Here is a 142,389-nt window from a genome sequence, read left to right as displayed (position 1 = left end):
GCTGGGGGATTCCAGACAAATCACTGATCCTCTCTGAGCCTCAGCTTCCTCCTGGGTAAAATGGGTATCAGCCCCCAAGGCTGCCTTGTGCTGCAGGAGTGATACGGAGCTGATTTCCGTATCCTAGGAAAGAGCTTAATGCAAGGCCTGGCACATTCCAAGCGCTCTAATAAATGGGTGCTCCTGAGCTAGATAGTCTTCGGAAGTTGTTAGGTTAATTGGCTCTTCGTGTAACGTCATGTAAGCCCTCTAAGTGTTCTCATGACCTGGGCCCACCTCATCGCAGCTAAGGCTGAAAATGTGCTTTTCCTTTCCTTTTCTTTCAAGTTCCTTAACATGAAAGGCCTGTGTGAACTCCTTGACCTTTTCTAATGGGGAGACCCTCGAAATGTGGCATTTCCAGAAAACAACTCAAAGGAGCCCCAGATGGGTTTGGTAAATTACAACAGGGAGAGGTTCGGATAGGCATCTCTTCCTGCCCGCCAGCCCGCCTGGCATCCTGTCGGGACTTGCCGAGAACAGCCTGGAGGCCTGGCTGCCGGCTCTGGGCAGGAACACTTCCCGTGCGAGCCTTCTCTCTCGGGGCAGAGCCTGGTCACACGTCCTAGAGGCAGACTGTGGTTTGTTACTAGAAACACAGTTTGCTCTTTGGAAACTGTGTAGTTTCACTGTATGTTCATGTGTGTGTGTGTGTGTGTGTGCTTGCATGTAGGTGGCTGTGGCCTGCAGGATGGCAGACACACAATTGCTGTAATGTGACTGCCCTGGGTCAGATACCAGGCAGCTGCCTTCAAAATGAAGCAATGGACAAGGCACACCTTGCTGGCTCAGTCAGTAGAGCATACAAACTTTTGCTCTTGGGTTCCTGAGTTCAAGTCCCATATTGGGTGTAGAGATTACTTAAATAAATAGATATGTAAAAAAATAAAATGAGGCAAGAAGGATTTGGGGTCATGTCTTCCTTCTTTTTTTTTTCATGTCTTCTTTCTTTATAATTTTCTGTGGGTTCTCCTCCACCCCACTCTCCAGACTTTATGCGATAACTGAGAGTTGCTCTTAAAAGTAAAAATGTAACGAAAAAGATTAATGATAAAACTAGGTATTAGTTATTCCTGATGAAACCCCAAGGAAATTTGGCCAAATTGGTTTGTAGAGTGGTGGTGGTGAGGCTACAAAGAGCTGCCCCTCAACTTCAGAGGGCTTGCGATGACAGTTTCCCACAGGCTAATTTCCCACATCGTGCCAGCCACGGTCCCCAGGGAATAGAGCTGGGATTCGCTCACCAGGAAAAAGAAATCACCCAGGGTTTCCACAGGAAGGGGTCTGGACTCAGAGGCACCAATGTGTCAGCCCCAAAGGCAAGCCAGGAGGAGCTGCCAAACGCCACACACTGTGCTGTCAGAGTGCGTGGGTCTCCAAAGAGCTCGGTAGTGGGAGGTCTGTGTTCCGGTCCCTGCATGACTCCTTGACCTACTGGATGAACTCGGGTAAGTCCTCTGCCTTCTTTGGGCTCAGGGCCCCTTACCTAGTACCAGGGATATAGTGAGGAGCCCACAACCATGAGATCAGAGGTGAGGCAAGAATCATCACAAATGCAACAGGAAATGAGGGGGACAGACCCAGGGTCCACGTGGGAGTTGCCTGCAGCTTCACAAGGAATGTGCCCATACCCACTCATGTTTGGATTGTGGGAACAGCCGCAGACACATGGATGCAGGAATGTCTTACAAGAAAAGTACCACTGGATATTTAGTTTTGAGACAGGGTTGTAAGGGCTTTGCTGCCTGATACAGGGCTTGTTATAGGGCTGGCAAAGTGCAGTGTTCAGAAATTTTTGGCCTGAATGATTGGATGGGTGGATAGATAGATGGATGGATGGATGAATCGTTCATAGCACTGATCACTAAATCTGGGAAGGAAGTATTAGGTCTTGTACCTGCTTTCAAGGGACTCTTGTGGGACACATTAGGATAGAGAGAATTTCCAGGAACCAGGAGTTCAGAAACATGACTATTGTTATATGTCTTGGCACACAACGTGGCAGGCAAGGGGGGCTTCCTGGAGGAAGAATGTCAGCCTAGGAGGTAAGTAGGATTAAAGAGAACAGGGCTGGGGTGCCTACCTGGCTCAGTTAGTGGAGCATGTAACTCTTGATCTGGGGATTGTGAGTTCAAGCCCCATGTTGGGTGTAGAGCCTAAAAAAAAAGAGGACAGAGCTCTGATCAGGTGGGGTAGTAACCACATTCTAGATTATGGTTGACTTTAACCCCTAGCCAGGATCCTTGGGGAGTTTGGCCATCTGTTGAACATTGCCCAGAATGGTGCATCTTCATGTCCGAGGTCCTCTGATCTCCCTATCTCCACCACCTAGGACAGTTCCTCTCCTCCCCAGATCCTAGCTCTCCCTGATTGTCCTCTCTCCTAGGACAGACTCGTGGGTGCATGATCTACCATCTTCCATGTGGAGATTGTCCCCTTTTATTCCCAGTAGCTCATGTGTTGCAAGAAGGACCGACAGGGGGATGCTTGGGTGGTTCAGTGTTAAGGATCTGCCTTGGGTTCAGGGCATGATCTGGAGTCCCAGGATCGAGTCCCACATCGGACTCCCTGCATGGAGCCTGCTTCTCCCTCTGCCTTTGTCTCTGCCTCTCTTTGTGTGTATGTCTCATGAATAAATAAATAAAATCTTTAAAAAAAAATACCAACAGGACGTGCTGAGCATGGGGTACCTGAGGCTAGCCTGTGCCAGACCCTATAATCATGGCCAGTCCCAATGTGCACAGCCAGGAAAGACGCAAGAAGCCCTGTACCGGAGATGTCCTGTCTAGCCTTCTTCAGCCAAGTGTCTCCCAAACTTATTTGACCATAAAACTGTTTTTCGGGATCCCTGGGTGGCTCAGCAGTTTAGCGCCTGCCTTCAGCCCAGGGCATGATCCTGGAGACCTGGAATCGAGTCCCATATCAAGCTTCTTGCATGGAGCCTGCTTCTCCCTCTGCCTGTGTCTCTGCCTCTCTCTGTGTCTCTCATGAATAAATAAATAAAATCTTTAAAACAAACAAAAACCTGTTTTTCCATGTATGATTTTCCAAAGAACAGAATTCCTCTGGAAGTCTTTTGGAAAATGCTGGTATCCTTTTGGAAGGCAGGAAGGGGCACTCCTTATCCAAAACACATTCCCAATTCATGTCCCTGATCTGGAGGAAATGAGCAATAGCTGAACCCCAAACTGGTCATCACAACTCTAACCAGGCTTCACTCCTGCCCTACTGGCTCATCACCTTCTTGGCATCATGGACCTTTCATCATCCCACCTGCTCCTGACCACAAGGATCTCTCTCCCTTCCAGATTCCCATGGCCTTTAGGATTGGAGTCATTCAACTTCTCCTGAGCAGTTGGGTCTGTGTGCTTTGAGTGGGTCTCCCACGTCTCCACTGCTGTCTTTGTCACCCGGCAATCAGGAGCCGGGCTGGAAGCTCATAGCCTGTGTGTAAACTGGGGCTTCTCCACCTATTCATTGTGGGTGGGAGCTTGAGCCAGCCACCTCCCTCTGAGAGCCCTCATTTGCATACCCGTTCAGTGGGTGACAATAATAATATTTGTCTCAAATATTAGCTGGAAAGATGGGATAAGTTCTTGCCTGTAAAGTACTCAGCACAGTGTAGTCTAATGAAGAGCAGGGACTTGCTAAGTGGTGTCCAGTGCCACTAACTATTACTGCTCCCAGCCAGCAGTGCTGTGCTCAGGACCAGGCCTTTAGAGGAGCCTGTCCCTGTAACCCCACGGTCCTGCTAATCATGGGTGGAAAGCGCAGACCAAGGTAAGAAAGGCACTAGGAGCCCTGCCTTCTGAGGCCAGCCTGAGTGGAGGTTCCGCCTGCCAAAAGATGGCCATCTCCAGACGTCTACGGGCTGGAGGGAGCCGGCTGGCCTGTGGGCCCCGAGGGCAGAGACAGGACTAATGGGAGGAAATTACATGGAGAGATTTCATCTCAGCTTGAGGAAACACGTCTACCAGTCAGAGCTGGCCAACCATGGCCTGCCCAGGCTGCCAACAGAGGCAGTGAGCTCCCTGTCACCAGAGGTGTGCGAGCAGAGTTCCCTTCCTTCCCAAGGGAGGGAAGCTGTAGAGGAGGGTTTTTACCCATGAGGCCCCTTGGAGGCCGTGGGCAGTTCCTTCTGCTTCCATGCCGCTCTCCTCCCCACATGGCTTGGTGGAGTCCACTGCAGGCATGGGAGCTACGGCCGCCTCGGAGGTGAGTAAGAGCAAACCTTGCACATCTCCGGCTCCAAACAGGGGGTGGAGGCTGGAAGGGAGTGCTCCTATAGGAGGCCAATTTTAAGGGAGAGTAATGACAATATCACCTTTTGGGGAGGCGGCTTAACGCAGTGGCTGGCAGCCGCAGGAAGCCTGAGCCAAATCTGTGCCCAGGCACCACCCACCACCCCCTCAGGCCTGCTGGGGCTGGGGACATCAGACTAGGCGATGGGAGGGGGCTTGGTTGGTTTTTTTTTTAGATTTTTTAAAATTTGTTTATTCTTGAGAGAGAGAGAGAGAGGCACAGGCACAGGCAGAGGGAGAAGCAGGCTCCATGCAGGGAGCCTGATGTGGGACTCGATCCCGGGACTCCAGAATCACACCCTGGGCTGAAGGCAGCGTTAAACTGCTGAGCCACCTGGCCTGCCCGGGGGCTTGTTTTTATTTTTTTATTTTTTTATTTTATTTTATTTTTTGGGGGGGGGGCTTGTTTTTAAATCAGTTTCCCCTCACTTGCTTTTTTTTTTCTTTAAACATTTTTTTTTTATTTATGATAGTCATACAGAGAGAGAGAGAGAGGCAGAGACACAACAGGCAGAGGGAGAAGCAGGCTCCATGCACCAGGAGCCCGATGTGGGATTCGATCCCGGGTCTCCAGGATCGCGTCCTGGGCGAAAGGCAGGCGCCAAACCGCTGCGTCACCCAGGGATCCCTCCCCTCACTTGCTTTAACTTCTAAAACCACAGGCTGGAAGGAGAGGGGTGGGAAGAAGCAGAAGAGGAGAGAACCTGGGTTTCAATTCTGGCTCTGCCACTAGCTAGCTCTGTGACTTTGGGAAGTCACTTAGCCTCCCTGTGTTTCAGTCTTCTAATCTGTAAGATGGAATGATAATAATACCTATCTCGGGCAGCTGCCTTCGGCCCAGGGCCTGATCCTGGAAACATGGGATCGGGATCGAGTCCCGCTTTGGGCTCCCTGCATGGAGCCGGCTTCTCCCTCTGCCTGTGTCTCTGCCTCTCTCTCTCTCTCTGTGTGTGTGTGTGTCTCTCATGAATAAATAAATAAAATCTTTAAAAAAATACCCATCTAAGTTCTTATAAGAATTAAGTGAGTTGTTATTGGTAGAGTACTTGAAATAGTTTGGGGTCCATATTAAATATGATATAAATATTCGTTAAATAGATAAAAATTAATTGAGCAACTCATATAAGCCTAGCCTAGAAACATACAAGGGGCTTCACAGTGGTCATCTCATTTACTCTTTACCATACCCTAATGAAGTTGAAAATACTATTATTAGGGAAAGTGAACTTGAGAAGGTCAAGTTCCTTGCCCAAGGTCACACAACCGGTAAGAGGCAGAGCTAAGATTTAAAGTCAGGATCTTCTGTCTCCTGGACCTGGGCTAGCAACCACTCAGCTCTGTCGCCCCAGGAGTTTGCTGCCACTTTAAGGGAGGTCAAGTGCCCACAGGAGCAGGATAGCAGATCAGCAGGCAGGAAGGGGTCAGAGAAGTATCCCCCAAGCTGGAAATTCCCTTTCCTCACTGCTGCCTAGGGGAGATTTTTCCAACTAATTGGTGGCAACATTGCTGGGTGACTCCATTTACAAATTGCAGCCCTGCTTCCTCCAGCTGAGTAATCTCCATCATGGGGTCCCCAAAGCAGTCAGAGCTCCAGGCTGGTGGTGTTAGCTTTGGTGGTGACACTGCTGAGGCAGATGGACCACCTCCCACAGCCTCTAGGAACAGGGACAGGATCTGGGAGACCTGGGATTCCCTAGACAGCCTCCCTGGGTGTAGGCGAGGCTACGGGCAAGGGGTGTCCTGCTCACTCCCCTCCTCTCTGCTGTCTCAAAGACAGAGATTTTACTCAGGACTGTTGTCCTAGGCTATAGCAGGGCCTGGCAGAGAGCAGATGTCCAGTAAATATGTATTAGACTCAAGCATATCTCCAGACACCTGCACTGCACTTTACTGTTTACAAAACTCCTTCCTATCTGTTATCTCATCTGATCCTCCCAACAGCCCCAAGAGGTAGGTCTTTTAACCCCATTTTACGGATGAGGAAACTGTGGCTCCCAGAAAGGAAGTGACTCACCCAAGGTCACAGAACTCAAACCCTGATCTCTGTCTCCAGGCTCTAAATTCACTCTAGCTCTGTGCCCCATGGAGATGTCTTCCCTTTCTTTGTGTGAGGACTGTGAGGAACAGAAGGGACCCCTAGCTGGTGTTGGCTTCTTCAGAAGACTCCTCAGAAATGAGAGATGGGGTTATTGGCTCCCAGGGAATGGGCTCCAGGGCTTCTGATGGGGGAGGGGGTGCTCAGGCAGCCAAGGGTCATTTATTCATGTACCAAGTGCTTCCTCCGCCTCTCCTGGGCACCAGGACAGGCAAGTCCATGCTCTCAGGCTTTCTGGCAGGGAGGTAGGGCCAAGTCACCATCCAAAAGGGTAGCATCAGAGCTTTGCCTCATTGAGGGGGAGCAATGCTCTGTTTTCTGGAGACAGAGCCCCAGGAAACCTTTTGGGATCCCCCCTCACAGAGCTCTGCTAGGGCCTAGGGGTGGGAGGCCAGCTCTTTGGAGCCAGCCTCTTTTCTGTGAGGTGAAAGTGTATCTTTTCAGCTTTGGGTCACTGGTGGGCCCCTGCTGACTGCTGTGGTTTTCCTTGTCAGCTTTGCTGGTTTTACTTTTTGTTCAATGCTCTATTATTACTGACATCTTAAAGGGTTTCCCCTCTGGTCAAGCTTGGTCTTTGTTTTTATAATTTGAGAATTTCTCTTTTCTCCTTCTTTTCTTTCCCTTCTCAGCTCAGCTCATGGTTTTGAAAGCTGCTGAAGCAGGAGGTAGGTGGGGAACTGGTTTATTTATTTATTTATCTATTTAATTTATTTATTCATGAGAGACCCAGAGAGAGGTAGAGACACAGGCAGAAGGAGAAGCAGGCTCCCTGCAGGGAGCCCGATGTGGGACTTGATCCCAGGACTGAGCTGAAGGTAGATGCTCAACCGCTGAGCCACCCAGGAGACCTTGGGGGGTTGATTTAAAAGCCGCTTCCCTTGGGCAGCCCCGGTGGCCCAGTGGTTTAGTGCCGCCTTCAGCCCAGGGTGTGACCCTGGAGACCCTGGAGACCCTGGATCGAGTCCCACGATCTCTGCCTGTGTCTCTGCCTCTCTCTCTCTCTGTGCCTCTCATGAATAAATGAATAAATAAAATCTTTAAAAAATAAAAAAATAAAAGTGGCTTCCCCCTCTATCTGGCATCTCCCTGCTCCTGTCCTCAACAGGCCTAAAGTGCCCCCACCCCCACACACAACAGGTAGACCCTGCTCTTTGAAATGCGGATTCTTTTTCCTTTTCTGAGTGGAAACTTTCATGCCTGTAGCCCCCTTTTGGTCCTGACCCATCCATTCTCTTTCTCTTCAACTGTCACCCCTCTCAGGGCTGCCCTCCCTGCTTGGGGAAGTTTCTGACACATTTGAGCCCATTGACCATAATAAGCAAGTCACCTTGCTCCTTGGGGTCTATGGTGCCCTGAGAAAATAGGCACATGGCAGAAAATGGGCAGAAGACTTTCATGGGCCCCTTCTCACACTGATTCAGAGTAGGACTACGTCTGTGACCAAAAACTCCCCTTCTTGATTGGGTTTGAGTGGGGGTTGCTTCTGCAGCAACAGGTTGGACCACAACAACTGGCCTGATGCACTGGATTTCTGGCTATAGTCCAGGGGCTGGGACAGACTTTCCATCCTGACCAGAGGCAGGAGTGGAGGGGGCAGGGGGGGCAGGGGTTTGTGGGGTGGGGGGTGGGGGGAGTACTTGGCAACTGGTTTCTGAGAGCCCAGGACTACAGACCTGAGAACCACCTGTCTATGTCTGCCTTGGAGCCAGAGAAATGCTCCCTGTCTCCTGCTAAGCCCTGTATCTAGGGCCCCAAGCTGGGGAGGAACAGAAGTCCTAACGCTTTTTATTCTGGCTGGAACACAGTACTCTGGGTGCGACCTGACTGGTCCCTGAACGACTCCAGCTTGTAGGGCTGAACTCGAACATTTGTGTTCAAAGGTGAGATTCAGGTCTACAGGGGGAAAGCACTTAAAACCCATTTGGTTGCTGGGACTTCTACACGAGACAAACCCGCAGTGCACTTGCATCCCAGCATGGAAAATGCCGTCCTGGCCTTTCCTTTGCACCCACAGAAAGTCCCAGAGGTACCATGGGTTCCAGGTTGCAGTACAAGTCGGGGAGCTGCCCTCTAATGCCAGCCTAGATGAGGGTAGGCCTTTCTTATTCACTGTGGTTCCAAAGCTCCCAGAGGATGGGCAGGTGTCAGTGGGAGGTTAGAGTACACCCTGTGTACACAAGGGCGGGGTGTAATGAAGTGCCCCGGCTGGCAGAGGAGAGCAGTGCTGACCAGAGGGGTCAGGAGGGTCCCCCGAGGAGGGGCCAGTGCTGCGCAATGAAGAGCCAGTGAGATGGGAGGCAGGGAGTTGGGGGCCTTGTGGAGTAGGGTTGGGCGGTGAACCTCCCCTGTCCTACCTTCCTTGGACCAACCCGGAACACTGAGGAAAGCCAGGCTGTTAGACCTCAGAGAGATATAGCAGATTGCCAGTACCCCCAAACATGCACACAGGGGAAACTGAGGCCCAGAAGGGGCAGGGACCTGCCTGGGTCTCACAGGCCATTGGGAGGCCTCCCTCTACTACATAGCCCAAAAAGAGCCATCTGCCTTAAGTGCAAGAAATCTTGAAACACGCAGCAAAAACAAACAAAAACCCAAAGAAGCCATTTCATGTGTTGAGCATGAGTTGCTTTTGCGATAAAAAATAAACGATTTAATGTTATTTAAAAATGCCGGTGGACATGAGAACATTAGGGGTAGGGTGGGGACTTGGGACTTGCTCGCTGGAAGCTGCTCACTAGCTCAGGGTGACCAGGTGGCTCCTTCCACAGCCTCTGGGTCCCCGGGAGGCTGTGATTCCGCTGGAGAGCACCCCCTGGTGGCTGGCTCTGGAAGAGGCTGCGTCTGAACCGAAGGGATGGGAAGGGAAGTAAGGAGCGTGACATTTGGGCACGGAGCCCCTGCCTCCCCCGCAGCTGTCACCCCTGCATACCAGAGGCTGGCACTGCATTCATTGGTAGAATTCATCTTCCTCATGAAGGAGCCATGGCAGGGTTCTCACCTTGGCTCTGGAGTAGGCCTGATGGCCAGGTGTTCTGATTCAACTGAATCCCAGAGGGGGTCTTTTAGAAGAAAGTTGCTCACATGGGGCATAAAGGTCTGTGTGTGTGTGTGTGTGTGTGTGTGTGTGTGTGTGTGTGTGTGTCACTTCATGACTGAGCCCTGCCTTCACTGATGGTGACAGAGCTGTGACTCACAGCTGGTGAGGTCCCACAATGAGGGGCAGAGCAAGGTGTCACTGGGAGGGGATGGGATGGGGGGTGGTCAGGAGTGCTGGCACTTCCCTGGCTCACCTGCTCAGGCTGGCAGGATCATGACAAGGATAATGGCAGTGACAGCCTTCGCTCACGTTTACTAAGTGCTTCCTGTGGCCAGCACCACTGGGGAGGCCTCACAAGGGCTCTGTGAGACAGGTGGTCTTTTGTTGTCATTGTCTTAATGAAAAATCTCAAAGGTAGAGAGAATAGATCCACATACATCCCCTCATCCCAAATGCATGATTATCAAGATTTTGTCACACTTGTTTTTTTCTCGTTTTTTTCCTTCTGTCTCTTTTAAATCAAGTATGTTAAAGCAAATCGCAGACATCATGTCATTTCACCCTTGTGTGCTTTAGCATGTATTTCTCTTTTTTTTTTCAAATATTTTGTTTATTTATTCATAAAGACACAGCGAGAGAGAGGCAGAGATATGGGCAGAGGGAGAAGCAGGCTCCATGCCAGGAGCCCGATGTGGGACTCAATCCGGGGCTCCAGCATCATTCCCTGTGCTGAAGGCAGGCGCTCAACCGCTGAGCCACCCAGGTGTCCCTAGCATATATTTCTAAAAATAAGGACACATTCTTAGATAACCACAAAGCCATTATCACATCAAAAAAAAAAAAAAAGTGAATGACAATTCCTCAGTGCTATCTAATACTTGGCCCATGACATGGTTACTCTTCTTGCCTCTATTTTAGGGAGGAGGACACGGAGACTCTGAGGGGACAAAGAACTTGGTCCAAGGTCACACAGCTTCATAGTGATGGGGATGGGATTTGAACCCCGGGAGACGGATTTAGGAGCTTACTACTACCTCCCTCTCTCTGGGTCTTAGCTTCTCTCTCTGTAAAGTGGAGGATTCATGGGGATAATGCATGAGTGTACCACATTGTTCTTGCTTTGGACAATAACAATGAAAATGAAACAAAGCAATCGAAGTATCACTGGAATGTTGGCATAATTGTAAAGGAATATGACCATTAAAGTGGTGCTTGAATCCCCACTCATATGTCAGCTCTCCCTCATCTCATTTAATCTTTACCCCGATCCTGTTTCCTAATCACCAGCTTCTTTTACAGGCAGGCGAGGGAACCAGAGACTCAGAGGGAGAAAGTGCCTCCCCCAGGTCAGGTACTGGCAGCTGGCAGGAGCAGGATCCAGGGCCAGGCTGGTCTGTTGGGGGTGACAGAAAAGTCCAAGGTCTGTCAGGAGCTGAAAGTGGCCTTTGCTAAAGGCTTTGAAGCATCCTACCTTCATGAGGAATGTGCCCATTGAGATTACAGCTTGCAAGCCATAGAAGTCCCCTTTAGTGGTCCGAGGCAGAGCGGCAGTTTACTGCAAGGATATGGGGTGGCTCACAGAATGGAATGTAAGGAGGAAGCCAAGATGGGACAAAGATGACCATGGAGCAGCCCTGGGCTTGGAAGGCAAAACTGCTCAGAGGACCCATCTGGACTCCCCCCGCCCCAGGATGAATCCACTTCTGACTGTCTCTGCTTTCCAAGACCTAGAACCCTGAGACAGAACGTCGGGGTGCCTGGCAAGGTGCCCAGCATGGGTAGCCTGGCCCCTACCCACTATGGCTGGAGAGCATGGCATGGTCCTGGAGGGTCTGAGTGCAGGGCCATGCCTGGATTTTTAAAAGGAGTGAATTGGGGAGGGAGCTCAAGGGGATTCCCCAGAGAACACTCAGCCGGCTCTGGTTTTCACACGTAATTTTGCTTCTGATCCTGGGAGTGTGAGTCACATGTGAAAGTCTCTTGTTTTTCGAGGCCCATGTCTGTTGCTGTCACCACCTTCACAGCAGCTGCCACCTCAAGGCAGGAGGCCCAGGTAATGGGCAGGACTCCCTGTCTGCCACCAGTGCTGCAGCCATGGGAGCAAAGCATTAGGGACTGTAACTTTTGGGCCCAGTTGCCGAGGGGGATTTTCCATCCTATGCATTACATGAAAATAGAATGCAAATAATATGTAAATGAGCAAGTGCCCTAGAAGCTCTTCTGCTGGGTAAGATGTGAAGGGGATGGGGCTCTGGCTGGCCTCTGCCTTCCAGAAAATGCTCAATCCACTTACCCCCAGGGAGAGCCACAGCCTCCCGGCATATCCACTGCCACCTACTCTGCCTCCAAAGGGAAATCTTCCTAGCTATTGCAAAGATCTGTCCCCCTGGGCACTTAGTACTCCTCAGAGGCCTCAAATCCTTAGAAGTAGGTGGGGCATAACTAAATTAACAAATAAAAAGCATCCTGCTGCTTCTGTTTTCTCCACCTGTGGCACATGCACTGGCCCTGGGCACACAGGGCCTACTGGATTGACCCAGGGCCAGCCAAGGCCAGGCTGCACCAGCAAGGCATGAGAAATGTGGGACAGCCCTCTCCCCTTTCAGCCTCAACCCCTGGGTCTGGCCCACAGATTCTGGTGAGTTAAGGAAGGTGGTTAGAAAGGCTGACTCCAGGGCGGGGTATAGGGCTGTTTAATAGCTGGCCAGAGACCCAGCAGACTCCCCAGACATGATGTCTCGCTTCACCAAGACTGTGCCAGGCTGCTCAGATGGGAAGGTGAGCCACCGGGGGATGTGGAGAGGCATACAGTGAGAGGGACTTCATCCATGGGCCCCGGCCTCCTCACCATATATCTGAAGGCAGCCTTCAGGGCCCTGAGAATCGGGAGCATTTTAATTTTTGGTAAGTCAAAAGGCAGGTCCCATCGAAGGTTAATTCTGTGGCAACCAGAGGGCAGGCCGGAATAGTCCATCCCCCAAGCCCAGCCCAGCCATATACTGGCTTTTTCTAGTAGCCCAAATTCTAGTCCTTCAAAAGGCCCTTCTTCTCAGGGTCTGGGATGCTCAGCATGAAGCACCCCAGGCCCTGAGCTGCTAAGTTTCAATGAGTTCCGCCTTTCCTGCCTGTAGTTCTACTTCCCCTCCTCCTCTCTCTTCCCTCCCACCATCTTCTCTTCAAGAAGCTCTGTTCCTCCACTGTCTCTGGGTCTTCCCCCTCTGCGCCGCCCCACACAGTGCACCCCACCCAGTACCACCTGACCTCCTTGTTCATCAGGCTGCAGGATCTGAGCCTGGGATCCAGCCTGGCTCGCTCGCTGCTCTTGCATAGACTTAGGCACAAGCATCACAACTTTAAATCCAGGGCAACCTGGCTGCTGGGTCATTTTCCTGTCATGGACTAAACCTTGGCCCTTTTGGCCTTTGCTCCCTCCCAGTGCCTCCATCCCTCTATCTGAGCCTTGGGGGTGAGGGTAGACACTGGGCTGGCCCTGGTTACCATGACATTATCTGCAACTTGTGCAGGCTGCAGACAGCTCCAATGACACAATCAGGCCAAGCTCATGCAGAGAGCTTCAGGAGCCTGGAGCCAAGGATCTTCCTGTGACGAAGATAGGGCTAGTAGTCAGGGCCATGCAGGGTATCACCATCATGCAGAGGGCTGCAGGGTAAGGAGGGGCGTGCTGGCAGAGGTTGGTGGAGGATTGGCCTGAGAGAAAGAACTCCCGGTGTTGGCCAGACCTGTCCTGTTTGGGTCCCCATGGGAAAGCTCCCAGGAACCTGGGCCACAGTTGCAGGAAAAATGTGACAGTTGCCTCCTATGGCACACCACTGCTCCTGTGCTCCCCCCTTCCCAGTTTAGAGGAGCGCCTGGAGGGTTCTAGAAGCTGCAACTGGAAACACACCCTCACCACTTCATCATCAGATGATTTTTTTTTTTTTAAGATTTTATTATTTATTTACTAATGAGAGACACGGAGAGAGAGGCAGAGACACAGCAGGCTCCATGCAGGGAGCCCGACGCAGGACTCGATCCTGGGTCTCCAGGATCACACCCTGGGCTGAAGGCGGCGCTAAACCCCTGAGCCACCCAGGCTGCCCACGACGTTTTTTTCTTTCTTTCTTTCTTTTTTTTTTTTAAGAGTTTTGTGTTGTGGCTGTTCTGGGTGAAGTCTTGGCGATCTGATTTTAAAAGCCTCCCCCCCTTCCGTGAGTTACCATAGAGATACTTCAGAGGCAAAGCAGAGTTAATGAGCTCGGTTGGGCCTTTTGTGTTCCTGAATGTTTTCCATTTCTGAGCCCTTAACATATAATTAGAGAGATTATTTAGCATGGACGTTTTCTTTTATTGTAAATTAATTTCAAAACCAAGTTCTGATGTTAAATAATGATTGTATTTGTTAATCAATCCAACCTGGATTTCCTTCCAAAAGAAAACAGGATGCCATTGTCAAAATTTTGGGAACAGGATGTTTGAGAATTTAGGGGTTTCATTGATTGCAGGGATGTGAAGGGTCCTAGCAGTCAGTACTAATCGGTGCTGACGTCTTTTTATTAGACAGGGATGTGTTCTGAGAGGAGGTGAAACCGGAGATGCTTTTGGAGAAAGGGTCCTGGGGGTATGGTGACCCTCTAGCTATAGGCTGTGCTCCAGGAGAGTCACAGCTTCCAGAGAGGGGCGGCCAGCTTCTTGGACAGGCCTCGGGGTTGCCTGGGGGAGAGCCCACAAAGGTCTTAACCAAACACGGTAGGTGGATGAGAAGGACTTGCCTCGGGGAGGCCGTGGGACGGGTTCAATGGGCTCAAGGGCCTCATACCTTTCCAGCCTTGCTTCCCTGTCAGAATAAGTTCCACTGTTTCTCTCAGGGCTTCTCGGTCTTGGTACTACTGACATTTCCTGTGGGATAATTCTCTCTTGTGGAGGCTGTCATGTGCATTGTATGATATTTAGCAACATTGTTGGCCTCTACTCACTAGATGCCAGGAGCACAGAGGCTGTACCCCCTCCTTCACTGTTGTGACACCAAAAGTATCTTCGCATGTTGCCAAATGCCCTTTTTGGGACAGATTTACCCCCAGTTAAGAACCACTGAATCAGGCACACCTGGGTGGCTCAGCAGTTGGGGGTCTGCCTTAGGTTCAGGGCCTGATCTGTCAGAGGATCAAGTCCCACATCAGGCTCCCTGCCAGGAGCCTGCTTCTCCCTCTGCCTATGTCTCTGCCTCTCTCTGTGTCTCTCATGAATAAATAAATAAAATCTTTTTTTTTTTAAAGGACCACTGAGTCAAAGAAAAAAATATTGTAGAAAATGAGATAGAAATAATCTGTAATTTCAGTATCCAGAGTTAACCCCTGTTAAGACTTTGGTGTACTTTTTTTTTTTTAAGATTTTATTTATTTATTTATTCATGAGAGACACACACACAAAGAGAGAGGCAAAGACACAGGCAGAGGGAGAAGCAGGCTCCATGCAGGGAGCCTGACGTGGGACTCGATCCCGGGTCTCCAGGATCACACCCTGGGCTGAAGGCGGCGCTAAACCACTGAACTACCCGGGCTGCCCAAGATGTTGATGTACTTCTTTCCAGACTTTCTTTTCCATGCATGTATGCATTTTTTTTTTCTTTTTCACGAAGCAGAGGCCACAGAGGGTGCTGCTCTGTAACTTGGTGAGGCACAGGCTGCATGGTGGAGATCCCTCTTGTGACCCCACCTACCCTGCTGCACCTTCCTTTCGAGCTCCGTCAGAAGCACCCTCTTCAGTAGTGGCTGCTGGAGAGCCTGGAAGGGTGGTGTGCAGCTCAACAGGACCTCATCGTAAGCTTTAGGGGTCCCAGGACCAATGTGATCATTCATTCAGAGCTGATCTGCGAGAACAGACGCACACTCACACTAGTGCACCGGTTACAATCAAGTCACCCCAGCCCCATCCCACCTGGCCTGGCTCCATGCGGCCTTGTATCTAGCGGTCAGGCCTGGCAGAGAGCCCACCTTGTAAGGAGGGGGATTCAGGGTGGACCAAGGCCACCGGGGCTCCCAGGTGCCAGGCAGCAGGGGGAGGAGGGTTTTGACCATGGGTTGGATTGTGACCACTCTGAGGGTCTGACGGAAGCGGGAGCCTTTCTCAGGGGAAACACCCACCTCTGCCCAGCTCTGCAGGCAATTCCATAGATCCCAAGGTAGGAACTTCAGAGGGAGGGATCTTCCTGGCGACATGGGGTAGAATCTTAACCTCCCTCTTTCAGGAATATTTGTCAAGGCCCTGGGAAGGCTCTGACCTTGCACAGGGCTGGGCCTCCATCCCAGACAGGCAGCGTCAGTCACAGACAATAGACGGGTAGATGGGTAAAGGACAGGTGTGCAGATGCCTGCGTCCTGAGAACAGGGGCTAAGGGCCGAGTTTCTCCCATGAACATGGTGACCAAAGCCAGCCCAGGCTGAGCCTATACTGTGGGCTGAGCTACTCACCTCATGTGCTCCCCACCTCCCTCCATCCGATGGGGAGAAAGGTATCATTATCTTGAGCGAGTTGCCATTTTACTGAGCTGGAAACAGGCTGAGACTCGTTTAAGAGCATACATACAGCTTTGTGAATGGAAAGCCAGGATGTTCACGCTCCCAACCCTGAAGCTATGCTGTCTCCAAGGAGGGTGGGATGGAGCTGCATGTGCTGTGAAGGACAGGTGCACACCCTGCCAGGACCCTCTGGGACCTCTGGCCCTGGGCCTATCTTCCAAGCCAGGATCAAGAATGCTTCTGGCAGAGAAGCAGAATGGAGGAAGCTGGTTGCCAAGGGCTAGAGGAGAGGAAGGGAATCAGAATGTTGGGCATTGAGTTTCACTGCTACAGAATGAAAAAGCCCTCTAGATCTGTCGCACCACAATGTCAACATACCTAACACTACCAACCTGCACACTTAAAATGTTTAATATGCTCAATTTTTTCATATGCTCAATTTTATGTTTTTTGTTTTAAAAGATTTTGTTTATTTATTCATGAGACACACAGAGAGAGGCAGAGACCTAGAGAGAAGCAGGCTCCCTGTGGGGAGCCCAAGGTAGGACTCGATCTCAGGACTGGAATCACACCCTGAGCCAAAGGCAGATGCTCAACCACTGAGCCACCCAAACGCCCCTATGTTATGTTTTTTATACTACAATTTAAAAAATGTGGAAAAAGGTTATTTATGGAACTCTGAATACTGGAAGAAAAGAAAAAAGAATGCTTATGGTTTTTTGGCCTCTTCACTGTCCCCCACTCCCTACCCCGAAGGTGGGCAACACTCCCTTACACTCCTCCATCTGACTCCCTCCCACCCTGCAACCACTGCCCTGCGGAGTGCTTCTGGAAGATGCTGAGCTTCTGGGGCTGTCTCCAAGTCACCTGCAAGGGTCTTCTGGGGCCAGAGAGAAACACGCAATGTGGGGAGAAGTCTATAAGAGGGTGGAGCTTGGACCAGCCTAGGGGCAGGAAAATGGGAAATGAGTGCCTTAAGGAGGTTTTCTTACATTTTATTTCATTTCACTTTTAAAAAGACTCCATAGGGAGGCTCAGTGGTTCAGCCTCTGCCTTCAGCTCAAGTCCTGATCCCAGGGTCCTAGAATCGAGTCCCGCATCAGGATCCCTGCAGGGCGCCTGCTTCTCCCTCTGCCTATGTCTCCGCCTCTCTTTGTGTGTCTCTCATGAATAAATAAATAAAATCTGAAAAGACTACATAGGTCAAACTTCAAAAGGTACATGGGAAAAAAAGGTACAAACAATTATGCAGTGAAAATTGTTTCCTCTCTACCCTCTTGCCTGCCCCACCCCTTCCCTGAGGCAGCCACTCTCACTACTTGCCTGTGTATCTTTTCACAGACAGTTCGCGCATCTGCAAGCATCTACGTCTGCATTGTGTGCAACCTTTTTTTTCCTGCCACAAATGGCAAATCAAACTTACTGTCCTGTGGTTTGTTTGTTTTTTGTTTTTTTTTTTTCACTTAACAACACACCTCGGGGATCCCGTCCTATCTGTATATAGAGATGGCTGTCAATCTGCTTTAGAAGTGGGAAAGCAAAAAAAATGAAGAAGAAGAAGAAGTGAGAAAGCATTCCATTGTGTCTGTGAACCTTCCATTAATGAATCAGGCCTCTTTGGATCATCACATGGGTCGTTTCTGAGATGTATGGTGATAAGCAACACTGATGTGGATCGTCTTGTCCATTCACACCATTTCACACATGTGCAAGTACATCTGTAGGCTAATTGCCACCTGTGGGAAAGCCAAGTCACAGAAGTTGTATGCTTCTAGCTGTGATGGCAATGGTCAAGTTGTCTTCCACAGGCGTGGTTCCCACTTAGGATGATCCCTGGCTTGGGCACCGGGGTGGCTCAGTTGGTTGAGTATCTACCTTGGGCCCAGGTCGTGATCCCAGGGTCCTGGAATTGAGTCCCGCAACGGGTTCCCCCCACAGGGAGCCTGCTTCTCCAGAACTCTGTCTCTCATGAATAAATAAATGAAATCTTAAAAAAAAAAAAAAAAAAAAAAGAGAAGAAAAGAAATGGCTTTTTAGAGCATGAGCCACAGAACCCTGAGGTTCTAGGCCTGTGTCCCATCCCTGACTCTCTGCTGAAGGCTTCTGCTAAGGGATCATTGAAGAAATGGATGAGGCCCCGAGACTGGACCCTGGGTGGGATTGCCTGCTCTAAGGCTGGACTGGAGATTAAAACAGCCACTCTTAGGGAGAAAGGTCAAACTTGCCGTCATGTAGCCATTATGTAGCACAGATGGCAAGCCTACTTTTGGGGTTGCTGTATATGGCACAACTCCAGGAGTGTCATTTATATGGACTGTAGTATGAATGGTACCCCCTGGAGTTATGTGACATGATGGCACTGTTGGGTCCAAATCAAGCAAGCTATGGGCAGCTAGAACTGGTCTCTGCTTACTTTTTACTGGGTAGGCCCTGTAACTTTTGGAGTACCTAGTTCCAGCCAGGGCAAGTTTATATTCATGGGTGCATTGACCCATATCTCGGCAGAACAGGACAGCTACATGGAGTGTCTCTGTTGCTGTGGGCTTGGCTTCCTACAGAGATTAGCTTCTCAGTGTAGCCAGTTCACCTGGCGAGGAATGCCCAAGATCTCTTTTCCTGAGGCAGGGCAGAAAGAAGCCTTAGGGAAGCCTTGAGACCTGAGGACAGGCAGAAAGGGCCTGGGTAGGTCTGACGGGCTGCTCTGGACTCTGTATGTGGCCCAAGTCTACAGAGAGCTGACAAGTAGGGGCAGCTTGTCCAGTCCTTGGGTCCAGAGAATCCCTCAGCAGAAGCCCTCAGTGGTGCCTGGGCTTATAGCCAGTTGTGCAGAGGAAGCAGTGGACACGGGTCTTTGGCAGTGTCTTGCTAGAGACCAGCCGCCTAGCCAGCTCCCCAGCCACCTGGCCGGCCAGTCTAAGAGCAAGACTGGCCTGGGCGGCAAGCAGTCCAGGATTCCAGACTGCTTGGAGGGAGGCCTTTGGCATCTGCCTGGAGGAAGTCTGGGGCATGGAAATAGAGTATCCTTGGTTGCCAGAATGAAGGAGAGACAAACGGCCCACAACCCCCCTGCACACCACTCCTATACCCCTGCCCACCCCCCAGACTTGGGGTTTCATAATGCTGAGAGTCCTGGCAGAGGCAGCTTCTGGAACCTGCCTCAAATCCTGAAGCTCGGGGTGCTCTGTGGAGCTGTAGACCTGGAGGCAGAGGCCACATGTTAGGTGTCTTGTCTCCTGGCATGGAGAATGAGGGCACCATGGGACTGGTATTCCTCTGGGAGCACAGGCATGGAAGGGGGCAGGGAGTGCAGTGGCTCCTTCCCCAGGCAGTCAGTGAGGCCTAGGAGGGCCTGGGAAGGAACCAGAGTGTGGGAGTCAGGCCCTGGAGGCAGGAATGGTGCACCTTGTTGAAGTCCCAGGGAAAATCCTCTGTTCCATTTGGTAGAGACTGACTCTGTAGCTGGTGCCCTGTAGCCGCATGGCTCAAGGGAGGCTGGTGGTTAGATTACCCGGCAGGGGCAGAAGGCCAGGGCTGCTCTGGGTCTTTCTTAGAATTACTGTGTAGCTCTGCGCTTGCGTCTCAGGCTCTCTGCCACTCTCATCAGCACTGTCTGAAAGAACTTTCTGCAGAGATGGAAACATTCTCTGTGTAGTCCGGTATGGTAGCCACCAGCCACACGTGCCTTCTGAGCACTTAAAATGGGGCTGGCGTGACGGAGGAGGTGGTAAATTACACTTAATTGTAATCAGCTTCAGTGTAAATAGCTGCATGTGTCTAGTGGCTCCTGGTCCGAACAGCGTAGCTGCGGTCCCTGCACCTCACCAGCCTCCCCCTGCACGCTGGGGCCCTAGGAGAGTGGGAAGGGGTGGTAACATCTCGTAGAGGAGCATGTCCCCCGGTGATTTTGATAAACTCCAGTCTTGTGATAAAGTCCAAGTGAGAAAGGTCAGAAACAATCCGGGAAACAGCCTACTTCATCCTTTGACTTTTGAGATGCATATAGCATGTTAAATACATGTTCTGAGATGTTTTGCTCCTAAGAGACCCATTTGGTTTTATTTAAGCCCAAACTTTCCAATTGTATTTGACTACAGTTCTTTTTTTTTTTTTTTTTTGCTACAGTACATTCTTACATGGCATATCTATCCATGTTCTGTGAAGGCCTTGGAGATGCTGGGGAAGGCGGGACTCCTGGAAGAACTGATGCTCCCACATGGGGCTACTCCTGGTTCCTGCAGCCTGTGTAAGGAAACCCCAGAGCTCTTGGTTAAGGCTATAGACATTGCCTTGGATTGCCACAGCCCTTCCCGGCCTGGCCGGGAATGCAGCAGCAGCCTCAGGAGGCCCGGTCACCATGTGCTCTGCCCTGGACAAGGCAGCTGTGGGGCTTGGGGCAGCTCCATCCCACTCTGTCCTCTGGCCTTAGTGTGCGGGGACAGAGGTATTGTGGGGGGTGGCGGCACAGAGGCAGCTGTCCTGTTTTATGTCTTTTCGGTCCCACCACTCTGGACACAGAGATTGGACTGAGAGAAGCTCTATCATTGTTCTAGTATCTGAGCCTGTGGGGAGCTGATGAGAAAAGAGGAAAAGCGGGCTAGGTATATGTTAGGTGCTCCCTCCCTTTGCCCAGGGAGGCATGTTGGAGGTCGAGTCCCACAGCAGATGGGACTTGTACCCTGGCACCTCTGCTGGGAGACTCCAAGAGCTCCTCCTGGAAATGCTTCACACCTGCTGGGGTGAGGTGGTGCCCAGCCCTGTTGACTTTGCTTTAAATTGAGCAGCAGGGCAGCTGCAACTTCCACTGCCCCCCCACTCCCCACCCCACCCTACCGCATGGCCCTGCTGGCCCCGTGGTCTGGGATCACACGGCCCTGATCTCTGGGCCACCTCGGTGGGCTTGGAGCTTCGGATTATAGGAAAGTAACAGTTACTTTCAGATGCAGCAAGGGCTTCCAGCTAGGGGGCATTAAAAGGTTTCCCACCAGAACAGGGAATGACCAGCAGGAGAGGGGCTGCTGTGGCCACTTTCTATCTGTCCCTGGAGGGTTGAAGTCTGGCAGCCGTCTCTCCCTCAGGGGCAACTCCAGTCCCCTCCAGGCAGAGGGAAGAAGCCCTTAGCCCTACTCTACCTAGAACTCTGTGGACACAGGTCTCTGCCCTGCACAGAGGCCTATTCTCCTCTGCCCACCCCAAAGCTCTGAGCCTGATGTGGGGGGCATTAATGGGAATTCTGGAATGAAGGCACATCCAGGAGACCTGGTCAGGCCCTCTGGGCAATTACAGGCCTGTAGGGCTTTGATCCACGTGGGATTCTCAGCTCTGCCTTGCATAGGGCCAGCCTGGCCCAGCCTGGAGCCCCTTGGCCTGGCCTGTCTCCCCACGGACACACGGTGCACACATGCAGGGCTACTGTGGCACAGTTCTGTGGGTCCTGCTCACAAGGACACACATGGCCATGCTCAGGACACACACACATGCATATACGTGCCAGTCTTGTCACTGTGTACACCTTCCTCACTCTACCTTAGTATTTCAGATATGTGGAAGCCCAGCCTGATTATAAATAGGCAGTGATCTTACCCACTGCAAAAGGGAATGGCTTCTCCTAGGGCATTAAAAAAAAAAAGATTTTATTCATTTATTTGTGAGAGACACAGAGAGAAAGGCAGAGACACAGACAGAGGGAGAAGCAAGCTCCCTGTGGGGAGCCCAGTGTGGGAACTCGATCCCATGACCCTGGGATCATGACCTGAGCCAAAGGCAGATGCTCAACCACTGAGCCACCGAGGTGCCCCCAGAACCTTAGTCGGTTCCATTCACATCTAACTTCACAGGACCATATCCAGCTCTGTTGAGTGAGGTGCACCTGTGCACCAATGACTCATACATGTCCTCAGGTTTGCCAGGGGTGGCGGCAGCTGCCATTCCCAAACACAGCAGATCACTAGTAGATTTATGACTCAGGGTTGAGAATCCATAAATCACCTTTATCCCCTGGAAAGATGATTGGGTGTGAGCTTGAAAGAGGCCTTTGCTCCAGATGGTTTTGGCAAGCCCCAGTCAAATCTGTGAACCAGCCGACAGGGAAATTCCATTAGATCTGCTGGGTTTTGAGAAGAGGCAGAGGTTGCAACCAGGAAACAAGATTTGAATAAAAATCTCTGGTAACCTAAAGCCCTGTAGTGAATTTGCTGAACTGCACGTCCATGCTATCAGTATGGCATCTTTGTTCTTTCTCGGCGGGGTGGGGGCATTGGGGATCGCTGAGGGGGACAGGCATACATCATGAAATCTAAGGTCAGTGTTGGAAATCACCTTGACAGACCTGCACATCTTCTAGATGAGGACATGCATCCAGAAAGGTCAAGGCATGACCCCAGGAATGAACAGCATGGGAGAAGCAAAGCCAGGACCCCAACCTTGGTTGGGGCAAAGCCTGGCTCCGGTGCTGGAGCCTTCTACATACAACTTCCTCTCCAAAACAAAGAGAAGCCTAAGACTGATTCAGAGGCCCCTTTGTCAGTTTTGCTGATAAATTCTTTGTTTTGAAGTAAGATCTTCTGGGACGCCTGGGTGGCTCAGCGGTTGAGCTTCTGCCTTCGGCTCAGGGTGTGTTCCTGGAGTCCTGGGATCAAGTCCCACATGAATCCCATGTCAGGCTCCCTGCATGGAGCCTGCTTCTCTCTCTGCCTATGTCTCCGCCTCTCTCTCTCTCTGTGTCTCTCATGAATAAGTAAATAAAATCTTAAAAAAAAAAAAATGAAGATGCTCTGCATCCATTAAAGTCTTTAGGAAATTATAGTGATTTTGACTTTTTCAGACATGTTTGAATTACTCACAGTCTGGAATTCCCAGGCAGGAGGTGAAACCCAGAGAGGCTGCAGAGAAGTTAGGGGCACAGAATCTGGGATCAGATTGACCTGCTTTCAGATCCCCACTCTGTCACTTGCCAACTGTGTGAGTTAGCCTCTCTGAACTTGGGCTTCCTCGCATGGTTTTGTAACCAAAGGTTGCACTTAGTTCAAAGGTTGGTGGAGCATTAAATGAAGTCACAAGCAGAGAGGGCTTGGCCTGTAGGAGGCGTGGGTAAATGGGCACTGCGGTTGTTCCCTGGGCCCCGGATTGACCAGGAAGGCCGGGGTCTTGGTCAGCAAGCACAGAACCAGCCAGAGTCTGCTCGGCCTTATCAATCAGAGGCCAGGTTGCCTGGCCTCAAATCCAGCTCTGTCGCTGACGTGGAGACAACCAGAGGACTCTTCCTTTCTGAGGCTGTTTCCCTGAAGGAAAAACAAATGTGAATAATGTTGCAGAGACCTGCATGTTCAGGGCTCAGCACGGTGTCTGGCGTCCAGTTGGTGCTCATATATGATCGTTTTTGTCACTGTCCTTTCACTTCACCCTGTCATTCTGCCTGTACCTGTGTTCTCTGCAGGGCAGCAATTGCTCCTGTGTCTATAGAGCTAGTGGAAGCGTATTCATAGCTCTGTTTCAGCCGTGTGAATTTGCATTCTGCTTGTTCAGTATGTGTTTGAGCCTTTGCCCATGCTGTTCCTATGCCAGGAAATCCAACTTCTCCATCCCCACCTATCAGTGTCCTTCTAAGCCCCAGCCTGCAAGACTGTGGCAAGAACTTCCCTGATCTCTCCAGTCAGAAACATTCATTAAAAGTCTACCAAAAAAAAAAAAAAGAAAGTCTAACAAATATTTGAGTTCCTACTTCTGTCCAACACTATGCTAGCGTCAACCTCTCCAGTCTTTTTTTCTAGTCCATTTCTGTACTTGAGTCCATATTTATTTCACTCTATCCTAGCATTAATTTTTGTCTCTAGATTTTAGACAGAAGGGGCTCCCGGGTGGCTCAGCAGTTAAGCGTCTGTTTTCGGCCCAGGGTGTGATCCTGGAGACGGGGGGTCAAGTCCCACATTGGGCTCCCTGCATGGAGCCCATATTCTTCCTCTGTGTCTCTACCTCTCTCTCTCTCTGTATGTCTCTCATGAATAAGTAAATAAAATCTTTAAAAAAAAAAAGATTTTTAGACAGGAAAGGGCCTTATAAACTTGCATAATGTTTCATGGCCAGTTTGTGGCCAGGTAGCCTCTCAGTCCTGGACTTTGCTCCCTGAGCACAGACCCACCCGGGGCACAGATATGTTAGTCTCCCACCCACGAGCCAAGGGCAGATGGATGTGAGCATGCTTAGAAAGACCGTGGGGGGTACTACCATGCAGTTGGGGGTTCCAAGCCCTCGAGAGGTAGCCCCCAAAGAAAGATGAAAGCTGTAAACTGTTATTGTAAATGTGTCTTCTCCTCTGTGGGTTGCATGGGGATCAAAGTCTGAAGGAAGTGGAAGGTTGCTCTCTGACAAAAACACCGTATTTTTAGAAGTACTCGGTGGTTTAGGATGTTTGCCCCAGTGCTGCCTTTCAGTGGCAGGGGGTGGGGCTGGGGGTGGAGGCCCAGGGCTCCCACTTTGAGGTGAGACTTGGTGGGAGTGGGTTTCCTGGTAGAGGGCCTGAGAGTGGAGGCTGAGGGTGGGACAATAGACCATCATCACATTGCTTTCCTGAAGACCAGAACCTTCAGGCCGTACACTGGGTGGGGGGCTCTGGGGGCTGTGAGACCTCTGGCTCCATTCTTCCTTCAGAGATGGGAACACGGAGGCTCAGAGAGGAGCAGAGGCTTGGCCAATGTCCACCCCCGCCCCCACTCCCATCTGGGGATTTGGGCCTTGCACACATGAAACCGTTAGAGAACAATGCATGTATTCTGCAATCAGGGCTAATTGGTGTGGTTCAGAGGAGGAGGAGGAATGATGCCAGGCATTTGGGAGAAGGACATCAGTGGGTCTCTGAACTGAACATCCAGGAATAGTCCGTGGAGAATTGGACAAGCTCCTGGGGCGTGGGAAGGGTCATAGCAGAGTAGGTGGGAGGACCGTGTGGCAAAGGCAGAGAGGTAGGAAGTAGTTGGGCGTGAACATGGGGTATGAGGGGAGGCATAGTGGGGCAGGAGGCAGGAGATGACCTGTCCATGCTCCCAGACCTCAGAGCCTGCCTCACTAACTCCTACTGAGCCTCATTTTCAAAGAACACCAGGAGAGGTGAACTGGCTAAGCCTGGCACCAAGAGGGGAACAGAGAAATGCACGTTGGGGGGCTGCCCAGCCCGCCCACCCTCCCCAGTGCCTCTACCTTATAATCAGGGTGGCCCTTCCTTAATGTTTATGCCAAACTCCCAAACAGCCAGGCTGGGATGGTGAGCTATAATTTATATCATTTTTCATATGGGTTCTGGGCTCCAAAGGCTCAGACTCCTTCAAATGGGAACCACATTGGAGAAGGCTAAACCAAGAGGATGGAATGTTAAGAAATCTGGTCCCAGGAAACCACCTGCTTCTCATTTGGGACATGCTTGGGTTTATTGTTTGTTTCCAGAGCCCAGCTGGTTTTCAGAGGTGGCAGGGCAGCTGTGGATCACTGCCCTTGCCAGGCGTCTGTGCCGAGGCTGGGGCGAACCTCTGCTGTGAGTCCTCACAGCCTCCGGTGTCCCCCATGGGAAGCTCTGCAGAGGAAATTGGGAACCCATTGCTCTTTGCCCCTGCCTGTCCTGGCAGAGCGAAGCCAGCTGGAGACAACTGAGTCTGGGCAAACCCCACAGTCTGCGGGAGGCTGGCGCCGCAGGCTAGTCCGAGGGATTGAGGACTTTAGGCTCCCCCATGCACTGCTGGTTGCAAACCAGAGAGGCAGTGCACCAAAGTAGGCCAGGAGGCAGGCTGCAGTGACGATGAATGAACCAAAGCGACACACGACAAGGATGGATGTGAAACACGTGGTGTCGAACGAAAGAAGCTGAAAGAATGGGTATGATTGATTCCATTCACATAAAGTTCACAACCAGGCAAAACTCTTGCACGGTGTTAGAGGAGGTAAGCTCATGGGGTAAAACTAAAGTTAGAAGTGATTGCCCTAAAAGTCGGGATAGAATGGTGACCTTTGAGGAAGAGAGAGGGGAAGGGGTCAGGTGGGGCAAGGGGCGTGCTTCAAGGGCAGGCCACCTTCTAGTTCCTGATCCTAGAGGTGCCACAGAAGCACCTTATGCTATACATTTGCATTCCTTATGCTATACATTTATGCTTCATGTCCTTTGCTGATTGTTATTTCTTACAATAAGAAAGCATAAGAAAGCAGAAGCAGAAGCAAATGAAATGACCGAGCATGGCCCTCACTGTCCTCCCCAGGCTACCTCTCCTCTCCAATACACTTTCCCTCAAAGGTCCCCATGGCCCGTGGGGTCAGCACCCTCCCATGCACACCCACACCAGCTCTGGCCCAGACTTTCCTTGGCACTGATGGGGTCACAGGCCAGCGGGCCTCCCTGACCTCCAGAGAGCCCAGAAACTCAGGAATTGTGGGCCCTCTTTCTGTGTAGTCCCCGGCCCACTCTGGAACTGTCTGGGGGCTGCATAAATGGGCCAGAGGACCTCTGTGAACGGCCATTGAGGGGCCTCTGGAAGCAGGCCTGCCCTGACAAGTATCTGCTCTCTCTGAGGGATGCCCTGGAGTACCTCTACTGTGAATGAAGGCCATATCTATAGAGCATGCATGCTTTTTGAAAAACAAATCTCTGATCTTCAAAGTTCTGTTCGCTCTGTTTATTTTCTTCAAGGAGAACTATTGATAGATGAAGGCAGGTATTGCCTTTCAAAGGTAAAAGGAATCCCTCAGTGTTCATGTTGAAGAAACCATGCAAGAAAATGAATAGTGTTTGTGTGTGGAGGGGGGTGTTCCTGGGAGGGAGGGGGCTGGGTTCTGGGGGCTGGCTCCTTCCTCTTCCCTTGTTTCTGGGGGGCAGATGACTCTCCCCGGGGCACCTAGGCCTCCCTGCTCTTCCTCGGACCTTTCAGGTGAGAAACTTTCCATTGTTGCCTTATCTTGCGGCAGTCCGCCTAGCCGCCTTGCAGCGACCACAGGTGCGCACAGATCTGAGGCCCCGATCTGTTCCACTCTTTGTGCCAAGCAGAGCCGGGGACGCGAACCCCAGCATGAAACGGCGCCCACAACCACAAGGCCCGGTGTGCGCCCTCTGAAACTGTAGGTAAAGACAATTACCGGCAATTTCCATAGCATGGTTTGTTTTTTGTTCAAAGGCCATGGAGGTATTCTCAGCAGCAGGCCCAAAATATATAGTATTCCCACCGCACGCCGCCCTCGTAAGTGTGTGATAAAAGCTGTGGTTGCTTTGTCCCGGCTCTTCCTTTTAACAGTCAAACCTTCAAGTTTGATGGTGAAACTGCTTTTTTTTCTTAAAGTGTACTTTGATGGCTCAGATAACGCTCCATGATAAGGAGCTGCCTTCAAAACCGCTCACTGTACCTCGTGCTCACCATTAGGATGCGCGTCACAAGGGAAAATCAGGTGCCCAAACTTATGAGAAATGGGATAGGAATGTGCTGAGTCTATGAATTCTCCTCATTGCTGCCTGTATTGGAGATTATGCAGAGAGAACGAATGAAAGGAAAAGAAAGGAAGGAAGGAGGGAGGGAATGAGGAAAGAAAGAGAAGAATCAGGCACTGATCAGAAGGGGATTTTATGAGAGGAAAAACCAGGAGCAAGTCCTAAAAAGAACTGTTTCCCCTCCACAAAAGTTGCCAAGAATCTGCACATTCATGCCCATCAATTTTCCCTAATTGCAAAGATTCCATGAGGCTGATGTTAAGTGGTCTAGAGGGTTTGGGGATGTCTGTGCTCTCCTGGGGGAGGTCCTGAGGTTCTGGATTCATCAGCCACAGGATCTCCTGCCATTTGATTTGAACTTTTCTGTTAGTTCATCAATATTTGGAATCTCCCAAGGGCTGCCCACACCGACAGTTATTACATCACAATAGGAACAGACCCTTGTGTGTGTAATCATTGGCTGGTTTTTCAAAGCAGGCTTCGTGTCCCTTACCTCCTCTCCCGTCCTGGAGAAGGTTGACATCAATATGGCAGCCAGCACAAGCCCCGCTAAGTGTAGTGCTATGCCCATTTTGCAGATGAAGTAAGAGCAACTAGGGCAATGGCTGCAGAAAATACCCCAAGGCCATGGAGGTCCCATAATTGTGTCTGCAGAAACCAGGCATTTTCTTTCTTTTCTTTTTTTCTTTTTCTTTCTTTCTTTCTTTCTTTCTTTCTTTCTTTCTTTCTTTCTTTCTTCTTTCTTTCAAGATTTTTATTTATTTATTTGAGAGAGACAGAGTGAGCAAGAGAAAGAGAGTGTGCATAAGCTGGGGAAGAGGCAGAGGAAGAGGGAGAAGCAGAGTCCCTGCTGAACAGTATCCCATGATTCTGGGATCATGACCTGAGCTGAAGGTAGACAGTTAATAGACTGAATACCCAGGCACTTGAGACCAGGCATTTTCAAAGACCTCTAAACTTCACATGGAATCAGTGGCTCCGCAAGTCTGTTGGAGAGACCACCTTGGCTCCCAACTTCATTTTTAGCTTTGCCTTGTGCCCTAGGGAACCCAGAGACCACAGAGACCCCTGGCCCATGAGGCACAGGGATTCAACCTGCTTGGGTCAAACTGAGGTTTGAACCTGGCTTACCAGCCATGTGACTTTAGGTGAATTACTTTATTTCTCTGGGCCTCACTTTTTCGGCTACAAAAACACAGGGTGTCTTAGGAAAAGCTGCCCAGTATCCTTGAGGGGCATGGCAGTTGGTGATGTGATTCTCTGAACTGCCCTGGATTTGCATAAGCAGAGCATCTTACTGGCTTTGAGGCACTCTCACATATCTTTCAGCAGCTCATTTGATCTCAGCCACAGCTCTGTGTGGTGGGCAGGCGGGCCTGCCGTATTTTCATATCACCATTTGAGAGATGGAGAAATTGAGGTGCATAAAGATTAAGTGGCTAGCCATAGGAAGTCTGGTAAGCTGGTGGCTGGCCAGGACCTGAACAGACATGTGGGGATTTCTGGACCGTCTCCTCGGCAGCACTTTGGTGAGAGGATCCCTGGAGGGACTGAGATGTGGCTCAGGGCTTCTGGATCTGGCTTGGAGTGCCTGGTCCTCTGAGCCTCCTTATCGTGGGCAGCTCTACTGCTGGGCCATTGGCTGCACACAGAGCGCCTGGCTGCATTTCAGGAGATGCTCTCTGAGGCAGCAGTAAAGGTCTGTCCATGGCAGAGAAAGAGGAATCACTGTTCCTGCAGACTTCCCACTTCAGTCCCCTTCCCAATGTGAGTCCACGTGCTCTGTCTTGGATCACACAGGTTTTCCCTCCAGGGATTCCCTCATTCCTCTTCCCAGTTGAAGTCCTAGCTATCCTTAAAGTCTAGACCAAAGAGCCCTTCTTTGAGCCTAGCACTCTACATAAATTTTCTTATTTTTTTTTAAGATTTTATTTATTTATTCATGAGAGATAGAGAGAGAGAGGCAGAGACACAGGCAGAGGAAGAAGCAGGCTCCACGCAGGGAGCCCGATGTGGGACTCGATCCTGGGTCTCCAGCATCACGCCCTGGGCTGAAGGCAGGCGCTAAACCGCTAAGCCACCCAGGGATCCCTAAATTTTCTTATTTAATTCTGTTTATTCATCTGTAAGAGAAATAGAAATACGTACTGTCACATAATTTATTGCTCATTTTACAGAGGGTGGCGGTGGAAATTGAGGCTCAGAATGTTAAGCCATATGCATGCCTGACAAGACTGAGCTGGTAAGGGCTGGAGCCAGGAATTGAGCCGTATGATCTAAAAGACCTGCCCAGGACCCTTAGGTACCACACAACAGTGATTTTATCCTGTTCACAAAGCCCTTAGGGATCATCTCTCATTTTGAGCATTTCTAGCCTCCACAGAGTGTGTGTTCTGTGGGTCTCTCTTGATTCCCTCTCTGGGCCCTGAGTCTTACATGGCTGAATCCTGTTCAGCGCCATCCACTCTACACACTTGCCTGGCACATGGTTAATCTTAGAAACCCCTTGCCAGTCGAAGGCTCATATAGTGAAGAATTGCTGAGCAGAGAGGTGCCGAGACCAGCCTGGGGTCTACACACCTAGGGGCTGCTTCTGCTTCCAGGAGGTCCCCCAGAGCCAGGCTACTGAATGCTCCAGGACTCTAGGGCCCAGCACTTAGAGCATAGTAGTGCAGTGAATGACCCATTCTGTTTTTCTCACACTGACCATACACTTGGACCTGACTTTTCCAAGTAGGGAGAATAACGTGCTGTTTAAAAGCATGGCATCAGGGTTAGATGCTCTGTCCCCCAACCACTGTGAGATCCAGGGCAAGTGACTTCATGTATTTCATAAATTGAATACTTCATCCATCATAAGGTACACCGTATTTTATGTCCTACCAAGAAAGAAAAAATGCTCCCTGCCAGTAAAGCTATAGTAAACCAGCAACTGTAAGATGTGTCTCAGTTTCCAAGATATTAAGATTTGTAAAGGCACTTTACAAAAGAAAATATACGAATGGCTGATAAGCACATGAAAAGGTGCTCAGCATCATTAGTCACCAGGGAAATGCAAATTATAACCACAGTGAGATACCACTACCATATCCATCAGAACTGAAAACACACACACACACACACACACCCCAAAACTGACCATACACCATACTGGGTGTTGTTGAGGATGTGAATCTACTGTACTGTTGATGGGACTGTAAAACCACTTTTAGAAGAGAAATGAAAGAGAAATGAAAACCGATGCACATAGTAACTTATACTCAAGTGCTTAGAGCAATTTATTTGGGAATAGCTAGAAACTGGAAAGAACCCAAATGTCTACCACCAAGTAACTGGATAAATATACTGTGGTACAATCATATAATGAAATACTATGCAGCAATAAAAAGGAGCGAACTATTGATATGGGCAACATAGGCAACAACGTGGGTAAATGTCACAACAATCCTGTGGAATGAGAAAACCCAGACAAAAGAGAGTACATACCGCATGACTAGATTTACACAAAACTATAGGAGTGGTGGCTGGGTGGCTCAGTCAATTAAATGATTGACTTTGGCTCAAGTCATGATCTCAGGGTCCTGGGACAGAGCCCCACATCGAGCTTCTCACTTAGCAGGGAGTCTGCTGCTCCCTCTCCCTCTGCCCCTTCCCTCCTGCTTGTGTGCACTCTCTCTCTCTCTCTCTCTCTTTCTCAAATAAATAAATAAAAACCCTAAAAAAACCTGTAGGAAATGTAAAGGAATCTATATTGTCAACAAGCAGGTCAGGTGGCCTGGGAGAGGGGTGGAAGGAGGGAGGAGTGGATTTCAAAGAGGCGTGGGAAACGTGGTTGGCGATGGGAATGTTCATTATGTTGATTGTGGTAATGACTGCATGAGTGTAAACATGCAGAATTTAGTTGTCTACTTAAAATATGTACAGTTTAGTATACGTCAGCTATATCTCAGTAATGTTAATTTAGTTTTTTAGTTATATCTCAGTAACATTAATTTAGTTTTTTTATTTTTTATTTTTTTTTGTACATTTTAGAATAGAAAGATTTCCTTGTCCATGACCCAGGAATATTGCTGTGAGGCTCAAACGAGATAAGGCATCAGCCCAGCGTCTGGTGCTTTACCTCTGGAGATGGCTTGCAGTTTCTGTTCCCATCTCAGGTCCCTTTACATCTGGGCCTGGAGGTGGGAGAGTCCAGGGACCCTGCCCGGGGCCTGTAGGGAGCTGGTGTCATGCAGGCCAGCATTCCCCGTCTGGAGGGGACCCCCAAGCCCCTGTGGCCTCTTCCTCTAGTCTGACCTCAAGTGGGGTAAAGGGAAGACAACCCCAGCTGCCAAGGGCTTGGGAATGGTCTGGGTGGCAGAGCCAAGGGCACTGGGGACCCCAATATGGGAAGCCCTTAGCAATGGATGTTGGGTCCTTATGGAGGACAACGGACTGCAGCGAGCTGTGCAAATTGACATTGCCTCCCTTGCGGCCTGCCCGGGTGGATGCAGCACTCCTTACACACAACCTGCCCCGGCCGGGCCCCAGGTCTCCTGCAAGTGAGTGATTCAAAGCCACTCTTCACAGCGAGTGTGAGAAGCCCCCACCGCAGACCGCCTTCGGAGCAGGCCAAGATTCGACATTACTCACAACTTCCAGTACCTGCCTGAGTTCAAACAGGAAGCCTGGTTTTTCCTCTCGTGTCAACAACAGCCTTTATTGCTCTTTCTATTCTGGCCTCTGGGCTCTCTTGTGGAGTGGGTTTCTTGGGGTGAAAGTCTGGGGTGTCAGTGGCCATGGAAGCCCCAGCAGCGGATGCCTCGGCCAGAACCTCCTTGGCTGGGAAAGCCCAGGAGAAACATGATGTAGCTCATCTGTGGCTTTATAAACAAAGGGAGCATCCGGCCAGACACACAGTGGGCCTTCAGTATATGTTTGTTCAGCTGATCTAGACTGAGATGTGATAGGTCCCCAAACAAATGCAGTTCCTCCTAGGTTCCTGGCTCAGCAAATACGACCGCTACCTGCTCACCTGGGCCAGACACACCGGAGGTGCCTCCCTGGCTTCCTACGCCCTCATTCCCCACCCCAGGTGGACCCTCAGTCCCTCTGTCCCTCCTCCTTAGTATTTCCAATTCCGTCTCCTCGTCTCCATCCTTTCCATGATGGTTTGAATCTAGATCCCTGGCCCCCTTCACATGATGCTGTCATGCTCTTCTCTGCCTCACCTGGCCCCATTCCACCCACAGACCACACAATGGCCAGAGCCATCCTTCCTAGATGCTTGAGGGACCACATCACAAATGGACCTTCTTTGCTTCTTGTATACCTTGTGTGGTTAATCTACAATCCCTACTGTGGCCTGTACGGCTCAGGGAGGCCTTCCATCTCTCAGAACTCGTCTCTGCTCCCAGAGCCATCTCTATGTGCTGAGAACACCCTGCCACTTCATATGGCATTCCCTAAGCAAGTCTTAGGCTACCTGGCCCCCCCACGGCTTTGCATGATGCTCTGAATAGGCCCCTGCCTGCGCCGCATATTCTGCTGCAAAACCTTTCACCCCTCAGCTAAATGCCCTTCTCCACTTCCCTATCCCCTGTCGCTTTTCCTGAAGGAAGCCAGAGTTGATTTACTTCCTGTGCATGTGTTTATGGCTCAGTTTTGCATGGGCCACCTGTGCATAGCTCCAGCCTCTGAGGCCAGGGCTCTGCTTGGGTTCTGTGTCTGCAGGCCCGTCCAGTCCTGCCTAGTCAAGGAAGGTGTAGCACAGACCAGAGGCTTGGCAGCTGTGTGTCAGACAGCCTTCTCTGTGCCCTTCACATCCTCAGGGGATCTAGGGTCTGGAAACACCTGGCATCTGACAGCAACTCCCCACCTCTCCACTGCTCCCCAGGCTCCCTGATGCAGCTTGCTTTATAAGGAACACATCCCCAGGCTGATAATTAGGGGGCAGGGCCAAAAGGGAAGAGTCTCTTCCCAGGGGAATTTCTGCCTTTTATGTCCCCCTCCGCTTTAGCTGGACGGCTGACCTGTGGCCAAGGCTGAAACACTCACAGACAACCCACTTTCCATTTCTGCCAAACTCTGAAGAAAGTATTTCAGGAGCAGCTGGTCAGACAGGCCCCCTCTGGGTTGGATGGGTGTTGGGAAGGCGAAAGGGAGGCCTTGCTTATCTCTACCACAGGGAGTACTTGCCTCATAGGGTTTTGTGAGCATTGAACCAGTGACTGTGTAAAGCCCCCCCTTTTAAAAAATATTTTATTTATTTATTTATGAGAGACACACACAGAGAGACGCAGAGACATAGGCAGAGGGAGAAGCAGGATCCCCATGGGGAGCCTGATACAGGACTCCATCCCAGGACCCCAGGATCATGAGCTGAGCCAAAGGCAGATGCTCAACCACTGAGCCATCCAGGCATCCCTGTGTAAAGCTCTTAAACAGAATTGGATGCACAGTAAGTGCTTTCTGTTAGTTACTTCTAGTGTTAGGAGGTGCAATTTGTTAGTACTGTGTCTTGATGATAATGATGATGAAGAAGGTCCATGGGCATTTCATCATGGTGGGGATGTACAGTCACAGTGTGAGGAGGGTAGGATGGGGGACTGAGTCATACATAGATCCCTCTCTCATGAGGCTCTGTGAGGGTAAAGGCTGCATCTGGCACATGGTAGATGCTCAGTAAGTGTTTATTGAAAGGATTTAGTTTTGATTTTTTAGACCAGGCTGAGATTTTCCCTATGACAGGGAAGGAAGGCTTTGCCAGGCAAATGGGAGAATAAGGAAGTTTAAAGATGAATGTTTAATCTCTTAAAAGAAGAAATACTTCTTTTAAGAGAAATATTGGCTTCTCTTAAAGCCAGTGGCTCAGTGGGTTAAGCATCCAACTCTTTATTTTGGCTCAGGTCATGATCTCAGAGTCATGGATTGAGCCCCACATTGGGCTCTGTGCTTAGCAGGGAGTCTGCTGGAGATTCTCTCTCTCCCTCTCCCTCTGCCCCTCCCCTTGCTCATGCATGCACGCATATTCTCTCTCTCTCTCTCAAATAAATAAATTAATCTGAAGAAGAAGAAGAAGAAGAAGAAGAAGAAGAAGAAGAAGAAGAAGAAGAAGAAGAAATACTTTAAGTGCTTACTTATGAGGATAGTGCTAATTAGTAATAATTATTACCTGGCCATTAAATCAGACCTCCTCCCGGAACTGTTAGATACCCACCTAAGCCCCAGTTGGGCTATGAGTGGGCAAATTGCCATTTCTTTAAGACAACCTGATTCTCTCCTTGTTATTCCTGCCTCTCACCTCTTCAGCTCCTGTACCTAATGGCCTTAGGTCCTTGGATGAGAAGATACCCCTAGAGGCTATTTGGTCCAGCCCTCTCCCTTACAACTAGATGTGCATGACCATGATGGAAGGAAAGGCATGTCCTGAGTCCTTTGAAGACTGCCACAGGGCAAGAATTCTCTGGGCATGGAGTCTCTCCCATATACCACAGAGTTTCCTTGTTGCTGAATCCATCAGGTACCAGTCTTTGCAGGGGTGCTGGGGAGAGAGCAGTGAGCAAAGCTGACTCAGCCTTGCCTGCCCAGGGATCAGGGTCAATCTAGTAGGGGAGATGGAGAGATGGGGAGATGGACACAGCACAACCATTAGACACATATAAACATCATTGCAACATGTACTACATACAAAGGAGATATCCAAGACTAAAATGAGAGCTGGGGCACCTGGCTGGCTCAGTCAGTAGAGCATGAGTTCAAGCCCCACATTGGGTATAGGGCTCACTCACACAAAAAAAGACTAAAATGAGGGCTGACCTCAGCAGGAAATGACCCAGTCTGGGGAACTCAGGAAGAAGGTCCCAAGAAATGACAGGTCAACAGGAATCTAAAGCCTGCATCGGACTTATCTTGGTGAATGAGGATTTGGGGAGTCAACAGTGCAGGTCAAGGGCACAGTGTGTGAGGTCCTGAGGTCTGTTGAAAGGACAGAAGAATGGAGGAGTTGTACAGTTGAGCAAGGTTACAGATGGCCTGGAGAAGAGGGTAAGGACCTGGGGCTGGGCTCTGGGGATAGTCACCATGACACCCATCACTGTTCTTCTTGCTCTGTCTAGGTTTGCATGGAAAACAAGCTTTCCTGGTGGATGTTTTCACAGCATATGTGAGGATTAGCAAATACCAGATCTCCACTTACCTGCTTGGAGCTCCCCCCGCCATCACCACACAATTCCTTGCAGGGTTGGGTAAGCATCCTTCTTCCCTACTTTCTCTTCTAAACTCCAAGTGCTCTTTGGGAAGGGGAACCGGCAGTCCTCCCATTGCTAAGTGATTGGGATGGGTTTGGGGGAACCAGGAGAAGAAGGGCTAAGGCTGTTATAGACACCTTATAGGTGAGATTGACTTGGCCTGACTTTGCTCATCCTATGAGCAAAACCTCTGCCTTCCACTTTACTATACAGCACTTCTCTCTTCTCAGGATGACCTGGCATTCATGAGCTGGGGCTGGAGCTCTGGCACCTGACTCCCACCCAGGTTCTCTGCCTGGCACCAGGGTGCAGGACACCCCCCACTCCAGCATGCTTGCTGCTTGGTTTGACTTCCTTTTTCAAATTAGATCTAATTTCCATTAAAAACATTTTTTTTTTAAAGTAAGCTCTCTGCCTATCATGGGGCCTGTACTCACGACCCCGAGATCAAGAGTCACGTGGTCTACTGAATGAGCCAGTCAGTAGCCCCTCAAAGTTTTTATTCCTTCTTTCAAATTGACTTCTAATGATGTAAATAATACAGATATTGAGGGTAAAAACATGGCTAAAGCTAAAGTTCTCCCATCCCAGTACTCTACCTGGGGGTTATCTTTTGAATGGGTCTTCTTCCAGTCTGTTCAATGCATTTTCATTTATATGTGTATAGATACAAGGATAGATTGTTTGGTGTACTTTTTTTTAAAACATAAATCTGAGTTCTGTGTATTATCGAGCAACTTCCTTTTCCACTTAACGGTACATCTTAAAGATCTCTGTATCTGTAGCACTGCACGTCAAGGTATGTAAACCTACCTTGTTCTTTGATAATGACAGCATAGTATTCTCAAGTGTGTATTCCCATAGGTTAATTAACTATTTTGTCACTGATGAATATTCATTTATACCGTTTCCAGATTGTTACCATCACAAGCAATACTGTAACAACATCCCTTTTTCCTGGTGGCTATGAGAGGGACACTTGTGCACCTGAGGATTAGACCCCAAAGGGCATTTGGTCAGTGCCTTTGCCTGGAGCTGAGTTTGGACACCCTGCATCTCCTGGGTTCCCTGTCCTTTGACCCCTGAGGTGTTGTGCATGAACATCAGCAACCTTGATCATCAGAAAGAAGCTTCCTCTGGACTGCTGGCTCCTTTGTTTGTTGCACTTATCAGAAGGGAGGAGGGAAGAAGCCTCAGTCACCATGCTACAAATCTGGTGGGAGAGATGGAAGCCCCTTTGGAGCTCAGGAGAGCTGCTTCAGGCCCCTGGTGCAGGCAAAGTTGGATCCAGTTCAATCCCAGTGCAGAAATGTTATCTGAGTTAGGTTGTGTGCCTGTGTGTGTCTCTCTCTGGGGTTATGTCTAAATCTTGAATGTTTTCTCTGATGTGTTCATAGTTACCATCCTAATGCTTAGCACAAAGTGCCTAACAGATCCTTGTTGAGTACATGAATAATGAACTTAAGCCCTTAGAAGTTGTCTGCAAGATGAGCTCAGGATGCTTACTCCCTGGATATGGGGGATAGGCTGCCCGGCCAGCTATTTAGCTGTTTGAGACTCTTCTCTGCACTGCTGTAGCTGTGGGGTCTGGGGCCCCCACCAGGAACAACCTCTGTACAGCCTCAGATGTGCAAAAGGGCCCTGGGGAAGGCTCTGCCGCCTATGCTGGGGTTACCCTGGGACAGACCTAACCGCGGAGGGGAGTGTGGAGAGGGGGCACCGGCTTCCCCCTTCTCGAGGTGGAGCTGGAGGGAGTGGAGCGGGAGCTGGCGCCCAAGGTCTGGGGGCAGCACGAGCTCCGAGCTCCGAGCAAGGCTAAGCTCTGTCCAATATCCCATCACCCACCGGCCCTAACTTGCTAGCTCTGCAGTAATACTGGAACTGGGGGGAGGGGAGGCTGGGAGGGAGGAAGAGAATTTTAATCCTTTCAGACTCAAATCTTAACTTCTCATTTCTTTCATGATACCCGCTCCTAACCCAAAAAGCGAAAGCCGAGGCCGGGGGAATTCTGCACGGTGGAAAAGCTCAGGGTGTTACTTTTGTTCTGGGTCGGGCCGGCCTTCTGCAGCTCGTGTCTCAGAGCCAAGGTGCCCCCGGCCCAGGGCGACGAGTCTGCGGGTCGGGTTCCCGAGTGGGGCTGAGTCGGGGCCTCGGAGGATGTCCCCCGAGGCTGGGCGGGGAGGACGCGCCCACCTGCGCAGCCCTGCTGGGCTGGCCCTGCGCACCCCCCTGGCCGGCTCGGCGGGGAAGGGCCAGTCCTAGGAGGCTGTCCTGTGTGAGCCTCCCAGCGGAGGTCCCCCCCAGACCCCCACCCCCAAACCCAGCGCTTTCAAGTGGCCGCGACCGCCGGCACCCCCCCCCCCCCCCGGCCCGGCGCCGCCCCCGCTGCGCCCGCACCTTGGCAGTGGCCGAGTGCTTTGCATAGAAATGGGCCCGGCACCCGCTGGGCACTCTTTGCAAATTCCTCCCCGGGAGGCCCAGCCTCGGGGCCGCTGCAGGGGGTCTGAAGGCCGAGGTGTGTAAGGTTAGCCCCTCTAGCCTCTTTCATGATTGAATACCTCCTCCCGACTTGGGGCGGGACTGTCAGAGCCCCCCAACGGTCCTTCTGGAGGAAATGGGGGGCGGACTGGGGGGGCGGGAGGGTGCGGGAACCAGTTTTCAACGGAAAATCCAACGTGTTTGTACCAGAACTTAAAAACTGTGCAGACCTAAAACACAAAAACCAAAAAGCCAAAAAAACCCGTGCAGACCTTTCATCTGGCAAGTCCATTGCTATGAAAATAACCATAAGTGTGTGCAAAGATGAACATTTCAACACATGGGGACTTGGTTTAAAACTGGGAAACCGTGGAAATACCTAGCAGTAGAGAGCACTTGTATTCTCTAATTAACTACTTGACCGCGGGTCACACAAACCGTTGGAAAAACTCACGACTTCAAATCGTTCGCAATGATGATGTAGCATATTAATTCCCCGCAAAATGCTCGTGATATTAAATGAAAGCAACAACTACATACACCGGTATGGAGAAAAGACTGGAGGATACAGGATACCACGTTCTTATGGTATTATTGTCACAGGCTTTTCTAAAATTCTTTACACTTTATGCCACAATCATGTATATGTATAATTTTTATATGGATAAAACTTCAGTTATAAGATTATAAAAACAAAATTCTACCAGGTTTCTCAGTAATTTCTCGTTTGAGTAGCACCCGACAAGACTCACCACTTTTTTTTTTAAATGTTTATTTATGATAGTCACAGAGAGAGAGAGAGAGAGAGGCAGAGACACAGGCAGAGGGAGAAGCAGGCTCCATGCACTGGGAGCCCGACGTGGGATTCGATTCCGGGTCTCCAGGATCGCGCCCTGGGCCAAAAGCAGGCGCCAAACCACTGCGCCACCCAGGGATCCCAGACTCACCACTTTTTAACGTATTTTTCTCTTTTCAAAACAGGTCTTCAGTCTTGGGATGGGTGAGCAATTACTGTTATTCCCATTTCACAGAAAGGAAGGCTGGTGCTTGGGAGGTGATGGATGGTGCCCAGGCGTGAGGCACACTGTGCACTTCCTCAGCACAAAGCTCCTTGGAGTTGGGGGAGCATGCATGGAGAAAAGGAGTGAGAAGAGCTGCAGGCCAGATGTTCCCTTTGGGGTGTGGCCAGGACCCAGGCATTCTTGGCTTCCCCACCTTCAGCCTGCAAACCACCCCACTGCAACCCAGATCTGCAACAACGGCAAAGTAAGAAGTATTAGAAAATGTTAGAGCACAAGAACAGGAGCCCCAGACCACAGTCCAGACTTTGGGAGTCCTAGGTCTGGTCTGATGCTACTCAGGGGACCTGGGATGGTGGAGGGACCTTCTACAGAACTGAGACTTGTCAAACATTCCGCTTTGTTCCAAAAAAAAAAACAAAAAAACAAAAACAAAAAAAAACTAGCTATTGGGGTCCCTGGCTGAGTCAGTCAGTAGAGCGTACTAACTCTTGATCTCTGGGTTGTGAGTGCAAGCTCCTCATTGGGTATGGAGTCTACTTAAAATAGCTAGCTGCAGGAGAGTTCCTTCTCACCTCTGTAAAGCCATCATTCCCCCCACCACCCACCATCCATTATAGCTGGTCTCTCTCATCCACATTAAGAACAGTACTGAAAAAAAAAAAAAAAGAAAAAGAACAGTACTGAATTAGTAGGGGATGGCTGGGGAGAAAGAAGGGTGAAGGAGAAGTCTGTCTTGGGATGTATTCACAGGGTTTGAGCCCAACTGAAATGGCTACAGGCATTGAAATGGGCCCCTCAGTCTTCATCATAAAGTTTAGAGAACAGTAAAAAAATTTCCCTTTTCTCTAGTTAGCTTTGGTGATCTTTTGAAGTTCTTGTTTCTAACTTGGCAGTTTATAAGTCATTCTATGCTTCTGAGTTCTTTAACATTCATCCTTGTGTTCTTCTGAAAGCACAGTAAAACGTGGGGGGGGGGGGGTGTCTGCGTGGGCAGAGTTTTGCTGGGGCCCCCAGAGGGTACTGATACTAAGTCAAATTTGCTTTTACTAAAACACACAAAAATCACCTCCCAGAGAACTTCTCTCTGTTCTAAGTTCACTTTAGATGAACATACCAATTCAACATAAAGATTTTAAAAAGATTAGGGACGCCTGCATGGCTCAGCAGTTGAGTGTCTGCCTTTGGCTCAGAGCATGATCCCAGAATCCTGGAATCGAGTCCCACATCAGGATTCCTGCATGGAGCCTGCTTCTCCCTCTGCCTGTGTCTCTGCCTCTCTATGTCTTTCATGAATGAATACATAAAATCTTAAAAAAAAAAAAGATTTTCAAAAGATTAGAAATAATGAAGAAAGGAAACCAAGACACACAGGATAGAAGAAACAGCTCAAACTCCACCATGAATTTTCAAGAATGGATTGATACCTAAGTTCTTAGATGGAAGAGGAACAGTGATTTCTGAGCAGAAAAAATAGAATCCCTCTATAGCTAGCCACATTGTAGTGAAACTACACAACACCAGAGACAATGAGAAGATCCTTAAAGAAAACCACAGAAAAAAAGAAACTTTCCCTGCAAAGAAATGATCTTTAAATAGCCTTCTCATCAGCAGTGAGAGGCAAGGATGCTATCTACAAAGTGCTGAGGGAAATAATTGTTCCTAAAATTTTATGCCAAACATGTTATTCAAGAATGAGGGCAAAATATGGGGCACTGGGGTGGCTCAGTGACTGATAATCTGCCTTTGGCTCTGGTCATGATCCCGGGGAACTGGGATAGAGTCCCACATTGGGCTCCCTGCATGGAGCCTGCTTCTCCCTCTACCTACACCTGTGCCTCTCTCTTTCTGTGTCTCTTATGAATATATAAATAAAAACATTTAAAAAAAAAAGAATGAGGGCAAAATAAAGACACTTCAGACAAAAAAGGGGGGGGGGGGAGAAAAAGATGTTTTCTTACATGCCCTCATGGAAAGAACTGCTAAAAGATGCTCCTCAAAGAAATTATTTTTTAATATTTTATTTATTTATTCATAAGAGACACACACAGAGAGGCAGAGACACAGAGAGAGAAGCAGGCTCCCCACTGAGCAGAGAGCCCAATGCAGGACTCCATCCCCATCCCAATCCTGGGACTCCAGGATTACATCCTGAGCCTAAAGCAGAGGCTCAACCCCTGAGCCTCCCAGGCATCTCAGGAAGAAAGAAATTAATCCCAAAGGAAGCAATTCAAGGAAAGAAGCATCCCTGAGAAAAAGTATGTGTGTGGGTAAATCAAAGTAAGCCTGTATCTAAAAAGCAACAAAAGCAACAATAATAATATTGGCAACTAATCTTGGAAAGTTTAAAAACAAGAAAGGATAAAGTACTAGGCAACAATAATGGTTAAGATGGAACAGGGTAGGCACCTGCCTGGTTCCATCGCTGGAGCCTGGGACTCTCACTGTGAGATCAAGCCCCATGTCGGGTGTAGAGATTACTTAAAAATAAAATCTTTTGAAAAACCACAAAGAAAGATGGAGCAGGGTCATTGGTGTAAAGCATTCTAAGATTCTTTTGTTTTGGAAGAGCAAAGAGTAGAAAGTGAATTCATTAAGCTGCTAAGAAGTCATAAGTCCCAGGATGATTCTTTCTATTTATTTATTTATTTATTTATTTATTTATTTATTTATTTATTTAGATTTTATGTATTTATTCATGAGAGACACAGAGAGAGGCAGAGACATAGGCAGAGGGAGAAGCAGGCTTCTCCCTGGGAGCCCTATGTGGGACTCAATCCCAGGACCCTGGGATCACAGCCTGAGCTGCTCAACCACTGAGCCACCCAAGCGTCCCTCTATTCCTTTTTCTTAAAGAAGACCCCCAAATTGAATAAACTTCAGGTCCCATAAAAACTGGATTTGCCTCTGGGATAGGGTTAATGTTTTATATTCAGATTTTATTAGAGTAGTTGTGTATGTTTTGTAAACATACACATGTTGATCTGCTGAAAGAATAAGAAACAGAATGCATGACTTCTAACCCAGTAGGGAAAATAAAGATAAGAAAATTGGACTAAACTATGAAAAGCAGAGAAAGAGAGGGAAACGACACCCAGTGGGCTCAGTCAGTAGAGGATACAACTCTTGACCTCAGGGCTGTGAGAGTTCAAGCCCCATGTTGTGTGTGGAGCCTACTTAAAAAATAGATAAATAAAAATAAAAAGGAAAGTTGGCGGGGGGCGGGGGGAGCAAAGAAAACACAAACTAGAGTGTCAAATGTGGCCAAAATTCTTACTTAAACATTGATATCTGTTCTCCATTTGTCATGTAGTAATAAAAGTTTTTATTGAGATATAATTGATGTATTATTTTCAGATGTATAACATAATGATTAAATATATGTATATTTTGCAAGACAATTACCATAATTAGTCTAGTTAACATCCATCATCATGTAGAGTTAAAAATTTTTTTTTGGTAATAAAATTGTTAGCCATGCAAATTTAAAATCTGTATCTCTCATCCTGCTTTACTTACAGACAAGGCCATGAGTAGTGACCAGAAGTGATATTGCAACTTGAAGGGAATTTACCTTCTTTTTCTCTTCTGGTTGGCTGCAATTTTTTTTTTTTTTTTTTTTTTTTTTATAGAGAGAGAGAGAATGAGATCCTGAGAGTGAGTGGGAGGGGCAGAAGGTGAGAGAAATATTTTTTAAAAAAGATTTTATTTATTTATTCATGAGAGACACAGAAAGAGAAGCAGAGACCCAGGCAGAGGGAGAAGCAGGCTCCATGCAGGGAGCCCGATGTGGGGCTCGATCCCAGGACCCCGAGATCAACACCCGAGCCAAAGGCAGATGCTCAACCACTGAGCCATCCAGGTGCCCCGAGAGAAAGAATCTCTTTAAAAAAAAAAAAAAAATTATTTATTTATTCATGGGAGATGCAGAGAGAGAGGCAGAGACATATAGGCAGTGGGAGGGGGAGAAGCAGGCTCCCCACAGAGATCCCGATTCATGACTCCATTCTAGGACCCCAGGATCACCACCGGAGCCAAAGGCAGACACCCAACCACTGAGCCACCCAGGTGCTCCTGAGAGAACCTCAAGCAGGCTCTCTGCTGGGTGTAGAGGCTGCTTGAGATTTTCCCTCTGCCTATGATACATACCCCCCCCACACACACACACCCCGCCCTTGGAGAAGCATTCTCTCTCTCTTTCTCTCAAAAAAAAAAAAAAGTGTGTGTGTGTATATATATGTGTATACACATATACATACACATATCTTATACACATATGTATATTCAAATATATATATATTTGAAAAAGACAAAAAATAGGCTCAGTACTCAACACAAGAATTAGAAAAAGAATAACAAAATAATTTGAAGAAAGTGGTGAAAAGGAAGTAAGAATGGAAACAAAATAAAAACAAGGAAGCAATCAATAGAGAGATAAACAAAAGCAGAAGTTAGTTCTTTGAAAAGACCAAGCAAGACCTGGGACGCCTGGGTGGCTCAGCGGTGGAGAGGGAGCCTGCTTCTCTCTCTGCCTCTCTGTCTTTCATGAATAAATAAATAAAATCTTAAAAAAAAAAAAAAAGACCAGGGGATCCCTGGGTGGCTCAGCAGTTTAGCGCTGCCTTCGGCCCAGGGCTTGATCCTGGAGTCCCAGGGTCGAGTCCCACGTCGGGCTCCCTGCATGGAGCCTGCTTCTCCCTCTGCCTGTGTCTCTGCCTCTCTTTCTGTGTGTCTCTCATTAATAAATATAATCTTAAAAAAAAAAAAAGGATCAAGACAAACCTCCAACCAAATGAACCAACCAAAAAAAAAAAAAAGAGAAAAGGAACAAGTAATACTAGACTGATTAATTTACTAATTGGTTAATTTAAAATAATTAAAAAGTGAACGTAATAAAAGATCTTGTAGAGGCTTTTTTTTTAAGTTATGAGAAAATACCACAAGCAACTTTATGCTGACAAACTTGAAATTTCAAAAGGAACATATAATTTTCTAGAACCTTGTCAACATTCAAAACTGGTGCAGCAAGTTAGAGAAAAATAGAAGTCTCATTTATTGTTGAGTAACAAGTTACCCTAAAACAGAATGTCTTAAAACAACAATTTTTTCTTTTTTTCTGCTCATGATTCTGTGGGTCCGCAGGTTAGCCAGGCATTCCCTAAGAACAGGCTTCCTTCTGGTCTCACCTGGAGCCTCAGCAGTGGCAGCCAGCTTGCTCCTCTTCTGAGTCTGGATGGTCCAAGGTGCCCTCCCTCATGTGATCTGCAGTTGATGCTGATTTTCAGGTGAGTCCTATGTTTCCATTAGGTATTCCAGGCTTCTCATGTCAGCAGCAAGATTCCCAGTAAGCAGCAGAATAAAGCAAACCCCAGTGCACGAGTGCTCTCAAGCCTCTGGTTAGGTCACATTCGCTAATATTTCCTTGGCTAAATAATATCAAATGTTGGCCAAAGCAACTCAGTGAATCAATGTGGCAGGGCATTTATTATTACAATCAGCTAAAACTAAGTAGTTAAAAATCAACCCTCTCTATAAGCATTCTTTTTTTTTCTTTTTAAGGATTTTATTTATTCACTTAAGAGAGAGAGAGAGAGAACATGAGCAAGTGAGGGAGCATGAGCTGTGGGGGAGAAGCAGAGTCCTTGCTGAACAGGGAGCCTGCTGTGAGGCTCACTCTCAGGACCCAGGGATCACGACCTGAGTAGAAAGCAGACACTTCACCCACTGAGCCACCCCGGTGCCCCCAACCCTCTTTATAAGGTGGTGTTCCACACTGGATACTAGAACAGAAAAAAAGACGTTAGTGGAAAAATTGGTGAAATCCAAATAAAGTCTGGAGTTTAATTAATAGTAACATACCGATATTTCTTTTTTTTTTTTTAAGATTTTTATTTTATTTGAGAGAGGGAGAGAGACAGAGAGACAGAGCGCGAGCACATGAGTGGGATGAGGGGCAGAGGAAGAAGCAGACTCCCTGCTCCCTCCCCTACCCTCCTCATTCACTTGCTTGCTCTAAAAAAAAAATAAATACTGAGAATAGGATCAGAGTGATTTATGAGAGAATTTAATGTGTGATTTATAAAAAAATAAAATAAATGATTCGTGAATCAGGCAGCTTCCCATCAGCAAGTAGAGAGGAGAGCTCCTGTGCACACTTTTTTTTTTTTTTTAAGATTTTATTTATTTATTTGACAGAGACAAAGAGAGAGAGAGCACAAGCAGGGGGTGTGTGAGAAGCAGGCTCCCTAGAAGCAAGGAGCCTGATACAAAGCTCCATCCCCAGGACCCTGGGATCATGACCTAAGCCAAAGACAGACCCAGGTACCCCATGTACTCTTATTAGGAGGGGCCAGGTGATAGATAATGCTATTTACAATTTTTGCACCAATTTTCTGTAAACTAGAATTATTCCAAAATTAAAAATTTCTTTTAGGGACACCTGGATGGCTCATAGTTGAGTGTCTGCCTTTGGCTGGGGTGGTGATCCCGGGGTCTTGGGATCGAGTCCTGTGTGGGGCTCCCTGCATGGAGCCTGCTTCTTCCTCTATCTGTGTCTCTGCCTTTCTCTCTGTGTCTCTCATGAATAAATAAATAAAATCTTAAAAAAAGAGAAAAGTTTCTTTTAAAAAACCAGCAGTCCTGCAACATACTGAAAAACTACTGGCCTATATAGCTTTATGGGTGATTGTTGCCAAATAACTCAAGTAATAGTCATCCCTCTTTTATTTAAATTGTTCTAGGGGGGAAACGAACAAGGGGTAGTGGAAAGAGAGGTGGGCGGGGTTGGGGTGATTGGTGATGGGCACTGAGGGGGGCACTTGGCGGGATGAGCACTGGGTGTTATGCTATATGTTGGCAAACTGAACTCCAATAAAAATTTTTAAAATTTTTTATTAAAAAAATTTTTTTAATCTTAAAAGTAAATACAGCTTATTTTAAAAATTCAAAAAAATATAAATTGTTCTAGGAGCACATGGCTGGCTTAGTTGGTGGAGCATGCAACTCTCAATCTTGAGGTTCTGAGTTCAAATCCTACTCTGGGTATAGAGATTATTTAAAAGTAAAAAAATCTTGAAAAAATTTGAAAAATGTTTCTAGAAAACTGAAAAAAGAAGGAATGCTTCCTAATTGACTTTATGAAATTAATATAATCTTAATAAGTAAGATTATGTAATACAATCTTAATATATAATTTCTTAATATGAAATTAATATAATCTTAATATGTAATATTTTATGAAATCAATATAATCTTAATAATCTTAATGTGTCCTTAATATGATTAAGGAAAATAGGAGAAAAAAATTATATACCAATGTCATTTATTTCATCCTAAAAAATATTAGCAAATTGAGTATATGTATATAATTGATCCAACTGGGATACAAAAATAATTTAAAAGTAGGAAACCCCAAGTTGGGTCCTCTGGGTGGAGCACTTGGTTAAGTGGCTGACTCTTGGTTTTGGCTCAGGTCATGACCTTAGGGTCATGAGGTGAAGCCTCACATCAAACTCTGTGCTCAGTACGGAGTCTGCTAGTTTCTCTCTCCCTGTCCCTCTCCCTCTGCCCCTCCCTGTGCTCTCTCTTTCTCATAAATAAATAAATAAATAAATAAATAAATAAATAAATATTTAAAAATAAAATTAGAAAACCCCAAGAAACTTATCAAGTTAACATAGCAAAGAAGAAAACCCAATTTTAGTATATGTGCTGCTGAAGCTAGCACAACAAAACCCATATAATCTTCTCAATAGATACAAATAGCATTTAAAAAAAAGAGTTTATTTATTTATTTGAGCGAGAGAGAGAGAGAGAATGAGAGAGATCATGAGCAGAGGGGAAAGGGGCAGAAGGAGAAGCAGACTCCCTGCTGAGTCAGGAGCCACATTATAGAGCTTGATCCCAGGACCCTGGGATCATGACCTGAGCCAAAGGCAGACACTTCACTGACTGAGTCACCTAGGCACCCCACAAATAGCATTTTTAAAAAAGATTTATTTTAGAGGAAGAAGGAGTGCATGTACATGTGCATAAGTGTGGGGACCGGCAGAGGGAGAGGGAGAGAGAGAGAGAATCTAGAGCAGACTCCCCACTGAGCATGGAGCCTGATGTGGGGCTCTCTCTCACCACTCAGAGATCATGACCTGAGTCAAAATTAAGACTCAGACACCCAACTAAGTCACCCAGATGCCCTGCTAACAAATAGCATTTGATAACAATTTAACATCACTCATTATAAAAAACTCTTGACCATTTCAGAGTTGAAGGAAACTTCCTAAACCTGAGACAAGATATTTGTCAAATATCTACAGCAAAGGATATTCTTTTTGTTGTTGTTGTTATTTTTAAGATTTTATTTATTTACTTGTGAGAGACACAGAGAGAGAGAGAGAGAGAAAGGCAGAGAGATAGGCAGAGGGAGAAGCAGGCTCTCTGCAGAGAGCCCAATGTGGGACTCATGGCGGGGGACTCAAGGATCACACCCTGGGCCAAAGGCAGGCGCTAAACCCCTGAGCCACCTAGGCGTCCTAGCAGATGATACTCTTAATGGTGAGACTTAAGATGTATTTCCTTTGAAATCAGATATGAAAAAAATCTACATGTGTAGTGCTGATACCATGCAACATTGTACTAGATATTTTAGCTAGCATAGTAAAACAAGAACTGAAAAGATAAAAATTGCAGTGGAAGAAAAAACTGCAATTTTATGTGCAGATGACTCGTCTAGATAAAATATTCAAGGAAATCCACAGGTAAACTAAACTAGGAAGTGTTCAGTAAGATGGTTGCATATAAGGTTAGTATAAAAAATATGATAGAAAAATTTAATTGAAAAAAAAAAGAAAAATTTAATTGTTTCCCAGAGGAACATGGAACAGGGTGAAGAATAGTAGTCTTCACCCAGGTGTATACACTTTGTTTCTTGAAAGAAAGATGGGGTTCCTGGATGGCTCAGTTGGTTAAGTGTCCTACTCTTGATTTCAGCTCAGGTCATGACTTCAGGGTGGTGGGATGGAGCTCTGTGTCAAGTTCTGTGCTCAATGGGGAGTCTGCTTGTCCCTCTCCCTCTTCCCCTCTCCCCATGCTCATGCACACTTTCTCTCAGATAAATAAACAAGGGACGCCTGGGTGGCTCAGTGGTTAAAACTGCCTGCCTTCGGCTCAAGGTATGGTCTTGGGGTCCCAGGATCGGGTCCCACATTGGGCTCCCTGCATGGAGCCTGCTACTCCCTCTGCTTGTGTCTCTGCCTCTCTCTGTGTCCTTCACAAATAAATAAATTCATAAATAAATCTTTTCTTAAAAATTGGTTCTTTAGAAGGGGTACTGGGAAGAGCTTTCATTTCCTTATCTGTACCACTTCAGCATTCACTGAACAGTACTTCCTGAGTGAGCACCTCCCCGGTGCTGGGCTTTGTGCCAGGCCTTGGAGATCAGACTCCTAGTGTTGGAGTGGAGCATGGGCTGCGATAATGTGTGCGAGGGGCATCAGCATGGTGGCTGGAGCACGGCTGCACTCAATATATGGTGACCATTATTATTACTGGCTCCTAAGGAAAGGCATGAAGTTTTCAGCTGCCAAGATAAAGAGTCAGTCTCTCATTAGTCCTGCCCTTGGCTTTATTGCACCCAACACATGTTCATTAAAGTCTGTGTTCAGCCTATTCCACACAGCCCAGCATGTAAACAAGTCATCAGGGGCAGAGGCCCCTAGTGGGGCAGCCCCAGCACCTGGGGATGTGGCGGGTGCAGGGAGGCTCGTAGACTCCATGGATCCGGAGAAGAAGGATGGAGCCCTGGTGGCGCTGTGATGGCCTCTTGAAGTAGACGAGGGGTCTCCTGGACCTCCACACAGGCCTGGCTTTGGCCCTCATTTCTTGCTGCTTGGGCCTCTATCCCTTAGCCGCAGAATCGAACACAGTATAACAAAAGGAAATAAGCAGGACCTCACACTTGGGTGGCATTTAAGTTTGCTGTTGCTCAGAGTCTGTTTTTGAACTAAAGGAATTTTGTGTGGGGCAGGATTGGGTGCGGGGTGTGGGGTGTGCCTCACTTCATTGTTCCAGCACAAAAGAATCACCCAGTTCTCTGAAAATTCTGGAAGCCCTTCCACGCCAAAATAGCTCAAGGATGTGCCAATGCTCAGAAGGCCCGAGGTTGGAGCTCCTGTTGGTGGGGAGCTTTTAAAACTGGCCTCCTGGCACCGCGAGCAAGGCTGCTTACAGCCCTGGGTGTGGGGCATGTCTTGGAGGGCAGGGAAGTGCCTCCCTGGATCCAACACCCACTGCACGAGGCAGGCGCCCTGGCTCTAAACTTTCCCATAGTTTCGGTTGGAAGATGCCGTCTTTGAAACTTCGCTAGGCTCTGACGCCAGCCAGTTTCCTCCTGGTCTGGAGCCCAGGGACCACGGTCCAAGCATGCCCAAGCCCTCCTGCTGGGCTTGCACCCCTGAAACTGGCCTTGGCTCTGTGGCCTGGGAGCCCAAGAAACTCTTGTTGGCAGGCAGGGACAGAAGTGGTAAGAGTACTCAGTCTGCTGCTCCTGTCAGGGTTAGTCTGTCTTTCTTGCCGTCTTTCTTCTAGCTTTCTCTCCCTTTCTTTCTTTCTTTCTTTCTTTCTTTCTTTCTTTCTTTCTTTCTTTCTTTCTTTCTTTCTTTCTTTCTTTCTTTCTTCTTTCTTTCTCTTTCTTTCTTCTCTCTCTTTTTCTTTTTTTCTTTCCTCCACTCTCCTTTCTTTCTTTGTTTCTTCTTTCTCTTTCTCTTTTTCTCTTTCTTTCTTTCTTTGGACCTTTCTTTCCCATTGCCTCAAGCCTAGAGCTCTGTAGCTCCCTGCCAGCATTGCCTCCTCACTGGCTGGCAAAGCCTGCTTGGACAGAAGGCTGGTAATTTGTGACTCATGGCCTGTCTCTGACCATGGGCAGTGCTGAGTCACTGGGGCTTGCCTGTTCTGCCGAGGAGTGCCAGGGGTGGGGTAGCCCCCTAGGAAGGCACTGGCAGGGGTGGGGGGACGCCCCCTTACCTGCTGGGTGGGGCTGGCCTCAGCTCATGGGGGCGCAGAACCTGCCTGCCGGGGCTGTGCCCCTTGAAGAAACCCATGCAGCCAGGTCTGTGCTGTTGTATCTGGGGCATCTGCCTCAGGAAGGCCTCCCCGCTTGGGTCCCCTTGGTCCCTGGGACTCCGCTGGCTGTTGGCCCTGACTGGAGCGTACCTTGCATAATCAAGGCTGCTGCAGTGGGTGGTCTGTCCACTGTCTCTCTGGAGATCTTGAGATTCTGAGTCCTGGGTGAGCCAGGGATGGTGAGGCTGCCGACCTGGGTCCTCCAGCCACTGACTTGATCTTCCTTCATATTTCACTTAGAAAAGGACAGAAGTAAAAACAGTGAGGAGCACCATTTCATGGGTTCTGCTCATCAGATTGTCAGAACATTTGAAAGGACTGATAATGCCCAGTGTTGAAGAGAATGTAGGGAAACGGATGCTGTTCTGTGAAAGTGGCTGCAAGAGGCCCAGCCCCTTTCAGAAGGGCCACTTGGCAGTACCTACTAGTCTTCATTCATTATTTTATTTAGATTCAAGTTAATTAACATATAGTGTAGTATTGGTTTCAGGAGTAGACTTTTTTTTTTTTTTAAGATTTTATTTATTCATTCATAGAGACACAGAGAGAGAGAGAGGCAGAGACACAGGCAGAGGGAGAAGCAGGCTCCATGCAGGGAGCCCGACATGGGACTCGATCCCGGGCCTCCAGGATCACGCCCTGGGCTGAAGGTGGGGCTAAACCACTGAGCCACCGGGGCTGCCCAGGAGTAGACATTTTTGAAGTGTCTATTAACATTTTAAAAACACATATACTTTTTTTAGAGATTTATTTTTGGGATCCCTGGGTGGCTCAGTGGTTGAGTGCCTGCCTTTGGCTCAGGTTGTGATCCTGGAGTTCCCAGATCGAGTCCCACATCGGGCTCCCTGCATGGCACCTGCTTCTCCCTCTGCCTGTCTCTGCCTCTCTCTCTGTGTGTCTCTCATGAATAAATAAAATCTTTAAAAAAAAGCAACAATTAAATAAAGACCATTAGTAGGGTGATGTATAAATAAAGTAGGCTCTACTTTTGAATACAACTGTGAAAAAGAACAGGGTAGATCTGCATGTACTGAGTGATATGAAAGGGTGTTTGTGATCTAAAGTGAAAACAAGTCATAGAATCACATATTTCATAGGGCCTATTAAACAAGCAGAACCTTGTATGTGCGTGTATACAGCTCTGCATGCACACGCATTCACACATCCACATATGGAAGTATGTTAATAGTGGTTTTCTCTGGAAACAGTCTGATCTTTGAGATAATGGGAGACTTTCACTTTGTAATCTTTATATTCCCATTTCGTGTGACATTTTTACAAGTGGGTCTTTTAAATAAAAACAAAACAAAACAAAACAAAACAAAAACAAAATAAACAGATGTCCTCATGCATGATGAAGACTCATATGTGTGTGTATAAATATGTCTATATATGAGAGATGGGAGAAGAGTTCGAGATTTCTCCTGCCTCCCCCAGGGCTGAAAGCTCTTCCCAGAGCCCATCCTCCCTCAGGTCGGATCACCCAGTTGGTGCCACAACTGGGCCTAACTCCCATTCCTACACAGCTTCCCATGTTGACCCCCCACCTCTCCATGTTACTTCCTTGGGAGGGGGGGGCTGTCCCCATCCTGTGTTCCCAGAGTTCCCTGCCTGTTTCCTTTGTGGCCACTTCACACTGGTTACACCCCTAATTTGCTTCCATGCAGCAACAAACTAAGGTGGCATCCTGCCCCTCATATGCATAGAGAGGAGCCTGGGGACTTGTGCAGTGAGTAAATGAATAGAAGGGGATGCTTGGGTGGCTCAGTGGTTGAGCGTCTACCTTGGGTTCAGGTTGTGATCCCAGGGTCCTGGGGTTGAGTCCTGTATCGGGCTCCCTACGGAGAGCCTGCTTCTCCATCTGCCTGTGTCTGTCTCTCTCTCTCTGTGTCTCTCACGAATAAATAAATAAAATCTTAAAAAAAAAAAAAAAAGAATAGAAGGATGCTGGGGGAAGGGACCCCTGCCATCACTCAGCCCACTTTCCCATCCAATGCCCAAATGCCCTCTGCTGGCACCTCTGGTGGTGGGGCGCCCACTCCTGTCTGGGCAGCTCACTGGGCCTTCCTGCGCAGAGTAAGCGGCTCCCCGTGCTCCACAGGGAGAGGGCCAGGGGGTCCCGCATTTCCCAGGTAAATTTAGTCTGTAATCAGTCCAGCAGGCAATTTCGGAGCTTGACAGCCTGAAATGCAATGCCTCCCTCTCTCCAGCCGGGAGAGCCTGCCAGCGAGACCTCATCCAGTCCTAGCAGGCCAGCCCCACCCTAACCATCGTGTTGGCAGGGTAAATTAAGCATTAAAAACAAACTAATTAGTACTTCAGGGTAGCTTCATTCACAAAATTACCTCACTGAGGACGTGTCTCATTTATAACCGACTTAATTAAAAGAAACTCGGTAAATTCCTGTAACAGATGAGGACAGCACTTTCTAGAAACGCCGTAATTGAAATGTTTTACTGCGTGTATCAAATGGTTATTAAATCTTTAATATCATAATTCCTTAAGAATGCCATTGTCAGTGACAAACAGCAACCCTCACAACAAAGGAGCTAATTGTTCCCTCCTCTTGGCTCCGCAGCCCACAGGAAGTCATAACTTCTCTGTTGTACTTCTTTCTTTGCATTTTTAATGCGTATGGGTGCGTGCCAGCCCTGGGAGGAATCCACCATAAAGATTAAGAATGGGAAGAAGCCCTGTTTCTGACTGGTTGACTTGAGGTTTAGAAAAAAATGCACCTTTCCCAGGTGAGGCTCTGGCAGGCATTGGTTGAGTATCTGCCACTGTGGGTGGGCTGTGGCCTTGGGGTAGCACAGGGATGCTGAGTGACTCCCCCAAGTTACCCAGCAATGTGGAGTTTGGAGAAAGCTCCCCTGTGCGGTGTTGGGTGGCCTGGCTGAGGCTCCGTGGGAATGTGCCCTGAGGCAGGCAGGATAAAGTGTGTACAACCTGACCTCCACTCCCCCTCCCCCCCATACCAGGCTTCCTCCCCACCAGCTCCTAGGGACTCACTCCATGCAGGGGCCCCAGGCGCGTCTTTGTGCAGGATGGGTGCCAGGCCTTCTCCCCTGAGCACCTGGCCCTGGAATGGCTGATGGGAGGAATCTGCAGAGTGGTGGAGGGCTGGCCAGTGGGTTCATTGACCCAGAAGAAACTGGTAAAATACGGACACTCTCAAGCTTCGGAGGGGGCATTGAAGGAGCTTATGAATAGAGTCTGAGGCCTTTTCAGAAGGAAGGGATTGAAGGCATCCTTTTGCTGGCTTGCTGGATGACTGGGCGAGGGGCACGGCCACTTCTTGCTCTGGTTTCCTTTCCTCTGAAAGAGGTGGAAATGTTACGAGGGCCTGTGTTCGGAGTCACAGTGATTGAGCGTGACTCCTGCTTGGTTATGTATCGTGGGATTTGGGGCCTCTGTCCCTTAACCTTGTAGAACGAGATGCTTGGCTTCAGGGCCTGGAGGTCAGGGTCCAGTGAGCCAGCTCCTGAAGCAGCAAGCACAGTAACTGGCACACGGGCAGCGCTCAGTAAATGGATTCACATTAATTGTTAATACAATCTGATCTGGGTCCAGAGGAAGGAGAAATAGAGTGGATCACGTGGTGCCATGTCCAGATGGTGGACCGGCTGACTGCATCAGGTTCTTACAAACAAGTCCATGAAGAGGAGCTGAGTGGGAAAGGCAGTGTGAGGTGCTCTGACCCCAAACCAGAATGCAAATTACTTTGCAACAGTCTTTCTTGGAAAGTGCCGTTGACCTGGTCACCCTGACCCGCGGAAGCACACCGGGCTGTCTTCCTTCTAGCTGCAGTTGAGCATACATGAGAGCTGCCTACATTCTCTTAGTATCAGAGCTGGCGGGACCGGTAGAATGAGCTAGATTGATGGGGAAACCGAGGCACAGGGTGGGTGATTCTTGGTTCCCAACTGGAGAGCTATGGCTGGTTTGGAGTCAAGGCCCAGCCTCCTGGCTCCCGGTCCAGTGCTCCTTGTACAATTCACTGCTATTGTCCAGACAGCCACTGGCCCCCTGGACATCTTTTAGAGAACTGGAAGGAGGTTCCTTCTCCATCCTTGTAATTAGAGGGTCCTGGCTGGATTTTAGCCTCACTGACTTCCTCCACCACGTGCTGTCATACAAGGCACAACCCAGAGGCCATATGTGATATGATCTACTGCCCCCTCTTCCTGCAGCCGGAATTATACACATTTTCCTAGCTAGGCCTCTTCCACAGAGGAGTGTGGGTGGGTATGGGTTGGCTCCCCTGATCCCCCAGATGCTCCCATGGATTTTTTTTTTTTTTTTTTTGCTTGAGGTGGGAGGAATTGTTATCCATCTGGGTCACAGCCTCCTCCCCTACTCTGACTCTGGCTACCACCCACATGCCCAAAGCCAGTTTACCAAAATCGATATATCCAGCAACATCCCCATCCCCAAATATTAGAATATTAGAAATCCCCCTTATTTCTAATATTCTTTTGGAAGAAGTTTTCCATCTTTTGAGTTTTTCAAAGAGATTCTTAAGCCAGTTTGCATTAGGGTGGTTCTGCCTTAACTCCAGGTCAACCAAAGCACTTTAGAAGCTTCTAAGAAATGGAAGACCTTGAGAGAAAGTCATTCATGTGTAGAAGAAGGGGCAATCATTCCCCATAATCAGGAAAACAGTGGCTTCTGTATTTCACACTCTCCTTATTGCACATTCTCTTTTATCTCTGCCCCTTTCGGGGGTGGAGGGTGGGGGTGTGTGGAGGTCTTACAAGTGTAAAAGGGGCTTCTCTTCAGCATGTCCCCCAAAGGATGCACTGAAGAACAGAAGGGTTCAATAATTTAAGAGCAAACTGTATGATCACCAGAAAATAGAACTATTGACTTGTCTGGAAAGGGAAGGTGTATCAAAGCTGGGTACAGGGGATGACACTATAAAAGAGAAGGTGGCACAATTAATTCATCTAAATTTCCACATGTAAAGCAAAACAAAACATAATCAACTGAGAAATAGGCCTCAGAAGCTTTAAAAATGCTTGTACTATTTGAACCAGGAATTCAACTTATGCTGAATCTCTGGTAATGAATAGCCCTTAAATATGGAGTTCAGTTATACATTGAATTATTTATCGTGGAATTATTTGTGACAGCAGAGGGGAAAGAAAAACAGAAAATAGTCTACATATGCAGTGATTGAGAAATGGCTCAATCCACCTAAAAGAATATTATGAGGTCATATTATTTTTTTATTTTTTATTTATTTTTTTTTTTTAATTTTTTTTAAAATTTTTTTTATTTATGATAGTCACACAGAGAGAGAGGCAGAGACACAGGCAGAGGGAGAAGCAGGCTCCATGCACTGGGAACCCGATGTGGGATTCGATCCCGGGTCTCCGGGATCGTGCCCTGGGCCAAAGGCAGGCGCCAAACCGCTGCGCCACCCAGGGATCCCTATTTTTTTATTTTTTAAAGATCTTATTTTTAGGGGCACCTGGATGTCTCAGGGGTTGACTGACTGTCTTTAGCTCAGGTCGTGATCCTGGGATCCTGGGATGAAATCCCACAGGGGGGTTCCCGCAGGGAGCCTGCTTTCCGGCTCTGCCTGTGTCTCTGCCTCTCTCTGTGTGTTTCTCATGAATAAATAAATAAAATCTTTTAAAAAATTATCTTTAGTAATCTCTACACCCAATGTAAGGCTCGAACTTGCATTGGGTATAGCATTTAAAATTATTTTAGTGGGCAGCCCAGGTGGCTCAGTGGTTTAGTGCCACCTTCAGCCCAGGGCCTGATCCTGGAGTCCTGGGATCAAGTCCCACGTCCGGCTCCCTGCATGGAGCCTGCTTCTCCCTCTGCCTGTGACTCTGCCTCTCTTTCTCTGTGTGTGTCTCTCATGAATAAATAAATAAAATATTTAACAGAATTTTAAAAAATGATTTTAGTGGTGCCTGGCTGGCTCAGTCAGTAGAGCATGGGACTCTTGATTTTGGGGTCGTGGGTTAAAGCTGCACATTGAGTGTAGAGATTACTAAAAATAAACTTTAAAAAAAATAGATAAAAATGTTCACCAAGAGGCAGTGATACATAGTATCAGCAATATAGGTTTGGAGTTAGCCAAACCTACATTAGAAATCAGGTGCTACCTGTATAAACTTGGGATAATCTCTCTCTAAATCTCAGTTTAGACATCTGTAAAATGGAGATAAGAAGAGTACCCACTTAAAAAAAAAAGAGTACCCACTTTGTAGGGTAATTGTGTGACACGAGATAATGTATATAAAAAGACTCATTGCAAAGGAAGCCCTCAATTGTCACATTATGATGATCATTCTTTTGCAGAACTTAGACAGTTATCCATGTTCACTCATTCTTGAATTCAGCAAATATTTATTGAGGTCATATTTGTGCTAAATACTGCTCTAAATATTGGAGCTACAACACTAAATATGTTCATGCTACCTGAAAGAAACAGAAGGTATGCATGCAGCTTGAGCCCAGATGTGTTAAAAATAAAAAGATGCCCGGGAAAAAAAAAAGACTAGAAGGAAATAGACCAAGATATTAGCTGAAATTGTCTTTGGATAGTGAGGCCATTGGGTGATCGGTCCTTACTATCCAATATTCCTTAATGAATATGAATTTCTTTTATAAGGAGTAATGTTTTTAGGGGTTGAAAAAAGAAAAAAATGCTGGTGCCTGTTGATTAGCCTTTTATGACCGAGGATCATGCTTTCTGTGCATGTTGTGAAAAGCGGGGCACTGCGGTGAACCATGCCTCTGAGACCCACCCCCCATGTCCTCCTGCAACGTCAAGCCAGACCTACCATCCCACGTGGGAACAACACTGGCTTGTGCTGATTTGTTCTGAATGCATCCACATTGCACAAAAAGTGTGCAAAATCAAAACAGAACAGCAAAGCAAAAAGTAAACACCCCAAAGGATTTATAGCTGATGGCGGGGTCTGTAGCACCATGAGATGATAAAATACTTCTTGGCCATATGACTGCGAGGAAGCAGCATCAGCGGAGAGATCCACAGGCCGCCCCGCCCCTGCCCCCGCCCCGGGCTCCCTGAGCTTCCTCCTGTGGGGCTCTGTGGAGACTGTGGGAATAGGCAGGAGCATGTCGTTTCTCTCTCCTATAGAAACGATGCTCGATCCTCGGAGGCCCACCTCACGCTCCTGCCCTGGAAGCCTTGCGGGTCCCCGGGGCACCTCTCTTCACCCCACCTTGACCTCCTGTTTGGAGAGACCTCGGCAGCACCTCTGATGTTGCCCCTCCCTTCAAGCCGCGGGGACACTGACACATCTCTGTTGCCTCTCAGTGGGTCCTGTCCCCGCACGGGCCTCCCGCCTGCGTGTCTGCAGTCACGCACCACTCAACTCCTTATTAACCAGGGCTTCTAGCCTGCCCCAGCAGGCGGCCTTGCAGGCAAAAAGCATCCCTTTGTTCCCTTTCTATGACCTACTTAGGTATCAAAAGCTTCATTCCCTGGGGAGTTTCCAGGAAAGCAGCTCTGAGGAGGGGCAAGGGAAGGGCTCTGAGGGTCAAGGACGCTGTCTGGCTCCCAGCCCTGCCGGGTGCAAGAGTGTGTCCCTTCCTTCTCAGGGCACTTACTTCCTTCATTTCCACCTGGGGTGTGTTTGGTGGGGGCAGGGGAGGTGGCTAAGATCACTTGACACGGCCCTAACGGCGCAGCCACAACACAGGCTCAGAGCACCCTCAAATCAGGCCCTGTGGCTCTTTATCTTCACCCCCACTTAACAGATCAGAAAACCGAGGTCCAGAGATGTTACACGACAGGCCCAAGGTCACCCAAGAGGCAGGTGGTGGAGTTGAGATGGAAAGCAGAACGGATGCTGCTGACCACTCTGCAAGGTGTTTTAAAACCAGCTTCAATTTGTGGGGAGGACTCCTTTCTTCTATTTTGAGGTGCTGCTCCAAAGGACACAGCACTCAGAGGCCTGCAGCCTCCTTCTGGCCTTCACTCAACCCTCTTAGACCTTGGATGGGTCCTCCGATTTCTGGCTGTGGGAGGCAGAATAATGTTCCCTACCATCCTAAAATGTCCATGTCCTAACCCCTAGAACCTATGAATATGTCCACTGACATGGACAAGAGACTCCACAGATGTGAGGAGTGAAGGAGCTGCAGCTGGGGAGATCATCTTGGGCTATCCAGGTGAGGCCAAGGTAATCACAAGGCTCCTTCAAGGGGGAGGCAGGAGAGTTGGTCATAGGAGATAGGACAAGAAAAGCAGAGGCCTGAGAGAGATTCTTCGAAGATGCTGCATTGTGGGCGTTGCTGCAGGCTTTAGAGATGGTGGGTGAGGTCACCAGCCAAGGAATACAGGCAGCTTCTAGAAGCTGGAAAAAGCAAAGAAATGATTCTTTCCTGGAGCCCCCAGAAGAAATGCAGCCCTGCTGGCACCTGGATCTTAGGACCTCAGACCTCCAGATCTGTAAGATGATAAATGTGTGTTGTTTTGAATCACCTAAGTTTGTGGTAATTAGTTATAGCAGCCACAGGAAACGAATTTGCTGGGCTCCAGCTGTCCCCTCTGTAAACAAGTAGGGTGGCCGGCTGGATGGGCCATACACACTCTGCCTTTTTCCAGAGGCTTTGCAAGTCCCAGCCACAGAGCCTGGGTTGTTTTGACTGATTTTGTGGACTTTGTTAGGGAATCTTGATCCTTAGCTGTTCTTTATCCTCTGTGGAAAGAGCGGTTGCTTTGTCTCTTGGGGCCCTGGGGCAAGGGGCAGTTTGGCCTGTAATTGGGTTGGCCAAACCCCACAAGGCAAGAAAATAGTACAGCTCTGCAGAGCAGGCCTTGCTGGGGGTTGCTGGGTCCTTGCATTGGAACTTGTCTTGAGACCAGCCCCTCAAAAGGTCAAAACTGCCCTCTGGCTCCCATGCAGAATTATAGCCTCCCTTCCGCAGAATGGCCGAGGTTGAGGGTGCCTCCATGAGGGCTCTGAGCTCCATGTGGTCCCGTTCTCTTCTATGTTCCCAGCACTGCCACAGCGACTCAGAGAGCAGGTGCTCGAGAAATGGGTGTTGAATGAATGAATGATTCAGTGACACACATCACACAGTCATTTCTATACCTAGACGCATAGCTAGACATGCACCTGCATACAAGTCTCACACAGTCACACACCCGGATGGAAATGTGCACACAGATGCATGGAGATGTGCACACACGTGGGGCTGAGCCCCACTCTGAAGGAAGACAGGACACTGTTCTGGGGAGGGAGTTAGAATACCAGCTAGTTTAACAGGGTCTTGGGAGCTTTAATAAATCCATGGTCACCAGAGGCTTCCCTGTGGGGCCCAGCAGCTGAGGAGGGACCCAGGCAGGAAGAATGGGGCAGATTCTCCATCGATAGAAGGTGGGTAGCCAGATGCTGGCTGCCGTTGGTGGGTACACACACCTGCGTACGGTGTGACCTAGGGACCGAGAGGGGACTGGGGGCCCCGCACAGATGTCTGAGTTGCCTCCCTGTGTGTGGAGATGAACCTCTGAATTTCAGGTCCTGAATCACAACCCATCCAGATCCCGGAGGAGGCCCAACTTTGGAGGCTTCTTAGAAAGGAAGCAATGCAAGCTAAAAATCCCCCTGGTAGAGGGATAGGGGAGGGAGGCAGGTGGTGAGCAGAGAAGATCCCTGCTCTTGAGTTAGAGGCTTGGTCCAGTCTTAGTCTGTTGCTTACCAGCTGTGTGACCTTGGGCTGGTTGGTTAAGTGGTAGCTTCATCATCTCTGCGGTGGGCTAATGGAGGTCCTTACTTGTCAGAGCTGGAGGGGTTAGGTGAGGGAATGAGAGTCAAGTGCTCAGCTCACTGCCAAGGAATTAAAAAATGGTAGTCTGAGAAAACAGAGGTGCTCAACCCAAAGGGCACTCAACCTATTCTAGATCAGAATAACCAGGGAGGACATGAGGAGTCCTCTCCAGCCACTTGCCACCAGCTGGTCCCACAGTCTAGAATCCTGCTCTAAGCAGGCTGGTTCTGGGAGAGGTATGGGTCATGGGCCCATGTTGACCTGGTGAGGCTTGCTGTGTGACCTTGAGTAGATAGCTTTGTGTCTCTGAGCCCCAGCTGCCTCATTATCCCCTGCCCGGAGAGCTCTGAACCTCAAATGAGACTGTGCCTCTGAAAGTCTCAGAGGAAGTAAAGAATCCTTCATCAGCTGGGAGTACCTCTGGCCGTCCTGGGACACTGGGAAATGATGACCCACCGTTCACCCCCGAGTCTCTGACCACTGGCGAGTCTCTGACCACTGGCTCATAGTTTCTCCCCGAGGCTCTTGACTGGATCTGACGGCTGGGCCAGCTGGGCCTCTGTGGGTCTGCCTTTTCAGCTCCCATTCTCTTATCCAAACAGAGAAAAAAGGCCCAGCAGAGTCCCTCCCCAGGCATGTCTGTCAGGGCCTACATGCCCTGGGTGCAGAGACAGGAGAGCCCCAGATGCCCGGAGCATCCTGCTTTCTGCCTTATGGTGTGATCCCTCCAGAGATGGAGCCTTAGAGGAGCCCAACTCATTGGAAAGCTCAAGTCCAAGTCTCAAGTGAGGCTGTGCCTGGCCATCTCTCCTCTGTAGCCTCAAGGGCTGAGTGAGTCCCCATTGTCTCATCTGTTGGCCAGGAATTCCTACGGGGCAGGGCCCAGGTATACATCACCCGGTCCTGGGCACTCAGCAGGGCCTTGTGGGCTACCAGGGTGCTAGGGTGGGGGTAGACAGGGGCTATGAGGTCCAGAATCACTGGGCTTGGTTTTCAATGCCATGTGCCACCTCCTCACCTTTCCGTGCTAACAGGGCCTGGTCCCCAGCCAAGCCCACACTGCCCAGGCTGAGCACAGGATGGCTGTGGCCTTGAGCCCGCCTCGGTGGCTATCGGACCCCAGGTCATTAGTGCTGGGTCATTGGGCGGCCTTCTTTCCGAGCCTGCCACACCCTCTTTGACTCATTCTGAGACAGCATTGCCATGAGGGTTTCTGGCCTCTGAATTCACCTTTGGTTTGGTTTCTGCTCGGGCAGCTCAGAGCAGTTTTGTTTTTAAGTACAAACCCACAGAGCTGCTTTCCCCTTTCTCTGATCCCCCAAAACAAACAAAGGATGTTGGTCTGCATTTTGGTTTGTTTTGAAGCTGAGAGGAAAGTGAGGGAAATGGGTCACATCAGGGGCTTCGAGGGTGGCCAGGTTGGTGAGGGAATGTGAGGGTGAATGGGGAGGGGCGGGTGGTGGCTGGGATGGCGTCTCACTCCCTCGAAGGGCACCCCGGGTGGGCTCTGCTCCCCTGGAGCTCCCCCATCAACAGGAATGTGAGAGCTGGGGACCTCTCAGGGGGCCAGGAGAAGGACTCCACATTGAAGGGAGAAGACCCAGGTCAGAGTCATGGCTCTGAGTTCCCTCACTGTGTGACATTAGGCAAGGCCTGCTTCTCCCTGAATTTCAGCTTCCTGAGGCATCAAGCTCTGTTCCATCCTATGGAACATCCCCTTTTGCTGATGGGGAGCAGGGGAGGCACCACTGATGGGGAGACACTTATGATCTGACTTCCAGGTCTACCCTGAGTAGCTAGTCCTAGATCCATTGGAAAGCGCTTTGTATCTGCTGGGACCTTGGCCATCAGATGTGGTCTCCCCCAGCCCAAGCTCCCCTCCCCATTCTTCCCTCTGGTCTGGTAGAGGCCCCCTATCTGGGGTCTATGATCCATGCATGTGCCCCCACTGGTTCTGTGACCCCTCCAATAGGGTATGCAATTTCCTGAAACAGAAAAGATCAGTCCAAGGAATTTTCAGTCCAAGGGCAGAGAGGTCTCTTTTCTGACACTTCCCAAGGAAAGTCTAGGAAAAAAGTCACCTGAGCAAGGTGAACTCCATTGTGCCCAGAGCTTCCAGGAGACCAGCGATGTTCAGAAGGAGGTGCTGGGCTGGCCAAGTCCTTGAACCACCAAGGGAAGGAGCTGGAGGTGTTTCTCCTTCAGTGACAATGAGTTGAAAAGTGAGCACATTTGTTCCAGAATAAATCAACTGGATCCTAAATAGTTTAAAATTTAAATTTCTTTATTAAAATCCATCGGGCCAGGGATCCCTGAGTGGCTCAGCAGTTTAGTGCCTGCCTTCGGTCCAAGACATGATCCTGGAGTCCCTAGATCAAGCCCCATGTCAGGCTCCCTGCTCATTGGGGGGGGGGGGGGGGTCTACTTCTTCCTCTCCCTCTGCCCCTCCCTGCTGGTGTTCTCTCTCTCTTGCTCACCCTCTCTCTCAAATAAATAAAATCGTAAAAAAAAAAAAAAACTAATAGACTCCATCTGTTCGACAGTTCTTAATCTTTTGTGTTTTTAATCTTTCTAGTGGAAAGGGGTTCACATCCCTCCATGCTGAGCTTTTAGGAAGTTGAGGGAATCCAGGGAGAGATGACTGGCTCAGGTGCCCCATTTCTCATTTGGGGTAATTGGGCTTTTTTTCAAAGGGTACTTTGGAGAGATGTGGAGCCAGTTTCTTCTTTTAAGGCATGTGATGCCTGCTTAGAAGTAAGTCTCTCTTGGTTACCAGATCAGAAGGTAACTTTCTTGGGGACCCATGGGAAGGAGGCCCTGGACTCCTGGGCCCCAAGAGGGGCCTATTTTGGTGTTCCTGGAGCTCTTTAACCTAAAAAGGAGGTAACGACACCCCCCTTTTATTTATGTATTTATTTTAAATACTTTATTTATTTATTCATGAGAGACAGAGAGAGAGAGAGAGAGAGGCAGAGACACAGGCAGAAGGAGAAGCAGGCTCCATGCAGGGAGCCCCATGTGAGACTCCATCCGGGACCCAGGATCATGCCCTGGGCCGAAGGCAGAGGCTCAACCACCAAGCCACCCAGATGCCGCCCATCTCCCCCTTTAAAGTAATTTCTACACCCACTGTGGGACTCGAACTCACAATCCCGAGGTCAGGAGCCAGCGGCTCTACCGACTGAACCAGCCAGGAACCCCAGCCCTTTTGATGTCTTAGTTGAGCAGATCATCGGTGGGTGGGAATTTGCGCGGTTCAGGTTGCAGCACTGCTTCTAGGACCCCTTGCAGCCCCAACGAAGCTCCACCAGGAACAGCGTGGAAATCCGGGGGGGGGGGGGGGCGCCTGTCGGTTGACCTCCCACACCCGGAGGGGATAAGACTCCAAGCGGCCGCGGCTCGCGCCGACAGCCCAGGCTCGGAGCGCGGCCCCCTCCCGGGCGCTCGGGTTGCGGCGAGCCGGGCCCGCCCCCGCATGGCTTCGGGCGGCTTCTGGCGCCACCTGCTGGCTGCTTCTCTCGCAGCGCCCGGATCTCCCCCTGGCCACGGCGGGTCCTCGCCCCGAGTCAAAGGAGGTCTTTCACGAAACTCCTACCAGCGGCAGAGGGGGGAGAGGCACCCCAGACGGATTAAATCATCATCTCTCGGGGTGAGGCTGGCATCCACGTTTTTTAGAATTCTCCAGATGGTGCCAAAGTAAAGCCAGGGTTGGGAATCACTGTGGGGGCAAGCGGGTTGGTTCCCCAGGCCTGGGCTAACCCACCAGCAAGGGGGAGTCCAAGGGGCTGGGGAGAAATTTCAGAGGCTTTCTGAAGAACATGCCTCACTCTCCTTGAGTAGACCTACTCAGTGCTCTGGAAATTCAGAGGCATGCGGACCAGGGAGTCGTGATCGCTCGGTGGAGAATGTTGCAACTAAAGAACCGAGTCTCTGATCTGGCCTTGACGTTAGGGTCTATGGACATTTCATGGGAGTCCCCAGGTTTTCTATGAGCATTTGCTCATTTTGTGTCTTATCTCAGGGAAAATATTTAAAAATCAACATAGACACACTTTGCATTACTTGGAGGTTTATTAACTGACTCTCTCTCCCAAGGTTTTAGTAATCCAAGGTCCATTTGGAACCTTTTTTTTTTTTTTTTAAGATCTTATCTATTTATCCATGAAAGACAGAGAAAGAGGCAGAGACATAGGCGGAGGGAAAAGCAGGCTCCCTGCAGAGAGCCCAATGTGGGACTCCAACCCTGAACTCCAGGATCACGCCCTGGGCCCAGGACAGACGCTCAACCACTGAGCCACCCAGGCGTCCCTGGAACTTACTGTCTTATTGATGCTAAACAGAACTACTTTAGTTGTCATGGGCAAATTAGCAAAGGGTGAAAGGACTTAACTGGTGCAGAATGTGTTGAATCAGATGAAAGCTTAGAGAATATTCCAGAACATTCTACAAACAAAGGTTTTATAGCAGTTCCAACCAAGAAAAGGCTTGGGAGAATAGAGATCTCTTTTTTAAAAAAGTCCTTTCAGGGCAGCCCCGGTGGTGCAGCAGTTTAGCGCCACCTGCAGCCCAGGGTGTGATCCTGGAGACCTGGGATAGAGTCCCATGTCGGGCTCCCTGCATGGAGCCTGCTTCTCCCTCTGCCTGTGCCTCTGCCTCTCTCTCTCTCTCTGTCTCTAATAAATAAATAAAATCTTAAAAAAATAAACAGTCCTTTCATGCTTTTAGAATAAGGCTGTAGTTATTTTGAACTCTTAAGCATCTGCCTCATGCTGTCCCATGTGTATTTACCTTGTGAGTGATGTTTGGGATGGAGAGGAGGAGTCACTGGCATTTGGACAAGAAATAAAGTCTCTACTCCTGACCATCGCAAGCAAAACCCTGTAGGCTCTGCATCTGCCTTTCTTCAAACCTCCCTTCTTACCCTTCCACCCTCCCTGGCTTTATTCTAGCCATACTCAACTTTTTGCTGCTTCTCAAGGATGTCAGACTTATTGCCACCTCAGGGCCTTTGCACCTGCTGTTTGCTTTGCTTGGATCACTCTTGTCCCAGATATTTACATGGTGTGCTCTTTGAGTTTTTTTCAGGCCTTAGCTGTGGCCTTACCTCACCATCCTAAGTAAATTAGGATTTACTCCCTCCCATGCAGGGAGCTTGATGTGAGACTCGATCCCAGGACTCCAGGATCACGCCCTGGGCTGAAGGCAGCGCTAAACCACTGAGCCACCCAGGCTGCCCTATCTTTTCATTTTTAAAAAAGAGTTTTTATTTATTTATCTTAAAGTAAACTCTACACCCAACGTAGGGCTCAAATGCACAAAACCCCGAGATCAAGAGTTGCATGCTCTTCTGACTGACCCAGCCAGGAGCCCTGCACATGAAGAGGTTTTAGAATTGCCAAACCACAGCCTTCTGAGGAACAAATTCACTAACTAAAATATGGGTGCATATTCTTTTTGTTGTCTTCAGTCTTGGCGTGTGCCATCAAAAAATCATATTTCCCTAATTTATTAAGACCAGCTCTTTTCTTCCCCACTCTCTGGTGTGGCTGGCTTTGTTATTTCTTTCTAATAAAGTTAAATTCATTTCTTATCCTTTGTATTCCATTTGAGGCACCCCACATCCTGGTTGATTTGGATTATTATTACTATGATTTTTTGGTATGTGAAGTATTAGCATCAGGTTTTAAGACTCCGAACTGTACAAAGAGATTGGCGGAGAGGAGTGGCACTCTTTGTTACTGCTGTCTGCTCTCATTCCCTCCCCCTGCCAGTGTCCACTCCTTCCTGTACATTAGCACTCTCATTAATTAGTAGTTTCTCCTTCCTCAACTTCTTTTTGGACCATGTTCAGATGTATATACATATTTATTTTCTTATACCCCTTCACTTCTTTCTCACATAAAATGTAGTATACCATAGGTACTCTTAAAAAAATTTTTTTTAGGGTAGTCCGGGTGGCTCAGCAGTTTAGTGCCACCTTCAGCCCAGAGTGTGATCCTGGAGACCCGGGATCAAGTCCCACATCAGGCTCCCTGTTTGGATCCTGTTTCTCCCTCTGCCTATGTCTCTGCCTCTTTCTCTCTCTCTCTCTGTGTCTCTCATGAATAAATAAATAAATAAAATCTTAAAAACATTTAAAAAAAGATTTATTTATCCATTTTAGAGAGAGAGAACACGAGCAGGAGGCAGGGCAGAGAGAGAGGGACAAGCAGACTCCCCATTGAGCAGGGAGCCAGACTTGGGGCTCAACCTCACCACCCAGGGGATCACACATCCTGGGCCGAAACCAAGAGTCTGATGCTTCACCACCTGAGCCACCCAGGCACTCTTTTGCATTTTTCCTTTCTTTTACTTTAATATCTCTTGGGAATCAATTTGTATCCAGTTCTTTCTTTTTCTTCCCAGCTGCAAGCTACTCTGTTATGTGGCGCACCATAGTTTATTCAACCATTCTCCTGTGCATGGACATTTAGGTGGTTTCCATATTGTGCAGTTATATACAATTCTGCAATGAATAACCCTTTGCAGGCATATTTTGTATTGCTGGAGGTGTTTCTTCAGAGTAAATTCCTAGAAGTGGTTTTCTGGGTCAAAAGGTAAGGGCAGATGTAGTATTGTGAGGTAACACATCAGTTTGCTAATGCTGCTATTACCACAAATCTAGTGGCTTAAAACAGCACAAGTTCGTAGTCTTCCAGTTCTAAAGGCCAGAACTCTGAAATGGTTTCACTGGTCCCCAAACCAAGGTTGTCAGGGCATGCTCCCTCCAAGATGCTAGGACAGAAACTGTTTCTGTACCTTTTCTCGTGTCTGGAGCTGCATTCCTTGGCCTCAGGTCTCTTCCCCATCTACAAAGTCAGCAGAGTAGCATCTTACTTCCATTGTCCCGGGGTCTCCTCCTTCTGTAAAGGACCCCTCTTTTGTCCATTGTCCCAGGGTCTCCTCCTTCTGTAAAGGCTCTCTCTTATAAGAACACCTGCAATAGCATTCAGGATCCATCTGGGTAATGCAGGGTAATCTCTCTATCTCAAGATCCTTAACTGAGTCCCTTTCGCTATATAAAAGGAATCTGTAAAATTCACAGATGGCCGGGATGGGAACCTCTTCAGAACACCACAGGGGGGATCCCTGGGTGGCGCAGCGGTTTAGCGCCTGCCTTTGGCCCAGGGCACGATCCTGGAAACCTGGGATCAAATCCCACATCGGGCTCCCGGTGCATGGAGCCTGCTTCTCCCTCTGCCTGTGTCTCTGCCTCTCTCTCTCTCTCTCTGTGTGACTATCATAAATAAATAAAAATTAAAAAAAAAAAAGAACACCACAGGGAATACAGGCTTTTTTGAACGAAGTGAATATAATCCCTACAGATTTACTGCAAGTCTTCATTTTTATTATAAAATCTGTACAAGGCAAGGATAAGACCTGGAGGTCTTTTTTTTTTTTTTTTAAAGATTTTATTTATCTATTCATGAGAGAGAGAGAGAGAGAGAGAGGCAGAGATACAGGCAGAGGGAGAAGCAGGCTCCACGAAGGGAGCCTGACGTGGGACTCGATCCCAGGAACCCAGGATCACACCCTGAGCCGAAGGCAGATGTTCAACCACTGAGTCACTCAGGCATCCCAAGACCTGGAGGTCTTTAAAGTTCCTCGTTGTTGAAAATCCTATGTCTGGGGGTGCCTGTGTGGCTCAGTCGGTTAAGCATCTGCCTTTGGCTCAGGTCACAATCCCAGGACCCTGAGATTGAGCCCCACATCAGGCTTCCTGCTTAGCGAAGAGTCTGCTTCTCCCTCTCCCTCTGCCTGCTACTCCCTCTGCTTGTGCTCTTTCTCTGTCAAATAAGTAAATAAAATACTTTTTTAAAATTTTTATTTACTTTTAAATTTATTTTTATTTTTTAAAGATTTTTATTATTTATTTATTCATGAGAGACACACAGAGAGAGGCAGAGACACAGGCAGAGGAAGAAGCAGGCTCCATGCAGGGAGCCCAATGCAGGATGTGGGACTCAATCCTAGGACTCCTGGATCACGCTCTGGGCCAAAGGCAGGCACTAAACCTCTGAGCCACCTGGGAGTCCCTATTTTTATTTTTTTTTTTTAAAGAAGGAACAAAGAAAAGTCTATGTCTGGCTTTTGTTCTGTCTTGATGAGCTGGATAGTCAGTAAACAGTTGTTCCTAACGCTGTGTTGATCCCACACAACGTGGCTCTCCAGGATGAGGTGCTTGTAGCCTGTCTCATGAGTGAGTGACAAGTGATAGGATGGAAGTGGTGGCTGGAGCATTTTATTTTCTTTCTTCTCTTTCTTTTTTATTCTCTTAAAAGATTTTATTTATTTCAGAGACAGAGAGAGCATGAGCAGGGGGAGAAGCAGATGGAGAGGGAGAAGCAGACTCTCCACTGAGCAGGGAGTCTGATGTGGGGCTCGATCCAGGACCCCAGGATCATGACCCAAGCTGAAGACAGAAGCTTAACTGACTGAGCCACCGAGGCACCCCTTCTCTTTCTTTTAATTTTTTTATTTTATTTATTTTATTTATTTATTTATTTATTTATTTATGATAGTCACACACAGAGAGAGAGAGAGAGAGAGAGAGAGAGGCAGAGACATAGGCAGAGGGAGAAGCAGGCTCCATGCACTGGGAGCCCGATGTGGGATTCGATCCCGGGTCTCCAGGATCGCGCCCTGGGCCAAAGGCAGGCGCCAACCCGCTGCGCCACCCAGGGATCCCTTCTCTTTCTTTTTAAAAAGATTTATTTGTGGGGATCCCTGGGGAGTGATTTAGCTCAGTGGTTTAGCGCCTGCCTTTGGTCCAGGGCGTGATCTTGGAGTCCTGGGATCAAGTCCCACGTGGGGCTCCCTGCATGGAGCCTGCTTCTCCCTCTGCCTGTGTCTCTGCCTCTCTCTCTCTCCGTGTCTCTCATGAATAAATAAATAAAATCTTTTTTAAAAAATAAAAGATTCATTTGTTTGTTTATACAAGTAAGTAATCTCTATACCCAACATGGGGCTTGAAATCAGGACCCCTGAGATCAAGAATTGCATGTTCTTCCCACTGAGCCAGCCAGGTGACCCTGGAGCATTTGCTGTTGGGTCTCTTGGTCTCCTTGGGACAAAAGCCTTGGTCTAGCAAATCTAGGCCTAATTCATGATTCTAGCACAAATGGAGAGCTGAAGAGAAAACTCCTTTACCCTGAGATGCATTGGTCTGAGTTTTTCTTATGATTAGAGTTGCCAAACAGGAACTTGTGGCTCAGTGAGTTTCTGGTCAATAGAAGTTCTAAACAGGTGCTAAATGACCAGAAGAGGACAACCCGGGTGGCTTAGTGGTTTAGCACCGCCTTCAGCCCAGGGCGTGATCCTGGAGACCCAGGATCAATTTCCACGACAGGCTCTCTGCATGGAGCCTGCTTCTCCCTCTGCCTGTGTCTCTACCTCTCTCTCTCCCTGTCACTAATAAATAAATAACATCTTTAAGAATAAATAAATAAAAATAAACTGTCTTAAAAAATAAATGACCAGAAGATATTTCTGGGGGATCTGTTACATTATTTAGGACCTCACTGTCCAACATAATAGGCACTAGCCATGTGTGCTATCTGATGCTTTATGCTTATTTTGTATTTAAATTGTTTTTAAAGATTTTACTCATTTATTTGAGGGAAAGAGAGAGTGAGAGAGAGAAAGAGATCACGAGTAGGGGGAAAGGGCCGAGGGAGAGGCAGATTCCTTGCCAAGCAGGAAACCTGATGCCAGACTCGATCCTAGGACCCTGGAATCATGACTTGAGCCAGAGCCAGACACTTAACCAACTGAACCACCCAGGCACCCTCCTATATAAATTTTTTAAAACCTTTTTATTTTGAAATAATCATAGATTTACAGGAAGTTGCAAAAATAGGAGAGAGGTCGGGATACCTGGGTGACTCAGTGATTGAGCGTCTGCCTTGGGTTCAGGGCGTGATCCTGAAGAGAGGTCTGTACCCTTGCCCCCACTTCCCTCAATGGTTACATTTTGTATGACTGTAGCACAATATCAAAACCAGGAAATTTGCATTGGTACAATGCGTGTAGTGTCCTATGTCACTTTCTCACATGTATAAGTTTGTGTATCCACCTCCATAATCAAGATCTAGCGCTATTTCCTCACCACAAAGCTCACTCACGTGGTACTCCTGCAGTCTTCCCCCACCCTTCCCCCCACCATCCTTAGTTCCTGATAACTGCTTCTGTTTTCCATCTCTGTAATATTATCATTTTGAGAGAATTACATTCATGGAAGCATAAAGGTATACTGTTTAAAGTTTAGTTCATTAAAATTAAAATTGAATTTAAAATTCAGCTCCTCAGTCGTACCAGCCACATTTCTATCTATCTATCTATCTATCTATCTATCTATCTATCTATGACAGAGAGAGGCAGAGACATAAGCAGACAGATCATGACCTGAGCCAAAGGGACATGCCCAACCACAAACCACTCAGACATCCCCAGCCACATTTCTAATGCTTAGCCACATGTGGCTAGCAGCTGTCAGGGGACAGCACGGATATATGACTGTTCCATCACTGCAGAAAATTCTATTGGCCAGTGCTGCTTTATGGAATAAGACCAGATCCATAGTTCACAAATGCTGATTCGTGGGGTGCCTGGGTGGCTCAGTTGGTTAAGCATCTATCTGCCTTCCAGCTCAGGTCCTGATCCTGATGCATGGTTCTGGGATCCAGCCCCGTGTCAGTCTCCCTGCTCCACAGAGAGCTTGCTTCTCCCTCTCCCTCTGCTGCCCCCCCGCTTGTGCTCTCTGTCAAATAATTAATTAAATAAATAAACTTAAAAAAAAAAAACACAACCAAATGCTGATTCATATACCAAATCACCCAGAAGTGTGACAAAATAGATTCCTGAGTATATTACTTAACTATTATGTATAATAAATTATCCCCAAAGGTAGTGGCTTAAAACAATCAACCTTTATGATGTTGCATACTTTCTGTAAGTCGGGGTTCAGGAATGATTCAGTTGTGTTATTAGGCTCACAGGCTCTCATGAAGTAGCAGTAAAATGTTGGCCAGAGCTGTGCTCATCTGGAGGCTTGGCGGGCTGGAGGACCTGCCTCCAAGGTGGCTCCCTCAAGAGGCTGGCAAATTAGTGCTGCCTGTTAGGGTGACCACTTGTCTCCATTTGCACAGGATTAGATTAAGAGGTTTCCTGACTTGTAGGTAAGACTTTAAGTGTCAAAACTGAGACTGTCCTCGACACCCAGGAACAGCTGTTGATGGGAGGACTTCATTCCTCCCCACATTTGGCCTCTTGTGGGGCTGCTCTAATGTCCTTCTGACATGGCCATCGGGTTCTTTTAGAGTGAGTAATCCTAGAGAGCAAGAGAGAAGCTCCAATGTCTTTTCAGACCTGCCTTGGGAGTCGTATGGCATCACTTCTGCTGTATTTTGTCATTAGAAACAAGTCACTGAAAACTCTGGTCCACATTCAGGGAGAGGGGAATTAGGATCCACTTTTTTGAAGAGAGGTTTGGGAAGGGATTAGTGGACTTATTATTGTAAACCCTCCACACTGACCTATACCTGGAATCCTGATGGGACAAAGGGGGCAGGGCCGAGGAATCCATACTTTATCAAGATTCCTGGATGATCCCTGATGTGCCTGCCACCAGCTTCCCTGGCCTCAAAGGCCCTTCCCACCCTGAGATCGTGGACATCTCACCTACTTTGGTAAACACTCTTAGGAGGTAAGAGGACAAAGGATGATTTCAGGCCAGTTGAATTGGTGAGTTGAGTGATTCCTGAAGCTTTATTTGAGTATATGGATGTCATTTACCATGGTGTAAATGAACAACTAGGGAATCATTTAGAAAATCCTCCCTGGGGGATGCCTGGGTGACTCAGTGGTTGAGCATCTGCCTTTGGCTCAGATCCTGATCCCAGGGTCCTGGGATCAAGTCCCGCATCAGGTTCCCCACAGGGAGTCTGCTTCTCCCTCTGCCTATGTTTCTGCCTCTCTCTGTGTGTCTCTCATGAATAAATAAATCTGAAAAAAAAGAAAAGAAAAGAAAATCCTTGCTGAAACACTGAACCTGTTACAAATTATCATCAGCAAAACATATAGCAAAATGGGGAAAGATGTGACACAATATATTTATCAAGTGTGTATCACACACACTTAAGGGATGGTTGAGATGCTGTAGCAAGAGGTGGACAAGGTCTGGGAATGCATTTATTATACAAAAAAAGAACACAATTGCAGTTATGGTTGGTGGGTGGTGAGAGGGCTGTGAAGACTAAAGAAACTACTGCTGGTTTTATTGTCTCTTCAATAAAAGAGAGTCATTCCTTCTTCAGATCTTAGCTCAGCTGACACCTTTTCAGAGACCTCTCCAAACTTGGTTAACACTGGCCTCCTCTGTAATAGTTGATGTTTTATTGTCTTGCTTGTGTCCACATAGCACCTGTCACTTTTGCAAACATTATCTCCCCCTGCAGCCTGTGAGCTCCCTGAAGGAAGGCAGGGACTGGGTCTGCTTTTGTCCTCTGTGGTCTCTCCCGGGCCAGCACTAGTGCCTTGGACACTCACTGCCTAGGGATTAACTGAAGTATGAATGAGGTGAAGTCTGAAGGAAGGAGGAGGGAGCTGCTGGAGGTGCAGGAGGCAATCGGAGAGCTTGGAGAGCTCATGCTGGCTGGAGAAGGGGAGGCTGGGATCAGCCCTGGTGCAGTCGGCCCTGATCCAGGGAGACGGCTAAGATGACATGGGCCGACATTTGAGAATCTGATTCAATCTGTGTTTCTTGATCTTGGCGCTGTTGATATTTTTGGTTAGATAATGCTTTGTTGCAGAGGGCTGCCTTGGGTAAGATGTTTAGCAGCACCCTGGACCTCCGTCCAGTAGAGGCCAATGCCACATCCTCTCCTGTTGTAACAATCAAAAATATCCCTGAATATTGCCAAATGCACTGCCCATGGGTTGGCTCAGAGAACCAGTCCAGGGACGCCTGGGTGGCTTAGCGGCTGAGCGTCTGCCTCCAGCTCAGGGCGTAATCCTGGGGTCTGGGATCAAGTCCCACATCTGGCTCCTTGTGGGGAGCCTGCTTCTCCCTCTGCCTATGTCTCTGCCTCTCTCTCTGTGTCTCTTATGAATAAGTAAATAAAATATTTTAAAAAGAAAAGAAAAGAGAACCAGTCCAGCACCCTAGTGAGCCTAAAATCTTTGCATGAAGATGAACTGGGGATGTAAAAGAGGGACACTGAGGCCTGTCTCACGCGGGAAGGACTCTTGAGAATGATCTGGGCATCAGGTGCGGTGTGTGCTGGCACCTGCTGGTGCAAGGCTGGGAGTGCACCTATGGCAACACAACAAACCCGGGGACTGGAGCAACTTGGCTGGTGGGTGGGCGCCAGCAGTGCTGCCCATTAAGAGCCTTTCCTTAAGGATGGGCCAGGGCAGCCCCAAATAAGACAGCTGGGGTGTGCAGCAACCAAGGGAGCTAGTGGGAACAGGACATTTCCCCATCATTTTGGTCAAATGTTCAAGGATGTGCTTGTTAAAAAGAAAAAAAAAAATCAGGCCAACTTATTTATTTCTCTTTTCCTTTTTTCTGCAGACACAATGGTCCCTCCTCCCTAGAAATTCTCTGATCTGGGTTTGGATCAGGACAGGGACCCTTCGAGAGGGGGTCATGCTCAGCTTCTTATTCCTCAACCACTCCCCTTGGCTAGACTGCTGGTGATCCCAGAGGTAGCTGCCTCCCATAGGCTACCCTAGTGGGGGTAAAGGGGTATGGGGGCAGGGGTTGATGGGGGAGAAGGCAGGAGGTTGGCACCTCCAATGGCCAAACCCACACTTCCCATCTTCTGCACACCTGTCCCTTCCCTATGCTCCCAGCTCAGTAGGGATGGCATCAGCTCTAGTTACAGAAATGTCACCTCCAACGTTGAGTCCTACAGGTTCTGCTTCCTTTTTTAATCTACCTTATCCACCTTCCCACCTCTGGGGCTGTTTTCACCACTGCCTGAGCCTCCCTCATCCCAAGCCTGGGCCACTGCTGTGGCTCAGTTGGACTGTTGTATTCCATGCAGTTTCACCTGAGGCCACACTTGTGGTTGCGTTGAGCTGAGACCTGGCCAGGGCTGGAATGTTCTATAGATGGCTAGTCTCACATATCTATCTGGTACCTGGGGCTGAGAGTGGGGGTAAGGAGGTAGCTCAGCCTCTCTCTCCTGCAGGAGAGTTGCACTTATCTGGGGGACTGGGGCTACAGAAGATGGAGAAGGAAAACTCCTTGCCTCTAAAGTCTAGGCCTAGAACTGGCGCACTGTTCCTTCTACCACATTCAGTTGGTCAGAACAGGATCCAAGGCCAGTTAAGTTTTAACAGGAGGGGAAGGAGACTCCACCTCTTTCATTTATTTATTTATTTATTTATTTATTTATTTATTTATTTATTTATTTATTCATGAGAGACATACAGAGAGTCAGAGACATAGGCAGAGGGAGAAGCAGGCTCCATGCAGAGAGCCCCACGTGGGACTCGATCCTGGGTCTCCAGGATCACGCCCTGGGCTGAAGGTGGCGCTAAACCTCTGAGCCACCCGGGGTGCTGTATTTTTTTTTTAATTTAAATTCAATTTGCCAACATGTAGTACATCATTAGTTTCAGGTGTAGTTTTCAATAATTCATCAGTTTCATATAACACCCAGTGCTCATCCCATCAAGTGCCCTCCTCAGTGCTCATCACCCAAACACCCCATCCCCTCACCCACTTCCCCTCCAGCAACCCTCAGTTTGTTTCCCAGGGTAAGAGTCTCTGTGGTTTGTCTTCCTCTCTGCTTTCTTTCCATTCTGTTTTCCCTTCCCCTATGATCCTCTGTGCTGTTTCTTATAGTCCACGTATGAGCGAAACCATATAATTGTCTTTCTCCAATTGACTTATTTCACTCAGCATAATACCCTCCAGTTCCATCCATGTCAATGTAAATGGTAGATATTCACCCTTTTTGATAGTTGAGTAATAATCCATTCTATCTATTTATCATCTATCTCACATCTTCTTCATCCATTCATCTGTCAAAGGACACCATGGTGCCTTTTATAGTTTGGCTACTGTGGACATCACTGCTAAGAACATTGGGATGCAGGTGCCCCTTCGTTTCACTACATCTATATCTTTGGGGTAAATACCCAGCAGTACAATTGCTGGGACATAGGATTAGACTCCACCTCTTGATGAAAGACGCTTGATAATTGGGAGGAACTGGCCATCACCTTTGCAGACAACCCACCATGCCCACCTTCCTCAGGTCAGGTCAGCCTTTCCATTAAAGATTCACTTACTCACTTTGTTTCTGCTTAAAAAGTTCCCTCCTTGGAAAGGCCTTTGCTTTCTACTGGACATTTACCAGCACTTGACATTATAGTTCATATTTATTGGCTAACTTTTAGCCTTGCCCATGAGACAGTAAGCCCCAAGAGGGGAGGGATTATGTCTTTTTAGTTCAGTGCTGAGTCCTGGACACCTACCAGAGTGTCTGGCCCACTGTAGGAACTTAGTACATGTTTGTTGAAAGAATGAATGTTTCTAAGAAACTTTTTTTAAAGATTTTATTTATTTATTCATGAGAGACACAGAGAGAATGAGACAGACACAGGCAGAGGGAGAAGCAAGCTCCATGCAGGGAGCCTGACATGGGACTTGATCCTGGTGGGTATCCAGGATCACACCCTGGCCCAAAGGCGGCACTAAACCACTGAGCCACCCGGGCTGCCCAGAAACTTTCTTCCATAACACTGGAGATCATCATCATATGTTTATTTATATGGTGATTTGAGCAAAGTCTGTCTTTTCCACAAGGAAAGGAACAGTGTTTATACCCATCATTACATTATATTGCCACTTTTTTAGGGCAATGTCTGGAAAATAGGAACCTACATGAATTTTGGCTGAATGAGTGAACTCTGAGTGGAGGGACAGGCTGCAGGGCAAAAGTGAAGCATCTTCCTAGGGAGTCATCCCTCATTACAACGCACAGACCTTGGATCTTGAAAAAGAGGGCTATAAATAAAAATGTTCTGAATTGATACTCTTTATTTTTTTGAAAAGTCTTTTTTTTTTTTTAATTTATTTATGATAGTCACACACAGAGAGAGAGGCAGAGACACAGGCAGAGGGAGAAGCAGGCTCCATGCACCAGGAGCCTAATGTGGGATTCGATCCCGGGTCTCCAGGATTGCGCCCCGGGCCAAAGGCAGGCGCTAAACTGCTGCGCCACCTAGGGATCCCTGAATTGATACTCTTTAAACCTGCCTGAGGGAGTTGGTGTTTGGCGCAGCCGCACCCTGAATTTCTCTCTGTGAGGTTATGTAAGGTCATGGCATTTCTCTGAGGACCACTTGGGGTGCTTCTGAAAAATGCAGGTGGTGGCCCCACCCCCCAAAATATTAATGGAGCACCTTGAGTAGGGAGACCCCACCACCTGCATGTGCCAGGAGCCCTCCGGGTGATTCTCAGGTGCACCACATTTTCAGAAACATTGCTTTTCATTTCTGCATTCGAAGTTTGTGGTTCTGGGGGCTGGGTTTTCCTATAGACCACTTGTGTCTCTTAAGTCCTTGGTAGCTTTATTTACTTATTTCCCTCAGAAGGCTTTGTCAACAAGCAGTCTGTTCTATCATCCCTGGAAAATAAGGCTTGTTTCCTCCTCTTTTGAGGAGGCTGATGCTCAGGATCATGGAGAGGTCATATGGTGTAGTCCCCTGTGGCTGGGCAGGATCATGCTTAAACCACAGAAGGCAGAAAGGAAACAAAACTGGGTGTCTTCTCCTGCAGACTGATGATGTGTGGACTTATGAGGTTTGTGTCTGGGGCTTATAGAGAGAAGAGGTGGGGTCCTTGATATGGGGAGGCCCTTGGCTCAGTTAATGGAAAGCCAGTATCTCCCCAGGGTTGAGGAGGAACTGGGGAGGGAATGGGAAGGATAGAAGGCCTAATCTTCTTACGTAAGAGTCATGGAAGAACTTGTTTTGTAATCCCGGGGCAGCAGGGCTGCTAAGTTTAGATTTGAACCTGAAACTTCTGAACGTCGAGAGGCATCTGAGGCTGCCACTCCCTTGGGCTGTGCTGGCAGGAAGGGCTGTGTCTCTGGCTCCATGGTCTCCAGCTGGGCAGTGGGGGGAAAACTGGGGCGTTAGAGGAAGGAGAGGCCTAACTAGTTTTAGGCAAGCTATGGCATTTCCAGAGGAAACTCTGGTGATCAGCCCAAGCCCCACAGTGTCTCCACCAGCAAGGACTATAGTAGGTCCTGGGGAGGGGGGTGAGGCATGAGAGACTGGGGTGGGGGCAATGGCAGGGACACTTTGGCTCAGTAGCCAACCTGGCTGCTGATTTGTTGCCTGCCTACCTGTCACTGTCCATATCAGCAAGAAAGTCCCTCTCATCGGCCAGGACAGAGGAGGTCCCTGTGGTGAGGCCAGTGAGGAAGCAACTACTGTCCTGGAGCTCCTGGAGGAGGCTTTGGGAATAAGAACCAGTAGGCAGTATAGTCTCAGCTAGGGCAGATGCTTGGTCTGAGAGTAGACCTTGGTCAGCCTGGAGAAACCAGGACAGTCCTCTTCCTACAGAGTGTATGCGTGTGTACCTGTGTTTGGGAATGGGAGTGGGGGGTGGCTTAGGGGAAGTGCTACGTGAGAGAGAGCAGTCTATCAAACCATGCCCCCCCCCTTTTTAAAAAAGATTTATTTATGTATTCATTCAGAGAGAGAGAGAGAGAGACAGGCAGAGACACAGGCAGAGGGAGAAGCAGGCCCCATGCAGGGAGCCCAATGTGGGACTCGATCCTGGGTCTCCAGAATCACGTCCTGGGCTGCAGGCGGCACTAAACCGCTGCACCACTGGGGCTGCCCAAACCATGCCCCTTTTGACACCAGTTGCAAGTTTCAGGGTCTCCAAGATCACCTTTATTTTTTTTTTAAATTTCTTTTTAAAAAGACTTTATTTATTTATTTATTTATTAATGAGAGATGGAGAGAGGCAGAGACACAGGGAGAGCAAGAAGCAAGCTCCATGCAGGGAGCCCGACATGGGACTCAATCCTGGGTCTCCAGGACCAGGCCCTGGGCCGAAGGCAGCGCCAAACTGCTGAGCACCCGGGGCCGCCCAGTCAAGATCACCTTTATATGTAATAATTTACTAAAAGGACTTGCAGAACTCACCAAGGGCCATTATGGTTACAGTGATGGATATGGAATATTGCCAACTAGGGAAGTTCTCTTGAGCCTTGGTGACCAGAGATTTACTGGGGCTCCATAGTCAATTGTCCACGTAGCTGATATCAACATCCAGTCCCTCTGGAGGTCCAGCTGCTACTGTGTGACTCAAAGCTCCCACCCTAAATCACATTGTTAGTTTATCTAGTTAGTAACTGGTCCCTCCTCTGAATCACATTGTTAGTTTATCCTGTGTGGCCAGCCCTCACCCTAAATGAAGATAGTCCTATCTGGCATGACCTCGCAAGGGCTCAGAGATTATTTTCCAGAAGCTAAGGGCAAGTTCCAGACCTCTCTTAGAATGAAGTAAGATTAAATTCCTTATTACACAGGCAGATTAAACAGCCCTCCACCCACAATAAGGCTTTGAGGCCTTTCCTCCTGGATGATCAATGACAATCCTTGGGCACGATTTCTAGCTGTCTGGCCAGGAGGACCGAGAACGGCGGTCCTTAAAGTGTGCCACCTGCATAGAAGTCAGTCACCTCCTTTTACAGTGTGTGCCACTCACCATCTATTTAGACATTTGTTTACTCACCATTTACTGAACACCTGCAATGTGAGCAGCATTTTAAGGAGGGAGATGGAGAATCAAGAGCAAAACAAGTGTGAAAGAATTTTGAAGTGTGCTACACGCTAAAAAGGAAACAGAGGGCTGACCTCAGAGTAAGAAGAGAGGGGAGAAAAGAACCTGCTTTAGATTGCATGGCAGGAAAAGGCAGCTTTTAGTGGGAAAGACGGACGGACGAGTGTGCCTGGTGTAGGGGCACATGGGCCTCAGCTGCCATTGGATGCTTCCATATGGGTTTCGGAAAGGTGCCCAGCAGCAGAAACATAACTGCTTCCTTGTGGTCGACAACAGTCTTGTCAGGACCCAAGGCTTCCTGAGCCATGTCTGGACAGGATCTCAGCCCCACACATCCCCTTTGCCTGTGCTTGCGCAGCATGTAAGCCACAGGACTCCTTGGACGAACAGTACCTGGAAACAAGCATCCCTGGGGCAGCCCTACCGTGCTGGGACCAGATACAAGGCCATTTTAACTGCATCTGACCTCACGCACATTTCAAATAATGTGTTGCCTGTTAGCAGAGGACATGGTGCAGAAATTGGGAAATTCTTCCTCAAGTCCCAGACCTTTGAGCAGTGCATGCAAGTCAAGGGCAAGAGGCATTTTTGTTTCTGTCTTCAGGCCATGCTGGATGCATCCACTTACTGGTGGGGTCTGGAAAAGAGATTCCCTGTCTCTTGCAGTAAAGGGGATCCTATCTGAATATTTGCCTGGTTTTCTTCATCTTTTGTAGGACCCAGTACATGCTGAGCAAAGGACAAAGTCTTACCCTCTTTTAGCTCAGAGGTCTCTGGTAGTATATTAGCCCAAGTCAGTTCTACCTAATACTCTCAGCCCCACCCCCACACACGCAGGCGCTTGCACACACACTGGTGTCCCTCTCCAGGGCCCTTACAAGTACCAGAGCTGGACCTGGATGAGGCTCAGGTTTGCCATACAGTAACATTAGATCTGCGTTCCAAATCACAGGTGGTTTTACATAGCAGAAATCCCTGCTTCTTTTCATAATTGTTTGATTTTAATTTGTTTCCCACACTGTGTGAAAGTTGAAACTTAGAGAAAATAAAACAAAAACAAAAACACTTAGAACCTTGCCATTTATTACGGACTGCATGTTTCTGTCCTCCCTCAAATTCAAATGTTGAAACTGTAACCCCCAACGGGAATATATTAGGAGGTGGGGCCTTTGGGAGGTAATTAAGGTTAGATGAGGTCATGAGGGTGGGGCCCCCTGATGTGAATAATGCCCTTATAAAAAGAGGAGGAGACAGGGGATCTCTCTCTCCTTCCCTTCCCCCTTCCCCTTCCCCCTTCCCCCTCCACCTTCCCCACCCTCTTCCTCTTTCTCTCTGTGCTCACACCAAGGAAAGCCATGTGAGGACATAAGCAGGAAGGGGGCTCTCACCAAGAACCCAATCATGCTGCCCACCCCCTCCCAATCTCAGACTTCTAGCCCCTAGAACTGTGAGAAATTAATGTCTGTTAACCTAGTCTTTGGTTTTCTGTTTTAGTACTCTGAGCTGACTAAGCAGTCTAACAAATCATTTATAGTATTGTCTTCCGAGGTTTGTGTATTAGTTTCCTAGGCTATTATAAAAAACTACCTGGGGGCACCTGGGTGGCTCAGTCGGTTAAGCATCTGCCTTCAGCTCAGGTCATGATCCCAGGGTCCTGGGATTGAGCCCTGCATTGGGCTCCCTGCTCAGTGGGGAGCCTGCTTCTCCTTCTGCCACTGCCTACTGCTCTGCGTGCTTGTGCTCTCTCTCTGTCAAATAAATAAAATCTTAAAAAACAAAACAACTACAATAGGCTTAGGGGCTTAAAACAATTTAGATTTAGTTCAGGTCAGAAGTTCAAAATTAGTCTCACTGGGCTAAAGTTAAGGTGTCAGCAAGGGCTGGTTCCTTCTAGAGGTTTTGAGAGGAGACTCTGTTTCCTTATCTTTTCCAGCTTCCGGGCTGTCTGCATCACGTGGCTCATGACCCTTTCTGCCACCATCAAGGTCAACAGAAAGGCATCTTCCAATCTTTCTCTCTGACCTTTGCTTCTGTTGTTACATCACCTCCCCTTGCCCCGAGTCTCTTGTCTTCCTTCATAACACCACCGTGAGTACAGAGGGCCCACCCGGACAGTCTAGGTTCACCTATCCATTTCAAGATCCTGCACATAATCATGTCTGTTAAATTACTTCTGATATGTAAGGTAACATATGTTTAGATCTGGGTGATTAGGGCATAGACATCTTTGGGAGGTCATTATTCTGTCTCTATATTTTTTATTTTTATTATTATTTTTTAAAAGATTTTATTTATTTATTCATGAGAGACACACAGAGAGAGAGGCAGAGACACAGGCAGAGGGAGAAGCAGGATCCATGCAGGGAGCCTGATGCGGGACTTGATCCTGGGACTCCAGGATCATGACCTGAGCCAAAGGCAGACCCTTAACCACTGAGCCACCCAGGCATTCCCGTCTCTACAGTTTTTAATGTCATGTTGCAGTAATACTAATACACAATTGCCTGCAATTAGCATTGTAGTAAATATTACCCCACCGGAAGTCTTTGTGACCTCCTTTCCTCAAGGCTATGAATGCTCTATAGAGGGTGTAAGCTTCAATTTGCTCAAGCTGGAAACCAGGCCGTATTCCATCCTGGGCTGCCATACATCTTTCTGAAGCTAGTATTACCCCTTCTTGGGATTGCTTTAGCATAGGTTCCCAGGAGCAGGTCAAAGGAGTAGGTTTATGATTCTTGTTATATATTGCCTAATTGCTTTCCAGGAATGCATCACTTTATACTACCTCTCCTGATCAACCTCATTTGGCTTTCAGGAAAAAAAAAAGTTCTCTCATTTTATAGTAAAGGTATTATATCTCACTAAAGAATATTTGGGAGATATAGAAAGAACTAAAGGAAAAAAATCAGTCCCCTAAACTGATCTTTTAAAAAGTTTAGTTTTTTGTAAACTCTATACCCAACGTGGAGCCCAAACTTACAAACTGATGACCAGGAGTCACAAACTCCCAGAAATTGAAACACAACTTCCATTAATACTTAATATATTTCTTTCCTTTTTTTTTTTAAAAAAAGATTTTACTTATTTATTCATGAGAGACAGAGAGAGAGGCAGAGACACAGGCAGAGGGAGAAGCAGGCTCCATGCAGGAAGCCCTATGTGGGACTCCATTCTGGGACTCCAGGATCACGCCCTGGGCCAAAGGCAGGCACTAAACTGCTGAGTCACCCAGGGATCCTCCAATAAATTTCTTTCCAATATTTTTCTCTGAGTGTATGTATATATAATTTAAAAAAAATCATAGATACGATGTTGGAACTTCTTGGACCTGTTTTAGATCTGGGACACCTCATTGTTTTGGATCTGCAGGAGAAAAATTTTTATTGTGCTTATCTTGGGATGTCCCCAGGATATGGTCTGTTTCTCTTTTGTGGACTGGTTTCATTCTTAGGGTCTTTTTTAAAAATTTTATAAAGATTTTATTTATCCCCTGCAGGGAGCCTGTTGCAGGACTTGGTATCAGGACCCTGGAATCACAACCTGAGCCAAAGGCAGACTCAGTAACTGAGCCACCCAGGTGCCCCAGCGCAAGTCTTTATTTCAAAAGCCCTGAAGTCTGACGAAGATCATTGGTCCATCCTGTAGCCAGTAGGGTGCAGTGCTTTGATTGGTCCAAGAAAGGGCCTGGAGTCAGGGATGGAGTTAGCTCCATCAAAGCTTATGGAATGACTGGAGAGAGAGAAGGGTCATTCCCTCCAAAGAAACACTGTTATACCTGACCTGGGTTTATTAGCTCATAATTGCAAGGGAGGACCTGATTGGCTGCTCTTGGGTCAGGTGCCCCCCTCCAGTCCGAACCTGGCAAGAAAGAAGGAAGGTGGGGCTGGAGGTGGCAGAGCCAAGCCTGGCATAACCTGCTGCCTGGTTCAGCTCTTCCTTTGGGGCTGTGGCGGGGAGCAGTCAACACTAGGGTCTGAGGATGCCATGTTGCACCAGATTTCTTCAGTGTTTTTGGAGTGCTTGCTTCCCATTTTAAACTTGCCCCAACCCTCTGAAATTGCAGCTGAGCAGTTAGCCCAGTTGCCCAGAGTCACACAGCCAGTGAGTCAAAGAACACTCGTGTGATTCATCTGAAAGTGACACCTGGGGGAGCCCCAGAAGGGACCCAGAGCAGGTGGGGTATGGGGAACTCTTCCCACAATCAGGGTCCTGAAAGGTGGTTTGGCAAGGAGGTGCTGGAGAGGAGGGGAACACTTAGGACCTTTGGTCCAAGCATCACACCTGGGCTTTACTGACCCAGGGTGAGATATCTGCTCCTAGCTCCTGTGACATTTCTGGAGCCCCATCTTCCCCTAGAGCTATCTGGCTCTGCCCTGCCTCCTTGAGGTCCTGTCCTCCCAAAGGCGGCTTTCCTGCGCTCATGGGTGACTCAGTGGCTTTCCTTGCCTCACCCTCTCCAGGAGTGTGCCGGGGCCTTTGTGTGTGGAGCGGGAATGACCAGGCTGGGAAGCTCTGAGCCCTCCAGTTAGCCATGGAGCAGCTCGTGGGCCTGGGGAGAGTTCCAGCATGAGCGCTCCACGCTCCAGGACCTCAGGGGGTTTAGCGTGCTTAGACCAGAGACCCCTACAGAGCCCGGTGCACTTTGCACCGCCCCCGCCCCCCTCCCCCTCCCCCTCCCAACCCCATAAGCTGGTGCCCTTCTTCTCGGCATCCGGGCCCCATCGGAACACCAGTCAGTTGCCTTTTCCTCCTCCCGCTGCCCTCGGCCCAGCAGCCTGTCCTCTGGCCTCTGCCGCCGCCCCAGCCGCCTGCTCCTTTAATCGGCGCCACAGCTGGTGGTGAGCGAGCGTCCGGGTCCCGGAGCCCCTGCCTCCTCCACGGGCCCCGAGGCGCGGAGAACGAACGTTTGTTGGCGGAGGCCAAAGCCGCGCAGCCCCTCCGACCGGCCACGAGGCTCTGCGCAATTCTGGGTGACGGAGGCCGCCGGCTCGGGCGGGGCGGGGCGGGGCGGGGGCTCCCCGGGGGCCCGGGCTGGCTCCCGCCTCCCGTCTGCGCTCTCGGGCTCCCAGCGGGGGACGTTCTGCCGAAGCGCGGTTTGCTGTTTTCACTTCGCAAAAGCTCCGAAAATGGCCACTGGCAGTCTCGCTCCCGGGGAAAGTGCCTGCTACTCTGGAGCGCAAAAGCTCGGCGCACCCGGGTTGCTCGGCGCTTGGCCCTCGGCCGCCGCGGCCGGCACGCGTGTCCCCGCGCACGCACCCCTCGCGCGCCGCCTCGTCCCGCGCCGGGGCCCTCGCCGCCCCCCTCCGCGCGCCCGCACTCGCCCGGGGCACCGCGTCGGGGCAGGCGCCGAGGGCGCGCGGAGGGGGCGGCGGGCGCGGGCGCGGGCGCGGGGACCGGGCCCCGGCCTGGGCGGTGTCCGGGGCGGGCCCAGGGGCGGGGCTCGCGGGCCCGGGTGCGCAGGGTCGGGGCGGGTCCGCGCCGCCGCCGTCCGCGCCGCCCCGCCCCGCCCTCGGCCCGGCCGTGCGCTCGGTTCCTCGCGCAGCAGCCTCCGCGGTAGGTGCCGCCGAGCCCGCCGCCGAGCCCGCCGCCGCCCGCGAGGTAGGCACCTCGGCCGGGGACCCGCGCCCCGCAGGCGCCCGGGGGGGCGGGCCGGGCCGCGGGAGCTGAGCGGGAGGCGGTGGAGGGAGGAGCCGCGCGGACGGGGGGCCGAGGGCCGGGCCGGGCCGGGCCGGGCGGCGCGGGGGAGCGGAGCGGGGCGGGAGCGGGGCGGGAGCGGGGCGGGAGCGGGGCGCCCCGCGAGGGCCTGGGCGGGCAGCGGCGGGCGCAGCAGGCCTCGGCGGGCGGCCCGGGCGGGGAGCGGGCGGCCGGACGCCCCGGGGCGCCTGCGGCTGGGGCTCGAGCCTGCGGGGACCGCGGGGACCGCGGGCGGAAGGGCACGGGCCGCGCGTGAGGGCCCGGCCGGCTGCAGGTCTCGGTGACCTTTGCCGGCGGCGCCCTCTGGACCTGGGTCCCGCCCTCGCGGCCCGGCGGGGGACCGCCCGCCACCCACGCTCGCCGGGCTCGGCCCACGGACCGGCGCGGGCCATGCGGTGGCCGCGGGGATGAGCCGCTGTGATGACCGAGGCCCAGCCCGGCCCCGGCCCCGGCCCCCGCACCGGCCCCGGCCCCGCACGCCCTGCCCGGCCCGTGGGTGCACGCCCAGGGACGCTGGCGCCCGGCCTTGTCCGCGGGTCCTAGGCCTCTAGGGCCCGGGCGGTGGGCTAGGCCTTGGGAAGGGAGGCCCGGCGGGAGCGGGATGTGGCCTCCTTGGCCTCTGGAGCGCCTCCCGGTTTGTTTGCTCGTTCATTCACGGAGTGCGGCGGCGCCTTCACGAAACTGGCTCGGAGCCCTTGGATTTCCGGACTTGCAATCCCAGTGACTTGTCCAAGGTCACACTCAGCAGGCCTGAGTGCTCTCATCTGTAGAATAGGAGCAGTTACAGCTCTCCCTCGTTGGGTTTTTGGGAAGAATAAAATGAGTTGGTCAACACGAAGCCTTCAGGGGAAAGCTGGACAGCCTTGAGGCTTTTTGGGAGGATTTAGCCCATCCTCTGCAGACCATTTTACTCCACGTGGTGTTCTGGAAAGGGTTCAATAAACAGCCAGCTGCTGTTATTTTAAACATTATTACTAAGCACTTGTATACTGGGCACTGAGTAATTTTCAGGATAATTCATGAAAAATCCTTATAGAAGTTTATAGACAGACAAGGTCAGGCTGAAGCAGGAAGTTGCCTTTGGGTGCAGAGCTGAGGGAAGCCTAGCCTTGTTTGACCCATTCCCTTGACCAGCCTCACCTCTCTGGAGGAGATAGAGAATGGATCCCTCCTTTTCTGCATTCACTGTTGGCAAGGCCAGGGCAGACTGCCCAGGGCTTGCCTTGTTTCTCCAGCCCAGCTCTGGACTGAGTTCTACAGGGTTAGGCTTAAGCCTTATGCAGCTTTGTTTTCAGCGCCTGGGGTGGTGCCACTTGACCCACATTAGGTACTTGAGAAGGGTCTGTGGGGGCAAATGCAATCTTGCTTTTTATCCAAGAAGCAACTCACCCTTACTGAGAGAAGGATAGTTTTTACGATGGCAGCATGTGGCTTAGAGTAGGTGCTCATTAAGTATTTGTGAAATTATTGAATGGGCATATGTAGTGGATGCAGGCCCAGACCAGAGTTTCTTGATCTTGGACATCCTAAGGGACACACACTCATTCACTTCCAGCAAATACCCTTGCTTAGGAGAGAGTCACAGATATTTAAAGACTCGCAGTTGAATGTACAGCCCTGGAGCACTGAGATGCAGATCTGTTTCCTTTTTTTTTTTTTTTTTTAAGATTTTTAAATTTTATTTATTCATAGAGACAGAGAGAGAGGCAGAGACACAGGCAGAGGGAGAAGCGGGCTCCCTGCAGGGAGCCCGATGTGGGATTCAATCCTGGGTCTCCAGGATCACGACCCAGGCTGTAGGCGGTGCTAAACCACTGCGCCACCGGGGCTGCCCGCAGATCTGTTTCCTAATTTGAAATCTGCTTTAAACCTATTACCTTCGTTATGTGACTTTTTCACATCCTGTGGGAAACTTGTAGAACTGGTGTTTCTGGGCCTGCAGGGTGGTGGTGGTGGGGTGACCCCAGTGAGTCGGGATTCTCCTAAGGTTTTGGGCCTGGTGCTTTTCCTCTTTCTGATGAGTGGATTGGTAAAATGCTTGACCCTGGAGATTGTCCAGAGTAAAATTCTTGACCGTGGGGAGGGGGTAGTACTGCTCTTACTTGATTACTTAGTTTTATTTCTGTATTCTATTCTGTATGCAATAGGCAAGGGCTATCTGTAGACACAAATACAGTGGCTTAGGGGGACCATATAGTGATGAGTTGACTGTGGGCTGCTGGTCCTGCTGGGCAATAGGCAGATGTGGACAGTAACCTTCAGGCTGGTGCTAAGGAGAAACGCTGGCCCTCCACTTTTGCCTGTAAGATGTTCCCAAGGGACTGAAGTTCACTTGGTCCTTGATGGAATTTCTCATGGCCTACCCTCTTTGTTGGTGATGACTTTGTTGGCATGTGTGGTTGAGAGCCAGCTCAAATCTGCAGGCAGCCCCTCAGGGTACTCAGAGGGTCTGTGCCCTTGGGCTCCCTACAGACACTTTTTTTTTTTTTTTTTTTTTAATTTATTTTTTTTTATTGGTGTTCAATTTACTAACATACAGAATAACACCCAGTGCCCGTCACCCATTCACTCCCACCCCCCGCCCTCCTCCCCTTCTACCACCCCTAGTTCGTTTCCCAGAGTTAGCAGTCTTTACGTTCTCCTACAGACACTTCTGGTAGCCACTGAGGAAATGTGACCAGTGGGATCCTCCACCCGGCCTGGGCACAATCCTCCTTTTCATTGCTTGCTCTTAGTGGTGTGTGGGTGGGTATCTATATGCCCTTTACCCAGAACTGTGCTAGAAGGAGTCTCGGAGAGCACACTGAGTTCACAACACAGCTCTGACAGGAGCCCCCAGATCTAGTACAGGTCAAGTCAATGTCTTGTTCCTTAGTTTCTCCCCTGTGTGATCATCATCATCATCAAAATAGTCCTTAATTGAGGGCCTGCTCAGCACCCTCCTGGGGGCTTAACATGTGTTCTGTAACATTGAATCCACTATCCTGCAAGCCTTGGGAGAGAGGTACTATGGTTTGTTTCTTTTTCATGGGTCAGGAGGCTTGAGCACATATTTGGGATTCAGGGTTGTCTGGCTAGTTCCAGGGCTGGCAATTTTGTTTTTGTTTTTGTTTTGTTTTGCTTTTTTTGGTAGGGCTGGCAATTTTGCACTGAGGTTGCCACACCAAGGGGCCACTGGGATGAGCTAATAGATGTGAATGCATTTTGAATGGTAGGATTTGCTGTTCAGAGGGGAAGTGTTTTCTTTCCCACTAATCGGAGTGAACATGTGTATGGCTGGGCGTAGGCTAGCTGTCAGTGGATTGCAGTGGATCACAGTCCTGTGGAGTCATCCCTCTTTGTCGCAAGGACAGTGACCCTGGACATCTGTCAGGATTGAAAGGTCAGTTTTTCCTCGGGTGAGATAGGATGCATTCTAGGACCTACTGGGAGAATATTCAGCTAAACAGTCCCTCATTATGGTCAGGTAGAGAGTGGCCTTTTGATAACTTGCATTGCAAAGGTAATTATAATAAGAAATACATAAAATGTAAATCTCTAATAAAATACTATCTGGTTGTTGCATACCTCCCAGGCACTATTCACTGTATTAAGTATTTCATGTTACCCATCTAATTCAGTTCTCACAGTGATGCTGAGATAGGTACTCTTTCCCCATATTAGAACCTGAGAAAAGTGAGACTTTTCTTGCCCTGAGCCACGTATCCAGAGAGTTGTGAACTGGTACTGGAACTCAGGGCTGCTTGACTCCCAGATCTACCTGCCCAAGCACTATCTATTTTAACCCCACTGGATCAAGCCAGGCAGTAAGGCTCCAGGTAACTTGAGTCTGAGGCCACGCCGGAGCTCTGGGTGTGCATGGGACCTAAACCTCATGGGTGGGCAGGCAGGCAGGCAGGCAGGGTGTCCCCGGGTCAGTTACATTGTCTTGAGGATTCTGATGGAAGGCTGTGCTGGTGGTGGCCTACCTCCCGGGGTGTTTGAAAATAGAAGCAATGCCTAGGAAGCCGGGCTGCCCGGTGTGAGACTGTCGTGGAGTGGGAGGGAAGGACAGCTGTGCCGGAAACACAGACTTGGTACCAGAGCACACGATGTTGGTTTTGCCAGCATCCTATAGACCTAACAAGGGGCTGCCTTTTCCCTGAGAAAATGTGGGATGGGTATGTGTGTGGCAGCTTCTGATGGTGTGGGCCCAGTATGTTGGCTTTCAGAGCTGGGCTGGCCTCCTCCTGGGGAACTTGCTTTTCCTGGTCCCCAGGGTTAGGGGGAGGTGCTTTTGTTCTAATCCCTGGCTGGTCTGATGCTCCTCCTATATGCTGGCCCAGTTCTGCTCAGACAAACCACCTCTAATGCTGTTAAGAGAAACAGCAGAACCAAAGGCTTTCTTACAATTTTCCCTTTCTAAGGGAAATCCAGGACGGTGGTGATGGTGATGGAGGTGATTGCCATGTTAGTTGGGGTCCTTGCAGGAATCAGGTATGCACTTATGTGCAGTAATAATGAAGGGATCATTTGCCAAGATGTGAGCAGAGTGTGGAGCACCTGACAAGTGATGTGCTCCACACCACCTCCTCCCCCTCCCCACAACTTTGGGTCCTTTGGAACCTGGATAGGGCCCCTTGGCAGGAGCCATGGCCTTGGAAGATCATCAGTGCCCACCTAATGCCCAGCAGGGAGGGAGCTTGGGGAACGAGTGCCCCAGCCTCACTCTTCCATCTTTTGCTGGTGTCTCCTATTGGCCAAGAAAGACACTATTGTTAGCTCCATTTTATGGAGCAAAATGAGGCACTGAGAATATAAGTTCATCAGAGGTTTGTCCAAAATTATACAGCTAGTAAAGGCTGGTGCCAGTAGAACCTCTGCCAGACTCATAGTTCCTTCTAGTAGTCACTGTATCCTGCTGCCTGGGCACCCGGATAGGCTGGGAAATGCTGTAGCAGGGTGGCTCCTGGTGTTTAGGTCCTAGCTCTGTTGTACCCTTGCCCTTGAAGATAGTGTCTGTCAACCCATTGGCTGTAATGTTGCTCAGAAGACTTATCCTGACTAAGCCTCGAGGACTTAAGGCTACCCTGCTTCCTGTGTGAACCACTTCAGTGGTGGTTAGCTCTCTGAGGGTACCAGGGCTCCTGTGTCTGGATCCTTCTGCCTCTGCAGAGAAAAGTGCTGTCCTGCCTGTTTGCTAGGCTAGGAAAGGCTGAGAGGGAGGGAAGGAGGCTTTTGAACAAGTGGCTCAGGTGATTCTCATGTACACTAAAATTAGGAAACTGTCCAACTCCTGCCTCCTGGACAGGATGTCCAGAGCTACAGGTGGTCACCTGGGAGTAGAATGTGTCCCCTATAGGCCTTGCTTGTTAACTGTGACATCTCAGTGTGGTTTGCATCTGTTGTTGGAACCAGGATAGATACTTTCCACATGGCTTTTCCTTTTGGCTCCTCTATTGCAACAGCCATTTAGAACATGACTTATTGCGTCGTGTAGGCAAACATAGCTCAATTTCAGACACGTTGGCTGGATTTTTAAATTTCCTGTCCTTAAAAAAAATTATCATTGTATCCCAACAACTTAAATAATAAAGTGGAATAAACATTGAAAATCCTATTTTTAACTCTACTACCTCCATAAACCCCCTCTTCTTTCCAGAAGCAGCTCCCAGGCAGCCACAATTTACAGATGGGCTTGTAGCATTTCAACATGCCTTTCCATCATTCACAAATGTGTGAATATACAAATGTGTTTGTAAAAGGGTTTTCCTCTAATAACATGGAATTAACACATTGTCTGTGACTTGCTTTTTTCATTTAACTACAGCAGGGCCTTGAGCAACATGGGAGTTAGAGATGCTTACCCCCAAGCAGTCGAAAATCCTTGTATAAAGATTTTATCTATTAGAGAGAGAGAGAGAGAGGGCATAAACAAGGGGGAGCAGTAGGCAGAGGGAGAGGGAGAAGCAGGCTCCCCATGTATCAGGGAGCCTGATGCAGGGGCTCAATCTCAGGACCGTGGGATCATGATCTGAGCTGAAGGCAGCCACTTAACAGACTAAGCCACTCAGGCACCTCCTTGTATAACTTTTGACCTCTCCCTCATTTAACTATGAATAGCCTATTGTTAACTTGAAGCCTTACCAATAAGATATAGTCGATTAACTTATATTTTGTATGTTGCATATATTATATATATATTCTTACAGCAAACTAAGGTAGAGAAAAAATAATTAAGAAAATCATAAGAGAAAACACATTTATAGTACTATACTGTATTTATTGAAAAAAATCCACATATAAGTAGACTTGTTCAAATCCGTGTTGTTCAAAGATAGCTGTATATCAAAGATAGCTTTCTTTGCCACAATGCATAAATCCATCCTGTTCTTTCTACCACATAGTACTCCTTAGTTTGCACGTACTTTAATTTTTATTCATTCATGGGATGCCTGGGTGGCTCAGCAGTTGAGCATCTGCCTTTGGCTCAGGTCGTGATTCCAGGGTCCTGGGATCGAGTCCCGCATTGGGCTCCTTCTAGGGAGCCTGCTTCTCCCTCTGCCTCTCTCTCTCTCTCTGTGTGTATCTTTCATTAATAAATAAATAAAATCTTAAAAATTTTTTTTTTTATTCATTCATTTCCCTGTCGATGGACATTTAAGGTACTTCCAGCTTGTGTGTTAAAAGTAATGCTGCAGTGAGCATCCTCATGTACACATCTTTGGGTGCCTTGGGTGGGTTCCTAACAGCAGAATTGCCACGAGGTTGATATATGCCCGCTTAGACACAGGCCGGCAACTGTCTCCAGAGGGGCTGTACTGTACAAAGTACTTACACTTGGCGTGAATGGGAGTGGCCATTTTTCACACCAACAGTGGATGTTTTCACTTACAGTTTTGCCAATTTGTTTGTTGAGTGAGCCTCTCAAACACAGATATGTCATTCACTCTAAAGTGGCTCCCTGAGGCCCTTAGAATAAAGTCCATGCCTTGTTCCGAGGTCAGAAGAGGCAGTGATCACTTCCGCAGGCACGTAGTCTTGTCGGCTTGAGTTGAGCTCTCCTCAGGTCAAGGTGGGTGAAGAGGGTGCTGGTTGTGGGTCTCTCCACCCCCTGCTGCGGAGGGAGCTCTTACTGCCTGGTTTACATTGTCATTGACTTAGACCCTCTTGTTGGATACTAAGTTTCTATTTTTTTCCTCCTACTATAAAAATGCTTTCATGCTCTTTGCACATTTACTCATTAAACAGACATTTATATTGAATATCTGCTACGTGCTAGGGCTTGTCATCTTTGACACATAGCTTTTTACATATTTTGGATGAATTTAGGCGTGACAGGCTCTTGGATGCTTTGAGTTCAAGGGCGCAATTTGGGGGTAGGTGTGCATTGTGGGAGTGGTGGGGGCGCTGGGAGCAGAGCAGCCGTCACTGCTCGGCAACTGATGAGTCAAGGAAGCTATGTTCCCTCTAGGCGGAGGTTATGTAAGTGTTAGGCAGGCCATGCTGGGCGATATACTATCTCTAGGCTTTGAGCTTCCAGTAGGGCCTGGAGTTTCATTCCTCAACTGGAGTGGAGCTTGCGTAATCTGTTCAAGGTCAGCCAGGGAACGGTTGGGTAGGTAGGCTAGGCGGCAGTGGAGGGATACCAGGGACTCCTGTTGCCTGTTGTGGCTTACTTAGTCCTTGTCAAAGTTAGGTCTCCCCGGCCCAGGCCTGTCCATCCCTTGTGTCCCACATATCCTCGGGAACCATGACCCTGGGCTCTTTCTTGAAGCCTTCCCCAGGCAGACAACTAGGTTCCCGCCTTCCCCCAGGCAGCCTTCTGATTCCCATTTGTCCAGGGTCAGCTCTGTGTCAGAGTGCCCCATTTTGTGGTCAGCCTCCAGAGGATGGTCTCCTGAAGGCACATGGAGTGGATGTCACAGAGAGAGATGGTGAGCGATTTGGAGCTCACCAAATGTGGGTGGAGGTAGGGGCTAGGGCCAGAGTTCAGCCTTGGAGTCAGCACAGGCAGGATGTTAAGTGAAAAGGCAGGATACCTAGCTCTCTTCCCTCTGGTCCCGACCTGAGAAAACATGAATGGAAATCATTATTTCTACACTAAAAATTGTTTTTGCAGTGGGTGCTGAGAACTGTGTAAAAATGGGCATTTTCTGGGTGCTGTTGGCAGTTGTAAGAAAGCTGAGCTGTCTCAGGCCTTGCATGAATCCTCAGAAAATGCAGAAGGAGACTGGGCGGGGAAAGCGGAGGACTGCACCAAAAGCATAGGGGAAGCTACCTCTGCATGGCACACTGGGGCCTTTAGTGAGGGGGAGTCATCCTCTCGCCTTCCCTGGGTCCAGGAGTGGGCTTGGCTTCACTCAGATCCCGCACGTCTTCCCTGTAGCTGAGCTGGAGCTGCACAGAGAGCTTGGCCTGGTCCAGGCTCCCTCTGCGGTCCCCACTCCCTTGTCCTTCCATGGTAATCTCCTTAACGGCTGTGTACTTTAGGGCCATGTTTGCTGGCAGTGGAGTGTTTTTGGGCAGGTGGCTTTGCTTGTTGGGTTTTGGGGATTAGTAATGAGTGAGGGCATTTGGGGCACATTAAATGATGAGTGATCTGTCTTTTCACTGAGGGACAGACCAGTCCAGCTAGGAAAGCTGCCCATGTCTGGTGAGGTGGGTCCTAGAGGCAGCAGAGGGTACTTGGGAAGGCGCTGGACCCTGAGGTATGAGGGAGGGCTTAGCTGACCCAGAGACACTGGCACGGTCCTCCTTTTCCCCTCACCTGGGGGCTGCATTTGTGGCAGGGGAAGGGCAGCGCTGAAGATGGATGCTCAGTCTACTAATCCCTACTAGCATTGGCTGGGGTGGAGAGTGCTGTGGGCCCTTTGCTGAGATGTGCACATTTCCTGGGGGCTGCGTTGTCTCAGCCTTGACACATGGTTGTTTCATTGCTTCTCCTGGGAGGAGCCAGGGCCATCTGTGGCTGGAGCATGTTTATTTAGGCTGGGGGTATTCTGGTGCACGGTATTCTGGTCTGCCCCTGGGGTGGATGTGTCTGTGAGGTTTGCTTAGGGTGGGAGGGGAACAGGTCAGGAGAGGGGAGTCCCCAGACTTGAAACAGCCAATCAGGACAGCCTAAAATGGATCTTTCCCAGTGTTCTTTGTAGGCTGATGCAGACGTGGACTGAGCTATCCATGGTTCTAGCCGGATCACGTGCAAGAAATAACAAGAGCAACAAAAATAGGAGAGTGTAAACAGCTCACGGGGCTGCTCCACTCCACGCTGCTCTGACACAAAAGTGGGGTGAGGCAGAATTAGCAAAGCCTTTGAAAAAAGTAAAATAGGACTTGGACCACACTTTTGTAATTTCAAAATGTGGAAGTTTATACTTGCTTATTTTACAATATACTCCCTGCTTCTGTGGGCTTCATGCAATGTGTTGGAAGTTAAGGCTTAGGTCAGCAACGCAGCTTCCAGTTGTGATACTGTCCCCCTGGGGTCACTTGAACCACTTTTCATTGGGTTCCCGTTTACCAAGGGCATGCTGTGCAGGTGTTGATTTGTGTGACTACATACATATGTGGCTTCAGATGGGGTATATGCAGATTCAGTTTGGCGATTTAGGTACACTACATATTAAAATTAAAAAAAAATTATTTATTTATTCATGACAGACACAGCTTGAGAGAGAGAGGCAGAGACACAGGCAGAGGGAGAAGCAGGCTCCTTGCAGGGAGCCTGACGTGGGACTTGATCCCGGGTCTCCAGGATGAGGTCCTGGGCCGAAGGCAGCGCTAAACCACTGAGCCACCTGGGCTGCCCTATATTTTAAAAATTAGTGGAACCATTTATGAGTTTATTGAAATTCTGCTAATTAAGGCTAATGATTCTGGAAATGAGGAAGATGCAGGCTATGGTTGCTTTCTCATGGCTCCTCCTGGGTGGAGCACACTTGTATGTGCCATCCTGGATTTGGATTTTAATTTTATGTGTGTGATACATCACAGCAAAGCCTCTCAGGGATACATTGTGGTTCTTAGGGCAAAGGACTGTTTGAATTACTTGCCTTCCTTGATCACTGAGGTATTTAATAAATGCTTGTTGACTGATTTAGTGATATGCAACAATTTCAAGTAGTATTTTGATAGTTGATTTATTTATTTATTTAAAGATTTTTTATTTATTCATGACAGACACACAGAGAGAGGCAGAGACATAGGAGAGGGAAAAACAGGCTTCCTGTGGGGAGCCTGATGCAGGACCTGATCCCAGGATCCTGGGATCATGACCTGAGCCAAAGGCAGATGCTAAGCCTCTCAGGTGCCCCTGAGAGTTGGTTTTAAAAATAAAGTACCATTACAACTCAGTAAATGTCGGGATGCCTTGGTGGCTCAGCGGTTGAGTGTCTGTCTGCCTTTGCTCAGGGCATGATCCTGGAGACCGAGGATTGAGTCCCACATCGGGCTCCCTGCATGGAGCCTGCTTCTCCCTCTGCCTGTGTCTCTGCCTCTCTCTCCATGTCTCTCATGAATAAATAAATAAATAAATAAAATCTTTAAAAATAAAATAAAACAAATCAATAAATGTTTGTTTGAATTAATTTTTGAGGGGTGTGTGTAGTTTTATTTCCTTCCATATGAAAGTTGCCTAATTATTCAGTTTTACTGTATTCTCTATGAGGAATACGATTCTTAAAAAATGGGTTCCCCTGAAGGGCGCCTTCTTTTCCTTCTGCTGCCCCTGCTTGTGCTCTCTCTGTGTCTGTCAAATAAATAAATAAAATCTTGAAAAAAAAAGTAGGTTCTCCTGAAATGCAAAATCTTGTGAAAAGTTACATTCGTTCTGGCACATAGTAGGTAATCTGTAAGTATTTTGTTGAATGGATGAAATCAGAACCATATGGAGAATAGGTTGGCCTGACAAGCTCTGATTTCTATTCAGTGAATTTAATGTCTTAGTAGCCGACATTTTGTAAGAAGATATGTTTCATTGGCAAGAGCCCTGCAGTTCAGTGAAGTAGCTGGCTCATGAGAATGTGTCTTTGACAATTAATTCATTCAGCAAATATTTACTGACTCCTGCTATATTCTGGGCTTGTTTTCAGTCCTGGGGATGCCAAGGAGAAGTCTAAAGGCAGGCTGATATGCTGTCAACAAAAACTCATGGATGCCAGGAGAAGCACTAGAGCACAAGACTCCCGTGCTCCTGTGCACATCTGGGAGAATAAGGAGTCTGGACCTCTGTGCTGATGATTTTTATTGGTGGTTAATTATAGCTAATAATTTTTATTGGTGGAAAACTCATTTCCCTAATTACTAATGTATTTCTCCTGGTGATTCTTTTATTGTAGCAGAAGATGGCTGTGCCTCCCACGTATGCTGATCTTGGCAAATCTGCCAGGGACGTCTTCACTAAGGGTTATGGTGAGTGTGTGAGCTCGCAGACTGGGTTGGCACGTAGGGATTTTACCCACTGCATTTTGAAAGACGTAGGTCAGGTAGCTCTTAGAACTCTCATGTCAGGAAAAAAAGACAAGCTGTCTATGGCTAGTAAAGTAATTTTGGTTTGTGCACCCGGTAGGGGCAGGCTCATGAATTGCTACAGGCAAGTGGACATTCTGGTTTCCTCTCCCACGGGTTGGAGCAGCTCTTTGTATGCCACTGCAGCAGAGTGTGATTTCTAAATGTAGCCCATCCTTAGGCACGTGCTCGCGCTATCATGCATCTTTTCCTCACATTCTGTTGGGAGTACAGGTGAGGCTCGGGGGTGCCATGCCTTTCGGTGTGCCACTCTTTGGTGACACCCTGAGTTCCACACGTAGGCAGGCAGCAGCGGAGACAGGCTCCCTACACACTCATGGCATTTTGAAACAACAGAAGGGAGGCAGAGATGCTACTCGAGTTATTTAACCTGTTAATAGTCATTATCTTCTTTCTTTTAGGATTTGGCTTAATAAAACTTGACTTGAAAACAAAATCTGAGAATGGACTGGTAAGTTGTCTAACCGACATGGAGTATGCCTGTTTATTGTAGATCAGTAAATAACTTCCATGTCCTGGGTGGCAGAGCCAAATGAAAGGCCCTTTTTGATTGTGGCGGTTGTGGCTGTCACATTCATTGCATCTTCTATGGGATGGGTGGTTCAGGGGAACCCTGCCTGTAGGTCCCCAATTTAGCAGCTATTAATACTCATTGTTGTTTTCCTTGTTTATTACTTTAAAACAGACCTGTTTCGGGGCACCTGGGTGACTCAGTTGGTCATGATTTCAGGGTCCTGGGATCAAGCCCTGTAGTTTGCTCCATACTCCTTCTGCCCTCCCCCACCGCCCCTTGTGTACACTCTCTTTCTATCTCAAGTAAATAAATAAAAATCTGTAATAAAAAAAATTGACGTGTTCTTTTTTTGACCTGTTTTTAATGCCACAAAATTATTTTAAAAGTCTTAGTAGTTCCTTTTATTTTTTTTAAGATTTATTTATTTTAGAGAAAGAGTGTGTACACACGTGTGTGTACAAGCGAGGGAACTGCAGAGGGAGAGGAAGAGAATCTCAGAGAATCTCAAGCAGACACCCTGCTGAGCATGGATCCTGAAGACCCAGGGCTCCATCTGAAGACCAGGGGCTTGATCTTACGACCCTGAGATCCTGGCCTGAGCTAAAACCAAGAACTGGATGCTCAACTGACTGAGTACCCAGGCCTCTTTAGCAGTCCCTTTTAGATTGTGCATGTGGTAATTGTTAGAAGGAGGAAGTTTTGGGGTTGATCTACTGCAGTGTCATCTTTAGCTCAGTGCTGGAAGTAGGATAGAAGGGGGATTGCTTTCCTGTCTAGACCAAAGCATTACCAGGGAGGAAGGAAGCTGTCTCCTGACAAAGAATTCCCCATAAGAGTCCTTTAATCAACAGATTTCTTTAGCCCCATCTGTATTTAAATACTGAATTGAATTATAGGAATAGCTTTTGTTCCCATATATATATATATATTTTTCCATATATATATATATATTTTTAAGATTTTACTTATTCATGAGAGACACAGAGGCAGAGACATAGGCAGAGGGAGAAGCAGGCTCCCCTTGAGGAGCCCGATGTGGGACTCGATCCCAGGACTGAGGGATCATGCCCTGAGCTGAAGGCAGACACCCAACCACTAAGCCACCCAGGTGCCCCCTCCCCCCACCACATTCTTACATAAAGGAAAATGCATTCTGTTTAGGGTGGCATGATGTACCATGGCAGTGCTGGCATACAGGTTATGACTCTCTTTCTCCTTTTAAAGGAATTTACAAGTTCGGGTTCAGCCAACACTGAGACCACCAAAGTGACGGGCAGTCTGGAAACCAAGTACAGATGGACTGAATATGGTCTGACGTTTACAGAGAAATGGAACACTGACAACACTCTAGGCACAGAGATCACTGTGGAAGATCAGGTAATGGTCACCTGTGGAAAGACACATTTTTATTCATTGACATCTGTTGCCCTGCCTTTTGACTAAGCCTGGCAAATTTCTTTTCGGTTCAGCTTGCACGTGGACTGAAGCTGACCTTTGATTCATCCTTCTCACCAAACACAGGGTAAGAGTCTCGTGTGTTTTCTTAGCAAGGACGTTTAGCCATGTTGTGTAGTAAGGTTCTGTGCTGCCCACTGTGGTTCTCCTGGCCTTAGCTGTGGCCAGGCTTCAGGACTTGTGGTCTAGTAATGCTCTGTGTCATATGAATGAGGCTGCTGCTAATGCAAATGGCCAAGGCAATAGGGCAGCAGGCGATGTTTGGAAGCAGGGGTTAAGTGAACACTGTGCCCAGCCCCAGTTTTCAGGCTGGGAGGGCCCTCTCCTCAGCTTTCTGCTTAGGAGCAGGGAGGCTTCTAACTGAGGGTGGCTCTGGAGGCTGCTCTTTTCCTCTGTGACCCTCAGCCACAAAGCATTTAAGCTTTACAGTTATTGGGCTCATCAGGAGGCAAGATGGTGTGTTGGTTGCCTCAGCTCCTGAGTGCTTTTCAAAGTGGCTAGGAGAGGAAAACTTTCTTTTTTTCCTCCCTGCTTAGAACAGTGGGTCTCCTAAATCTGGGGGAGATTGTTTTGCATATCATTGACAGGCTCAAGGGCATATACTGAATTTCACTTTTTGGTTTTTAAACATTATAGTAAAATACACATATAAAATTAATCCTCCACAGTCTTTAAATGTACATTAAGTGGCATTATGAATTTCATCTTTTGCTGTTATATATTATTTCTTTTCTTCCCTTCTGAAAAATGTCTTTTGGAGGGAGGGTCTACTGAGTTCAGACCCTGCACTGCATGCAGGGTAACTGCAAAGAACTGGACACACAGGGCTTCTGTGTCTGGAGGTTATAGTTTTTTGTAACTTTGTTATGGATCACGTGAAGACCATTGGGCAGGAGCTGGATTTACTCTTTTTCATCTCTGCTGTAGTTTCTCCTGCAGCAGCATTGGTTTCTTGCTTGCCTACTTCCTCCCGGCACTTTGCCATGATGAGAGAGGTTACCCAGAGAAACCCTGTGATAGCATGAGGGGCAGGAGGATATACTCACATGCTTGAATTTGCTGCCTAGGATTTTGCCTGCTGCCCTGAGATGGCACACTTTGGAATTTGTAAGGTATTTCCTATTACCTTTGGGAGGTTTGCAGAGAAGTCTCTAGGTCCTATAGTAATACACATAAGAGGAATGCTTTTTTTTTTTTTTTAAATTAACTTTTTATTTTGAAATAGTTTTATAGTTAACATACACAGAAATGCTGCACAAATAGTGTATAGATTTCCCATATATCCTCAACTTAGCTTCTCCTAATGTTAACATCTTACATGATGACTATAACATGATCATCAGAACCAGGAAATTTATGTAGCTTTCATATAGTTAACTGATCTGTTGTCCTACTAATGTCTTATTTCTGGTCCATGATCCAGTTCAGGATACTAGATCGCATTTAGTTGTCAAATCTCTTTTGTCTCCTTTAATCTGGGCATTAGTTTTTCTTTCTCTTTCGTGACCTTGACAGTGTTAAAGAGGATTGGCCAATTATTTTGTAGAATCCTTCAATTTGGATTTGTTTGATGTTTCCTCATGGTGAAACTCAGATTATGCATTTTTGACAGCCACAGAAGTGATTTTTGTGTTGTGTCTGTCTTGGTGTGTGATACTAGGGCGTATATGTCAGTATGCCTCATTACCAGTGACATTAACTTTGATCACTTGATTAAAGTGCTGCTTGTGAGGTTTCTCTATGTAGCTATTTTTCTCTTTGTAAATAAGTATCTTGGGAGATTCTTTGAGACTCTGTAAATATTCTGTTTCTTATCCTTTGACTAAGAAAGTTAGTATCCATTAGTGATTCTTGCCTGCAACAATTATGTTTGGCAAGTGGTGATTTTCTCTTCCCATCATTCCTTCTGCATTTATTAATTGGGATTCTGCTGTGAGAAAGAGTTCTTTCTTTTTCTCCATTTATTTATTTAATCAATTATTTCTTTCAGCATGGATCCATTGACATTTTTTTTAAAGATTTTATTTATTCATGAGAAACACACACACACACACACACACACACACACACACAGGCGCAGAGACACAGGCAGAGGGAGAAGCAGGCTCCATACAGGGAGCCCGATGTGGGACTCTATCCTGGGACTCCAGGATAACGCCCTGGACCGAAGGCAAGCGCCAAACCACCCAGGGATCCCCATGACTCCTTTTTATTTTTTATTTTATGTATTTATTTATTTTTATTTTTATTTTTAAAAATATTTTATTTATTCATTCATGATAGACAGAGAGGGAGAGAGAGGCAGAGACACAGGCAGAGGGAGAAGCAGGCTCCATGCCGGGAGCCCGATGCGGGATTCGATCCCGGGACTCCAGGATCGCGCCCTGGGCCAAAGGCAGGCACTAAACCGCTGAGCCACCCAGGGATCCCCTCCCATGACTCCTTTTTAAATAAGCATAACCACAATATGATTACATTGTAACAAATAAGTTCCTTCATACTTTTAAATCTCTAGCCTGATCAGATTTACATGATTTTATTTTTTTACAGAATCAAAAGTTACCCATGCAAAATTGCAAAAATTGGTTCATATGGCCCTTAAATCTCATTAATTTTTAGATTTTCCTCCTCTTCCTTTTCCCCACTTGCAATTTATTGAAGTTGAAACTAGGTCATTTGTCCTATAAGATTACATACAGACTGCATTTTGCTGTTTGTGTCTCTGTGGTGCCATTTAACTTGTTCCTCTGTCTCCCTCATTTACTGTGAATTGGTAAGTCTAGAGGCTTCATTGCATTTAGGTTCCACTGGTGGGGGGGGGGGGTTGTAGAATATAAATGGTGCTGTATGCTTCTATGATTTGGACGTAGAAGGCCCAATTTGTTCTTTGTGTGTTAGTGTTATTCACAATTCATTAGAGGTCACAAACTGGTGATAATTCTACTTTAATCATTCATTCTTCAGGTATTAGCTAGAATATTGCAATAAAAAGAAACTTCTGATTAACTATTGGTTACTTTAAGATAGAGTTAGTGTAGGAAAGGTGGATTAAATGTTTGCCTCCTTTTTAATTTATTGTTTCAAAGTAACATATTGCTTTTCTAGTCTCTGAAGATGACTTAGGTATGTGTTTTAAGTGTATGAATGAATTCATAGATTTGAACATACTTGTTACATTTCAATCCATTGCTGGTATTGTTCTTAATAATGTCCTCTTGCCTCCCATGTTGACCTTTGGTAAAGGCAAGGTAATATGTTTGCAGGTGACATGACTCACCCATGTTTCCTGAATAGTAGGCACGATAGGCACTCACCTGGTCATATATGCAAAACTGGGATTAGCAGACAAGACCTGTGGACTTTTCCTGACTTGCAGGGACCTGGCCCCCATGACTGCAAGGCCTCCAGTTCATCTCAATACCCAGGTCTCTGAAATACATACTCATTGGGATCTCATGAATAATGAATTAAAAGCTATCAGTTATATTTATACTTAGAAGGATCTGGCTAGTGTTTGCTGGTTTATTTACTTACTAAGTGAGCCACAAAGTAAGAAAGTAACCATCTCCTTAAAAGTTGCCGTTGAGATTGCTGCCTTCATGACAGATACACCATATCTTTTTCATAGACTTGGAGGATAGCAAAGAAACATCTGTTTCATAATTACATGGTGGCACTCTCCCTAATAAATGCCTGTGTAAATCATTACATTAAGCATAGGGAGAGGTTAGTAAAAGACAATTACTTAGTGCTTTTTCCCCCCAAGCTTTTCCAGGCTGTGTTCTCACTTCATTATTATGGCATTTCTGCAGACTGGATTCTGGTTGGAGAGTTTGTGTTCTGCCGTTAGAGCGCAGCAGCTGCATAAGGAAGATCTGGGCCCTGACTTGGCCCTGCATCTCTGTATATAAACTGGGATTAAATTTTTTTTTTTTAAATTTCTTGGTATGCAAGGTAAGTTAGTAAGTTAGTTTGTGTTCTTAATCCAATTTCTTTTTCTTCAGGAAAAAAAATGCTAAAATCAAGACAGGGTATAAGCGGGAGCACATCAACCTGGGCTGTGACGTGGATTTTGACATTGCTGGTCCTTCCATCCGGGGTGCTTTGGTGCTGGGCTATGAGGGCTGGCTGGCTGGCTACCAGATGAATTTTGAGACTGCAAAGTCCCGAGTGACCCAGAGCAACTTTGCAGTTGGCTACAAGACCGACGAATTCCAGCTCCATACTAACGTGTAAGTGTACATGAGTGTGGTGTGTGAGTTTGTGTAGAAGAGAAATTGCTTTTCAAGCTCAATTTTTTTTTTTTTTAAGATTTTATTTATTTATTGATGAGAGCCACAGAGAAAGGTAGAGACATAGGGAGAGGGAGAAGCAGGCTTCCTGCAGGGAACCCAATGTGGGACTTGATCCCAGGACCCCAGGATCACCACCTAAGCCGAAGGGAGATGCTTAACCACTAAGCTACCCAGGTGCCCCCAAGCTCAATTTTAAATTACTTTAATATGAGTGTATTCATTTTTTTTTTTAAGTGAGTATATTCAAATCAGATGAACCAAATGGCCTTCTGGTATTTTTCTGTTTCCCACCTGCTCATCTCCAGAAGTGGCTTAGAGTCTTTCTGTTCTAGAGATGGTCAGTGTTGTAACTGGTACACATAGAATGACTGATCAGTTACAGCAGTGGCATGATGTCTGTCCAGAGGAGTGTCCCTTCCCTGCTAGTGTCCTTTAGTGGACATTAGAGCACCTTTCAGTTTTAGTAACAAAGTGGTGGGGAAAGGTGCTGCTCTCTTTCTCTGTATGATGCCTAAGATCAGGTGGCTGTGCTTAATGAAATGCAGATCTGAGAGACAGGTTAGGGGATGATGATCTTGGTTGCATACGGTGTCTTCTCTACATGGCATAGCATGCCCATTTTATTAATGACTGGACAGTATGGTGAAGGGGCAGATTAGGTTAGAGAGCCCCTTGTAATCAAATTTGGGAGTTCAAGTGGAGTGCTGCTGATTTAGGTAAATGGAAATGCACTTTTTGTTTTTTAAAGATTTTATTCATTTGACAGAGAGAGCACAAGCAGGCGGAGGGTCAGAGGGAGAGGGAGAAGCAGGTTCCCTGCTGAACAGAGAGCCAGATGTGAGGCTTGATCCCAGGACCCTGGGATCATGACCCTGAGGTGAAGGCAGGCGCTTAACTGATTGAGCCACCTGGGCACCCTGGAAATGCACCTTTAAGTCTAAAATCACCATAGGCAGGAGGTACCTGTGGCATGAGTAGGGGACAACTTTACCAGTTTTCTTTCTTTCCACTAGAGGTCACTAAAGAAGTGACTTAAAGACAAGGAAGGGATACTAATATCTTAACATTTCCATTTATAAACTTTTTTGAGGAGTTTTTTTTTTTTAAGATTTTATTTATTTATTTGAAAGAGAGAGAGAGAGACAGCAGCAGAGAGCAGGAGCTGGGGGATCAGAGGGAGAGAGAAAAGCAGACTCCCCGCTGAGCAGGGAGCCCGACATGAGGTTTGATTCCAGGACCCCAAGATCACAACCCAAGCTGAAGGCAGACACTAACCAACTGAGCCACCCAGGCACCATGAGGAATTTTTATTTATTTTAAAAGTTTTAATTTTTAAAATATTATTTATTTATTTATTCATGAGAAACACACAGAGAGAGGCAGAGACACAGGCAGAGAGAGAAGCAGGCTGCCCATGGGGAGCCTGATGCGGGACTTGGTCCCAGGACCCCAGGATCATGACTTGAGCCAAAGGCAGCTGCTCAACCACTGAGCCACCCAGGTGTCATGAGGAATTTTTATACAGTAGTTCCCCCATATTTGCCATTTCACTTTCCACAATGTCAGTTATCCATTTTCAACCACAGTCTAGAAGTAGATGATCCTCCTTCTGATGTATTGTCAAGAGATCAGTAGTAGCCTGACGCTATGTCACATGTCTTTGTCATTCACCTAAAATTTATCCCATCATGTAGGTGTTTTATCATTCACAACATCCTAAGAAGATTGTATATACTCTGAGGCGCCTGGGTGGCTCAGTTGGTTAAGCATCCAAATCTTGATTTTGGCTCAGGTCATAATCTTAGGATCATGAGATGGAGCCCCGTGTCGGGCTCCATGCTGGGCATGGAAGCTGCTTGAGATTCTCTCTGCTTCTCCCTCTGCTCCTCCTTATACCTCCCTCTCTAAAAACAAAACAAAACAAAACAAAAACCACCAACAAAAAAACCCCCCAAAACCAAAGACGGGGATATACAGCGCAATAAGATATTTTGTGAGACAGAGAGACCACATTTATAGAACTTTGAGTACAGTATATTGTTATAATTGTTCTATTTTATTCAAAAATTGTTATTGTTGCTAATCTCTTACTATGTCTAATTTATAAATTAAATTTATCATAGGTATGTATGTATAGTAGAGAACAGTAAGTTTAGGCTTCAGTACTATCTGTGGTTTCAGACATCCATTTGCGATCTTGCAACATATCCTCTTCAGATAAGGGAGGACCACTGTAATTAATATAACGGAATTAACGTAATAGATATATTAATGGAGTAATTTTTGAGTTTTTTTAAAACAAGAGAGTCCCATGAAAACCATAGTGAAGGATAGTCTAGGGTTTCCTAGGTTGGGGGTGGGAGTGTGTGACCACAAAGGGGTGGTATGAGATTTGGGGCGGGGGGCAGATAGAATTGTTCTGTATCCTGATTGTAGTGGTCACACAGATCTTGTACATGTGTTAAAATCCGTAGAAATATACACCAAAGGAGTACCTGGGTGGCTCAACAGGTTAAGCATCTGCCTTCAGCTCATGTCATGATCTTAGGGTCCTGGGATGGAGCCTCTCTAGGGCTCCCTGCTCAGAGGGGAGCCTGCTTCTCTCTCTCCCCTTGCCTGCTGCTCCCTCTGCTTGTGTGCTCACTCTTTCTCTGTCAAATAAATGAATAAAATCTTAAAAAAATATATACCAAAAAAGGTAAAAAAGATGGGTAAATTAAAAAAAAGTAACATACAAAAATGTCACGGGAAAAACAGTACAAGCAATAGAAAGATTTGTTAAGTTAGAATTTTTGTTTTATTTTGTTTTGTTTTTTTAACATTTTATTTATTCATGAGAGACACACAAAGAGAGGCAGAGACACCGGCAGAGGGAGATGCAGGCTCCCCACAGGGAGCCTGATGCAGGACTGGATCCTGGCACTGCAGGATCACACCCTGAGCCGAAGGCAGATGCTCAAAACACTGAGCTACCCGAAGTTAGAATTTTGACTGAAATGGAAAGACCTTCTTTGGTTTGGAATTGGAAATTGGCATCAGTTCTAGGAATAACAATGACTGTTAGCTGTTTTCCCCACATACCTGAGCCTCACATACCTGATTTTTAATAAGTGGACATGGTTTATTTTTAGCTGGCGTGGAAACAGCTGACACAGCTAATCTGGGTTGCTCTGGTGCTTGTGGAGGCCCCAATGTGTAATAGACGCTCTTTGTGCTTTTTTTTTTTTCTTTGTGCTTTATATAGATGAATTGGAACAATGAATTCCCTCCGTTTAGGGTTTTGAGAGCTCAGTACAGGAAGATGGCCGTGTTGCTGGTTTTAGAGTTTACTGAAAAAACAAGTTTTTTAGACAAACATGTGAGGCCCCCAAATTTTCCCATTTTAGTTATACTAAAGTCACTTATAAATCTGTTATTTGTGACAAGCTGCTGTTTTGTAGCATACTCAGTTTTTCTGAAGAAGTTAGGATTCCGTGTGAATTGGGGTTGCCTGGGCTCAACCTGTACTTTCTGGAAGCACAACGTCTATGTGGTTGAATTCCAGGGGAACATTTCAGCATTTAGAATGTATTTATGAGCATCTACTTCAGGGAGAGTGTATTGGTGAGGAGTAGAATTTGCAATGAATCAGTAACTATTTGTCCTTGGATTAGTGAGTGACTTCTAAGCTCTTTGCTGAATTCCAAAGCACATGGGCTTTGCCTTTACTAGTTTCCCTTCCCTTCCCTTCCCTTCCCTTCCCTTCCCTTCCCTTCCCTTCCCTTCCCTTCCCTTCCCTTCCCTTCCCTTCCCTTCCCTTCCCTTCCCTTTCCTTCTTTAAGATTTTATTTATTTATTCATGAGAGACACACACACAGAGAGAGAGAGAGGCAGAGACACAAGCAGGCTCCATGCAGGGAGCCCGACACGGGACTTGATCCCAGGTCTCCAGGATCACACCCCAGGCCGAAGGCAGCGCTAAACCGCTGAGCCACTGGGGCTGCCCTCTTTACCAGTTTCTGATGACGTTTCTACTTGAAACACCCAAGACGATGAGGCACAACTCTGAGATTGTTTCATGTTAAAAATATAAGGAGGGGAGGGGGATATCTTCAGAGGCTGGAGTCAATATGGGGTGTTTGGAAGAGAGGAAGGAGTTTGTCCCAGTTGGGTTTCATTCCATTTTTGAAAGCTAGAAACATTTTGTAAGCACCAAGTAGCTCCCTTTCATCCATCAGAACTGTAGAGATAGTGCGGTTTGCGCTAAGAGTTTTGCATAAGTAGAGGAGTTTGAGTTTCAGGTTAAGCTCTTTTGTAATTGCTGGTCCTCTGAGGGACCGGGTCACTTTTGGCTGTGTCTACACAGCAGTGGCTGCAGCTGGTGGTGCTAAGGGCTGTAACTTGCCATCTGAAGAATACTAGAGGCCCAGTCTTTCTTACCATTTCTGGCTGTGTTCTCTTCTCAATTGCTTCTGCTTCCTTACCATTGTTATTTATAGTCACTTTTATAAAAGTAATAACATCAGCAGCAGCAAAAAAGAAAAATTTCCCAGAATCCCAATGTCTTACTTGCTGGTTTTATTTAAAGAATATTTTGGAAGCAAACCTCCAAAGTTCCATGCATCCTGAGCTTCCTGCCCTTTGGTGTTCCTAGTGATGGTTCAAATAGCCTTTCCCTTCCTTTGAACCTTCCCAATGCTGGTGTCTGTTCTATTCCTGTCAGGCTTTTCCCTAATTTGGTACCTGCTTTGTGTCAGCTTTGGTCCATTTATAGCATCCCTGCCCTCTGTTAGACTTGGACAGCTGTGCCTGGTTCTAGCCAGTCTTTGGGCATCTGTGCTATGCTTGTTTGCAGAAATGATGGGACAGAGTTTGGTGGCTCCATTTATCAGAAGGTGAACAAGAAGTTAGAGACCGCTGTCAATCTGGCCTGGACAGCAGGAAATAGTAACACTCGCTTTGGAATAGCGGCCAAGTATCAGATTGACCCCGATGCCTGCTTCTCGGTGAGTACCTGTGGAATCATGCATTGCCCAGGCTCCACCTGAAGGTTGGGTTGCAATCACTCTGGAGGGCTGGGATTCTGTGCTTGGGCTAGAAATTTTCTCCCTGTGGAAAGAGTTTGAAATGAGGAAAGTGATAACAGTAATAGCACTCACTGTGCATGCCAGGCACTGTGTGCAGCCCATTATAGGTGGGTTACTGTGTTTAATTCTTACACAACCTATTTGAGATAGGTGCCTTAAAAAAAAAAAAAAAATCATCCCAACCCTGTTTTCACAAATGAGGAACTGAAAATTCAGAGAGGTCAAAGGCAGATGGGGCAGACAGTCGGTAAACACTGAGGTCTGGACTTGATGGTTTGCTGGGGAGCCTCTTCGTCTAATCAGCCCTTATTCCACCTGCAGACTGTAAAGGGGTTACCTTGAACCTTAAGGTTTTAAATGTTCATTTTCCTTCTCATTTTTCATTCTCTTGCCCTGCTTCTGTATTGGATATTAAGAAACCAGACCCTGGCATTTAGCAATTGCTGTATGGTTTTTGCATTAAATCCTGTTCAGCTCATCTCTTTTGTCACAGGGCATTACTAGCTGCATCCTTTTTGGAGTGGAATGAGGAAATCTCATGTTACGGGATGGTGCTTGTGTAATTTACAAACAGCCCATTTGAAGTCTGAAATGGAAACTGAATCTGGCTCCCTGAGTGTTAAGTGCCTTAGGAAAAGGGGCCTTAGTAATTAGATGGTATAAGCAAAAAGGAACAGCCAGATGGGGCACTCACTCACTCACTACTGGGAGATCTTCCTTCCCCCTGCTTTGTTCTTTCTCATGGGGGTTGTCAGGTTGAAAACATGTACCTTGGCAGCCTCAGCTTTTTCCAGGACTTGGTGTTCTCATGACTTGAGATTGCTGTGCTCCTGACCTCTCTTTATTTCACCAGAAAGGGGCCAGGGAGAGGCCCTACAACTCAGGCAGAAGAGTGAGGGCAAAATTATTATTGACTCAACTGCTTTATTGAATTAATTATTAATCAGCATTCACTAAGTGCTGAAATTTAAGTGACTGGCAAAGTCATTCTTTTGCTCCAGCATACATTTTAAATTCAGGCATGGCAGTGCCAAACCTTCTTCATGTCCATATGATTTTTGCTTGCTTTTTTCATGAAGGGAAAATTCTAACAATGCTATGCCTTAAAAAACAAACAAACAAAAAACCCCCTCAAAACCCCATCTGGCATTTGCTGTTTTCCCTTATCCTAATTAAATAGATCTTGAAGAAGTCTTCCATATAAGAAAGATTTCTATTTCTCTGGCCACAAATGAAAGTGTCTTCACCTGTTACAAATTCAGACCTACTCAGTATAAATGAAATTGGGCATTCATACCTTCAGGAATCAAATTTAAATAATAACTTCCTTTTAATTGATAGTTGTGTTGACTCTTTGAGTTTCTTTTCTGAGACTTAGCTCTCAGATTTTATATATTTCATGTTGACTTGAATGAATCCCATAAAAAAAGTTGTCATAAAGATAGAGAATTTGATCCTGAAGTCCAGAGTTGGTTGTTACAAAGCTTTTACTCATTTTGGAGAAGGAAACATAAAGTACTTAACGGTTTCACTGTGTCTTATCTTTTCCTTGACTAGGCTAAAGTGAACAACTCCAGCCTGATAGGTTTAGGATACACTCAGACCCTAAAGCCAGGTATGTGTTGCTTGTGAAAATGAGTGAGATTAATTATTTACTTTAAAGAAAATTAGGGTGCTGGTTTGCTGCTTTATGTTACTGCTTATATAATGCCTGTCTTGTAAATTTTAAATGAGTGTATATAAGGTTTTTATAATGAAATGTTTATAAAAGGTTATAGACATTATAAGACATTTGGAAACTAGAAGTAGTAAATAGGAGAAAAAAGGTCAAGGCTAACGTACATTATACTTTTGGTTATTTTTTTCCATCTGTTTTTCCAGTGTATTCATCATGCTCGATACTTATTTCCAGCAGGTTCTTAAAATTAGCACATAGATCATCCTTATTGTATAACTTGTGCAGGTTTCCTTTGCACGATTGGCTAGACCAGTCCCTTGTGTATTAGAACTACAGGAGATGGTACCACCTTGGGGTTAGTTTCATCATGTTGGGTCTTTGAACTCTAGAAATCTAAGATTATCTGATGGCAAAATCAAGCTATTGTAGGGAAAATACCAATTAGTTGTGTGCATGTGTGTGTGTGTTTGTGTGTACACTGAGTGTGAGGCCTTGGAGTCTGATTCATGGTTGGGTTTCATTTCAAGGTATTTTTGCTGAAGAAGTTTACTGCATGGTGCCAGTGGTAGAGAGGTTATTGTAGCAGGGGGCGATGAGAGGACAAAAGAAAGTGGACTCCCTAAAGTGGGTTTGGGTGGGCTGTGGAATAATAATTGGTGTTTTATAAGCTCCTTCTAGGCTATCAATTAATCAGTCAGATGGTGTTCAGTAACAGGGATTGATGGGCCATGTGGTTTGGCCTTGCTGATCACACACAGCCAAAGCAGGTTCTGAAATTGCTGTGGTCTTGCCAGTGTGCTTTGGCATGCCTCCATGTGTTAACCTGTCTTCTATGTGTTGATATTTCTTATATTTTCTCTCCTCCATTCCTCCCTCTTTCCTCTCCCCGATTCTTCCCCCTGCAGGTATCAAACTGACGCTATCGGCTCTGCTGGATGGCAAGAATGTCAATGCTGGCGGCCACAAGCTTGGTCTAGGACTGGAGTTTCAGGCGTAAATGGATACTGTACAATCATTTAATTTTAAACTATTTTGAGCATAGCTACCTTCAGAATTTAGTGTACCTTTTAATGTTGTATGTCTGGGATGCAAGTATTGCTAAATATCATGTTAGACCTCCAGGTTAAAGATGATTGAGCTTTAAAGTGTTACCCTTTCAGAGGTACAGAAGAAACCCAATTCCATGAAAAGTCCTTTCAGCTGTAGACTTGGGGGGACCTTGGTGGCCCCTCTAGAGAGTTCAGGTTTCTTTTTTATCTAGAAATGGCTGCAAGTGGAAGCTGATAATTTGTAGGCACTTTGTTAATTGATATTGAGTCAATGAATGAAATGATGAATTCTTGAGAATTGAACTTTGGTTTCCTACCCGAATGAAGGAGAGGCTCATTGATGGTGTGTACAAACTCATTGAAAGAGATTTTTTTTAGACAGATTTTCATGACCTGTTTCCACCCACTCCATCACCTCTTTTACACCAAAAGTAGTCTGCAGGGCGTGATAGCTGTTTCTTTTGTGCCATTTTGGGGTGGAGAAGGTGGATGTGATTAAGCCAATAATTCAGGACTTAATTCCCTCTCATGTTGTGGTTTTCTACCCTTGCACCAGAGTATGAAATAGCTTCTAAGAGTCCCAGCTCTAAGCTGGGAAGAGTCTCTGTGACTGTAATCACGTTGTGACAACACTCGGAATAAAAATTGGACTTGTTATATTCTCACTACTCAGTTTATTTTTTAGCAGTTTAATGGGTACATTTTAGAGTCTTCCATTTTGTGTGGAATTAGATCATCCCCTTCAAATGCTGTAATTAACATCACTTAAAGTAAAACTTGAATAAAATATTGAAACCTCATTCTTCTGTTGTCTTTATTAATAAAGGGGTAAATGGGGCATTTGTTTGACATTTGTGTTTGCTTGCACTGTGTGTGTGTCAGAGAGATTTTTAGTTTTCTGTTGTTGCATAACACATTAGCCAAATTTAGTTGCTTAAAACAACACTCAATTATTTATTTCACAGGCTTGTAGGTCAGAAGTCTAGCACAGTATGGCTGGGTTCTCTGTTAAGATTCTCACTATCCTGAAATTAGGATGTCTGCCAGGCTGTGTTCTCGTCTGGAGACAAGAGCCCTCTTCCAAGCTCATGTGGTTGTGGCAGGATTCAACTCTTTTAGGTTATAGGATAACGATCCCTATTTCCTTGCTGGCCATCAGGTAGAGGTATTCTCAGCAAATAGAGGCCACGTGCATTCCTTGCCACATGGTCCCCTCCCATCTTTAAAGCTGGCATGGAGGAACTCCCTTGCTGTCAAATCCCTCTCATATTTGAAATCTCTAGGAGGAGCGCCAGCTACACCATATGCCTTTAAAAATTTTTTACTATTTGTTCATTTATTTAATAAAGATTTTACTGAGGCGAGAGATACTGTGCACATGTGCGTGTACATATGAGGGGAGGGGCAGAGAGAGAGGGAGAGAGAATCTCAAGTGGACTCTGCTTAGTGCAGAGACCAATGTAGGACTCGATCCCATGACCCTAAGATCATGATTTGAGCTGCAATTAAGAGTCGGACATTTAACTGACTGAGCCAGCCAGGCACCCCTATTTTTTATTTATTGAGGTATAATTGACATAGAATATATTGGTTTCAGGTGGACAACATAATGATTCAATATTTGTATTATAAAATGATCACTACAATAAATCTAGTTAGCATCTGTCACCATACAGTTACATTTTTTTTCTTTGTGATAAGAACTAAGATCTGCTCTCGGGGCATTTGGGTGGCTCAGTCGGTTAAGCATCTGCTTTCGACTCAGGTCATGATCCCAGGGTTCTGGGATCAAGCCCTGCATTGGGCTCCCTGCTCAGCAGTGAGTCTGCTTCTCCCTCTCCACCACTTGTGTTCTCTTGTGCATGTTCTCTCAATAAATAAACTTTAAAGATAGAAGATCTTCTCTCTTAGCAACTTTCAAATAGACAATACAGCATTATTAACTATGGTCACCATGCTGTACATGACATCCCCAGGACTTAACTCATAACTTCTCCAAACCTTTTAAGGGTTCACCTGTTGAGGTGAGATCTTCTTAGGAAAATCTCCCCTTAACGACTGTGCCCTTTATTTTTTTTTTATTTTTTTAAAGATTTTATTTATTTATTCATAGAGACATACAGAGAGAGAGAGAGAGAGAGGTAGAGACACAGGCAGAGGGAGAAGCAGGCTCCATGCAGAGAGCCTGATGTGGGACTCGATCCAGGGTCTCCAGGATCACACCCTGGGCTGCAGGCGGCGCTAAACCACTGTGCCACTGGGGCTGCCCTTACTGTGCCCTTTAGTAACCTATCACAATAATGATAATCCCATCATGTTCACAGGTCCCTCTCATACCCAAGGGCAGTGGATCATACAAAGGCATGGATCATTGAGGTTTGTTCTAGAATTCTGCAGTTTAGATTTTAAAAAATGACAGTGTGGGCAGCCCAGGTGGCTCAGAGGTTTAAGGCCGCCTTCAACCCAGGGCATGATCCTGGAGACCTGGGATCGAGTCCCATATCAGGCTCCCTACATGGAGCCTGCTTCTCCCTCTGCCTGTGTCTTTGCCTCTCTCTCTCTCTCTGTATCTCTCATGAATAAACAAAGTCTTAAAAAGAGATGCTTTAAAAAAAGTAACAATGTGTAAATTTCAAACATTTACAAAGTAAGAGTAAACTACGTATACATTATCCAGCTTCAGTAAATGTGAACATTTTTTTCTATTCCATAATACATTTTTAGGCAGAGTGCCTTTTTATGGATGTTTGGAAGTGACAGTGCCAAACAAATTATCAGATTTACTTGAGCATTTTGTGTCACCCAAAACTTGCTGGCCTCTATTTGTCATACTGTCTTCATCAGGTTCATGAGGATCTGTATCTTTTAAAGCGAGCTTCTGAATTTGTCCAGAGATTTTGGCAAATAACAGTTGGGTACATCCAGTCCGAGGCTAGGTACAGTACTGGTATTTTGAAATGTACAAAGGGCCCTCTGAATATTGAAGGGTGTATTTCCCTCCCCTTAGATATTAAGTATCTGCCTGTTGTATGCAGCATGTCAGAATATTGTGAAAAATGCCTTGAGTTAATGATATTTCATAGGTAAGAGAACCCAAACATGCTGATCTGGGGACACAGGAAGAAAGTGGACAAAGAAGAGAAGATTGAAAGTGTGTTTATTACAGAAAAAGTCTTACATCTGAATCTCCCAACAAACAGAAGCTAGAATTGAGAGGCTTATTCATTAAACTGAGTTGTGATTTCTGTGCTCAGAGAAGGGAAAGCTCCAAGGGAATTGGGAAGCCTTAGTATCCTGGCTACCATGGAGGGTTTGCAATAAGGGCACCATTCAGTCTGTCTAGGCTTGTGGTGGGCTTCGGGAAAGGAACATGAATGACCTCTTAGTTTTCTTAACAACACAGAGTTTGTGTGTTTCTGAGCTGTCACTGGGGCCAGATAAATGTTAAGGGAAACCAGATTCAGGAAAACGGGCCCTTCTCTCGAGGGGCAGCTCAGCTGTGTCTCTGGAGGATTCTTCTGTGGGAATCGCAGACATCGGAATGGTGAAGCTATGTGTACAGCAAATGTCTTCATGCCACAATGATTTTCCAGCAAATCAATCAAGTGGAACTTCTAGGATTTCAAGTCTACAGACATTTATTTAAGAAACACTTGCAGAATACCCCACAGCATGTGTCAAGGCAGTAAGGGAACTCTCTAAATCTGCATTTTTATATACTGGAGGTTTTATGTTAACAAAATTAAAAAAGTAACAAGTGTATTGTAGGAAATGTGGAGGCTGTTTGCAACCTACTTCCTAGCCTGCTTTTTCTCCAGTACACCTTTATCATTGTATAGTGTCTGTTTTACACTATCTTCTTCCTCACAAACTCCACAAAGGTATGTAATTCATTTAGTTAACTGTTGTGTCCTGAAATATGAAAAGGTGCTAAGTATTTGCTGAAGTAACAAATGATGAGGAGAAAGTTAGAAACATTTACCTATAATTTCACCACCCAAATATGATGACTGTGAGCAGTTGTGTTTCATTTGCATTTGGGAGAGGGAGCACAGCTACTTCTCTTTTGGGATCAGTCTGTTAAACAGTCAGATCTTCCTTTTAACAATTTTGTTTTTTTTAAAGATTTTATTAATTTATTTGAGAGAAAGAGCAGGAGGAGGGGCAGAGGGAGAGAGAATCCCAAGTGGAGTACCTTGAGCACAGAGCCACAGGTGGAGGCAGTGCTGGATCTCATGACCCTGAGATCATGATCTGAGCCAAAATCAAGAGTTAGCCACTTAAATCAAGTCAATCAGAGGGAGACAGTTATCTGATTTCACTCATATGTGGAATTTAAGAAAACATTATCATAGGGGAATGGACCGGAAAAATAAGATGAAATCAGAGAGGGAAACAACTCATAAGAGACTTAATCATAGGAAACAAACAGGGTTGCTGGAGGAGGGGTGGGGAGATGGGGTAACCGGGTGACAGGCATTAAGGAGGCCAGGTGGTGTAAAGAGCACTGGGTGTTCTATGCAACTGATGAATCATTAACCTCTACCTCTGAAACTAATAAAACACCATGTTAATTAATAAATTTAAATAAAAGAGGAATTGGCCACAACCCACTGAGCAATCCAGGTGCCTCTTTTTTTTTTTTTTTTTTTTTTTTTTAATGACTTTATTTATTTGAGAGCCCCAGAGAGCGAGCACAAGGACGGGGAGCATCACAGGGGGAGGGAGAAGCAGGCTTCCCTCTGAGCGGGGAGCCCGACTGCAGGGCTTGATCCCAGGACCCCGGGATAATGATCTGAGCCGAAGGCAGATGCTTGACCCATTGAGCTACCCAGGCGCCCCGCTTCTTCCTTTTAATAATGTTTTCGGGGCACGCGGCTGGCTCAGTCCGTAAAGGAGGCCACACTTGACCTTAGGGTCGTAAGTTCGAGCCCCACTTTGGGTGCAGCGATTACTGAAACACAGTCTTTATAAAAACGCCAACGTTTAAAACACTTTCACGACCTGGACGGCGCCCGTCACGCGGCAGGCAGGGAGGGGCTGCCCCGACCCTCCCGGCAGCGAACACTTTACAACCCGAACCGCCAACGGGCTTGGGCGGGGCCTGCCCTTCGCTACAGCTGGGTGCCCTTCCTCCGCGTCCGGGTTTCCCGAGCTCCCTGCCAGGCTGCGACGTCATCACGTTGAGACGCAGATGCCTCTGGCGGCGGCGCCTCACGCAGTGTCTGACGTCATGCCGTAGAGCTTAGCAACAGCGCAGGCTCCCGGCGGAGTCCGTTATGGCCGCTGCTGCCTTGAGGAGGATGAGGGGAGCCGTGCGAGCGAAACTGCGGCCCTCGCCGGGCCTCCAGGCGTCCGGGGTGCTGGCGCGGCCGCTGGTCCTGGCGCTCCTGCTCGCGTCCGCCACCACGTCCAGGGGTAAAGGGCGCGCGGCGGCAGCGCGGGCGCGGGCGCGGGCGGGGAGACGGGCCCGGCCAGGGCGCGGGCGCTTCCGAGTGTCCGGCGCAGATGGCGGCGTCCGGAGACGGCAGCGTCTCTCGGGGCGAGGTGGGCGAGCAGGCTGTCGGGAGGAGTCTCCGGCGGGCCCGGAGCGCGGCGGGGGGATGCGGCCATCCAGGGAGCCGGAAGCGGCGAGCGCGGGTGGGCGTGGAGGGGGGGCGGTGGCGTGGGCCCGGGACTCGAGCGCGTTGCCGCGGGAGTGGCGGTGGGGGTCTGCGAGGTTGCTCGCAGGGGCGAGTCGCGAGGGGGCCGAGGGAGCAAGTGCTGCCGGGACGGCGCAGTCAGGTGTGGTGTCGGGGCGGGGCGGGGGGGCAGCGTAGGGGGAGAGGCGCCGGGGAGGGGAGTGTGGGCGCTCTCCCGCGCGGGGCAGCGGTGAGGACCTGGGGGGCGGGCGCCGACCCCGCCCGGCTGCTGCCGCATTTCGGCGAGCAGGAGCCCGACGGGGGACAGGACACTGCAGACGCGGTTCTCCGTGCCCTGCCTTAGCCGGACGAGGCTGCTTCGTTTTAATAGGGTCGTTAGGATTTGATTAGTTAATTAAAATTCTCTTAGACTTTTTTGTTGTTATTTATTGAAGCGTGGTTGGCATGTGACACGTGAGATTCGGAGGTACAACCTCATGATTTGACATTTGTAGACACTAGGAACGTACCGGCACGATAGTTGTAGTTACCACTCATCACCATACGGAATTAAAAATGATCTTTTCTCGTAATGAGAGTAAATGTTAAGATTTTCTATCTAAGCAACTTTCAAATATGCATTACTATATTCTCGACGATGGCCACCCCGGCTCTATATGTTGCATCCTTGCGAGTTACTTATTTTGTAACAGGAAGTTTGTACCTTTTGATACTCCTCTCCCAGCTCACCAGCCTCCAACACGCTCTTTGGCAGCCATCAGTCTAGTCTCTTCTCTGGGAGTTTGGCTTGTTTGCTTGTTTGTTTCGTTTTGATTTTTTTTTTTTTTTTTAAGATTTTATTTATTTGAGAGAGAGAATGAGCACGAGGAGGGGCAGAGGGAGAAGCAGACTCCCCACTGAGCAGGGAGCACCAGTGTGGGGCTCTATCCTGGGACCCCAGGATCATGACCTGAGCAGAAGGCAGATACTTAACTGACTGAGCCACCCGGGGAACCCATTGTTTTGATTTTTTTTATTCCACATATAAGTGAGGTCATACGGTGTTTGTCTTTTTCTGTCTGACTTATTTTGCTTAGCATAATGCTTCAAGGTCATGTCATGTGATGTCACAAATGCCATATTTCTTTTTTTTTAAAGATTTTATTTACTTTTTATTTTTTAAAAAAGATTTTATTTATTCATGAGAGACGCAGAGAGAGGGAGAAGCAGGCTCCACACAGGGAGCCCCATGTGGGACTCGATCCCAGGCCTCCAGGAGCATGCCCCCGGCCGAAGGCAGGCGCCCAACCTCTGAGCCACCCGGGTATCCCCCAGATTTTATTTATTTCTTCATGAGAGACACACAGAGGCAGAGACACAGGCAGAGGGAGAAGCAGGCTCCATGCAGAGAGCCCCATGTGCAGGACTCGGTCCTGGGCTCCGGGATCAGTCCTGAGCCAACCAGGTGTCCTACAAATGCCATATTTCATTTTTGTGTGTGTGTGGCTGAGTAGTATTCCATTGTGTATACATACCACATCTTGATCTGTTCATCCATCCATGGGTATTTAGATTGTTTCCATATCTTGGCTCTTGTAAATAATGCTGCATGATTAAGTATTTCTTTTCTTAGAAATGTTACATTGTGAATGAAGATATTGAAGGCTTTATCAGGAAATAAATATGTAACCTACGGCCTGAGACTTAGGGAGAACAAATCCATTAATAAGAATTTGTAATGATTAAGCAGTATTTTGTTCAGTAGTCCGTTTTTCCTTTAGATCAAGACACAGTCCTGTTTTTCTTCTTATATGTTTTTTGAATTTTCAAATGAAAACCTGTGAATAGGATAGTGTTTTCTTGTTTGCCAACAGGGGCCGGGCTGTCTAGCCATAATTTGTCTACTACAGTGCTGTGGTTACTTCCTTAGGTTTCCTCAGCAGCACTGAGGTTAGGGCAGCCCCCATCCCAGAAGCATTTTAAGTCTGTGGGGGAAGGACTGAGGTTTGTTTTCCCAAGGCCTTTCATCATGAGTAAACATAACGAGGGTTTGTCTGGTTGATGCAGATATTCCTATTCCTAAAGTCCTTACGTATCATGATTGTTTTGGTTATTTAATCATTAAAGAAAAAACCTGACAGTTAAACATTTATTTTTCTTACTGGAATGCTTAAGACATACAGTTTGAGGGATATAGCTGGTAACTGTAGTTTCAGAAACAGCTTTTCCCTTGGTTGAAAATTTTGTGAGAAGGGGCAAGCGAGGGGGAAGTGTGGACTCTTAAGGTATCCTCTTGTCCCTTTATTTATTAGAGCCCCATAAATGATTGCTTGATCTATATTGGGACATTTTAGGTAACCTTTTTCTTTATTAAATCTTTCAGTTTAAAATTCTTATTCTCTACTGAAAATAATTTAAAATGTAAACTAACATACATGCTCTTGGAAGCAGCTACACTGCAGTATATACCTTATGGTAGAGTGATTTCAAAGTACTCTTAATAAAAAAGCTTACAGTCTAGATAGGGTGTGTGTGTGTTTTAAAAATCTTATTTATTCATGAGAGACACAGAGGCAGAGATGTAGGCAGAAGGGGAAGCAGACCCCCCCCCCCCCCCCCGGAGCCTGATGCGGGACTCGATCCAAGGACCCCAGGATCACAACCTGAGCCAAAGGCAGGTGGCTTCAACCACCGAGTCACCCAGGTGCCCCTAGATAGGATGTGTTGAGTTCCAAACTTCAAGTAAGCATAGAAAGTTACTACATTAGATTTATTTAAACTTTTTCCATATAAGGTTTCTTAAAATTTAAATACTTGGGTGTATTCTTGGCAATCTGTAAGGAATTTAAAGTTTTATATTTTATTTTGACAAAATCTAAAAAAATTAATATAAGCATTATTTTAGATCACTGGATGATCACCTTATGATTAAGTTTTGCCATGCCATTTCAAAAGTACCTACTTTCTATTTTTGCCATCAAACTACTCCCAAATGACCACCTCAATTTAATGTGTAATGTGTTTAATTTTTTTTTTAAAGATTTTAATTATTTATTCATGAGAGACACAGAGAGAGAGGCAGAGACACAGGCAGAGGGGAGAAGCAGCCTGCCTGCAAGAAGCCTGATGTGGGACTCCATCCTGGACCCCAGGATCATGCCCTGAGCCAAAGTCAGGCGCTCAACCACTGAGCCACCCAGGTGTCCCTATTTTGTTTTTGGAGTGGGAAGTAAAAATACATTTCTTTAAACTTTTTATTTTGAAATAATTGTAGATTCTCTTGCTGTTGTAGGATATAATACATATCCTATGTACCCTTTACTCAGTTTCCCCAGTGGTAACATCTTAAGAAACTATAATACAGTATCACAGTCGTGATACTGACTTGGGTACACTAAAAGAGCATTGCCATCACCCTCTTGTGTTGCTCTTGTATAGTTACTCCCACTTCCTTCCTATCCCCCATTCCCTCTTGAAATCATGGCAACCACTTATCTGTTATTTCTTTAATTTTATCATTTGAAGGATGTGATATAAACGGAATCCTATGGTATGTAATTTTTTGGAATTGGCTTTTTTTAACCTAGCATAATTCTGTGGAGGTTAATATAGTTGTTTCATTTGTTCTTTTTTATTGCTGAGTGATTCCATTATTGTATAGATATATTGCACTTTGTTTAACCATTCACCTTTTGAAGGACATCGGGGTTGTTTCCGGGTTTTGGCTATTCTGTGAATGTTCATGTACAGATTTTTTGTGTGATTGTAAGTTTTCATTTCTTTGGGATAAATGGCCAGGGGTGCAATTGCTGGATCATAGGGTAGTTACATATTTAGTTTTTTAAGGAATTGCCAAAGTGTTTTCTGGCATTGCTGTCCTTTTTTTAAAAAAAGATTTTATTTATTTATTCATTCATGAGAGACACACAGAGGGAGAGGCAGAGACACAGGCAGAGAGAGAAGCAGGCTCCATGCAGGAGCCCGACGTGGGACTCGATCCTGGGTCTCCAGGATCATGCCCTGGGCCGAAGGCTGCCCCTGGCATTGTCGTCCTATTTTATGTTACCACCAGCAACACTTAAGTGATCTAGCTTCTCTGCATCTTTGCCAATATTTGGTTTTGTCATTACTTTTTATATTAGTCATTTTGATAGATGTGTAGTGATATCTTTATTGTGGCTTTAATTTGCATTTCCCTGATGCATAATATCTTTTCCTGTGCTTATTTGCCATATATATATGTCTTCAGTGAAATGTACCTTTGTGTCTGTTGCCTGTGTTCTAGTTGGATTGTTAGCTTTTTCATTTTTTGAGTTTTCAGATTTCTTTTTGTATTCTGGATACTAGTCCATTTTTGGGTTGGGGCTTACAAATATTTCTTCCTTTGTATAGCTTATCTTTTCATCCTCACAGGAAAGTCTTTCGTGGAGCAAATTTTTTTCATTTTGATAGAATCAAATTTATAGGGTTTTTTTCCTTTTATGTACTGTGTTTTTTGGTGTCAAGTCTACAAATTTGTGTTTAGTCCTAGATTGCAGATTTTTTTTCCTTTGTCTTTTTCTAAAAGTTTGTATAGTTGTACATTTTACCTTTATTTTTATTTTTTGAAGATTTATTTATTTGAGGGAGGGAGTGCTAGCAAGTGAGCCTGTGCCTGTGCTTACAAAAGCAGGGAGTAGGGGGAGGGGCAGAGGGGGAGGGAGAGGAAGAGGGAGAGGGAGAGAATCCCAAGCGGAATTCATGCTGGGTGAGGAGCACGGGGAGGGCTTGATCTAACTACCCTGAGATCATGACCTGAGTTGAAACCAAGAGTTGGGTGCTTAACCAACTGAGCCACCCAGGCATGCCTACATTTTACATTTAAATTGGTAATCCGGGGGCAGCCCCAGTGGCGCAGCGGTTTAGCGCCGCCTGCAGCCCAGGGCATGATCTTGGAGACCCTGGATCAAGTCCCACGTCAGGCTCTCTGCATGGAGCCTGCTTCTCCCTCTGCCTGTCTCTCTCTCTCTCTCTCTCTCTCTGTCTCTATGAATAAATAAATAATCTTAAAAAAAAAATAAATAAATAAATTGGTAATCCGGGATCCCTGGGTGGCGCAGTGGTTTAGCGCCTGCCTTTGGCCCAGGGCGCGATCCTGGAGACCCGGGATCGAATCCCACGTCGGGCTCCTGGTGCATGGAGCCTGCTTCTCCCTCTGCCTGTGTCTCTGCCTCTCTCTCTCTCTCTCTCTCTCTCTCTCTGTGTGACTATCATAAAAATAAAAAAATTAAAAAAAATTGGTAATCCATTTTATTTTTATTGTATTTATTTATTATTTTTATCTTTAAAGGAATCTCTACACCCAACATGGGTCTTGAACCTACCATCCCAAGATCAAGAGTCCCATGCTCCTCTGACTGAGCCCTGTGAACCATTTTTAGTTAATTTTTGTATAAGGTGTGAGGCTTAGGTCAAGTTTCATTTGGCTTGTTAATATGGTGGATTGCGTTGATTGATTTTTGAATACTATCAGTTTTGCATCCCTGGAATAACCCTTGTTCATGGAATATCATTCTTTTTATATATGACTTATTTCTATTTGCTAATATTTTGTTAAGAATTTTTGCAGCTATTCACGAAAAATATTAGTCTGCAGTTTTCTTTTTCTGTAGTGTTTTGGTTTTGGTATCAGGGTAATAATACTACCTTCATAAAATGAATTGAACAGTGTTCCCTTCTGTTCTCTGGAAGAGATTCTGTAGAATTGGTGATAGTTCTTTAAACATTTAATTCTCCAGTGAAACCATTTGGGCCTGGAGATTAATTTTTTGGGAGTTTTAAAATTCAAGATTTAATTGCATTAATAGTTATAGCGCTATTGGTATGATGTATTTCATACTGGGTGAGTTATAGTTTGTGTTTTTAAGACTGATCTTAAACTTTTCTCTTTTTAGTTGGCTTTTTATGACATTGCTCTGGCAGGGGAGGAGGGGTTGCTCTACAGTACTGTCAGATAGATGTAGAAATCTAGGGTCTCCATTTGATCTCTGTTGACACCCAAAGGGTGATAGTCTTCTTGTTACTTTCTGGACAAGGGTGGGGGTTCTGTCTCCCCTCATGGTCTGTACTTATATGGTAGTGAGGGTGGCTTTCTTACTACTGGGTGATGATTAAAGTCTTAACTCTCCACTAGGCCTCTTCTGACACCATTACACTGTGGAGAGGAAGAGGCAGTTTGTCACAGCCTGCTGAGGGTGGAAGTCTAGGCTCTCTACTTGGCCTTTGCTTGTGTAGATGCGAGGAGAGCCACAGTGGTGGTTTTTTGTTTTTGTTTTTGTAGATGTTTGCCTGGAGTAGAGCAGTCATTATCTAAAAGTTTTCTTTCTTTCTAGGCTGCCTCTCTCCTGATTTTTTGGTTAGAGAGAGCAGGCTTTTTTTTTTTTTTTTTTTTTTTTGTGGTCCGGGGATGGTTTGTGTACATACTCCCTGATGTTTCCAGGTTGCTGGTTTCTTTAGCTAGAAGTCCAGAATATGTGAGGTAAAAGAAAAATCCAGGGAAGTTCCCACTAGGTTGTTTCTCAGGTCCTGAGGTTTCTAACCACTCTGCCTTATTTTCTCTACCTTTCAGAGTCTTAAGCTATTTTTTATATAATATACAGGGTTAATTGTTTTCCGTGGAGGAATAGGGAAAATTTGTCTACTCCATATTCCTGGAAGCCTAAGTAAGAATTCATTTTGAATGTCAGACATCCAAGAGGAGATGTCAAGTTGCAGTTGGATTTATGAGTCTAGAGTTCTGGTAGTTCATGGAAGTTCCCTTCTTATGGCTTCCTTTTTTCCCAGAGAAGTTAGGAAGTGATGTCATCCATTGAGAATGAGGACAACAGAGAAGGTGTGGAAAGTTTGAGAATAGAGGAGCGTATGAATAGTCTCCTAAGGGAGTAGGAAGGTAAATGGACTAGAAAAATAGAGTATAATTGCCCACAACATTGCATGTGTGCCTGAATTTTTGGCATTTAATTTAAAATAAAATAAAAACAGTGATATGGTCATGTATTTATTTCTAGATCTGTTCAGCTGCTTGGTGCAGATGGGGGAGTAGTCAGAAAATTTGATTTTACTTGGGATGTAGCCTTGCCAAGTGAATGGGACAAGGTGAGAAAGGGGTTAGGGGCCTGGAGGTGTACATAAGGGAGGGTTAATAGCTGACTATAAAACTGAATCTGGATAAAGAGAGAGGACAAGAGTATTGGGCAAGTATGGGATGGTGGCCCACGGAGGACTGAAAAGATGGTAGGATCAGATAATTGTAGGTCCTGAATCCTGAATGAATTAGGATAGATGGTCATGTCAGCAAGTAGGATGCGTGAAATTTAGATCGTGGAAGATTTGTGAGGATACTGACCATGATATGACAAGTTAAGGGGGAGGTCTGGCTCATCAGAAGAGAGGTCAAGGATTTTGAAATCAAAACAGTACTTGAGTAGATTGAACTAGAGTTCATTCTAGAGCCAGGAGCTAAAATAATTGAGAATAGGAACCGTTGACCTGGAGTTCATGGACAAAGATTATAGAGGGTGATAGGTGATGCTAGGAGAATCAAGGCTGGTGCATCTAGGGAGGGGAATGGGATAATGGTCTGAAAGGGCCCCTCGGCCCCCCACCCCCAGTAATTTTCCCCCTTCCAAATTCAGTGGTGCAAGGATGTGGGTAAAAAAACAACTTTTAATTAAAAGGGCTTCAGGGAAAGTGTATCTTTAGGGGAGAGCTAGTTTTCAGTTATAACAAGAAATTGAAGGATAAGAGATTTGCTTATATCTGACTGAATTCCAGAGTGCACAGTGGATAAGTTTCTGGACATAGAGAGAGGTGGCTGGTGTGGACAATTACAGTCATTCCCACTCCTATCAGCTTGTGTCCTTTAAAAATACACGATTATTCTATTTTCGTATATATGCTGCCGAAGTGAGTAATGTACATGATTATTCTAAAAGTCAAGTATAGAAAAACAATTTTTAAAAAAGTCACGATTAGTTAGTTGCTTCTAGGTTTAAAAAGTTATAGTTTAAATCATACTTTCCCCAATTTTGGCAGGAAAGTTAAATCTACCAGAGAAATAGTAATTTGTAAATGCAAATGTAAAAATTCTTTTAAGAAATTCCTGTTAATAGTTTTCTGAATAATGTAGGCATTTGTAGGCCCTGTTTCTTTTCTTCCAATGGAAAGTTTCAAGGAACCAACTGTTGAAAGTATTTAAGACAGTTTTACTAATATTTTTTTTTTACCACTTTGCTAGTTTATTTTTTTCTAAGAGATTCCATTCAGTCCAATTAAAACTAGCTATTTATTTTTCCTATACAAAATAGGTGTCAACTTTCTATACAAAATAGGTGTCAACAAACCACAGTATATTCATGTATTCAAGTATTACATGTTTGAACAAAGAGTAGCCTTTTAGGTTGCTAATTTATGTGCATGTACACATTTGTGAAAGTCCAGGAATGATTTGGTTTAACTTACCCCTATAAAATATTTTAATTTGATAGACTTTAAAATAGTATCTGTATATTTTTAGATCTCATATGACAATCACTTTTTTTTTTTTTTTTTACAAGATTTATTTATTTTTAGAGAGTGTAGGGGAAGGGACAGAAGGAGAGAGAGAGAGAGAGAGAGTTTTAAGTGGACTCTGCTAAGTCCAAGCCCAACACAGGACTTAGATCTCATGACCCTGAGATCATGACTGGAGCTGAAACCAAGACTTAGACACTTAACTGTGCCACCCAGGTTCCCCAGACAGTTCCTTTTTTAACAAATATAATGGATGCTCTTGAAGTTTTTTTTTTTTTTTTTTAACAGATACTATATTAGATTGTTAATTAGAAACACTTAAATTTCATCAGGGATTCTTCTGAACTTTTGGTGTATAGAGTTATTTCTGTAAATACTTTACTGTAGTAAACCATACTGAGTGGGTAGGAGCATAAGGAAATAAGAACTTGTATGTGTTTGGTGTCATTCCCATACCTGGATTGCCTTTCCCAAGCTTTAAAATAGTCTAGTTCAAAAAAAAAAAAAAAAAAAAAAATCTACTTCACACTTAGTTTTCAATTTCCATTTCTTCCCCTTTAGGAGTTTTCACTTTCTTCTACCTAAGAATACTTAAAAAGAAAACTGGCAGAGGAGGCCTTCTGGTTCTGGCATCACTTAGAAATGCTGCCTGCAGCTTGCTTATAGCGTCTCTTAAATTTGTTGTATATTTTGAAAATATTTAGGTTTGCATTCTATGTCTAGTTTTTATTTTTTATTTTTATTTTTTGTATATTTTTTAATTGGAGTTCGATTTGCCAACATATAGCATAACACCCAGTGCTCATCCTGTCAAGTGCCCCCTCAGTGCCCGTCACCCAGTCACCCCAACCTCCTGCCCACCTCCCCTTCCACTACCCCTTGTCCATTTCCCAGAGTTAGGAGTCTCTCATGTTCTGTCACCCTCTCTGATATTTCCCACTCATTTTCTCTCCTTTTCCTTTTATTCCCTTTCTATATCTAGTTTGTGGCCTACTTGAGCTAGGATCAGCCACCAATCTCTGTTCTGGGGATGGTGTGCAGTCTGGACAGGTGTTACTCTGAAGTCCAGCCTCTATGTGAAATGAAAACAGAGGGGATGGATGAGAGCTTTGTGTGAATTTCACCATTGTTACCTAAAGTTATCCCTCTCTGTTCTTTCCTTTTTCTTTTGGTGACAGGCTATGTAATGTAGTAGGTCTTTCATTTCTTTCTGGCTAAAGAGTTATTACCTGATGAATAATTGACTAAGAAGAAATGTAACGGATTGCTGGCTATTGAGGCATATTAACAAATAACAAAAGAGAGAGGAATTTACCAAAGAGAAATGCTTAGTGAAAATTTTAGGTAAATATGCTTCTGGCTTGGTGGAGATAAAGTTGGAGATTTCAGTTTAATGTTCTTTATTCACTATTTTAGCTCTTCCACAAACCAATTTGTCGAGCCACACTGTACTCCAGCCAGATGTTTCTGCTCCAAGTACGAGTGCTGTAACACATGAAAACCAAACCAAACTTTCTGTCTTCCAAATCCGCACCACTCTCCAACCCACAGCTAGTACAGAGAAAAGTGGAGGAGCATCTGTGGCCCCTCATCCCTCACCTACTACTTCTCTGTCTCAAGAGGAAACAGGTAACAATGAAGATCCCAGCATAGAGGAAGAGGATCTTCTCACGCTCAATAGTTCTCCGTCCACTGCCAAAGACACTCTGGACAATGGAGACTATGGAGAACCAGACTATGACTGGACCACCAGCCCCAGAGACGATGAGTCCAGTGAGGCCCTGGAAGAAAACAGGAACTACATGGAAATTGAACAGTCAGTGAGGTCTTTTAAGAGCCCATCCTCAAATATTGAAGAGGAAGATAGCCATTTCTTTTTTCATCTTATTATTTTTGCTTTTTGTATTGCTGTTGTTTACATTACATATCACAACAAAAGGAAGGTATGTTTGGTCTTTTCAGCCCCTCTAATTATCCTTTCTTATCTGTTCCATTTCTTACTAATGTTTTTGATGATTCAGAATTTTGTTCTTTTTTAGCCAAGTGTAAATTGATGGTAAAATATCAAGATGTCTGATCAATTTGTAAATCTGTGGTGTATTTCAACAAATTACAGACAATGCTTTATCTTGTGTGCTTCTAAAAAAACGTTGAAAGGTTTTTTAATTAGCGAAACCAAAGCCTGGTGTTTTTTTTCTTTTTAATAAATTTATTTTTTATTGGTGTTCAATTTGTCAACATACAGAATAACACCCAGTGCTCATCCAGTCAAGTGCCCACCTCAGTGCCCGCCACCCAGTCACCCCCACCCCCCACCCACCTCCCCTTCCACCACCCCTAGTTCGTTTCCCAGAGTTAGGAGTCTTTCATGTTCTGTCTCCCTTTCTGATATTTCCTACCCATTTCTTCTCCCTTACCCTCTATTCCCTTTCCCTATTATTTACATTCCCCAAATGAATGAGACCATATAATGTTTGTCCTTCTCCGATTGACTTATTTCACTCAGCATAATACCCTCCAGTTCCATCCACGTCAAAGCAAATGGTGGGTATTTGTCACTTCTAATAGCTGAGTAATATTCCATTGTATACATAAACCACATCTTCTTTATCCATTCATCTTTCAATGGACACCGAGGCTCTTCCACAGTTTGGCTGTTGTGGACATTGCTGCTATAAACATTGGGGTGCAGGTGTTCCGGCGTTTCATTGCATCTGTATCTTTGGGGAGCCTGATGGTTTTTAAAAAACAGGTTGTATGTCTTAAGTTAGCATTGCTACTTCAGTGGCAATATTTGTGGAAAAAGATTAATTGCTTATATATACTTTTAATTAATTAAGCTTTGAATTTAATGATCTTTTAATAACTTTTTTCCTGGTTGTAAAATACATATTTATTTTGAATATATAAATACATATTTATTTAGAATGCCAGTGATATTCTATCCCAGTTTTGAATGTTGGGCCATCTCTGTTATAACTACCTAAGGGACTCCTTGGTTCCCCTGTGATCTACTAACTCATTTCTGCAGATGGAACCCAGAATCAATCTTCAGCAAGCATTCTGCATTAAATTTTGAGAAGCACTGTTTTACTTTTTTTACAAAATGGAAAATAAAGCCCTTCTGTTGTTGTTATTTTGCTTTCTGAATTTGGGGGCCTAGGACAGAGATAATACACTTATTATAATTGTTATACTTTTAGCATATCCCCACTTTCTTTTTTGCATATCTAATTTATTTATTTATTTGTTTGTTTATTTATTTTTTCCAGATTTTCCTTCTGGTTCAAAGCAGGAAATGGCGTGATGGTCTTTGTTCCAAAACAGTGGAATATCATCGTCTAGACCAGAATGTTAATGAGGCAATGCCTTCTCTGAAGATTACCAATGATTATATTTTTTAAAGCACTGTGATTTGAGTTTGCTTATTATGTAATTTTATTTGCTTGACTTTTTTATATAATATTGTGCAGATGTTTGCCATAGGCAGTTGGTACTTAGAGAGATGGGTCTCTCTTTATTTTGCCTTGGTGCTTTGGAAATGAAATGTCACAAACAAGGAGTATATAATTTTTTATCTACACTTTTAGAGGTAAATTTAATCAGGTGTCCAGAATGTGGAGCTAAGCATTATCTGTTAGTTTTGTTTTAGATTTCTTTATTACTTCTTTTGGAAGTATTAGTAATACTGGTTTTAAAAGATCCCAACCTTGTAACTAAATCCTAACATATCTGGTACTGTTGGCTCAGATTCTCTTTCTGCCATCCAAGTACTATTTTTTAAGCATACATTCTGTGCTCCCAAACTATAATCTACAAGGATGTGTGTAATAGTGCTTGGCATATAAGTAACATTTTTTCTTCCAGGAAAATTGCTTTGGATATTTTTGGATAATTTAACTTAAAAATAACTTAAGATAATGATATTGCTCAATCTGACCACAATTTTAGGCAAAACATTAATAAATGTCTCTAGAAATCCTGGCAGTAGAGAGACTCTGCAGTTTGCAGTGGACGTGGATAAAATGTTATAGAGATACTGTATTTTGGCTTAAATTACTGAATTAAATTTAGAGGTAGAAATTGTGGCAAAATATTAAATACAAATTCAGTTGCTTTTAGTTAGCAATTGATTGTAGCACGGGTTCCTCCAAGCTTTCAAGCAAGGAGCAGAGTTTAAAATTATATCAGATTTGTTCATTTTGTTTATTACTTTATAGTAAGTTTGAATAAACCTTAGGGGCCATTATCACTTAAGTAATACTTTATCTAGGCTTTTCAAAATTATACCTCAATGAAGTTGTTTGTATACATAAAGGATATATGTGTACACTGACTTTTTCTCCCCATGTACTTGTTTTATTTTCTTCTGTTTTGTTTTTCACAGCAACTGGAAATTATTTAATGTATTTCATTTTAGCCTGTCTTTATATAATAAAGAGTTGATCAGTTTGTAAATATGTGATTTAAACCATGGTTGACTTACAAATGTCACTGCAATTTTTTAGAAAACATAATCCCTAATATATGTTAAACACCTACTCAGAAAGCCCAGGTGAGCCAGTGAGCATGTGCTTTGTGTAAAGATGGAAGAAGTAGGGCAATCCATCATTTCTTTCAGGTGGACAATTTACTGTCCTAATAAGGAAGGGAGCACAATGGAAATACACCTGAACTGTTTTATTGCAGTAATTTTTCATATCTGAAATTGTATTATTTAATATTTTGAATAAGATTTTAAAAATAAATGGCAAAGATATAAATCTATGATTTTATAAGTATGTTTCATTTTAATGATGGCATGAGTCTTTCATTTGGGTGGTGACAGAGAGGTCGTGCTTTGGGAACAAGATAAACTGACTAGCTTGCTTTTGTTCCTTTTGGCAGTAGTACTCTGCCTCTACGAATCCTCTTAGATTTCTAAATCCTATGTGAGGTCCAGTTTTCTGCTAGGTACTGAAGTTTAATGAAAACTCTTGCAAAGTAAGTTTGCGAAGAAAAGTAAAGGAGCTACATCAGTGTATGCTTTCTAGTATTCTGGCCTCCCTTTTGTGCCCCTGTTGAAGGTTCCCCTATCAGGAAGCTTGTACCATCTTAGTGGATCTAGGGTTCTTGGGCTTTTCCTGATGGCACAGTCTCTGCATTCCAAGCCCCAGTGCTGCAATCAAGTAGTCTTTGACTTTTGGAGCATCACATCATACATTGATTAAAAATGCTGCTGGGAATGCCTGGTGGGCTCAGTTGGTGGAGCATCCAACTTTTGATCTTGGGGTTGTGAGTTTGGGCCCCATGTTTGGTATGGAGATTACTTAAAAAACATTTTTTTTTTTAAGATTTTATTTATTTGAGAGAGAGGGCATGAGCAGGGGGAGGGGAGAGAGAGAGGAAGAGAGGATCTCAAGCAGACTCCTTGTTGAGCAAGACCCGCATTTGAGTCTTTTTTTTTTTATAATAAATTTATTTTTATTGGAGTTCAATTTACCAACACCGCATTTGAGTCTTACAGCACAGTGTAGCTGACCTGTGTGTGCTCTCTGTACCCTTCTCCCACTCTGGGTAGGTGAGGCATTCTGCACCAGGTGTTGGAACGAATGGCATAATAGGTTACCTTTTAGCTTCTATTTCTTATCTGAAAAGGGATGTTTTAAAACTTGTGAGGTAGATAGAAACAGACATTTTGAATTTGTGCAGGCAGGAATGTCGTGACTGGGGTTTTGATTTTAGGTGTGATCTCATGAGGGTGAGTGCAGTTTCTTAATAGAATGTGTGCAGGGGGCAGCCCTCTCAATACCTTGCCCCAGAATGTAAGCTTGAGAACAGAAGACTGGCTCTTAGTCATCTCTGGCCCCATATTCAGCACTGCCTGGCTCCTACTAGGTCCCTTGAAATTATTCAGTGATGTGTTTGTGAAATTAGGTAAGAAAAGACAAAGGAGGCTCAGCACAGGCTCATATAGTTGACATTCAGTCTAATAATACTACTGACATTTGGGACTCAGACCTGCACTCAGTAGGGGAGAACCAAGACGTGTGCGTGTGTGTCAGCTTTATCCGAACAGCCACATTCCTACATTGTGTGCGATAATAGCCCTTCCCCCAAATCCCAGGTTCTGATCAGAGCAGCTGCTGTCCATGAAGGCAAAAGGAGTGGAGGATGCCACTGCTGGTGCAGCTTCCCAAAGCGTCCAGTTCTTTCTCTCGCCCTGACTGACTTTGCCTTTTCTCAACCTGTTCTGCTGGTGCAATAGTTTGCCTCCCTCCTGGGTCCAGCGGCGAGCAGTTCCATCCTTCTCAGCAGAAGTTGAGGTTGAAAGTCTTGCTGAGGGCCTGATGTCTTCCAAGGGAGTGGAGAAGGAGGCTGTCCTGAGGTTTGAGGTCAGTCTGTGAACAGAATTCTGTTCACTTGTGTTTTTAACTCCGACTTGAGGAAGTTGCTGGGACAGATTCTGCATGCACATAGACCTGGGGTCATTTCTGACTCCCATTTCAGTAACCCGGTGGTGGTGACCTGCTGTTTGGGTGAAGTGACTCAGGGAACCTGATTCTGGAGCAGAAAGCAGCAGCTTCTACGCCTTAAGCTCCAAGCCTGCCTCTCTTTCGGCTCCCGGAGGAGTCCCAGACTCCTCTGCCCCTGCTCCCGAGGAAGCTTTTCTCTGACACCCTAATATCTCTGCTTTAAGACCCTATGCTTCTTTTTCTCACAGCCCCCAAACTGTCTCACTTCTCTGCTGAGTAATGATGGCATGTTCTGGGAATCATTTACTTCCTGCACACCCTTCTCGTAGGATCCCTTGTGCCTCTCTGCCAGGCCACCCCTTGGCATGTGGGTTGGATGGCACTCCCATGTGAGACCCTTGTAAAAGAGTGCCGGGCAGCCCGGGTGGCTCAGTTGGTTTAGCACCTGCCTTCGGCTCAGGGCATGATCCTGGAGACCGGGGATTGAGTCCCACGTCGGGCTCCCTGCATGGAGCCTGCTTCTCCCTCTACCTGTGTCTCTGCCTCTCTCTCTCTCTCTCTGTGTCTCTCATGAGTAAATAAATAAAACCTTAAAAAAAAAAAAAAAAAAAGAGGGCAGCCCTGGTGGTTCAGCAGGTTTGGCGCTGCCTCCAGCCCAGGGCGTGATCCCGGGGACCCGGGATCGGGTTCCACGTCTGGCTCCCTGCATGGAGCCTGCTTCTCCCTCTGCCTTTGTCTCTGCCTCTCTCTCTCTCTGTGTCTCTATGAATAAATAAAATGTTAAAAAAAAAAAAGAGAGTGCCTTGGGTTAGAAGTACTAACCATGGTGAACTCTGGAATCAGACAGGTCTGGGTTGAATTTACATTCTAGGTCTGAACTTAAAGCTGAGTGCTCCCCATTTTGCAGCTCCAGGGTTAGGCCAAACACATTTTCTGATACCTTTGCATGTGAGAAAGGGCCTGGAATCTGGAGGGCTAACTCGAATGCCCTGAGCTTTGCCAGGGCTAAGATGTCCCGGCCCCTGTTGTAGATACCTGTGCTTCTAGGAAGACACATCCAAGGAGAAATGGAGGGGAAAGAGAACAGCAAATTCTGTCAAATAAATAAATAAAATCTTTTAAAAAAAGTTTCTTTTACGGGCACCTAGGTGGCTCAGTTAATTAAGCCTCTGCCCTCCACTCAGGTCATGATCCCAGAGTCCTGGGCTCTGTGGGGATCCTGCTTCTCCCTCTCTCTCTGCTGCTCCCCCTACTTGTTCTCTCTCTGTCAAATAAATAAATAGAAGCTTTAAAAAATAAAGTTACTTTTATTATGAGTATAACAATATACTGTAGGAAATACATTAAGCAAGTGTACAGCCTAATAAATTATTACAAAGCAAATACTTGCATAGCTAATCACCCAGATAGAGAAATAGAACTTGGTCAGCACCCAAGCTCCCCTTTCTCTTCTCTATCCTCTTCTTCTCTTCTCTCCATGGGGAGATATTATTCGCAGCAATCACTACCTTGTTTTTCTTTTTTCAATTTATCACCGAAGTACATATGCCTAAACACTGTAATTTGGGACTTTTATATAAATTGAATCCTACAGTACACACTGTATATATATTCTTTTGTGACTGATTTCTTTCTTTCTACATTATGATGGTGAGATTCGTCATGCTGGTTCATTCATTTTCATTGCTGTATGGTATTCTATTGTAAAAGTATGCTGTAATAAATTTTCCTGGGCTGCTGTCGGTGGATATTTGAGTTATTTCCAGTATCAGACTATTATGGATGACATTGTTAGCAACATTCTTATACATATACATATCTTTTGTTGCTTGCAAGAGTGTTTGCATTTCTGATGGGTATATACCTGGGAGTTGACTTGCTAGATGCATACGTTCAACTTGCGTAGCTAACGCCAAGCATTTTTCTCCAGTGACTGAACCAATTTATACTCCTACTAGCAGTGTGTGACACTTCCTGTTGGTGTACATCCTGGCTAGCCTTTGGCATCATTGGTGTCCTTAATTTTAACTATTCTGGTGGATATATAGAGGTGGTATCTCATTGTAGTTTGACTTTGCATTTCTCTGATTTATTAGTCGTTTTCTTTTTAAAAGATTTTATTTATTTATGTATTTGAGAGGAGAGAGAGAGGGAGGGATAGAGGGAGAGAGAGAACCAGCTGGGGTGGGGGAAGGAGCAGAGGGAGAGGGAGAAGCAGACTCCCTGCTAAGCAGGGAGTCCAATGCAGGGCTTCATCAGGACCTTGAGATCATGACCTGAGCTGAAGGCAGGCACTTTACCCAGTGAGCCACCCAGGTGCCCCTGATGATTAGTCTTATTAATCATTTTTTTTCCATTTGTTCATTGGAACGTTCTGTCTTGTGAAGAGCTTATTCAAGTCTCTTGCTTATTTTCCTATTGGAGTATCTGTCTTTTTCTTACTCTTTTGTGGGCGTTCTCTATTCTGGAGATGAGCCCTTAGTTGGTTACTCAAATCCATTTTCTTACTCTATGTCTGGCTTGCCTTGGCACTCTATTAAGGATGTCTTTTGATGAACAGAAGTTCTCAAAGTTTTTTGAGGAAATTATAGCTGTTTTATTTGTATACTTTACATGCATAAATTCACAGATTTTAAATGTTCTGCTTAATCAGTTTTGACAATGTATATATATGTGTAACTGCCACCCATGAGAACATAAACAATATTTCCATCATCCCAGAGAATTCCCTAGTACTTCTTTCCAGACCCTTCTTTACCTATCTTCCAGAGGTAACCACTTTCTGATTTTTTTCACCACAGATTAGTTCTGCTTATTCTAGAATTTCATATAGATGGAAAGAAAAGTATGCATTCTCTTATGTCTTACTTCTTTTGGTCAACATGTTCTTGTTTTTTTTTTTTGTTGTTGTTTTTAGATTCACTCAAGTTATTGCATTATCACTAGTTCATTACCTTTTTTTTTTTTTTTTTTTTGAGAGAGAGAATGTACGTGAGCAGGGGGAGGGGCCAAGGGAGGGAGAGAGAGAGAATCTAAAGCAGCCTCCAAGCCCGGCATGGTGCCTAACACAGGGCTTGATCACATGACTCTGAGATCATTACCTGAGCCAAAATCAAGAGTCAGACGCTTAGCCTTCTCAGCCACCCAGGTGCCAAGCAGTTCATTACTTTCTATTGTTTAGTATCTATTGAACGAATTGATCACGACTTGTTTATTCATTCTCCTATTGATGGACATTTGTATTGTTTCTAGATATATACACATAAATCTGTCTCTGGATTTAATATATATTATACAGATATCAAATATATTAATGATGTATTTTAATAACTTAATGCTATTTAATGATTAATATATTACATATATAGTGTAAATATATGTTAAACTTTAAATTTTGAGATAATTATAGATTAATATGCAATTGTAAGAAATAATATAGAGATCCCATGTATCCTATACTCAATTTTCCTCAATAACATTTTGCAAAGCTGTAGTACAATATCACAACCAAGATATTTTTAAAAAAGATTTTATTTATTTATTCATGAGAGATGCAGAGAGAGAGAGAGAGGCAGAGACACAGGCAGAGGGAGAAGCAGACTCCTTGCAGGGAGTCCAATGTGGAACTTGATCCTAGAACCCCGGGATCACGCCCTGAGCCGATGGCAGATGCTCAACCACTGAGCCACCCAGGCGTCCCCAGGATATGATCTTGATGCTGTCCACATACAGAGCATTTCCATCACCACAAGGACTCACTTGTTTTTGTAGGCATACACATTTCTCTTGCACTCTGAAACTCTCTTTAATCCCTGACAACCACCAATCTGTTCTCCATTTCTATCATGTTATCCTTTCAAGAGTGTTGTATGAATGGAATCACATAGTATATAACCTTTCGGGGTTGGTTTTTTCAGTCAGTATCATCCTCTGGAGATTCACACAGGTTCTTTCCCTTCTCCCTTCCCTTCCCTTCCCTTCCCTTCCCTTCCCTTCCCTTCCCTTCCCTTCCCTTCCCTTCCCTTCCCTTCCCTTCCCTTCCCTTCCCTTCCCTTCCCTTCCCTTCCCTTCCCTTCCCCCTTCCCTTCCCTTCCCTTCCCTTCCCTTCCCTTCCCTTCCCTTCCCTTCCCTTCCCTTCCCTTCCCTTCCCTTCCCTTCCCCCTTCCCTTCCCCCTTCCCTCTCCTTCCCCCTTCCCTCCCCTCCCCTCCCCTTCCCTTCATGTTTCAGGGGTAGAATTCAGTGATTCATCAGTTGCACATCACACCTAGTGCTCATTACCCCAAGTGCCCTCCTTAATGCCCATCACCCAGTTATCCCACCCCCCCACCTCCCTTCCAGCAACTGTTTCATAGAGTTCAACGTTTCTAATGGTTTGCCTCCCTCTCTATTTTCATCTTATTTTATTTTTCTGTCCCTTCCCCTATGTTAATGTTTTGTTTCTTAAATTCCATATATGAGCAAAATCATATGGTATTTGTCTTTCTCTGACTTATTTCACTTAGCACAATAACAACTTCTTTTTTTTTTTTTAAGATTTTATTTATCCGAAAGAGAGAGAGATAGTGAGAGAGAGAGAGAGAGAGCGCACCAGCAGTGGGGAGAGGGAGAAGCAGGCTCTCTGCTGATCAGGGAGCCTGACGCGGGGTTCCATCCCAGGACCCCAGGATCACAACCTGAGCCAAAGGCAGAAGCTCCACTGGCTGAGCCACCCAGGTACCCAGCACAATACCTTCTACATCCACATCATTGCAAATGGCAAGATTTCATTCTTTTGATGGTTGAGTAATATTCCATTGTGTGTTTATTATACACACACACACACGCACACACACACCACATTTTTATCCATTCATCTGTCGATGGACATCTGGGCTCTTTCCATAGTTTGCCTATTATGGATGTTGCTGTTTTTTTTTTTTGAAAATTTTTATTTATTTATGATAGTCACAGAGAGAGAGAGGCAGAGACATAGGCAGAGGGAGAAGCAGGCTCCATGCACCGAGAGCCCGATGTGGGATTCGATCCCGGGTCTCCAGGATCGCGCCCTGGGCCAAAGGCAGGCGCTAAACCGCTGCACCACCCAGGGATCCCTGGATGTTGCTGTTATGAACATTGAAGTGTATGTGCTCCTTCGAATTCCTATGCCTGTATCCTTTGGATAGATAACTAGCGGTGCAATTACTGTTGAAGGGTAACCCTATTTTTTTAAAATTTTTTTTAAATTTTTATTTATTTATGATAGTCACAGAGAGACAGAGGCAGAGACACAGGCAGAGGGAGAAGCAGGCTCCATGCACCGGGAGCCCGATGTGGGATTCGATCCCGGGTCTCCAGGATCACGCCCTGGGCCAAAGGCAGGCGCCAGACCGCTGCGCCACCCAGGGATCCCGGGTAACCCTATTTTTAACTTTCTGAGGAATCTCCACACTGTTTTCTTTTTTTCTCTTTTTCTTTTTTATTGGAGTTCAATATGCCAACATAGAGCATAACACCCAGTGCTCATCCCGCCAAATGCCCCCCTCAGTGCCCATCACCCAGTCACCCCAACCCCCTGCCCACCTCCCTTTCCATGGCCCCTTGTTCATTTCCCAGATTTAGGTGTCTCTCATGTTTTGTCACCCTCACTGATATTTTCATTCATTTTCTCTCCTTTCCCTTTATTCCCTTTCATTAATCCACACTGTGTTCCAGAGTGGCTGCACCAGTTTTTATTCCCACCAACAGTGCAAGAGGTTTCCCCTTTCTCTGCTTTCTCACTAAAATCTGTTGTTTCCTGAGTTGTTAATTTTAGCCATTCTGACTGATGTGACATGGTATCTCATTGTGATTTTGATTTGAATTTTCCTGATGCTGAATGATACTGAGCATTTTTCATGTATCTGTTGACCATTTGTCTTCTTTGGAGAAATGTCTGTTCATGTCTTCTGCCTATTTCTTGACTGGGTTTTTTGTTTTTGTCACTTAGATTCTTTCAAACATTAATAGTTCTCTTTTTTATTGCCGAGTAGTATTCCATGGTATGGACGTACCATACACTCTTTAACCATCCATCTATTCCAGGATGTCTGTGTTGTTTCTGTTTTTTTTTTTTTTTAAAGATTTTATTTATTTATTCATAGAGACAGAGAGAGAGAGAGAGAGAGAGGCAGAGGGAGAAGCAGGCTCCATGCAGGGAACCTGATGTGGGACTCGATCCCGGGTCTCCAGGATCACACCCCAGGCTGCAGGCGGCGCCAAACCGCTGCGCCACCGGGGCTGCCCTGTTTCTGGTTTTTGACTATTGTGAGTAAAGCTGCTATAAAGATTTGTGTGCAAATTTTTGTGTGAATGTAAGTTTTCATTTCCATGGGATAAATGCCTAGGACTGTGATTGCTGCATTATATGGTACTTGCATATTTAGTTTTTTAAAAAAAGTACTAAAATGTCTCTCAAAGTGACTGTCCTATTTTTACATTCTCACCAGCAACATAAGTGGTCCAGTTTCTCTGCATCCTTGCCAACATGTGGTATTTTCACTATTTTTTACTTTAGCCATTCTGATAGGTGTGTAGTGATATCTTATTATGGTTTTAATTAGTATTACCTTAATAGATAATGATGTTGAACATCTTTTTTTTTTTTGGAAGATTTTATTTATTTATTTGAGAGAGAGCATGTGTGCACAACAGAGAGAGAGAGAGAGAGAGAGAGAAAGAGTGAGCACAAGCAGGGGGGAGGGGCAGAGGGAGAGAGAGAAGCAGGCTCCCTGCTGAGCAGGGATTTCCTCATGCAGGACTCCATTCCAGGACCCTGAGGTCATGACCTGAGCTGAAGGCAGACGCTTAACCAGCTGAGACACCCAGGTGCCTGAACATCTTTTCATGTACTTGTCATCTGTACGCCCTTTTCGGTGAAATGCCTCTTAATGTCTTTTGCCCATATTGTAATTGGATTGTTTGCTTTTTGCTGTTTTTTTTCTTCTGTTGGCTTTTTAAAAACTTTTTTTATTATGATATAAAATTGATCATTTTAACCATTTTAAGTATACAATTCATTGGCATTAATTACATTCATACTGTTGTGCAACCATCACCACTAGATGTTTGCACAGTTTTTTCATCATCCTAACAGAAACTCTGCAAGCATTAAGCAACAACTGCCCTACCCCCGCCACCGCTGGTTACCTCTAATCCATTTTATGTCTCCATGAATTTGCCTACTTGAGGTATTTCACAATGGAATGGAATCATACAGGATTTGTTCTTTTGTGTCTGGCTTATTTCCCTTAGCATGATGTTTTCCTGTTGTAGCATGTATTAGGACTTCAGTCCTTTTTTATGGATGAGTAATAATATTGTGTTGCTTGTATATGCCACATTTTCTTTATCCATTCATTTGTAGGTAGACACTTAGCTTGATGCTACCTTACAGCTATTTTGAATATTGCTGCAATTAACATTGGCATACAAACATCTATTTGAGTCCTTGCTTTCAATTCTTTTGGGTCTACCTAGGAGTGAAATTGCTGTGTCATATGGTAATGTTATATTTAGCTTTTTGAGGAACTGCCAAACTACGGTAGCAGCTGTACCATTTGTACATTTCCACTACCCAGTGTAAGAGGCGTCCAACTCCACATCTTTGTGAACACTTGTTATTTTCACTTATTTATTCACTTATTTATTTCCTAATAGTTACGAAGTGGTATCTTATTGTGGTTTCCATTTGCATTTCCATAATGACTAAGAATGTTGAGTATCTTTTCACAAAGTGTTTATTGGCCATTTGGATCTTTTCAGAGAAGTGTCTATTCAAATTCTTTATCCATTTTTTGATTAGGTTCTCTGTCTTTTTGTTGTTGAGTTTCAGGAATTTTTTATATATTTTGGATCTTAATTTCTTATTAGATATTTGATTTGCAAATATTTTCTTCCATTTTGAAGGTTGTCTTTTTACTTTATCTGTCCCTTGATGCATAAAAGTTTTTAATTTTGATAAGGTTCAATTTATCTGTTTTTTCTTTTCTTGCTTTTGCTTTTTAAAAAAATTGTATTTATTTTAAAATATTTTATTTATTTTTTTTTGAGAGAGAGAGAGAGAGAGAGAGAGCGCGTGCGCTTAAGTGAGGGAGGGAGGGGCCAAGGAAAGGGAGAAGCAGACTGTCTGCTGAGCAGACTTCAAGATCATGACCTGAGCTGAAGGCAGACACTTAACTGACTGAGTCATTCAGGCACCCCTTAAAAATTTTATTTTAAATTCCTGTATAATTAACATACAATGTTATATTAGTTTCATGTGTACAATATAGTGATTCATTACTTTCATACATCACCTGGTGCTCAACAAATGCACTCCTTAATCCCCATCACCTATTTCACCCATCCTCCCACGTACCACCTCCCCTCTGATAACCATCTATTTGTTCTTCATAGTTAAGAGTCTCTTTCTTGGTTTCTCTCTGTCTCTTTTTCCTGTGCTCATTTTTTGTTTCTTAAATTCCATACATTAGTGAAATCATATGCTATTCTCTTTCTCTGGCTGACTTATTTTGCTTAGCAGACTTATTTTGCTTAGCATTATATTCTCCAACTCCATCCATGTCATTGCAAATGGCAAGACCTCATTCTTTTTTTATGGCTGAATAATATTCCACTGTGTATATGTATTCCATGTATCCTTTACTCATTCATCAACTGATGAACACTTGGGCACGTCCGTATTTTGGCCGTTGTCAATAATACTGCTATAAACATTGGGGTGCATATAATCCTTTTGAATTAGTGTTTTTGTATTTTTTGGGTAAATACCCAGCAACGTGATTACTGGATCATAGGATAGTTCTATTTTTAACCTTTTGAGGAACCTCCATACTGTTTTCCAGAAGGGCTGCACCAGTTTGTTTTCTCACCAACAGAGCAAGAGGGCTCCTTTTCCTCCACATTCTCACCAATTGTTTCTTCTGTTTTTGATTTTAGCCATTCTGACAGGCTTGAGGTCATATCTCAGTGTACTTTTGCTTTTTTGTTTGTTTTTTTAAATAGTAGCTTTTGGTGTTATCTCTTGTTTCATTTATTTATTTTCTTTTTTTTTTTAAGATTTTATTTATTCATGAGAGATACAGAGAGAGAGGCAGAGACACAGGCAGAGGGAGAAGCAGGCTCCATGCAGGGAGCCTGATGTGGGACTTGATCCTGGGTCTCCAGGATCACACCCTGGGCTGAAGGCAGGTGCCAAACTGCTGAGCCACCCAGGTGTCCCTATTTACTTATTTTCAAAATAGACTCTACCCTCAATGTGGGGCTCGAACTTATGACCCCCAGATCAAGAATGGGATGCTCTACCAACTAAGCCAGCGAGGCGTCCCCTTTTGTAGTTTTGATTTGTATTTCTCTGATGATGAGTGATGTTGAGCATCTTTTCATGTGTCTTAGCTATCTGGATGTCTTCTTTGGAGAAATGTCTGCTCATGTCTTCTGCCTATTTTAAAATTATTTGTTTTTTGGGTTTTGAGTTTTATAAGTTCTTTATATATTTTGGATACTAATCCTTTACTGGATATATCATTTGCAAATATCTTCTCCGATTCTATAGGTTGCTTTGTAGTTTTGCTGATTGTTTCCTTTGCTGTGTAGAAGCTTTTTATTTTGATGTAGTCCCAATAGTTTATTTTTGCTTTTCTTTCTCCTGCCTCAGGGGACCTATCTAGAAAAATATGGCTATGGTTGATGTCAGCGAAATTACTGCCTGTGCTTTCTTTTAGGATTTTTATGGTTTCAAGTCTCACGTTGTCTTTTATCCATTTTGAATTTATTTTTGTGTATCATGAAAGAAAGTGATCCAGTTTCATTGTTTTGCATGTTGCTTCCAGTTTTCCAGACACCATTTGTGTGAGAGTCTTCTTTCCATTTGATATTCTTTACTGCTTTCTAGAAGATTAATTGAGCATATAATTGTGGGCTTATTTCTGGGTTTTCTATTCTGTTTGTTGATCCATATGTTGTTTTTGTGCCCGTACCATACTGTTTTGATCACTACTGCTTTGTAATATAACTTGAAGTCTGGAATTGTGATATCACCAATTTTGCTTTTCTTTTTCAAAATTGCTTTGGTATTTGGGGTCTTTGGTGATTCCATATAAATTTTAGGATTTTTTGTTCTAGTTCTGTGAAAATGCTGTTGGTATTTTGATAGGGATTGCATTAAATGAACAGATTGCTGTGGGTAGTATAGACATTTTCACAATATTTGTTCTTCCAATTCATGAGCATGAATTTCTTTCCCTTTTTTTGTGTTGTCTTCAGTTTCTTTCATTAGTGTTTTACAGTTTTCAGAGTTCATGTCTTTCACCTCTTTGGTTAGGTTTATTCCTAGGTATCTTATTATTTTTGGTGTCATTGTAAATGAGATTGTTTTCTTATTTTTTTTTTTTTTTTTGCTGCTTCATTACTAATGTATAGAAATGCAATAGATTTCTGCACATTGATTTTGTATCCTGTGACTTTCCTGAATTCATTTATCAGTTCTAGTAGTTTTTTGATGGAGTCTTTAGGGTATTATATATAATATATAATATTATATATTATTATAATATATAATATATATATATATATCTGCCAAGAAGTGAAAGTTTTACTTCTGCCTTACTGATTTGGATGCCTTTTATTTCTTCTTGTTGTCTGATTGAGGCTCTGACTTCTAGTACTCTGTTGAATAAAAGTGGTGAGAGTGGACATCCTTGTACCTTGTTCCTGACCTTAGGGGAAAAGCTCTCAGTCTTTCCCCATGAGGATGATGTTGGCTGTAGGTTTGCCATATATGGCCTTTATTATGTTGAGGTATGTTCCCTCTAAACCGACTTTGTTGAGGGTTTTTATCATGAATGGATGTTATACTTTGTCAAGTGCTTTTTCTGCATTCACTGAGATGATCATATGGTTTTTATCTTTTCTGTTATTGATGCGCTATATCATGTTGATTGACAGCTAATATTGAACCATCCTGGCATCCCCGGGTGGGATGATTTTGGTGAATGATTTTTAAAAAATGTCTTGTTGGATTCTGTTTGCTAGTATTTTGTTGAGGATTTTTGCATCTGTGTTCACTGGGGCTATTGGCCTGTAGTTTTTCTTTTTTTGTGGTGTCTTTATCTGGTTTTGATATCAGGGTGATACTCATCTCATAGAATGAATTTGGAAGTTTTCCTTCTTCTATTTTTTGGAATACTTTGAGTAGAGTAGGTATTAACTCTTCTTATTAAATGTTTGGTAGACTTTACCTGCGAAGCCAGCTGGTCCTGGACTTTCGTTTGTTGGGAGTTTATTTTTTTATTTTTTTAAATTTTTATTCATTCATGAGAGACACAGGCAGAGGGAGAAGCAGGCTCCATGCCGAGAGCCCGACGTGGGACTAGATCCCGGGTCTCCAGGATCACACCCCGGGGTGAAGATGGCGCTAAGCCATTGAGCCACCGGGGCTGCCCTGTTGGGAGTTTTTTTTTTTTTTTTTTTTTTTTTTTTTTTAATTTATGATAGTCACACAGAGAGAGAGAGAGAGGCAGAGGCAGAGACATAGGCAGAGGGAGAAGCAGGCTCCATGCACCGGGAGCCCGACGTGGGAATCGATCCCG

At 46.2% G+C, this 142,389-nt stretch overlaps 2 protein-coding genes and 2 long non-coding RNA genes across 9 annotated transcripts; 3 read left to right on the top strand and 1 right to left on the bottom strand.

Annotated features, from left to right (window-relative positions):
- Positions 1-27,915: 27,915 nt before the first annotated feature.
- LOC140640883 (uncharacterized) lies at positions 27,916-37,589 on the top strand. Its single transcript, XR_012037493.1, has 4 exons — positions 27,916-28,022; positions 34,730-34,940; positions 35,536-35,664; positions 36,582-37,589. It is a non-coding gene; the product is annotated as an uncharacterized lncRNA (long non-coding RNA).
- A 19,829-nt stretch (positions 37,590-57,418) lies between these two features.
- Positions 57,419-63,356, bottom strand: LOC140641345 (uncharacterized). Of its 3 annotated transcripts, none has more exons than XR_012037877.1 (4): positions 63,190-63,356; positions 62,123-62,299; positions 59,973-60,100; positions 57,419-58,624 (listed from the first exon to the last, which is right to left on the bottom strand). It is a non-coding gene; the product is annotated as an uncharacterized lncRNA (long non-coding RNA). The 3 variants fall into 3 exon arrangements; XR_012037878.1 differs by lacking the exon at positions 57,419-58,624 and adding an exon at positions 59,531-59,878; XR_012037876.1 differs by lacking the exon at positions 57,419-58,624 and having other exon boundaries at positions 59,531-60,100.
- Positions 63,357-83,606: 20,250 nt separating this feature from the next.
- Positions 83,607-110,956, top strand: VDAC1 (voltage dependent anion channel 1). Of its 4 annotated transcripts, none has more exons than XM_072841019.1 (9): positions 83,607-83,867; positions 95,910-95,982; positions 96,501-96,550; positions 97,838-97,990; positions 98,083-98,135; positions 102,073-102,300; positions 107,198-107,348; positions 108,987-109,044; positions 110,013-110,956. In XM_072841019.1, the coding sequence occupies exons 2-9, from the start codon at positions 95,916-95,918 to the stop codon at positions 110,102-110,104; spliced, it is 852 nt and encodes a 283-aa protein (XP_072697120.1). In that variant the 5' UTR covers positions 83,607-83,867; positions 95,910-95,915; the 3' UTR covers positions 110,105-110,956. The 4 variants fall into 4 exon arrangements, with proteins under 4 accessions (XP_072697120.1, XP_072697121.1, XP_072697117.1 ...); XM_072841020.1 differs by having other exon boundaries at positions 83,616-83,735; XM_072841016.1 differs by lacking the exon at positions 83,607-83,867 and adding an exon at positions 84,381-84,495.
- Positions 110,957-115,375: 4,419 nt separating this feature from the next.
- On the top strand, positions 115,376-129,094 carry C10H5orf15 (chromosome 10 C5orf15 homolog). The gene is made up of 3 exons (XM_072841015.1): positions 115,376-115,574; positions 125,744-126,270; positions 127,600-129,094. The coding sequence occupies exons 1-3, from the start codon at positions 115,436-115,438 to the stop codon at positions 127,729-127,731; spliced, it is 798 nt and encodes a 265-aa protein (XP_072697116.1). The 5' UTR covers positions 115,376-115,435; the 3' UTR covers positions 127,732-129,094.
- The last annotated feature ends 13,295 nt before the right edge of the window (positions 129,095-142,389 follow it).

The sequence above is a fragment of the Canis lupus genome, chromosome 10, assembly GCF_048164855.1.
Source record: "Canis lupus baileyi chromosome 10, mCanLup2.hap1, whole genome shotgun sequence".
Taxonomy (NCBI): domain Eukaryota; kingdom Metazoa; phylum Chordata; class Mammalia; order Carnivora; family Canidae; genus Canis; species Canis lupus.
The sequence above is the reverse complement of the archived record's forward strand: the minus strand, read 5'-3'. Positions and strand labels throughout refer to the sequence as shown.

What these genes read in the sequence shown, in the direction of transcription:
- VDAC1 (XM_072841019.1), top strand. Translation starts at nt 95,916, where the DNA reads ATGGCTGTGCCTCCCACGTATGCTGATCTTGGCAAATCTGCCAGGGAC. An exon ending in CAAAATCTGAGAATGGACTG is followed by an intron (nt 96,551 to 97,837) that starts GTAAGTTGTCTA and finishes CTCCTTTTAAAG; the next exon opens with GAATTTACAAGTTCGGGTTC. An exon ending in TCCTTCTCACCAAACACAGG is followed by an intron (nt 98,136 to 102,072) that starts GTAAGAGTCTCG and finishes CTTTTTCTTCAG; the next exon opens with GAAAAAAAATGCTAAAATCA.
- C10H5orf15 (XM_072841015.1), top strand. Translation starts at nt 115,436, where the DNA reads ATGGCCGCTGCTGCCTTGAGGAGGATGAGGGGAGCCGTGCGAGCGAAA. An exon ending in GTCCGCCACCACGTCCAGGG is followed by an intron (nt 115,575 to 125,743) that starts GTAAAGGGCGCG and finishes TCACTATTTTAG; the next exon opens with CTCTTCCACAAACCAATTTG. An exon ending in CATATCACAACAAAAGGAAG is followed by an intron (nt 126,271 to 127,599) that starts GTATGTTTGGTC and finishes TATTTTTTCCAG; the next exon opens with ATTTTCCTTCTGGTTCAAAG.